The sequence below is a fragment of the Sminthopsis crassicaudata genome, chromosome 2, assembly GCF_048593235.1.
Source record: "Sminthopsis crassicaudata isolate SCR6 chromosome 2, ASM4859323v1, whole genome shotgun sequence".
In the NCBI taxonomy this organism is placed as follows: domain Eukaryota; kingdom Metazoa; phylum Chordata; class Mammalia; order Dasyuromorphia; family Dasyuridae; genus Sminthopsis; species Sminthopsis crassicaudata.
Genome location: NC_133618.1, coordinates 450,627,040 through 450,771,218, shown reverse-complemented (window position 1 = coordinate 450,771,218; position 144,179 = coordinate 450,627,040). Strand labels below are relative to the sequence as shown.

Sequence of the window (144,179 nt, the reverse complement as noted above, 5' to 3'; positions counted from 1 at the left end):
TGTGACACTTGTAGTTTTGTGTGTGACTGTGAAGGTGGGCTATGTTTGTATATGTGACTTGAAATATATGTTAGATTGTATTGTGGTTATATGTGACTGTTGTAGTTGTGTGTTTGTGATTGTTAAATTGTGCTGTGATTGTATGTATGAGACTCTTCTGTTGTTGTATGTGATTTCATATGTATGTTAGACTATCTTGTGATTGTATTTGGATCTTTTTTGTGTTTGTGTGCATGACTTGATGTGTATATTATACTGCGTAGCGATTGTATAACTTAATTCATGTGATAGAATTGCTATGGTTGTATGAGACTCAAAATGTATGAAACTGTTTTGTGGTTGTACAATTCCATTTGTAAGGCTGTGGTGTGCTTGTGTTTATGTGACTTTGTATGAAGTTGTGCTATGGTCGTATTTAAGGTCATGTTTAATCACATCTATTATGTGATTCTGTGATTTTATGTATGAATGTGTGAAATTGTATTGTGATTGTGTGTATGTATGACAATGAGGTTATTTTTGAGGCTGTTGTATTGTGACTGTGATGTTGGCATTTGTTGGTATGTGTAACTTGATTTGTATTTTAGGCTGTGCTGTGATTGAGTGTGACTTGTGTGACTAGATGTGTAAGGCTCTGCTGTGATTGTGTATGATTGTTGTGACTAAGTGTGACTGTAAGATCATGCTGTCATATGTACATATATGAATCTTGTGCTTGTATGTGATTTGACGTGTGTTAGTCAATGCTGTTCTTGTGTGTTGTGTCTGGATGAGTAATTCATGGTGTGATTTGGTGTGGTTATATGTGACTTGATGTATGTTTTAGGTTTTGCTGTGATTATGTAATTTAACACATATGTTAGATAATACTATGATTGTGTGGGAAGTGAGTATGTAAAAATCTGTTCTGTGGTTGTCTCTGTGATTTAAGATGTGAAACTATGATGTGATAGTGTAATGGGGTTGTTATATGATCTTTTATGTTTTGTGATATTAGATATGAGGCTGTGCTATAATTGTATACAGACTATGTGTGAAGACTATGCTTGACTGTGAGGATGTATTAGGCTGCGCTGTGGTTGTGTATGATACTTTATGGTTGTACTTGTGTGTGTGGCTTTTTTGTGATTGTGTATGACTTAATGTCTGTCAGACCATGCTATGTTTGTGATTTTGTTTTGTTTGTATTGTGATTGTGAGATTATGATGGAGTTCTCTATATGAGGCTCTTTTGTGATTGTGTGTAATTTGATATGTGTATTAATGGCTGTATTGTGGTTGTGTGTGGCTCTGTGTTCTGATTGTGACTGTGTTGTCATGCTTTGTCTATGTGTATGTGCATAAAGCTCTTCTGTTGTGTGACTTGTGTTTTTTAGGCTCTGCTGTGGCTCTGTAATTGTTGTGGTTGTGTGCATGCAACTGTATGAGATTGTACTGTGATGATATGTATGTATATAAGTCTCTTGTGATTGTGTATGACTTGATATGTATGTTAGGCAGTGATGTGGTTGTTTGGAAAATCTGTATGAACCTGTTCTGTGGTTGTATGATTCTATATGTAAGGCTGTGCAGTAGTTTTTTTTGTATGACATTGTATGAAGTTGTGCTATGGTTATGTATGGTGGGTCTTCTGTTGTTTGATGATGTGTATCAGGATATGCTGTGATTGTGTGTATCTCTGAGGTGCTCTTATAGTTGTGTATGTGACTATGAAGTTTTATATGATACTGTTGTGGTTTTGTGTGTATGACTTTATGTGAGATTGGAGTTTTGTGTTGGGCTTGATATGTGTATTAGAGTGTTGCTGTTGTTGAATATGACTTGTGTTTGTGTGGTGTTTTTTTTTTTTTTTGTGTGTGAGGCTTCTCCATCATAATGTGATGTTATATATGAGCCTATGTTATCATAGTGTGTATGAATATGTGTGAAGTTTTGTGGTGCATATGAACTCTACATATTCTATGATTGTGTATGTAACTGTGAGGACATGTATGTTAGGCTATGTTATGTTTTTGTGTATGTGACTGATAGATTATTCTGGGGTTGTATATGAAACTTTGGCTTTGTATGTATGACTATGTGGGATTGGGCTGTAGTTGTATGTCTATGACTTAATATGTGCGTGAGGCTTTGCTATTGTTATTTGCCACTTTGTGAAGTTGTATGTTTGTGTGAAATTGTGCTGTGGTAGTTGTGTGATGCATTGTGTGTGGCTATGTGTGTGACTTTTGTATTAGACTATGCTGTATTTAGCTGACTTGAGTAACTGAAGCTGTTCTGTGATTATTTATCTGTGGCTCCCATTTGTGAGGCTATGTTGAGAGAAGCGTGGGGGAGTGTGAATTTTACTATGGTTGTGTGTGAGGGTTTTTGATTGTATGTTATATGTGAGGCTATGCTGTAATTGTGTATATGACTATGTGAGATCGTTGTGGTGTTTGTGTGTGTGACTGTGAGGCTGGATTATGGTTACTTGCATGACTTTTCAATGTATGTTAGGTTCTGCTGTGGTTGCATGAGTGATTCTGTGCATATTTTGTTTGTGTGACTGTGTGATCATATTATGGCTGTTGATGTTCTGTGGCTGAATGTGACTTGATATATTGGACTGTGCTATGATTGTGTGGTAATCACTATATATGAATCTGTTCTGAGGTTGTCTATATCAAAACTTCTTAAACTGGGTTTTAATCTCATATGGGGTCACATAACTGAATGTGGGGTCTCAAAGTATGATTTTTATCAGTAAATGTTTTATTTTATATTCTATATATACTTTTATATTCTATATATATATATATATGTATACTTTTATATTCTATATATACTTTTTATATTTTATATATTTATTTACCTGGGATTCCCAAAGGGATTTCAAGTGGAAAGTTTATGAAGCCCTAGTCTTTATGATTTCATGTTTAAGGCTGTGCTCTCATTATGAGTATGAATACGTGTGTTTGTTCTGTTTGTGAAATTTTGGCTTTGGATGTATGACGGTTATGTTGTGATATATGTGCAAAATTATATGTGACTGTGAGGCTGTTTGTTGTTGTAGTGTGATTGTGTGAGATCATACTGTAGTTTTGTATGACTTGATATGTGCAAAATTATATGTGACTGTGAGGCTGTTTGTTGTTGTAGTGTGATTGTGTGAGATCATACTGTAGTTTTGTATGACTTGATAAATAGATGTATGTGTGTGTGTGTGTATGTATGTATGTATGAGAGAGAGAGAGAGAGAGAGAAGAGAGAGAGAGAGAGAGAGAGAGAGAGAGAGAGAGAGAGAGAGAGAGAGAGAGAGAGAGAGAGAGAGAGAGAGAGAGAGAGAGAGAGAGAGAGAGAGAGAGAGAGACACATACCCTGTGGTATTTTCTTTTTTTAATGATTTTTAAAAATTGAACTGAATACAAAATAAGAAAAAAACAAGCAGAATAGAAAAAGAAAGGCAAAAAAGAAAAATAAAACAAAACATTGTGATATGCCCAGCAGAACATCAGGGATGATTAAGAATAAATTTCCATTTCAAGGAAGCTTATATAATAATAGAAGAGATTATATTTATGAGTGTACATCTTTGTTTCCTTGTAGGTTAGTCTTTTGTTCTCTCCTGTGCACTTTTTACTTTGTTTTCCCCTTTAATCTCCCCTACCTCCCTTAAGCAGGCACAGATATATATGTATATATATGCATATATTATATATATATATACATACATATATGTACTCAAGTATATGTACACACATATGCATATATAATTCACACATACCCACATACCTACACATACACATTTATCTACATACACACATATACACCTATGTACATACCCACACATACTGAGACACTTACACACACATATAATACAAATTTACACATATGTAAATATGCATCTAAAACAGTATTAATATGGCTGATATATAATGTAGATTCCTCACTTTATTGAATTTTTTAAGTTTGACTTTGAGTCTTACTTTTTTTCTTTTTATTAAATTCTACTCCTGATCCTTGTAGTGTTTGTGTGTATTTCTTATTTCCTGTCCTTGCTAACTCTTCTACTTCTGCTCCTTAATTTGCCTTGCTATTACTAAACCTCCCCCCACTCTTTCTTCATCCCATTCCCATTAATCTATACACCTATCCTACTCCTGTTAAAGACCCTTCTGTATTCCACCTTATCTTGTGCTATCCTTTCTCTGTTTATCGCTTTCCCATTAATCTACACACCTTATCCCACTATTGTACATAAACTTCTGTATCCCACCTTATCCTTTATTCTTTGCCCATTAATCTACACATCTTGCCCCACTGTCATAAATCTATACCTTTTATACTTTATCTTATTCTATTCTCTCCCCCTTATTTCTTTATAGATTTTGGAGGGTGTTATACTTTTCATGTTATATATGTAGTGTTGCCTATTTAATCCATCCCCTATGTAAGTGACCCTCCTTCCCCCTTTAATGCTTCTTTGTCTATTCTTCTTCTGAACCTCATTTGTATTTTATTAATCCTTATCTTTCTTGACATCTCTTGCAGCCTTTGATCCTGTCCAGTACCCTCTCCTCTTGGATGCTTTCTCTTGGGTTTTCATGACTCTCCTGTTTTTCCTTTCAGTTTCTTGACTGTTCTGCAGTTTCTTCTGCTCGCTGGTAATCCCTCCAGACTCTGTCCTGGATCCTCTTACCATTTCCTCCCTCCGCCTCCACTCTTCTCCTTTCCTCCCTTTAGACTTTGTGATTTCATCAACTCTTCTGGTTCAATTATCAGATGATTTCCAGATCTATAATCCAGCCATAATTTCTCTCCTGAGCCTCCAGTTTATCATTAACTACCTTTTGGACAAATAAAACATGTCCAAAAGAGAACTCATTAGCTTTATCCCTAAACACTACCTTCTTCCCAACTTTTTTGTTGCTATTAAGAACACTTATTATCTTCTCTGTTACTAGGACTTACAACTCTATCACCATCTTGTACAAATCCATCATGCTGACCCCACGACCACAATTTTTAAAAATAATTTTCCTCTCTGTCATTTCTATCTCCACAATTTCTGTCATATATATCTGATTCTCTCTATGGGGTCATCCCCCTAGTTCAAGCTCTCTTTATTCTCTCCCTTGGAGAGAATTCTCTTACATGTCTCCTTAAAGTGTGTATCTTAATGTGGCTATGAATCTTTGTGTTGTGAGGGAATGAATTGTGTGTGTCTTTGGCTGTAAGAATCTCCTGTGGTGCATGCAGGTCACTGTTTTTCTTTTTTTGTATGCATGTATGTGGCTTTCTGTATATCTCTGTGTGGTTGTATGTTTCTGGGGCCAAGAATATATTTTTGTATATTTATGTGTGATTGAATCAGTTTGTGTATATCTGTATGTGATACATGGATTTCTATGTATTGATATGTAGTCTTTCTAGGAATTTCTTTGGGGTTGTTTATGGCACACTGTTACTGTGTATGTTGCACTGAGTGTTTCTTTGGCTATCTTTTTAAGCATCTCATTGTGTGGTTTTGTGTGTGTGTGTGTGTGTATATCTGTTTTTGGATTTATGTCTAGCTTTGGGAATATTTACTTCTGGGTTTACATCCTTTTGGCTTGTGTTTGATTGGGTCTGTATGTTTCTGTCATTTTTCTAAGCCTTTCCCAATCCCCTTATATTCTAGTTTCTTCTTTCTTTTAATTTTTTTGTATTTAATCCTGTTTATATCTTTTATTTTCTCATCTTTCTCATTAGAATTTGAGCTCCTGTAAGGCAGGGATTAGGTGTGTATCTTTTTCTGTCTATGGGAGTGGGTATCTGACTATCTTTGTCACTGTTTGAGGGTTTGAGCATATCTGTGTGTATGTCTGTCTCTGTGGATGTGAGGGTATTTGGATATATGAGTCTGCTGGTTTCCGATTGAATGAGTCTCTGTGTGTGTGTGCCTGTGTTTTAGTCTCTAGATATCTGCCTGTCCCTGGAAATATGTTCCTCTGAGATTGTGTCTATGTCTATGTATGTATACCAGTCTCTTTGTATGTCAGTTTATGTCTAAAATGATTGTGTGATTGCAGGTGTTTCTTGATGTTTTTATAGCCATATTTGTAGCTGCATGTGTCTCTGTATTATGCGTTTCCATGTCTTTCTCTAGCTGTGTTCTTCTGATGATATGTTTGTGATGTGACTGTAGATACATGCCGCTTTCTTTTTCTGTGTATGGCTTATATATCTTTTGCTGTATGTGTGATTTATGTGACTCCATTTATAGTTGTGTCTCTTGTTGTGTATGTGTGTGTGTTTGTCTTGCTCTATGTGTGGTTTGTGATGTGTGTATGTGAGCCTCTTGCTAGACATGTGGCATTGTATGTGTGTACATCTCTCATATTGACTTATGTAGCTGTGTGAATGTCTGTCTTGCTGAATGTGTGAATATGTGACATTTTGCTGTGTCTTCAAATGTGTATGTATCTTGCTGCATGTATAATTTATGTGTGTGTTAATAGACATCTCTCTTGCTCTATGTATGACTTAGTGTATATATACATGTCTTAATTCTCCTTGTGGTTTGTGAGGTGGTATGAGTGCCTCTTTTGCTGCATATGCAGTGTTGTTAATGGGTTTGCTGTATACTATTGCTGCTGCTTGTGTGGCTTCTCTTGTGTGTTTCTCTTGATGTATGTGTAGCTTTGTGAATGTATAGGTAGTTGTGAAATATTGTGCATATGTAACTTTTCGTTCATTATTTGTTGACTGTGTGGCTGTGTGTGCCTCTCATGCTGTATGTGTGGCTGAGTGTTTTTATTTATTTCTATTGTTATATTTATGGCTATGTGTATATATGTGCATCTCTTGAATATGTGGAAGTGTATTTCTAGAGCATTCTGTATATAGGTATGTTCCTTGTGTGGCTATGTTTTATGTGTACCTCTCTTACAGTACATATTACTATGAGTATGTTTGTACATGTGCTATGTATGTGTGTGAAAATTTCTTTTAACTATATGTGTAAATTGTGCTTGTGTGTGTTGCATATGTAGCTGTTGTGTATGTTTATGCATCTTTTTTTTTGCAAGTGTGACTGCATGTGTACATATTTCTTGCTGTATGTGTGCCTTGTTTCTATGTGGATATGTTTATGAATGGTTCTCTTGTGGCATTCCTTCCTTCCTTCCTTTCTTCCTGCGTTCCTTTCCTTCTTTTTCTTCCTTTCTTCCTACCTGCCTGCTTTCCTGTTTTCTTTCCTTCCTTCCTTTCCTTCCTTCCTTCCTTCCTTCCTTCCTTCCTTCCTTCCTTCCTTCCTTCCTTCCTTCCTTCCTTCCTTCCTTCCTTCCTTCCTTCCTTCCTTCCTTCCTTCCTTCCTTCCTTCCTTCCTTCCTTCCTTCCTTCCTTCCTTCCTTCCTTCCTTCCTTCCTGCCTTCCTTCCTTTCTTCCTTCCTTCCTTCCTTCCTAACTTCCTGTTTTCCTTCCTTCCTTCTTGCCTTCCTGCCTTCCTGCTTTCTTGCCTTTCCTGCCTTCCTGCATTTGCCTCCCTCCCTCCCTGCTTCCCTCCCTTTTTTCTGCCTCCTTCTCTTCCTTCTTCCCTCTGTCCCTCCTTCTCTTCCTCCCTCCCTTCCTCCCTTCCTTTCTTCCCTCCCTCCCTTCCTTTCCTCCCTCTTCCCTTCCTTTCCTCCCTCTTCCCTCCTTTCCTCCTCCCTTCCTTCCTCCCTCTCTCCCTCCTTCCTCCCTCTCTCCCTCCTTCCTCCCTCTCTCCCTCCTTCTTCCCTCTCTCCTTCCCTCCTTCCTCTTCCCTTCCTTCCCTCTCTCCCTCCGTCCATCCCTCCCTCTCTTCCTTCCTTTTCTTCTTCTCTTCCTCCCTTCTTTCCTCCCTTCCTCCCTTTTTATTTCCTCTCTTCCTCCCTTTCTTCCTCAAAAACCAAAAGTGAAAATAACATGCTTCAATCTGCATTCAGACACCCTAGTTCTTTCTCTCATTGTCAACAGAATTTTGTATCATGAGTTCTTTGAAATTATCTTGAATTATTATATTGCTGAGGAGAGCTAAGTCAGTCCTAGTTGATCATAATAAAATGTTGCTATTAACTCTGTAAAATTTTCTCCTGATTCTGCTCAGCATCAGTTCATGTAAGTTCAGGTTTTTCTGAAATCCTTTGTTTATTCTTAGAGCACAATAGTATTTAATTACATTCATATTTTACAACTTATTCAGCTATCCACCAATTGATGGGCATCCACTCAATTTCTAGTTCTACCACTATAAAAGGAGGGCCTATAAATATTTTTGTACATGTGCGTTTTGTTTCCCTTTTAAAAAAATCTATTTAGGACCTAGTAGTCATATTGATGGATCAAAGGTTATGCAGTTTGATTGCCCTTTAGGTATAACTGCAAATTGGTCTCCAGAATGGTTGGATCATTTCACAACTCCATCAACAATGCATATTCCACCAACAATGTATTAGTGTCCAAATTTTCCCACATCTTCAACATTGACAATCTGATAGTTATAAGGTATTACTTCAGAGTTGTTTTAATTTACATTTTTTCTAATCAGTGTGTTTCTTTCTTAATGCTTATGTAAATGTATTTATATATGTCTGTGTCTGTCTTTTACTGCATGTATTGGCTATGTGTGTGTCTCATGTGTGTGCATATGGCTATATGTGTGCATATCTTGCTGCATATGTGACTGTTTTTACATGCCTCTCATGTCATATTGTGGCAGTGTGTCTCCCTCTTGCTGCTTTTGTACTTTGACTCTGTGTGCATTTTTCTTGCTGTATGTAATTGTGTTTATTTGTGTATATCTCTTATTGCATGTATGCCTCTTGCTGTTTATGTGGTTCTGTATACATGTATATCTTGCTGCATGTGCTGCTTACATGTTTTTGTGTCTCTTGCTATGTATGAGGCTCTTTATATGTGTGTGGCTCTGTTTATGTGAGTACCTTTCTTGCTCTATGTCTGACTGTGTTTATGTATTGCTTGTTAAGTCTAACCCAGTCACATACCCAAAAAGAGACTTGCATATACATAGTCTCACATGCAGTAAGAAATCTATACTAACACAGCTAGCGAATACTTTGTGTCTGTGCTTTTCTTGCTGTGTGTGTGACTACTCATGTGTAGGAGAGTCTCTTACTGCATGTGTCTTGCTCTTGTGGGCCAGTATATATGTATTCTCTTGCTGCTTATATGGCTGTGTGCATGTGGGGGGGTGCTTTTATGGCTGTGTATGTGTTTGTGTATGTCTTTCTTGGTGCATGTGTGCCTTTGTGTCTGCTTATGTGTCTTTTACTTTCTTTGTGACTGTATTTAGATATGCTTCTCTTTATGCTGTCTCTTCTTGCTGAATGTATGACTGTGTACCTTTCTTGCGTGCGTAGCTGTATATATGTGTCTCTGGCTGCATGTGTGGCTCTGTGTTGTATCTCATCCTGGGTGTGTAGTTTCTTTTTTGTGTACTTCTCTTATTGGTTATGTAGCTTTTTGTATTTCTCTTGTTGCATGTGTGGTTATGCATAAGTGTCTTTTTATATGTTTATGCTTCTCTTCCTGAATGTGTATATTTGCATTTGATGTTTGTGTGGCTATGTTATGTTACATAATTCCCTTGCTTTGTGTGTATGCCTCTTTCACTGAACTTTTATGTGTGTGGCTTTTATAACACTGTCCAGTTATTGGTTTTTTGACTATGATTGTACTTTTCTTGCTGTATGTTAGGCTATGGTGGTTTGGTTTATGTGCCTGTGTGTATGTGTATGAGAGTCTCACTGATTTTGTTTATGTAGTTATTTGTATATATGTTCCTTTTTTGCTGCTTGTAGAGCTGTGTGTATGTGTGTCTTATTGCTTACATGGCTTGTATGACTGTCTGTCTTTTTTACTATAGTTGGTGTCAGTCTCTCTGTCTCTCTCTATGTCCGAGTCACTGCCACAGAGGCTTTGATGGCATGGGGGAGGCAGCAGATACCCTTATCTAAGAGCATTTCTCCCTTGCAGATCATTTTCCTGCCCACCCGGCTTCGGACCCCCCGCACAGCCACCCTTCTGAGCAGTGCTGGCAATGGCTATATTTATGCCTGGTCGATTCATGACAGAGGGGGCATGCTGGGAAAATTTCAGCCAGCAGAAAATCAATATCAGGATTCAGTTGTTGGTGCCATGGCCAGTGATGAAAAAGACTGGATACTAATAACTGGAGACTCCAAAGGCTACATCAAGGTAAGTGTGAGGTCTTAGGACTGAGAAATTAGAGAAATTATTTCAGTTAATTTGTCATTTCTGTCTCCTTTATTCTTCTTGTGAAGGTCAACCTTTCCTTGTATGTCTTCAATTTTGTTCATTTGTTCAATAACCACTTAAAAAAAACAAACAAAACTAATAATTGTAGTAGACTGGGGACCCAAAGACAAAACCAAGATTATTTTCAAGGGCAAAAAAAATTTTTTATTTTATTTTGTCAGTGCTTATTGATAGGGGGAGGACAACAGATGCCCTGTAACATACACGTGATAAAATTTTGTTGATTGCTTAAAAATTAAATATATGCAAAATACACACAAACTATTTCTTAATTTGATTAAAAGGGGCACATTAGCCACTGGGGGTGGGTGGATAGGCAGGTTTTGCACAGGAGGTGGCAACTAAACTGAACTAGAAGGAAGCTAGGAATCAGGAGTTAGAAATGAAGAGGAGATGTGTCCCACGAAAGGGAGGTAGTCTGTTCAAAGACTCAGAGACAGGAGATTGCTGTAATTCAAAGGGGATATTTAGACAGAAATGTAGGGTGAATAAAAGGTATAAGTATAAAAAACTAGAAAAGGATGACTAGAATGATTCTGAAGGGGCTTAATTGTTAAATGAATAAGTTTGTATTTTATCCTTGAGACTGCTTTTTGAACAGTGGAGTAACGTCTTGAAACTTTTGCGTTAGGAATATCCATTTGGCAGTTGTATGGAAGGTGGATTAGAAAAGGAAAAGACTTGAAATAGAATTACCAATTGGGAGTCTTTTATAATAGTTAAGGGAGTGATGAAGAGAACCTAAAATAGGGAGATGGCTTGTGAATGAAGAGAAAGGATGGATGTGAGAGCTGTGCAGCTAAGAAGGGAAGGAAACAGCTAAGACTTGGCAATTAGGCAGCTGAGGGACACATTGGAGAGGGCACCAAGTTTGAAGATGGGAAAATTTGAGTTCAAATCCTGCTGTAGACACTGGCTGTGTGACTCTGGGTGTTACTTAAACTTCTCTTTGCCTCAGTTTCCTCAAATGTAAAATGGGGATAATAATGGCAACTACCTAGTTCTGGAATTTTTGTGAGGGTCAAATGAGATAATATATGTAATGTTCTTAACACAGTGCCTGGCACATGATAGTCATTATAGAAATGCTAATTTCCTTCATTTCCCTTCTCCCTTCCCCCTTGTGATGCTAGGCAAGACACTTCATCTGTCTCAGATTAGACTTGATAGCTGTTAAGGCACTATCTAAATTTAAATCTATGATCTAGAGATAAATCCAGAATGTGAAGGGAAGGTGAGAGCAAAAGAGTTGGAGATTACAATGAAATTGTGAACTGGACTTCATGGAAGGATGTTACTATCATTGGTAGAAACAGATAATAGAAAGCATTTTTTAAAAAATAATAAACGAATGAAAAAAATTAAGTTTACTATGTGCCAAGCCTTGTACGCATTGGGGATACAAATACAAAAGTTTCAATTCTTATGGTAGGAGACAAGACACAAAGTGGAGATGGCTCATTGGGCATAGGATAGTTGACATATCCTATCTGTGGCAGTGATGATTTGATCATAGTTTATAGAGAGGAGGAATAAAAGGGAATTGTAAGGGAGAACATAACTGAAGAGCAAGAAAAAAGTGAGCTATAGTTTCTAGGCAATAGTGGTGTAGGAGAGGCATTCAGGGGAGGACCCAGGGTGGAAGTTTCTCTTGGGATAATAAGGCAGTTGGTAAGGAAAAGATGGCCACAAATCAGAAAGTTTGGAGCATGTTGAATTTAAGAGATCTATATATCATCCAGTGGGGAATGTGTAATAAGGAATTGCTAATATAGGAGAAAAGGACCCTGAGATTATCATTTAGAAATGGAAGGGAAAGGTCCAGAGAAATTGTGACTTTCCCAAATGTGTAGAGAGAGGAAGACCCATAAATGAACCCCAAGGTATATCCCACATGTAGTGGGAGGGACATGGATGCTGCTGTAGCAAAGGAGACTAGATGGATGGAAAGAGAACCAGGAGAAAGCAGGTCATGGAAATTGAGAGGAGAGTACTCACAAAAAGGGATCTAGTTCTACAGAGATTATAAAAGGAAGGATGAAAAGCAGAGGCCACTGAATTTAGCAATCAAAAAATCACTTTTGGAGAGAGCAGTCTGAATGAGGAATTATGGAGATAAGATATTAAGGGTAAAAAAGTGACAGAGAAGAAAAAGCATGGAAGCAAGAAGTTTAGACAGTTTCCAACCCCAAATTTGGCTGTGAAAGAGAAAAATGTATAAAGGGAATGGTAAGATCAAATGAAGGTTAAGTGTAATTTTTTTGGAGGAATTTTTGGTGGAATTTTTTGAAAAACCTCAAAAAGGAATTGGACATGGAGCCAAGAAGGGCAGAACTACCTTTGGACAGATAAGCCCCCTTTCTAATGTGCTTAAAATCTTGAGGGATTCTAGACTTTTTAAAACTAAGGGCAATTGCCCAAAATGCTGCTGTTTGACCCTGACCTTGAAGCTGGCTATTATTAGTGAAAAGTTCAAAGACTGTATGTATATGTAGCTAAATTGCCTTTGTGGACTACCAACAGTTCACTGACATCTTGATCTGGTACCAATTTAGATGCTGTTTTCCAGAGCTAGAAAAAAGTATCACTAGCTAGCCAGAAAAGACTAATCAGCATCTAGATATCCTGTGCTGAAGTCCAAATGTGGCATTCAGGGAGCTAGACTACACATAGTGGTAAAAACTGACATTTTGAGATTTTCATGAAACATCAAACTTGCAGTTCTTATTGAACCAATATTTCCCGCCTCAATTGTCTCTGCTCGATTAGTAGTGTGAGCAGATGGCTGATGAGGGACTGAGAAAAGTGATATAAACCAGATTTGAAATGTGGGAGGCAAGTTTTGACTCCAGGTCCCACTGTGCCACCCAGCTGCTTAGGTACACTGTTATTTTTAAAGGCTTGTCAATAGTGTATTGTTGGTTTGCATTATTTAATATTATGCATATTTGCTTATGAATATGAATGAATTGTGGTGATGCAAATGTGTAACATATCTTGTGTGTAGTTTAAACAGGTAGTATCTGAAGCAGTTTGTCAACTAATTCTGTGCATTGTGCTAAGTCTGTTTCTTGTACTATTGATGCACCCTGAATGACTCTTTTGAGATTGATTATATATAACTAAGTCTTAAGATAGTTATCATTTTTCTTTCAAGTGCTGATGTTTACTTTGTTGGAAGAGGTTACTGGATTTTGGAAGAGGTTAAGTCTTATCTTGAATGATTTTTCAGGGGACTTTAAAATGTTTTAGCTTGAGGAACAATGTCTCCAGGCTTTTTAGAGCTCATCCCCCCCCCCAAAAAAAAAAAAGCCAAGAAAGAAGTAAGGAAGGAGATCTTGTATGCTGAACTGTATCATGGTAGGTTGAACTGATATTTCCATTCCTCAGCAACAGAAAACTCATCCAGCAACTATCCATAATGTAGGAATGGTTATTATGGATTGGGCTGCCTTACATTGACTCTTCCATTGGCTATTTTCTTTCCTGTCCATGACTTAAAACTGAGATCTTTACTCTTTGTTCAATAATGGGGTTGGAGCTCTGAGGGCTTGGATTTGGGAGCGAGAGGGACAAAGGAAAAATTTGGGTAATAGAAACTTGTCAAAATGGATTCAAGCAGGATTACTCATCGAACTTCTGGTCCTAGATTTGGGACATCAAGGACTACTGTAGACTGCCCAGTGAACAGAAGATATCCCTTCTTTGGGAAGAAAGACTTGCTGAGGAAAATATTTATCGGAATTTAATTCCTACAAATAACCGATTGGAAACACAACAGGAACTCCCGGAGACTGAAGAGGTAAAAAGGATTCTGGATGAATATTCCCTTGAATGCTGAACTGCAGTGAGCTATACAGATGAGTTGTACATAATAAGTTTGGATCATTATAGGGAGCTTCCAGGTTGCCTAAGGTGGGTCAACTTTCCAGGACTGGAAAACAGAGTAAGCCAAAGCTCTGGGTGCTGAGTGCTAAGTAAAACCTGTATTTCCAAAATGAAAGAAAGTGAATTGTTACCATGTAATTTATTATTATTATTATTATTAAATTATTATACAAATCTGGACTTTTGGACAGTGGGTTTCCTTAAAGTAGGCCCACATATCAATTTTCTGATTATTCTAATTTTGTATCTAATTAATTTATAATTTCCTTTTCCAGGACTTAAATTTAGTATAATTCTTTTTTGTATTCTTCTCCTCCCACCCCCCCAGGCAATTGGGGTTAAATGGCTTGCCCAGGGACACACAGCTAGGAAGTGTAAAATATCTGAGGTCAAATTTGAACTCGGGCCCTCCTGACTTCAGGGCTGGTGCTCTATACACAGTGACACCTAGCTGCCCCCTATAATTCTTTTTGTATAAGCAGACACTAGATTATTTTTAGGATAATTTAACTTTGGAATTTTACCTTTCCAGGTATATTTAGTCCTATTTTATAATTACATTCATTCATTCAACAAGCATAATTTCCTTGAGGTCAGGACCTGTTTGCTTAATGTCTTTGTATTTCCTGTGTTCAGCAAAATGTCTAGAATATAATAAACATTTTAAAAATCCTCATTTACTGATCAAATAATTAAGTGTTTACTATGTTTTATATAGTTACTTTACTGGGCATTCTAGGGAATTCAAAGTTGAAAAGGTAAAATTTATTTTATCTAAGAAACATTATAATCTAGTATTTTATCTTCACAAAAATCCTGATGATTTATGAATGAATATGAATATGGCTTATCTTTCCATTTTACAGACAAATATACAAAGTACAGAAAGGCTCACTTGCACCACTTCACTTTACACAGGGAATTGGTAGAGCCACTTAGAGAGACTACAATTTCTGATTATTTTCTTTAAATCAATGCTAAATTATTAATTATTTTCAATTAAAGGGCTTCATTTCTTTGGATTTCCATTTTCCCCATTACAAGGTCCTTCAACAAGAGGATTTTAAGGACCCAAGCTTGTGTCACTAATAAACACATGAATTATAAGCCTGATCTGTCTCCCATAGGTCTTTGGTGGCCATGTCGTTTCCCTAATCCCTCCAGAGCTCCTGATTTCCTGGCAGGCTCATGATAAGGGTGTGACTGATATTGCCTTTGGAGAGCATTTCCATGTGATCATCAGTGCTGGTGCAGACTTTAATGTCAAGGCCTGGAAGATCTCTGGAGAGGCTATTGGTATGAATACTTTTGGGGGAATCTTTTTTTTTTTTCAATTAACAAGCATTTTATCTTCCTCCTATTTCCCTCAAAAAAAAAAAAATAGAAAAGAGAAGAAAAATAAAGCCCTTGTAATAAATATGCATAATTAAGCAAAACATATTCCTGAATTAATTATGTCTAAAAATGCATATTTTATTCTGCATTTTGAGTCCAGCTTCTTTGTCAGGAGGTGGGTGCTCTGTTTCATCATTAATCTTCTGGAATTGTGATTGATCATTTCATTGATTAGAGCTCTTAATTCTTTCAAAGTTAAACAGATATAAATTGGTCCACTGGTTCTACTTACTTCACTCTACATCAATTAATTTAAGTCTTTTCAGGTTTGTTTAAAATCATTCTTTTCATCAATTCTTATGGCACAATATTTTATTACATTAATACACTATAATATATTTACCCATTCATATGAGTTCTTTTGAATCCTTGGCTGTATTTGTCAGTTCCCTTCACTCTCTCCCTATTAGAATAATTGTTGCTATTTTATAAGCACTGTTTGTGGTTAACCCTAACATGTAGCCATGTTCTATCAATATTATGTGATAGCAAATCAGGTGGTTGTGCATGTATCTTCATAATCTATTCTTGTTCCCCAAACTCAATTTATTCAATCTTGGTTATCCCAGGAGATGATTAGCACAATAATCTGCCACTTCCAACTCTCCAGCTGATCCTGCCAAAAAACTCTAGATGACTCAAAAGTTATTTCTGTTTTAGAGTTGTATGACTCTTTTGGTAGAGATATGTATGTGTGTGTGTGGGTTCTCTTCTTAGTTTTTTCTCTCTACAGGACTATTAATAACCTCTTCTGTTGTCAGACATCTCACAATTTTCAAATTTCTGACTTTGCTTTTTACAAGTTTGTGATGACTTTGGGTAGGGATTTCCTAAGTGCCCCAATTGATCTCTACCGGGGAAGGCAGATTGTCAGAGGCCAGTAGTCAAGCATAGTCAAGCAAGACAGTGTGATACTGGTCACATTTAAAATGTGTGTCTCATTCTGCATATTAATCTTATTGATATGTCTGTTATGAGGTAGGTAGCATTCATCATCCTCTTTCCCCTGGAATCATGACTCAGAGTTTTTAAGTGTTTCAGAATTGTTTGTAATTACAATTGTGAACTTCACTTTGTATTTCAGTCCTTACAAGTCTTCCAATTTTTTTCTGAAATGAATTCTTCATTTCTTAAAGCATAATAATTTTACATTTCTATAGCATAATTTGTTTCCTAATCGATGGGGACTGTCTTATTTTCCAGTTCTCAGTCATCCCAAAAAGAATTCCCCTCCAATTTAGGAATTGTTATGCTTATAATTAATCTTTATTCTCTATCTACCCTCTTTTTCATTTGTCACCTTTTCTCCCCTCTGTTTCCTCCTATTTCCCTTTTGAGTTGATTGTATTTCTATGCCAAACTCTTTATTTGTACATATGTTTTATATATCCATATTCTGCCTTCCTTTGATGAGTTCAGATGAAATTGAGATTCAGTTGATACCCTCTCCCCTTCCTCATCTATAAAAACTTTTACTTGTGCCATCATGACAATTATGATGCAATCTTCTTTCATTTCTCACTCCCCCTACCCCCTTGTATCCTTCCCATTCTTTCATTTCTTTTTTTCAGGATCATCATAATACAGTAGAAACCTCTCCTGGATGACTCCCTATATATCTTCTAATGATATTGTAGTTCTTAAGGGATGCTTGTGTTATCCTCTTCCCTCCTCCACAATCACTTCACTTCATTACTTATTTATATTTACTGTTTATATTTCTTTTTATATTTTTTATTTCAAAGTTTCTACTAAGCTCTATTTTTAAAATCAGGAATGCTTGGAAATATTAAAGTTCATTCAATAACAATCTGTCTTCTCCCCCCTTGTAGCATGATACTTGGTTTTTATGGGTAAGGTATTCTTCATTGTACGTCTGTACCTTAGGCCTTTTGAAATACTGTCTGATGTCTGTTTGCTTAGAGTGCTAGCTGTTTAATTTTATGTGATTCTGATTCTGTGATTCTGTGCCTTGGTACTTGAACTTTTGTTTTCTGGCTCCTTGCCACATTTTTTCCTTTGACCTGGAAGCTCTGGATTTTGCTATGATATTCCCGGGCATCTTAATTTTGGGGCTTCTTTCAGAAGATGAGCAGTGGATGCTTCCTGTTTTCATTTTGCCCTCTTGCTGTAAAATGCCTGGGCAGTTTTCTTTGATTTTTTTTTCCGAAATACAATATCCAGATCTATTTTTGGTCAAGGATTACAGGCACTCTTATGATTCCTAAGTTATTTTCCTTGATCCCATTTTCCAGGTCATAGTTTTTGATATGAGATAACTTGCATTTTCTTTTATTTTTAAATCTTTTGACTTTTGTTTTAGTATTTCTTTTTTTCCTAGAATCATTAATTTTTTTCTGATACATTCTGATTTTTACTCTACTGGTAATTTGTCAATTCTTTCCAAGTTTTTCTTCCTTAATTCTCCTTTTAAACCATTTTTTCCTCTTTAACTCTTATTTTATTTGTAGCCTAATTTTAAAACTTATAAAAAAAACCTCTTGCATCATTTCTTCTAGGAATTTTCACTGATCTTATGGACAAGCTGTGTTTTTCTTTGAGGTTTTGCTTTTAGGCATGTTGGAGTTATTTTCCTCTTGTAAGTTTGTGTCTTGGGCATCCCTGCTATTATAATAGTTCTTTGTCTTTTTTTTTTTTTTTAATTCATTCTTCCATCAGTCCTCTTTAGGCAACCTGGTATTGCTGGTTTAGTTGGGAGCTTTGGTCCTAGTCTGCAGTCTTGGTCCCATTGAGAGACACCTTCTGTCCCAGCAGGATAAAAAGTCTTTGATCTCTCCTGGATGACCACAACAAGGGACTATGGGCAATGAAACTATTCTGCTAGGGCCTCTGTAAGACCCTTAACTGGTGGCATGGGCTCAGGATTGAGTTTATAAACAGCTCTAGGCCTCTCCATGCTGACTCTGGTGTGTTGAGTCCCTGATCTCAATTACTCTGAGAGAAACCCTATGTTTATAGGTCTGGATTCTGGGGCCTGGGCTGCCTATGATTAGTTCTGGTCATTCCGGTGGTATGGGCCTACGTCAGAGCTTTAGGCACTGAGTCCATATTTGTGGTTCAACCATGTTTCATATTTTCTGTTCTGGTCATTTGTCTGTAGGCCGAATTTTGATCTTGGCAGGAAAAAGTAACCATTTAGTTTCTTCTTCAATCTCCTAATTGCTATTCTTCTTAGAGTATTGTTAGAGTAATTGTGGTAGAAACTATATGTGCAACTCAATCCAAGAAGTGTTATTTGGTTTATGCACTTTGTATGTGCCCATTTGCTTTTTCTCCTAAAAGTTTGTTGTAATTATTCTTTGTTTTTCACTATCTTGGTTTGGTCAATCCACCCACATTTTCCAGATATTTAGTTCAAACCCAAAGTGGTTGTATGATTTGCTTAAAGACATACAGCAAAGCAGGAGTCATCTGACTTCTGATCTCTTTTAGAGCTTTGCAGCCTCATATGACAGACTAGTGGCCACTCTGAGGATGGCCAAATAGAGAGGGGATGAGGAATCAGGTACAAGGGTGGAAGGAAGAAAGACTGAGTGAGGAGTTGCTCCTCAAAGTCAGAGAGGGGTTGAAGGAGGATAGGCAGATGTCAATTCCAGTTACTGAATTTGAGTTAAATCTTAGGAACCTTTGGCTTGAGCATTTGGAGAAGGCTTGTGCCTATGGGAACGATTGACGACTCCCCAAAATCATCTGTCATAGAGCCAACAGAAATGCCTGAGATAAAGATCTCTGAGTGAGTAGACCAACTCCAAACTTCTCTAGACTAACAAGGAGGGGGGTGGGCAGAAAAAAATCACCAAACTTGGTGTGGCACACAGATTCCTTTATCCAAAACCTTTAATTTGGTTTGGAGCTGGACTGAGACATGTGTTCTAATATTCCAGTGTTGAATCCTGGATGAGAAAATTCCCTCTACTAAGGCAGAGTGGATACCTTATCTACAATTTATAGCCTTGGTATTGCCTGGGGCACTGAGAAGTTAGTGATTTTTTAAGTTAATGCAACTCTGAGAAAGATAGAATGTGTCAGATAGAGATAGGACTTAAACTTAGGCCTTGCTGTTTCCAGGTCCATCTCTTCATCCAATACAGGACACTATCTTACACCAAATGATGGAACCACCTCTAAATCAGCTATATTTGTAACTCAATCCAAGAAGTATTTGGCTTATGCACCTTGTGTGTGCCATTTGCTTTTTGCCCCTAAGAGTTTGTCACTTTAGATAATCAAGACTACCAGCACTATGTATTTAACCATTACATCCTTCCCTGAATAGTATTGATATAAATATATGGTTCAGACAGGAAGGACTACAGAGGTTTAGATGAGGGAGAGATCATAGTGGGTTGAACTGGGAAGATCTTAAGGAGGTGGGGTGAGCCTTGGAAATCGGTGGCAAGAACTGGATAAATGGAATGATGTGGGAAAAGCACCCTCTGGGAAACTTCTGGCACATATTTTAAGACTACTCTCCTTTTTCAGGCTTTTCTTGCAACCTTAGCCTGGGAAAGTAGTAGGAGAAGTTAGGAGGTACTGAGCCTGAATCATTTTTTATCCTAGCAAAGATGATGACTACACTAAAATCTTGACACAGCAGCGGAAGGATCAGATAAAGCTGATGTCCCTTCTGCATAGCAAGTCTCCAGAGGCTATGAACAAACTAAGGAATTTGGCTGAGCAGAGTGTGCTGGGGTCTGTCAAAGCTGGTGAAGGGGTGGAGGATACTTGGATAAAATGGAAGACTTCTGGGATTCAGGTGAGATGGGGGGCTAGGTCTTAGGGTTTTTCAAGAACCCCAATTACTCTTTCAAATCTTCACATGTACCTATGATTGTTTCAGAGAAGCGACATCGTTGGAAAGGCCTATAAACCAAAGGAACGGGGACGTGTGCCAGAGGTTGAGATAACACCAGTGAAGTTTGTGAAGGACAAAGAGGTCAGAATCCAGCTAACCTATATGGGAGGGGTTTTCTGGACTGGGGAATGGAGAGAGGAGTTTAGTGAAAAGAGTGTTATTTCTGATGTTTGACCTGGATGCAAGTGAGGTTGCATAATGTCACTAATAATGTTATCTTAGGTAAGTCACCTTCTGAGACTAGAGATAACCTCTAGATTGTAGCAGATCTTTCCTCTCTCTCTGGGTATAACTATATTCAGGTATTCAAATGATTAGATGACCAAGGAAGGAGAAAAGGGGAACAGAGCTCTCTATGAGAGAGAAAGAAGAGAGAGAAGAGAGAGAGAGAAAGAGAGAGAGAGAAAGAGAGAGAGAGAGAGAGAGGAGGAGGGAGGAGAGAGAGAGAGAGAGAGAGAGAGAGAGAGAGAGAGAGAGAGAGAGAGAGAGAGAGAGAGAGAGGGGGGGGGGGGGGAGAGGGAGAGGGAGAGAACAGAAGAGAGACAGAAAGGGATGGAGAAAGAGTGTTGGGAGGAGAAGGAAACTAGGAAAATTAGTCGATGAGAATACAGGGAGAATTCTTTTTATTTGCCCTTGTTAGAGAATTCTGTATACTAATAGTACCAGATGATTAAAACTTACTTCTCCGAACATGGAAACTTTTTTAACTTTAGCAAGTTTTGAGCTGACTTTAAGTTTATTGATTTATTTGACCAACATTTGTTATGTGGCCATGATTTACAGGGCCTTATACTAGGTGCTGTGAGAAATTGAAAAATGTAGGTAGGGTCGGAGACATAAAAATACAACTATTATCCATTCTCAAGTCAGAGATTTTAAATAATACAGGTGGAGCTTTACACAATGTTGATCTATTTATGTATTAAAAATGTGTGTATGCATATATGTGTATATATACATGCATGTGTATGTATTCATACATGCATGTACTTCTATAAGAAGAATTTCATTGCTATATCAGGACTACTCTTATCTTGGTTTAATTTTGGGAAATAAAATTGCAATTCGGGCAACTAACATTGTCTAGGAAATAGATTTAGTTCTGGATGGCCTAAAGATTTTTAGGGCCTGTGCAGTTTTATAGGCAAACAGAACTGAGCTCTTTTGAAAATATACCAATTTTAGGGATACCAAATCCCAGATACAAGATTAAACACAGGAGTGGATGGAATTCTTTAGGAGTTGGGCTGCTTTCATGGATATCTGTTAATTAATGTAGCTGTGTCTTAGACTGCTGTCCTACTTCCTTTGGTGCCATCTGAAGATGCCTGATATTGTGCATTAGTATATAATTCATACATAATTAATTATGTGTCAATTTGCTAATGTTAATAAACTAGTACATAATAAAGATAACTCCAATTTCTTTAGACCTTTAAGTCTTAATGAAATGTTTTCCTTACCATAAACCTTTAAGATATTCTTATTTAAAAAATAAAGAATTCAGTTCCGGAGATGTAAAATGATATGTACAATTAGTGACTATCAGAATCAGGTCTTGGACTTAAACTCAAGTCTTTGGGCAACATTATGTATGAGATCTGAGTGGGTACAGACAAGGAGAAGGTGACATTTGAATTAGGCTCTAAGGGTAGGTAGAAATTTTATAAGTATGGAAGAGTAGATGGATAGATAAAGTATTTCCTTCTTTTGGAAATAAAAGCATTTTTTAAATTAAATTTATCTTATTTGAAAAAAATAAAGAAAAAAAAGAAAAACAAAAGAGAACATTGTCATATGACCAGCAGAACATCATGGAGGATTCAAAATATATAATCACAAATTGCCAGATCAAGAAAGTATGATGATAGTAGAAAGTATATGATAATAGAAGAAATTATATTCATAAATGTCCACTTTTTCTTTACTTCCTTGCGATACAAACCCAGTAGCAACACTGCTGGGTCAAAGGGTATGCACAGTTTGATAACTTTTTGAGCAGAGTTCCAAATCACTCTCCAGAATGGCTGGATGTGTTCACAATTCCACCAACAATGTATCAGTCCCCCAGTTTTCCCACATCCCCTCCATCATTCAGCATTATCTTTCCCTGTCATTCTAGCCAATCTGACAGGTGTGTAGTGGTATCTCAGAGTTGTCTTAATTTGCATTTCTCTGATTAATAATGACTTGGAGAATCTTTTCATATGGCTAGAAATAGTTTAATTTTCTTTGTCTGAAAATTGTCTGTTCATATCTTTTGACTATTTGTCAATTGGAGAATGGCTTGATTTCTTATAAATTAGAGTCAATTCTCCATATATTTTGGAAATGAGGCCTTTATCAGAACCTTTGACTGTAAAAATGTTTTCCCAGTTTATTGCTTCCCTTCTAATCTTGTCTACATTAGTTTTGTTTGTACAAAAACTTTTCAATTTGATATAATCAAAAATTTTCTATTTTGTGAACAATAATAATCTCTAGTTCGTCTTTGGTCATAAATTTCTTCCTCCTCCACAGAGGTAAAGTATCCTATGTTCTTCTAATTTATTTATAATATCATTCTTTATTCCTAGGTCATGATCCCATTTTGACCTTATCTTGGTGTATGGTGTTAAGTGTGGGTCAATGCCTAGTTTCTGCCATATTAGTTTCCAATTTTCCCAGCAGTTTTTGTGAAACAGTGAATTCTTATCCCAAAAGTTGGGGTCTTTGGGGTGTTAAATACTAGATTATTAAAGTTATTGACTATTTTTTCCTTGGAACCTAACCTATTCCACTGATCAACTAGTCTATTTCTTAGCCAATACCAAATGGTTTTGGTGACTGCTGCTTTATAATATAATTTTAAATCTCCATTTGATTTTTTTTTCATTAGTTCCATTGAAATTCTTGACCTTTTGTTTTTCCATATGAATTTTGTTATTATTTTTTCTAGGTCATTAAAATAGTTTTTTTGGGAGTCTGATTGGTATAGCGCTAAATAAATAGATTAGTTTAGGTAGTATTGTCATCTTTATTATATTTGCTCGCCCTATCCAAGAGCATTTAAAATTTTTCCAATGGGTTAGGCCTGACTTTATTTGTGTGGACAGTGTTTTGTAGTTTTGCTCATACAGTTCCTGATTTTCTTTTAGCAGATAGATTCCCAAAGTTGTAGGATACAAAATAAACCCACATAAATCATCAGCATTCTTATATGTCAGTAACAAAATCCAACAGTTAGAGTTACAAAGAGAAATTACATTTAGAGTAACTACCGATAATATAAAATATTTGGGAATCTAAGCTTCTTATACTAATTCTTTGTCTTTTTCTGTTTTTGTGGTCAGATCTCTCCTTGGGTCTATAAAAGCCTCCCTTGCAAAGACCTGGAAGACTTGACCCGATCCAACATGGCCATCATGAAAACAACTCAAACTCCAAGGAAAAAAAATGTATGGTTAATCACCCAGCACATGATCAAGAACCTTTCTACGGGCAGGCAGTCCATAGATACTCCCACTCAGTCACAGAGCTTCTCTTTCTTCAGTCCAGTTTTATCCAAGAATTCCTCATTCACTTCAATATCATCTTTGAAGCTGTCTTCGGTCTCCTCCGTTTCTTCTTTAAAGCAGTCATCGATTTCTTCAGTAACAGCAGTCTCAAAGAAACAATTACATCCTTCCTTAGTGTCTCCCAAGAAGAAGGCACCTTCAAGTTCTAATATATCCATTGCTACCAAGTCATCCATGACAGTCAATACAGTGTCTTCAGTAAAGTCTTCAACTCTAGTCTTAAAGCCTTTGAAGTCAATCCTTAAAGGATGACCTGGGCAGGCTACCAGCCCAATCCCTTTCTTTCAGTGAGATGAATATAGGAAATGGATGGACTCTTTATTAGGCCAATTAAAGTGTGGACTTGGTTGCCCCACTCAAACCCCCCATATCCCCTTCCAGAATTATTTCCCTCTCTCACTGAGATTTCTATGCCACTTCTTCAGGAGAGAGAAATAAATTTTGTTTTGGGGTTCCTTCAGGATCTCAGATTAAGTTGTATTACCCTGGGAGGTATGGGGAGAGAGGAGGAGTCTTTTTCTCAAAGGGAAGGATCACAGTCTCTAAGCCCATTTATCCTATTCATTAATGGGACCAGATATGACCATGTACATGGTCTAAGGGCTCTGTGATAGAGACTTAAAAAAAGTTTACCAGATTTGTTTTGAGTCCTCTGTTCTTCAAGAATATTTTGACACTGGTCTCCTGGCGCTTCTTTAAACAATACATTCTATCTCTTGGTTCTGGGCATTTTCTCTGGTTAACTCCCATTTCTGGAATGCCCTCTCTCATCTGTTCTATGTATTAATATTCCTTGGTTTCCTTTAAGTCCCAACTAAGGTTCCATATTTTACTAGAAGCCTTCCATAGCTTATTTTGAGTGCTTTCCTTAAGTTAATTATCTCTTATTTATCTTGAACATAGTTTGCTTTGTATATATTTGTTTGCATGTTGTCTCCCCCATTACATTGTAAGCCCCTTAAGGGCAGAGACTGTTTTTCATCTCTTTTTCTGTTCCCAACATTTAGAACAGTGTTTTGTTTGTAATAGGAGTTTAATAAAATTGATTGATTGATTGATTTTAAATGAGTGATTGATTAATTTTAAAATATTCAAGGCCTGGTGGTGGGAGGTGGGATGAGGCTATCTTTTAAGGATTGTAGAAGTTCAAGTGAGAGGCAACATCAGTATGAGATGGAATGATTGGGGAAAATATCATGGGGGAGGAAAAAGCACTGGATTTAGAGCAAGAAATCTTGGTCTTGGACCATATATCTTGGGCAAATAATTTCTTTAGTTTTGGTTTCAGTTTTCTCATGTGGACAATTAAGGGAAATCGACTCAGTGATCCAATAGATCTCTCATAGCTCACATGTTTGTTCTCTACATGTATGTACTAGATGTGGCAGAATAGCCTCAGAGTTGGGGACTGATGGTAGAAGGAAGATGGTAATTCCTGTCCTTTGTTTAATGTTAATGTGGATAGGGAGGGAGCATATAGATTGATGGCATATGCAGTGTTCTCAGTTTCCTTTTTGTTTTTAAATACTAGCACTGTGTGTGTGGGAGGTGAGTTTCAGCCTAATTTGCTCTTATTTGGGGCCTTCCAGGATTTTGCCCAATAGCCTTGTGAAAGGCTGGTTGTGAATTATTTTAATACAATTTTGAATTTAGAGATCCTAGATTCTGATTCCACCTCTTATAGTCCTGTGTGATCTTGGGCAGATCATATTACTTCCTTGGACTTCAATTTTCTCATCTGTAAAGTGGAGTCAACTGGTACATCTGGTCTGATTATGCTCTCTCTCACTAATAATAGTGTGCTCCCAATTAATGTATTCCCTATGGGATCTAGGGGAAGGATGGAGATAATGTTTATGATTTATAGATATACCTGAGTAGTAACATTGGTTGTGTGAAGCCTTTTCCATTCTTAGCATATATATATATATATATACACACACACACACACACACACACACACACACACACACACACACACACACATGTGGCTACTTAAATGGGAGCCATGAATCTGGAGAACTCAGTTCCCTAATAGTTGACCCAGGACATTCCTGGGCTAGTATTTAGTTCTCTGACCAAATTCTCACTGATTCTGATCATTAGTAAAGGGAATTTGAGTGTGGGTGGGTGGTGAGGTATGGGAGATGATGGAGATGATTGAAAAGAAGAAAATGGGGTTATTTGATTTATTTCAATGAGGAAGTAATCTATACTACCTTTATTATACATGTATAATATTTTATAGTTTATAAAGTGCTTTCACATTGTTTTAGGTTATTCACTAACCCTAACAGGAAAGCAGGAAAGAGAATATTTCTAGTTACTTTAATATAAAAGATATATAATTTCACTGATTTAGGTATTCCTAACCATGCCTTCAAATCCTGAGCCTTTTATCTGCATCCTCCTATAAATCTTAGGGGTTCCTTTTCTCATCACCATTGTACTTAAAAAGACTTCCTTCTCTGCCACACTACATGGGAATATTATTGGGTGGAACTGAATTCACCCACTTCATGACCAGCCTACCTTTTTTTCAATCTCTAATGTTCTCTATTTATTTAAGTGATTTTTTTCATTTAGTGGGTTAATGGAAGGACTGGAAATATAGTTCCAGTCCCCTGACTCAGTCCTTTTGGAAGGGAGAGTGATAGTTTATTTTTAGTCCCAGAACTTGAGAGGTCATTAAGATATGAGAAGAATTCTTTGCTGAAAGTCCTTAGCCTCACGTTCTTGGTCTCTAGTTTTCTTCTCCACTTTCACAAATCTTACTTTTAGATTACTTTTTTGTGGAATAAGAGGATTGAATCAGATGATTTCTGAGTTTTTTTCCAGCTCTGATGTATGACGTGAGAATATAAGTACACAAACTGATGTGAACAATCAGATCAGACCTTTCTTACCCTTCTCGATGAATGTTTTGTTTCCTAGCTGTTTCCTTGGGAGTGATTCCAGTAAACTGACTTTAAAAAACAAAAACAACCATTTTTGAACTACTAACCTTTTCTAGATTTCAGGCTGTGCCCCTTCACATGATGCCATAGTACTCTCAGTATGAGTCTGACCTCCACCTTTCATGCCTACCTCTGCCAGATACTGAGCTTTACATGTCCATTCTCTTTCAAGTATAGCACTCATTCTCAGGCCTTGTCTCAATAGGTTAGTCTTTCCCTAAGAATAGAACTATCTGATTAAGAATGGTCACTATCTCAAGAGATAATGGACATTCTGCAAAAGAAATGAGTTTAAAATTGCCCTTTAATAGGAAATTTGAGACTGAAGTTCCCATTTGAAAAAAAAAGCCCCCAGACCTAGATACTTATCAGTATCAAGCCCAGACCTCCTAATTGAATGAAAATCACTTTGAAGGCTTTAAAGAATTTCCTGAATGAGGATGTGACTCCCCAAAAGAAGGATGGGGGATGATTTGCCTTAGAAAAAACCCAGCCGGAAAGTATGGGAGACCACAATCTATCTATCTTTTGCAGATCAAAGGGATCATAGTTTAGGTGATTATTTTGCACAATTTTTACAGAGTTCACTTACATTACTATTATTAGATCAGATCAAATCCTTGGTGTTTTCACAATTTCTTTCTCAAAAGCTTTCTATTTCTTCCTGTGTTGACCTCCCCTGTAGAATTTCAGTTCTTGGGATCCTATTTATCCTTTTTCCAAATACTTTGAAATCTACTTTCCCAAAATCTATAAGTCTTGCCCTGTCAACAGAAGTATCTGATCAAGAATTTTTAACTATTTCTGGCTCTTCTCTTTTTTTTTCTTTAATGTTCTTATCCTTTCTATCCTGTGAAAATCAGTGAAAATCAGATCTTGAATTGGTCACCCTGTTGCCATTCCTTCATTTTTTGAAAGATAAAATTATCATAATAGGAAAAATTGAGAAATTATTAGTTACTCATGCATCTTGATAATTGAAATCCCTAACATTCCTACATCCCACTTTTGTGGCAGATTTGTGATGTTTTCTGAACTAATCATTATGTATTTTAAGTCCAGATGGTTGGTAGTATACTTTGCTGACAGTATCATTTCTATTTTTACATCCATTGATTTTCCAGTCGGAGCTTTCCACTGTATTTCCCCTTAGTAGTTCTTGAGTTTCCTATCAGATTAATACATGCTACTCAGTTTCCCCTTTTCCTATTCCATTCTTTTTCTTTTTCTTTTCTTTTCTTTTCTTTTATTCATTTTTCCAAATTATCCCCTCCCTCCCTCCACTCCCTCCCCCCGATGGCAGGTAATCCCATACATTTTACATGTGTTACAATACAACCTAGATACAATATATGTGTGTAAATACCATTTTCTTGTTGCACATTAATTATTAGCTTCCGAAGGTATAAGTAACCTGGGTAGATAGACAGTAGTGCTATCAATTTACATTCACTTCCCAGTGTTCCTTCTCTGGGTGTAGTTGTTTCTGTCCATCATTGATCAACTGGAAGTGAGTTGGATCTTCTTTATGTTGAAGATTTCCACTTCCATCAGAATACATCTTCATACAGCATTGAAGTGTACAGCGATCTTCTGGTTCTATTCATTTCACTCAGCATCAGTTCATGTAAGTCTCTCCAGGCCTCTCTGTATTCCTCCTGCTGGTCATTTCTTACAGAGCAATAATATTCCATAACATTCATATACCATAATTTACCCAACCATTCTCCAACTGATGGACATCCATTCATCTTCCAGTTTTCTAGCCACTACTAAAAGAACTGCCACAAACATTTTGGCACATACAGGTCCCTTTCCCTTCTTTAGTATTTCTTTGGGATATAATCACAATAACAGCAATGCTGGGTCAAAGGGTATGCACAGTTTGACAACTTTTTGGGCATAGTTCCAAATTGCTCTCCAGAATGGCTGGATTCTTTCACAACTCCACCAACAATGCATCAGTGTCCCAGTTTTCCCACATCCTCTCCAACATTCATCATTATTTGTTCCTGTCATCTTAGCCAATCTGACAGGAGTGTAGTGGTATCTCAGAGTTGTCTTAATTTGCATTTCTCTGATCAGTAGTGATTTATTCCATTCTTTTTCAATCAGTCATGCTCTTCTAGATCCATTTTTTGGTCTTGGGTCACACCAAATCTCACTTATATCTTTGAGGTTGGATTGTACAGAGAATGTAAGGAAGATCTGGCGGTAGAGACTAAACCAAAATTCTATAATGAGTTTATATACTGGCGTGGCTCTCAGGTCATCTCACTTCCAGCACTGCTCAGCTTCCTGGAGCTCTTTTTTAATTATACCATCTTCTCTCTCTATCTTTTCCTTTGCTGTTCCTAAGGTCTGACATTTCCTTCTTCTCTTTAGCAACTTCTATCAGGTAACACCTTCAAACTTTGTCTTGAAACTCATCTCTTAAATACCTTCCCTGGCTAAGGCAGGTCACACTTTAGTATGTGTAGGTTTATGCTGTGTCAAATTCACACTCATTTATTTCCTGTGTTTGTGTATGGCATCCAGAATCAGAAGACAGCTTTTGCTTTAGCTTTTGGTCAACGTGTTTCTTAATTATGTATCTATTAGATACTTCTGAGTTGTAAGGGATGCAATCTCTGCCCCTGAGTTCACAATCTAGATGGGGATACAAGACTCACTCATTTGGAAAGGTAAGCTACTAGTCCTCCACTATCTTCCATGTATGGCTCACCATGATGTGGAATAAATGCTATGTTATCAAAAGCTATGCCAGTGGAAGGCAAGCTCTGGTAAGTCTGATAAGATGGACTTTGTGTCTATTACCTAAGTTTGGAGAGGCTCTTCATCACATTGCTAGGGATGAATACTCTTGGTGACAGCAATTCATAAGGCTTAGAGGAGTTGGGATTTACTAACAGAGGGAATGCCCATAGGAAAGAAATCATAGGATCTTTAGGTTTAGAATCAAGACACCACAAATTCAGAGCTGAAAGGGATCTTAGAGGCCATCTCGTCCAAACAACCCTCTCAATTTGTGTAAGAGGAGCCTAAGATCCAGAGATGATGTCTTGCCAAATGTCACATAGGTAATGACAGAGGTGGGATTTCCAACATACTGTTAAATAATTAGAATGGAAGAATTAGAAGAAATCTAAGTGATTATCTGGTCTAACATCCTCTTTTTAGCGTTGAGGAAATTACAGCCCTGAGAAAGGAAGACACCCATTTATCATCCAGTAAGTCAGGGCCAGATGGGGGACTAGCACCCTGGGATCCTGAATTCAGGGCTCATGCTATTCTATTGGGCTCTCATAGTCCACGAGGAGCAGGGGGAAATGTGTAAAGGGGTCCGACTTTGAAATGGTGTGGGCTCTTTTCTCCTTCCCTAACCCATAGGCTTGACTCAATAAGGATGTAGCTGTGGCTTGGGTTCCTGTGGGCCTGTAGTCTGCTGAGCTGGGTTCAGGGAGATGGAAACCTAGGCATCTTCTCCTCCTCCAGTGAATGAGAAATTCACAATGGTGAGCTGTGACTCAACATTTTCTGTCTGAGTCCTAGGAACTGGAGTCAGAGGAATAAGACATAATATTTCTCGTTGGGATGTCCCATATTTTCTCTGAGTCTCTTCAGTCCCTTGCATCTACAAAGGAAAGATAAGGATTCATGAGAAGACTGGATGAGGATTGACCGAAAGAACCAATTGGGGATTCTTTAAAGAAGAGCTGGAGATCTTTAGCCTGGAGTGGAGAAGCCTTGGTGTAAGTTCATGGGTAGTAGTGGTCATAAAAATTGTCTTCAAATATTTGAAGGGCTATTGAAGGTTAGATTTAGTCTGTTGGGTACCAGAGTGCAGAGCTGGGAACAATGAATAGAAGCAGAGAGTCAGAGTTTGGTTTGAACTACTCAATGACAGCTTGGCCATTAGAGCTGTCCAGAAGTTGAACTAGCTGTCTTAGGAGGTCTTCAGTTGGAAGTCAGAAGATCACTGGTCAGAGATGCTATTGAGGAAATCATAGTTTTAGAGATAAAAGGGAGGTCATCTTTATTTTCAGAGGTTATCTATTATAGCATTTGGTCAGGCACAGTCTGGATTAGATAGATGGCCCCTGAATTTCTTTCCAGCTTAGAGATTTTGCGATTTTTGGACAGCTGGGCTAGTTACCAAGAGACCAGACCTCTGGATCTGGATGCTTCTGTCACTGTTGCTCTCACTTTTCTGTCACCTGGAAAAGGATTTTCAGTGTGTAGTGGAAAGAGGGAAGACGAGGCAGATTGAGGATCCAGGTTCAGATATTAGCTCTTCTAGTCACTAGAGACAAATCACTGAACTATTCGGGGCTTCAGTTTTCTGATGTATAAGATGAGTGGGTTGGACTAGATGACAATAATAATAGCCAGCATTGTTCTCCTCAGTTTCCCTGGTGACAACCCCTCCATCCTGGCCATTAGGAATGAGATAATTAGGGCTGCAGAGCTCTGCCACTCCTCTTCCTACTGGCCAATAATTCTATAATCTCCAGAGAACTTGGCTATCAATAATAAAAATAGCAGTTGACATATCTAGAGCAATAGTATTTATAAAGCCCCTTACACTTTATGTCATTTTCAACTTATTGAGTATTTACCACGTGCAAAACACTGTGCTTATTTTTATCCTCACAATGGCCCCGTGAAGTTGGAAATGAAAACTGAAGCATTAAACCAGTGGACCAAAGTTGCACAGCTGCTGTTCTGGATCTGAGACTCCAACCTCAGAGGTTTTTTAATTCTAAATTCAGGGGTGCTCCCCTTTAGAGAGGCACCATTGCTGCCTCCCAAAGTCAGTTTGTTATCCTTAGGTTCACAGTCATATATACAAGTCTTGGAAATGCTGAATAATTTTCTCAGGATCACATGGCAAAATGGTGCCATGTTAGCTGGACTCGGTTAGCCCTAGCCCTGGATTCCTGGCTCCCTTTTGTGGCCGTGTTGCCTCTGATAGGCACAGTGCAAGACTGGAAGAAAAATCCTCTGAGCCAAGTGTCTACATTTTCTTCATAATAGTTCACATTTCCATGTTTCAATATTTTAAAAAATACCTTTTTTACAACAATCTCATAAGGTGTCTAGTCCAAGTATCGTCAGCCCCATTTTATCGGTAAAGAAACAAGCCCGACAAGCAGAAGTTCTTCCTTGGTACCTACTTCTCAGACCAGCACTGTTTTGTCCAAATGAGATCACCACCTAATACAGACCTGCACATTCTTACCGTAGTTGTCTCAGTTGTGGGTTTACCAACCACTGGGCAGTTATTTGTGCTAGGTTTGAGGTAGGCAGGCCAATAGATGGGCTAGGGGCATTCCTTAATCTCCACTATCATCCCTCAAAGCCAGCATAGCCAAGGACCAGGATTAGTCACGGGTGAGCTCGAGAGGCTCATCTCTCCCCAAACTGCTGGAGTTCATCCCTTCCTTCACTCATTCATCCATTGTCCTTTCAGTATTCATGGCACCTGCACTGTGCTGGTGCTGGCTATTGGCTTAGCTCCTTCCTATTAGTTTTCTTGGCAATCTCTGAGCTGATGCCCCAAAAGGGCAAAAAACATCAGAGGAAAGAAAGCAATTGCTTCAGAGGCTCTAGGTTAGAAGAAGCCCAAGGTATAAAATATTGGTATGAAATATTCCCATAAATGAGACATTCTTATTTTAATATTAACTGGCATCAATACTGAGTAGCTGCTTATGTTGGCGTAATTTTAAACACTGGAATGTGTTTAATGATGTAATTTTAAGCATTCGTAGTTCATACATTGCATGGGCCCCACTGGCTGTGTTATCTCGGGCTGCCCCATGGGAAGGGGCACAGCCATGGTAAGGTGTGTAGCTGAGACTGACTGCACTGACCCTGTATTCCTCCAGACTTGTCCTGGGGTGAAGGAGGCCCTGGCACAGACAACCATCCAGATGTTCAGTTTCATCAGTTGTGAGTTGCTGGCATGTATTTCTCCAGTCCAAAGCTTCTGGGCTTCAGATCAACTTCTCCTGCTTGCTCTATGATGTGGGGCTAGTGGGCCAATATTTGGGTTGAGGAATTTGCAATACCATGCGCTTCCTTCTCCCTCTCTTCTCTCTTTTCTCTTTTCTCCTCTTCTCTCTTCTATTCCATTCCTTCCCTCTCTTTTCTCCCTCCTCTTTCTCTCCTCTTTCCTCCTCTTTTACCTTTCTTTCCTCCACTCCCTATCTCATCCTTTCTTGAGACTTCTCTGTCACCTACCAGATTCTGTGAGCTTTGCCTAAGCATGTCCCTTCCCTTTTCATGGCAGGGGTTTGCTGGAATAGCTCAGAGAATGAATTGTTAAGTTTTCAGTGTGTATACACTTCTGAAGTCTGCAAATGCTACAAATACCAATCAGGTCTTGATTTATTATTTTAATTGATTTTTTTAGGCCTAATAAAATTATAGAAAATTTCACTAATAATTCAGGCTAAATTTAAAAGTGTGTTGTATGTATATTATTTTTACCCAAGAGAACTGATTATTTAACATTTATAAACATGTTTATTTGGAAATTCCGCAGGGCAGGTTGACCTTAGCCCTTTAACCGGTTTTGTCTCTTTCCTCCTTCCCCTCATTCCTATTTTATTCCTCTCTCTCTGTGTTCTTATAGCCTTTACTTCCCTGGGCACTCTGGGGACAATTCAGTACACACCTGCTGAATGCCCTGTGTTTACATGCCAGACTGAGGGCATAAACATCAATGCCAGTATGGATTTTAGGAGGTGGAAGAAGAAGAGACATACCAAGAGCTCTTCTTTCAAGCTTCCTTTCCTAGGGACTCTTGACTTCCATGGCACAAATGACTTTGGGCAACTGGTCATTCCACCCTAACCTTCCTATATAGACCATATGTACGGTTTGTTCATTTCACATTCAGATCCTCCAGATGTTTGTCCTGGGATTATGGTAGAGGCATGGAAGGAGATTCTCAACTCTCTTCCTCCTTTGCTAATGCTATTCCCCAGGAACCTGCAGGAACCCAGGCATAAACTAAACTTGTGGGAATGCTGTTGCTCATGTTCTCTTGTCAATGCAATCACTGTGAACATTTTTGGGCATTTCTTCCTTGGAGCCATTCCTACAGGGAGTTGGAAAGGAAGTGTTGGAGTCTACTATGCCCTGGTACTGCTGGCTCTGTCTGGATGTATGCTCTCTTTTTCTGTCCCCCTTTAGGTTGTTATCCAACCAATGTAAAGTAGCTCTATTGACATACCTGCCAGTCAGGCTCAGTTTGCCCTTCTAAAATTGGGTGGGCACATGATTTTCTTGGGAATATGTCAGTCCTTCTGTTATCCTCTCCATGGTTATCAACTTTTTCCCACTTGTGTTTACCTGCACTTTGGAAGTGGCAAGCCTGGCACCCTCCCCTGACAGGGGTGATTTTCCCTATCCTGCAAATTCTGATTTCAGTCTGGGTTGAAAACTGCAATTGCTATCCCCTAACACTACCATCAACTAGGAATCTTTCTCTTTTTTTTCCCCCTCCTAAATTAATTAATTAATTATTTTTATTACAGCTTTTTATTTTTAACATGTATGCATGGATAATTTTTCAACATTGATCTTTGCAAAACCTTGTGTTCCAAATTTTTCTCTCCCTTCTCCCCCTCCCCTCCCCTAGATGGCAAGTAATCCAATATACGCTAAAATATATAATTAAATCCAATCTATGCATACATATTTATACAATTATCATGATGCACAAGAAAAATCATATCAAAAAGGAAAAAAAAATGAAAAAGAAAACAAAATGCAAGCAAAATAACAAAAAGAGTGAAAATGCTGTCCTTTCCCCAACCCCAAACATAGGATATAGAATATAACAAGTATTAAGTTTCTACTAGTACTGTGCTAGTATCTGGGATTGGTACAAAGATTAAAGAAGACTTAATTCTTACCCTCATGAAATTTTTAGATTAGTAGGGCAAAGACCTTTTATACTAACTTGAGCTCTTTATCTAAAACTGACTTCAGGAGCTGACAAATTCATCCACTCTAAGGTATGACAACTGTTTAGCATGTGGATCCTTCCCAGGTGGATATTTCTATTATTACAGGGTTCAAAGGAATGAAATCTTCATGGCCCAGTGATAGGCTGAGTTCCCACCTTTGTATTATTGCCCAATGAAATGCTGTTGTGTAGGTGGCTCCCTGCTGTGTTTATGGGTAATGCCAATGTTGGCGATGCAGAATAGAGGGAGAATAGCCATTTCCAAGGTGGAGGAGTATATTCGAGACATAAGATTTATCCATGAATGGTGGTGGTTCAATCATTTCAGGCTGTATTTGAACTCACTCTTTCTGAGTATAGGCCCAGCACTTTATCCACTGAACCACTTAGCTTCTGCTTGGGAATTGATTACTGTTTACCCCTTTGCTTTGATGTTGCAGATTCTCTTTCAGCAGGTTAAGTTTGTGGTCTCTGGAAAGAAACTGGGTTTTGGGTTTTGGGACTGTGATGTCCCCAGCTTTGTCTGTTGAGTGAGGAGGGAGTTTTATTGCCATTCTAGAACAGTGCTTCTATTCCAGATTAATCTGAGTCCAAAAAGATGGAAAGAACAAATCTGCTGTCCATTCTGCTCTATCTTTCTTCCCTTCTTTGCCTTAATAGTAATAACAACTCTCATTTTATATCACTTCATAAAAGCCTTATATTCATAACCACTCTATGAGAAAGGAAGATCAGAGAAACATTACAGAGTGGTTGTGACTAGTCACCCATCTAGCACGGGTCAAACCCACATAGCATTCTCTAGCATGGGCTTCTCCCTGGATCCATCTCTGTTTGTTTCCTGAAAGATGCCTCCTCCTTTCCATTTCCTAAATTCAAGTTCATCACTCTATTTCAGAACAAAGGCTCTATGGGAGACAAAACTTCTTTAAGACTCTTCCCAGAATCTTCTTCCCAGAAGCTCTGCAATAGATGAATCCTAAGGGTCAGAATGTTTATGGGAGTTGAAGATTTGAAGTGAAAGAAGTGATTGACCCTCACTAGGCTAGGTTTGATAGAGATAGATCAGATTTAAGAGAGCATTCTGTCAATCAGCCAACGAGCATGGAATGGCATTGCATGTATAGAGGGGTTTGCTTTGGCAAGGGGAAGGGCCACTTCTCTGATATGGAAGTGGAGATCTGGTGCTTGCTCCCAATCCTCCATCCTTAGAAAAGGTCATGAAATATTGGGACTATATTTCTTGGTCTCCACCTCCCCTGGGCTAAGGGATCCTTCTAAGAAGTTGAGAGCTAGGGACTACCTGGGGGTAGAGAATGAGAATCCAGATGAGACAGAAGATTTTCTAAACTTCTATTTTAACATTCTCCTTGTCATGTTTACCCTTTTCCTGTAATCTTCATCAGTGGGAAGCATTAAAATGAGTATTTAATTTGGAAAAATATGTGCATGGAGTAGGGCACTCAGAAAAGCCAGAGTTTGAATGAGCCCTTAACTTTGTTCTCTTTCCTCACCAGTTCCTCATGCCTTTGGACCAGGGTTCAGTGTTCAGGTGGTAGCCAGACCTTTTCTCCGTGTGGAAAGGGGTTGTAGAGAAGACAGTTGAAGTTAGGGATTTGGGGCTGGTAGTCCTCTCCTAGCTATTCAGGACATTTGGAGTAAAGGATCTGGGCTTTTGGTCCTTGGGGAAGGGCTTCTGACAAAGTCTCTGCCCAGGTTATTGTGGGTAATCTTCCTGTGCTGCTGAGATTTGAGGATTCTGAGATAGTGAACTCTTGAGGGTCTTTAAGACTCTTTTATAAGAGTCTATGACATCAAAACTGTTTTCATAAAAACACTATGGATCACATAGTGATCATGAAAGGGGGTAGTTGAACATAGATCCTCTGTACGATCAGTGCTGCTTCTGTTAGGGTGAGACAGAAGTGTGTGTGTGTGTGTGTGTGTGTGTGTGTGTGTGTGTGTGTGTGTGTGTGGTAAGAGTTTAAAGGTTTGCTGGAGGTAGCCCTAAACAGTTCCCCGGATTACTATTTATTAAATTTTTAATTTTAATTTCTAATATGCTAAATATGTATAGATAAAACCCACATAAACAAAAGCTCTGTGGTGGGTGGCTGGAATCCTGTGACAAAAGTTTGAGAACCATTGATCTAAGGAGATAATTCAAGTCATTTGATGTTTTGTGTCTGGGAATCAGGATGAGCGCCAGGAAGGAAGTAGGGGATATAGGTGTAGTTCAAAGGATCATCAATCAAGATCTTTAAGGGACTTCAGAGGACTTCTAATTCAAATCTCTAATTTTATAGAAGAGGAAACTGAGGTTCAAAGAAGTTAGATGGCTTGTCCAAAGTCATATTGTGATCATCAGGGGTGGGATTTGAAATCAGGTCCTCCTATCTCAGAATTAATGCTGCAGAGGGTGGGACAGGTGTGTGTGTGTGTGTGTGTGTGTGTGTGTGTGTGTGTGTGTTTGCATAGGGTAAGAATTTAAGGGTGTCCTGGAGCCAGCCCTAACAAGCTTCCTAGGAAAGTGTTAAATTTTCAGTGTGAACATTTACATATACCTGAGAATTCAGCAAGTCCTATAAATCAGGGCTTGATTTATTAGTTTAAAAAAATTGTCTAGACTTAAGAAGCGATGGAGAAAATATTAATAATAATGCAAATTAAAGTTAAAATTTTATTCAGTATACCACTGGGTAGGACCATGAAGTGATGGTAGGGATGAGAATAAGGTCATTGGTGGTATAGAAGACAGGGGCCATATTTAAAGGGTTTAAAATAGAAGAGGCAAGACAGTGGGAGCTAGGAGTCAGACTATAGTGTTAGACCAGTATTGGGAGGAAATACGGGTAAACCAGAAGCAGGGAATGTATTAGGAAACTGGGAAATAGTGAAGAACAGAATTGAGATGATAATGGGAGTCAGGGAATAAGGTAGGAGCATAGGTTATGGATACAGTAGGAGACAGGGCTAAGAAAATGGGGGAAATTTCATGAAATCCATTAAAAAAGTGATTCAAAAAACTGGGATTAACAGTGAGGAGAGGGAGAAGGGAAGGAGATAAGAGCAAGGCTGAGTACTTTATACAAGGCAACTCAGTCCACTTTTCCCTCTCTAGATACTGAATTTCAAACCAGGATCCGCAAGCTCCTGGCAGATCTTTTTGTTCCAAGCATCAATGGCGAGGGACTTGTTGGACTTGGTGCCAATAGCCGAAGAATAGGCACATGTTGGCTTCCTCCTTCCTTGCCCATTTAAGCTAGCAGCACCATGGCCCAGTGGGCTTCTGGTTCAACTACTTGGTTTGCTCTGGGCTCTATTGTCCTATTTATCTCTGATCTAAAGTTCCTGTCCTCACAGTACAACCTCCCTCTTCCTATTTCCTTCTCCTTCTTCCTACTTCCTCTACCATGTCTTTACTGTCCTAGAATAAGAAATTGGGAATAAAGGTAGGAGATAAAGGTACAGTTCAAAGTTTTATAGATTGAGAGATTTAAGGGACCTCAGAGGACTTCTAACTCAAATGTCTAATTTTATAGATGAGGATACCCAAAAAGCATTTTCCCTCAATCCTATTTGAGAGGGTGGCTCCCAAATATCCTGTGCCATAGGAGAATAGGCATTATTCCTAGTGTTAAAGTGATAGTTATAGAACATTAGAGCTGGGGGGGATCTTAGAACATGGAACAGGGAATGTCAGCACTGGGAAGGACTTAAGACCATTTAGTCCAATACTCTAATTTTAAAGATAGGTGAACTGAGAGTGAGACAGGGAAGATTGTTTGCCTAAAGTCACCAAAGTAGTCTGGATTAGAACTCAGATCTCTTAATTGTCAGCCCTGTACTGTATTTTCTCTAGTTTGCTCAGATAAGTTTTTATGACAAAAATAAAATCACGGAATTATCCCATCCTTGATGAAGACTCAGTCTCAGCAGGACTTGGGCTCCAGGCTGTTTTTCAGGGAAGGATTATATGAAATTATATGAAATTCTTCATATTCTCTTGTTTTGTTTGGGACCAGCTTGAGAGAGCCGGCAGAGTGAAGTCAACTGGACTGGAGTAGGGGATGGTGAGGGTAAACTGAAGATTATTAGTGTCAAATCTGAACTTGGAGGTTAGCTGCTGCAGATGCTATTGCAGACTCAAAGCGGGATGATTGTTCTAGGCACCAGGGTGACCTTGATAGGCAAAGGATCAGCAACAGAATTCCTGAATTTGAAATCTTAGATTTAGAAAATGAGAAATAATATAGAGATAATAATGATGATGATAACAATAGCTAATCTTTATATAGCACTTTAAGGTTTTTAATGCACCTTTGTACATTTTATCTCATGATTCTCAGAAAAAATCTGGGAAGTGTTAGTAACCCCATTTGTAGATGAGTAAAAGGAGGTACAAAGAGATGAATGATTTGCCTGGGGTTACACAGTTATTAAGTGCCCGAGGCAGGATCCAAATTTAGTTCTTTCAGACTCCAAGCTCAGTGCTGTTTCTACCACTTTACTTACTACCTCCAGATAAAGGACTGAATATACAATCAGAAGCATCAGTTAGCAAACATTTAACAGTGGACCAATAAGTTAGAACTAAGACGTGATTTCTTTTAAGACTGTGCTAGAAGGGACCTTAGAAATCATGTGGCTGGACCTTACAACTAGAGAAACAGTTCTCAAAACCCTCCTGATAAGTGGGCTTTCATTCTTTGCGTGGGTATTTTGAATGCCTTTAAAGTAGCCTGTTCAATTATTGCATATTTCTCATATTTCTTTCATAGATGAAGTCACATTTAACTTTGGTTCTTCCTTCTGGGGTTAAGCAGAACCAATCCGATCCTTTCATGTGACAACTAACCCCTTGGTTCTTAATCTTTTTGTGTCATGGGTCCCTTTGACAGTCTGGTGAAGTTTATGTACCCCTTTTCAGAATAACATTTAAAAATGATATATGTCTGTATGTGTATACAGACATATATGTATGTATGTCTCTATATGAATGATTACAAAATAAGTTAAAAATTAGTGAAAATAAAGATGTAATTTGTTTCACCATTCAAGTTCATATACCTACTTCCCCTGAAATACATAAATCCCATGGGGGTTAAGAACCCATACCTTAGAAAGTCTTTACCCCCATTTTATAGTAAAGAAAACTGAGAGTTTGAGTGGGTCAGCAAGAAGCAGATCTTCTGATGCTCAATCCAGGGTGCTTTCCATCATACCATCTTAAGTATTCTCATCAACAAGAGGATGCTTGTTGTCTATATGACTGAGAAAATGACTTTGATCATTCTTATAGGGTCTGCTGTTGATGTGCATATGATCTTCAATCCTAGATGGTGACAGATCTGCTTGGCCACCTACCTGTCTTCCCTGGGGGAAGAGGAACCTGAGCAGGTAGAAGTAAGGATGCTTTGAAAGTGACTCTCTGAAAACCGAGGCTGCAAAACCTTAACAATGAAGGCACTGTCCTGATGCTGAGATGGCCCTGGAACCTAGCCTGGGACCCCCTTCAAGACAGCTTCTCTTCCCATATTCTAAATTGACACAACTACTGAGGTTCCTGGCAAATGGGACATTTATCCAGATGAAGCTTCTCTCTTTTTTTCTCTCCTTCTCTCTCTCTCTCTCACTCTCTCTTTCTCTTTCTCTCTCCTTCTCTCTCTCTGTCTCTGTCTCTATCTCTCTCTCATAATAATATCTTTTTATTTTTCAAAATGCAAAGATAGTTTTCAACATTCACTTTTGCAAAACCTTGTGTTGCAATTTTTTTTCTTCCCTCACCCCTTCTCCCTCCCCTAGACATCAAGTAATCCAATATAGCTTAAACATGTGCAATTCTTCTATTCCTCATGCTGTGCAAGAAAAATCAGATCAAAAGGGAAAAATAATGAAAAAAAAAAGCAAGCAAGCAAGCAAATAAACAACAACAAAGGTGAAAATACTTTGCTTTGATCCATATTTAGTCTCTGTAGTTTTCTCTTTCTGGATGCATATGGTTCACTCTATCACAAGTCTATTGGAATTGGCCTGAATCACCTTGTTGTTGAAAAGAGGTTTTCTTCTCCTCTCATACACTCACAGTCTCCTTAGTCTTCAGAGTAATTCTTTTATCTCCTCTTCAGACACATAATTTTTATTCAGGACCTTCTGGGAACCTGTGGGAGTGGGGAATAGCCTGGAATCTGTTTTTGTCAGATTCCTGGAGTGATTTCCTTTTCACTCCTTTATAATGGGCACTGCCATTTTGTTCAGAAGACCACCAGTAGAATTCAGGCTGGGGAAACCTGCTTGCCAGTCCACAAATGATTCTTGGTGTCCATTGTGTGCCCAGCAATATTATTTTTTTTCTGAGACAACTGGGGTTAAGTGACTTGCCCAGAGTCACACAGCTAGGAAGTGTTAAGTGTCTGAGAGCAGATTTGAACTCGGGTCCTCCTGAATCAAGGCCGGTGCTCTATCCACTGCGCCACCTAGCTGCCGCCCCTCCTCCCCTCCCCAGCGATATTCCTGAGAAAAGTAAGAACCAGAGTATATTGGAGCTTAAAGGGCAGAAAGTCTGAAGGTGGGAAGACCTTTAGAAATTATTTAGTGTTGAACATGAGGCTCCAAGGGGGGAAGAAAATTTGTCCAAAGTCACTCAAATAGGTCAGTTGCTGATTTGGAAACAGACTTCAAGTCTCCTGACTTGTAGCTTACATCTACTTTTCATCCCCTACACCATTATATTATTCTGAGTTTGTGGTAAACTTGCCCATGAAGGGACAATGAGACATTGTCTCAGTGTGGCCTTGGGTCGCAAATACTAGTTTAATCCCTGTGTTTGTATATGTGGTGAATGTAATAATTTGCCATTTTATCTCTGGTGGCTTCTGATCCTGCCACCAGGGGTCAGTCAGACTCCAGGAAACGAGATCAGTCACATCATCTCCTTTGGAGTAACTAACCCTAAACTTGAGGCTACAGTTTTAGGCTTAAAAATTAGAGTTGGAAGGGTCTTTGTGATCATCTTCCTGTAACACCATCAACCCCAATACTATCCTTTTTACAGGAGACATAATCAGAGTCACACAGCAGATTAAGGATGGAAATGGGAATAGCTCTCCTGCCTTTCCATTCCCTTTTTTACTTTTATAGTTGAAGATATACTCATTGATAAGATTTATTATTTTTTTGGATAAGAGAGAAATTCTGTAGCTGTAAGCTGGGGTCAGGATGTAATGGTTTTTCTCATTTAAAGTCTCTGCTGATCTTCTTGTGTCCAAATTCCAGGATCAATTGACTCTCTTGTCACACGATACCAAATATTAGTTGAATTTTGGAGATTTGCATTTCCATAAGATCCTAATGAATGAATTTAAGATAGAATTTGATTCAGGCAATCCAGAAAGAATGAAGGGTTAATGGTGAAATTTCAGGTAATGGGACCTGCTTTAAGCCCCCTACAGCATACCATGAAGGCAGCATCCTCTTCCGAACAAGGGTTAATCCTGTTTCCCTTTTTTTTTATTATAGCTTTTTATTTACAAGACATATGCATGGGTAATTTTTCAGCATTGACTCACTGAATCTTCTGTTCCAACTTTTACCCTCCTTCCCCCCACCCCTTCCCCCAGATGGCAGGTAGACCAATACATGTTAAATAAATATATGTTAAATACAATATATGTATACATGTCCAAACAGTTATTTTGCTGCACAAGAAAAATAGGACTTAGAGATAAGGTAAAATTAACCTGAGAAGGAAATAAAAAAATGAAAGAGGACAAAAACAGAGGGAGTGGAAATGCTATGTTGGGGTTCACACTCATTTCCCAGAGTTCTTTCGCTGGGTGTAGCTGGTTCTCTTCATTATTGAACAAATGGAACTGATTTGGTTCATCTCATTGTTGGAGAGGGCCACGTCCATCAGAATTGATCTTCATATGGTAGTGTTATTGAAGTGTATAATGATCTCTTGGTTCTGCTCATTTCACTCAGCATCAGTTGATTTAAGTCTCTCCAATCCTCTCTGTATTCCTCCTGTTGGTCATTTCTTACAGAACAATAATATTCCATAACCGTCATATACTATAACTTATTCAGCCATTCTCCAACTGATGGGCATCCATTCAATTTCCAGTTTCTGGCCACTACAAAAAGGGCTGCCACAAACATTTTTGCACATACAGGTCCCTTTCCCTTCTTTAAGATCTCTCTAGTTTATAACCCCAGTAGTAGCACTGCTGGGTCAAAGGGTATGCACAGTTTGATAATTTTTTGAGCATAATTCCAAATCGCTCTCCAGAATGGCTGGATGCATTACAACTCCAACAATAATGTATTAATGTCCCAGTTTTCCCACATCCCTTTCAATATTAGTCACTATCTTTTCCTGCCATCTTAGCCAATCTGACAGGTGTGTAGTGGTACCTTAGAGTTGTCTTAATTTGCATTTCTCTGATTAATAATGATTTGGAGCATCTTTTCATATGGCTAGAAATAGTTTCAATTTCTTCATCTGAAAATTGTCTGTTCATATCCTTTGGCTATTTATCAGTTGGAGAATGGCTTGATTTCTTATAAATTAGAATCAATTCTCTGTATATTTTGGAAATGAGGCCTTTATCAGAGCCTTTGACTATAAAACTGTTTTCCCAGTTTGTTGCTTCCTTTCTAATCTTGTTTGCATTAGTTTTGTTTGTACAAAGGCTTTTTAATTTGATATTATCAAAATTTTCTATTTTGGGATCAGTAATGATCTCCAGTTCTTCTTTGGTCACAAATTCCTTCCTCCTCCACAAGTCTGAGAGGTAAACTATCCTGTGTTCCTCTAATTTATTTATAATCTCATTCTTTATGACTAGGGCATGAACCCATTTTGACCAGATCTTGGTGTATGGTGTTAAGTGTGGGTCAATGCCTAATTTCTACTGTATTAATTTCCTCCTTAAGGGTTTCCTCTTCTCAGTTTTAGTCAAGGATGTGTAAGCAAAGTCTTACTAGCCAACTCTTTGGGAGAAAAATTGTGCTCATGATATATTTTAAAATTTAATACACATTATTCATATTTTTTCCATTCTTTTCTTAAATCTAAACAAGGAAAAAGGAAAAGGAAAGGAATAAGCATTTCTATAGTACCCACTATGTGCCAGGAATTGCACTAAAAGTTTTTTTTTGTACCAGTATTATCTTATTTAATTCTCATAACAATCCTGAGGTAGATACAATTATCATCTTCACTTTGCAATTAAGGAAACTGAGACAAACAGAAATTTAAAGGACTTGCTCAGTGTCATACAGGTGGTAAGTGCCTGAGGTTGGATTTAAACTCAAGTCTTTCTGATTTCTCTTATAGAATTCTTGTAGACAATCAACATAACAGTGAACTAAGCCCTGATTTGTAGGATTTTCTTATTTCTGAGATATAAATGTTCATACTGAAAATTTAATAACGAGCTCTCTGTGGAGCTAAGTAGGCTTCAGCACACTATTGGCTTTAATGAATCCAAAGGAATTAAGTTCCCCTTTAGCTGCTTCTGACTTTTCCTTGTTTCATTTCTTCTTCAGACTTGATATCTTGAGGGACTGTGGTACACTGCCCTAGAATTCCAATTTTTTATATGACTTTGCTGATGGTTTTCAGAACTTTTAATTGCTCCTTATCTACTTCCTAGAAAATAAACCAATTGATGGCACCATAAGTCTTGAAATATTCATTTCAATGAGTATTAATTGCCTACTGTGTTCGGGCATTTATGCCTATTATTGGGATGCAAGATGGAAACAAAACAAAGGTACAATCCCTGCTCTCAAGAAGTTTCTAGTCTACTAAACAAGCATTTGACATGTATAAGTAATACCCAAAGTATGACGTAATATAGACTATAGTTGTATCTAGATAAAGGGCTCTAAGAGAATTTGATCATCTCCCCTTGGGAGATAAGGGAAGAATTCCTGGAGGAGGTAGTATATGAGTTGGACTTTGAAGGAAAAGAAGGGTATGTTCTGGAAGAAATGAGGAAAGAGTATGTTCCAGACATGGAGGAAGATAAGAAGGCATGGATGACAATAGAAGAAAAAGTTGTGTCCATTCTGGCTGGAATGTACAATAAAGTGCAGGGGAAGAGTATAAGAAAAGATTGGAAACTTGGTTTGAACCCCAATTGTGGAGGATCTTGAAGGATAGATTAAGATATCTATTTTATTGTATAAACAGTTTGTCAATAAACTTTATTAAGTAACTACTGTGGATGAGGCATTGTCTTAAGCACTTGGGTATACAAAAAAAGGCACAAGATTATTCCTCCTCTCAAAGAGCTTAGAATCTAATGGGGGAGACAACCTCCAAAGAAATATATACATAGTGAGGGATCTACAGGATAAACAGGAAATCATTAACAGAAGAAAGGCACTGGAATTAATAGAGGTTGGGAAAAGTCTTCCAATCAAAGACAGGATTATAGTTGGGACTCCAAGAGATTCTGGGAGGTTTGGTAAGGCAGATTGCAGGAGGGATAATGCTCCAGGCTTGGAAGAGAGCCAGAGAAAATGCCTGGAACCTGGATGGAGCATTTTGTTCCTGGAATAGCATGGAACCCAGTGTCATTGGATCCAAAACTACATATCAGGAAATAAAGTGTAAGCAGGGAGAAGGCAGCTAGGTTTTAAATGGCTTTGAATGCCAAGCAGAACACTTTGTATCTTATTCTGGAGGTGATAAGGAGCCATAGAAATTTATTGAGGGGTGGGTGGGGAATGGGTGGGAGCAGTGATGTGCAAATTAGAAAAATCACTTTGCTGGCTGATTGAAGGATGCATTGGAATAGAGAATGACCTCAGGTAGATTATTGCAATAATACTGGTGTGAAGTAACAAGGGCTTGAACTAGTATTCGAGGAGAGGAGGAAGAGTATTTGAGAATTGTCGCAAAAGTAGAACTCTTATAGATGTTGGTAACAGATTGGAAATGAGACGGTGAGAGATAGTGAAGAGTCAGAGAAGAAACTTGTGGGACTAGGAAGCTGGTGGTGCCCTCAAAAGTAATAGAGAAATTTAGAAGGCAAGAAAGTTTTTGGGAAAAGGTAATGAGTTGGTTTTTGGACATCTTGAGTTAAGATTTCTATAGGACAACCCGTTCAGATGTCTTAAAAACAATTGGAGATGTGAGTCTGGAGATCAGAAGAGAGATTAAGGGTAGATGAGTAGATGTGAGAAGCATCATCATCAAATAGATGTTAATTCACCAAGCGAAGTAGTATAGAGGGAGAAGAGTAGAAGGCCCAGGATAGAACCCTAAAGGACATCTCCAGTTAGAGGGCATGATGTGGCTGAGAATTCAGCAGAGGAGACAAAATAAGTTAGCAGAAGGCCCAGAAGGGAATGATATTTATGAAATCTAGAGAGAAAAACGTATTAGGGAGAAAATGATCAACACTGTCAAATGCTACAGAGAGGACAAAGAGAATGAGAACTGAGAAAAGACCATTGGATTTAGCAACTAAGAAATCAAGACATAAGTCACTTTGAAAGAGTGATTTCAGTGAAATGATAAGGTCAGAAGTTGGATTATAAGAGAGTAAGAGAGAAAATGGAGGTCTACTAGTGTAGACAGCATTTTCAAGAGTATAGTTGTAAAGGGCAGAAGATTTAGTAGAAACAGAAAGATCAGATGAGGGTTGGTTTTTTTTTTTTTTTTTCAGGATGGATGAGACAGTAGGGAAGGAGCCAGTAGACAGGGAGAGACTGAAAATAAATGAAAGAGTAAGAATGACTGAGAGGGCAACCTGTTGGAGGAGAAGGGTTAAAATTGGAACATTAGAATGTTCAATGTTCAATGTCTTGGTAAGACAAAAGGTCATTTCATCATGTGAAATAGGACTGAAGGAGAAGATAATGCAAAAGGCATGAGAGGGATAGCAGATGAGGAAGAGGGTAGAAGAGGGAGTTCACAGTGAATGAGCTTTTTTGTGATAAACAATGAAGTAAAGTTCTCTACAAGAGAGTGAGGGGAGGTAGAATCATGAAAAGTTTGGGGAGAGATGAAAATGTATGAAACAGTCATTGTGGACAGTGGGATAGTGAATTGATAAGGGACATAAAGTAACCAGATGAGATTATGTAACATGAATTTGTAGTAGACTCAATCAGAATGATTGCATGTTTTTCTTCATCTTCATTTACCAGCTTGTGTGTAGGAGTGATGCAAGGCTGATTCTTGGCCTGGAATAATTAGTGAAATGATAAGGGAGAGAAGGATTTAAGAGTGAAGGAGAGCATAGAATTGAATTGGGTCTCTAAGGGGTCAAGATAGAAGAGGAGAGAGTGAATAGTACAGCATAGATGGCCTGGGAAGGAACCGAGGGACTAAGAGACTGGAGATCATGGTGAGGACAAAGAGAAGAATTTTGTAAGAGAAGATAGAGGGAGAGTGAAAAAACAATAAATTATGGTCAGATAAAGGGAGTTCATCATTCCTGAAGAGGTACATTTGTGAGCAATCACAAGATCAAGGCTATGACTTTGTTTATGGCTGAGGTCAGGTGGAGGAGTAGCTTATGGGAAGTGAGGAGGTTGTGAAAGGTTATTGGGGGGATATCAATATGTATGTTGAAGTCCTTTAGTATGGGGGCAGCAGTTTGGGAGGACAGAAAACTTGTGAGCCAGAGGAAGGAAGCAGAGTGCCCTAGGAGGGTCTGTGGACAACAGCTGCCAGGATCATGTTTGGATGTTTGATATAAATGTGTGAACCTCAAAGGAAGGAAGGCTATTAGATGATGGAGGGAGGAGGGACCTGGAAATGGCAATGGGGAGCAAGATGTGTTCCAATTCTCCTACCTTGACACAGTGAGCCTCGCGGAACGAGTGAAGGTGCAGCCAGTGCTGGAATTATTCGGAAGATTATGCTCTATCAGATATGTCCTGGGTACATAGCCTTGTGCTAGCTGCTTTGGGGGAAGTGGGAGAAGACATGTGCTCTCCTGTTGGGGGACGTTTGGGTTAGTGGGGAGATCAGACACATAAGTGCATCTGAAGTAAGAAGGCAAGATGAGGCATTGCCCTTAAGTCATGAGGTACAGACAGCAGGTTTGAAGGAATCTAAAGTTGGTCACGATCCCTGTGTGCTGCGGATTATTAGGAGGAAGTTTCCTTTAGGTAGCACTTGATCTGGGTCTTGAGTGATAGAAAGGAATGAGGTACATTTGTAGTAGAAAAGACACTGAACTGAGAATCAGGAGACTTGGTTTCTAAAAGTCCCACCTCTGACTCTTTACTTATTGTGTGACTGGGAGTAAGTTACCTCCCTAATCTGGATTTCAGTTCCACTGCCTTTTAATAGGTGAGTTGGACTGGATAATTCTTTCCCCCCCCCCCCCTCCCCCATGAGGCTGGGGTTAAGTGACTTGCCCAGGGTCACACAGCTAGGAAGTGTTAAGTGTTAAGACCACATTTGAACTCGGGTCCTCCTGAATTCAGGGCTGGTGCTCTATCCACTGCGCCACCTGGCTGCCCCTAGATAATTTTTGATATCCCTTTAAGTTCTACTGTCTGATGGTCCTAAAATTTGGACAGGAGAGACAACTGGGTTCAAGCAAAACTGCAGAGAGTAACAGTGCATCTCCCAGTCCATGTCTGGAAAACAGTAGTATTCCTTTGAGGAAAATGAAACAAATCGGGTTATTTCTCATAGAGGGATCAGACCTGCATGTCACAGATGGTTCTCTGAAGCTATGCGGAGCCTCAGTTCCCTCCTCTTTAAAATGGGGTAACTCCATAGATCTGTTGTGAGCAAAACACTATATAAGCCCCCCAAATGCTATAGAAGTGGGAGATATTGTTTAATCTCATGGTCAGGCCTCTGGGGACACAACCTCAGTGACCTTTTATTAGCCCAGCTCGTCCCTCTGGCCATAAGGTTTGGGGCCATACTAAACCCTCCCCACCTTCTTTTCCCCATCCTCTCTCTGGGGAAGATGCCTGACCAGCCACCAAAAGGGATTTGATCAGATTAGGCCTGTGGTTTAACTAGGAGATCCTGCTCAACTCAGAGCTCTCTCTCTCCCTCCAGTTTGGATCACACCCCTTCCCCTGCTTCCCACCCCCTAGCTATCATAGGCGCCTATCTGAGTGTCTTTCCGCAAAGGGCAGTGATATCCTGGCTCTGGTTACTCCTTAAGAGCTAGGGAGAGGCAGGGAATCCACCCTGGCAGAGGTCCCTGAGGTACTGGCGCCACACCCCATGTGCCAGGTTGAATGGCTGACAGGATGCCAGCTTTGTGCATTGTGATACAGGAAGTGACCAGAGGAGCCTCCCCCGCTTCTCTTTCTTCAGGGGCTTAATTTGAGCGCCAGGAAAGTATGATGTATGGATAGGTGAGAGTCAGACTGGCAGAATCCAGCAGGAAAGGCCAAGCGGCCGAGGGTCACCCACTGTCAAGACTCTGCTGAGTGCAGCAACCTTCAAGCATGCCAAAGGAGGGGACCTGGGGTTTGTGGTGGAGGCTTTTCTAGATGGGACAGCCTGGGCAATGCAGGGAGTCAATCTTCAAAAATTCCTTGGGTCATTATCAAATGATAGAATGTTAGAGCCAGACTAACTGGCACCAAGACCCAGAGAGACTTAGTGACCAGCCCAAGGTGACACTGATGAGTCACTGACTGTGGTGCCCTGCACATAGTAGGCACGTTATAAGATTTGTTGAAGATGGGACTAGAACCTATGTTTCCTGACTCCAATTTAATATTTTTACACTACACTAAGGTATGGCTTATTAAAGAAAAATATTTCTTTTTATTCTGAACTTAATGAGCATGTAAAAAAGATAATTGCCAATACAAAATAGGAAAGAAAAGAGGATTATATGTGAGGCCAAAATCCTTATTATGTAAAATTTGCTTTTTGATAATAGCTTTTTATTTTTTCAACTATATGCAGATTTTTTCAAACTTTGCTTTTACAAAACCTTATGTTCCAAATTTTTCTCCCTTCCCTCTCCCTTCCCTAGACAGCAAGCAATCCACTATAGATTAAACATGTGCACTTCTTCAAAACGTATTTCAATATTTACCCTGCTGTGCAAGAAAAATCAGATCAAAAGGGAAAAAAAACACAATAGAAAACAATACACCATTACCACCAAAAATTTGTGAAAATACTTTGCCTTGATCCACATTCAGTCTCCATAGTTCTCTCTCTGGATGCTCATGATTCTTTCCATTACAAGTCTATTGAAATCACCTTGAATCACCTCATTGTTGAAGAGCCAAGTCCATCAGAAATGATCATCACATAAACTTGTGGTGTACAATGTTCTTTTGGTTCTGTTCACTTTGCTTAGCATCAGTTCATGTAAGTCTTTCCAGGCTTTTTTGATTTCATTTTTTATAGAACAATAATATTCTATTACATTCATATACCATAGATACATTCAGGCATTCCTTAACTGATGGGCATCCACTCAACTTCCAGTTCCTTGTCACTATAAAAGTTTTTTTTTTTTTTTTTTTTTTTTAGTACAGAATTCAACAAGTTTTCTTCTGTTTTCTTTCGAATATTTAAAAAAATGCTTCAATGTTTTCCTCCCTCCTTCCTTCCTTCCCTCCCTCCCTCCCTCCTTCCTTCCCTCCCTCCTTCTTTCCCTCCCTCCTTTCTTCCCTCCCTCCCTCCTTCCCTCCCTCCCTCCCTTCTTCCCTTCTTCCTTCCCTCCCTCCCTTCCTCCCTTCTTCCTTCCTCCCTTCTTCCTTCCCTCCCTCCCTTCCTCCCTTCTTCCTTCCCTCCCTCCTTCCTTTCCTCCTTCCCTCCCTCCCTCCTTCTCTCCCTCCCTCCCTTCTTCCTTCCCTCCCTCCTTTCTTCCCTCCTTCTCTCCCTCCATCCCTTCTTCCTTCCCTCCCTCCTTCCTTTCCTCCCTCCCTCCCTCCTTCTCTCCCTCCATCCCTTCTTCCTTCTCTCTCTCCCTCCCTTCTTCCTTCCCTCCCTCCCTCCCTCCCTTCCTCCCTTCTTCCTTCCCTCCCTCCTTCCTTTCCTCCCTCCCTCCTTCTTTCCTTCCTTCCTTCTTCCCTCCCTCCCTCCCTCCCTTCCTCCCTTCTTCCTTCCCTCCCTCCTTCCTTTCCTCCCTCCCTCCTTCTTTCCTTCCTTCCTTCTTCCTTCCCTCCCTTCCTCCCTCCCTCCCTCCCTCCCTCCCTCTCTCCCTCCCTTCCTCCCTTCTTCCTTCCCTCCCTCCTTCCTTTCCTCCCTCCCTCCCTCCCTCCCTCCCTCCTTCTCTCCCTCCTTCTCTCCTTCCTTCCCTCCCTCCCTCCCTCAATGGAGAACAGAAAACCATTGAAGGCTTTGGAGTATAGAAACAAAATTGTCAGATTTAAGCAAAAGGAAGAACCACATGCAGAAAGATCAGAAAATTGGAAAAGGAATGAGAAAGGAGATGGGAACACCTTTCAGAAGCTGTTTCCTTTCTGTCCTATCCATTGTATCCATAGATACTAAATCGATATTCTTACAGCTCGGGTTTGATCCCGCCACTCTCATGCTTAAGAACCTTTCCCTTTGCCCCAAGAATAAAATACAAAATTCTTTGTTATAGAGCCCTTCACAACTTGGCATTAGCCTATCTTTCCAGGTTTATTGCTTATTACTCTCCCTCAACACATTTTACATTCTAGTCCAACTCACCTGACAGTTATTCCAATTCTCTGCCTTTCACGAAGGCTGGGATGTCCTCCCTGTCATCCCCCTCCCCTACTTTTGCAGAATGTCTAGCTACGTTCAAAGTTTAGCTCATAGTCTCACAGGGAGCCTGTTTCTGATCTCTGCAGCCACTAGTGCCTTCTTTCAAGAAATATCTGATCTCAGTACATCCATATCCCCTCTCTCCTGCCAACAGAATCCGAGTTTGTTGAGGGCAGGAGCTATTTATTTTTGTCTTTGTATCCTTTGAGCTTAGCATGGGTCCTGGAATATAGCAAGCACTTATACAATGCTTGTCACATAAATGAATGGGAGATTATTGTAATAGTGTTCTGACTGAGACAAGGATAGCTTGCAGAGTTTTTTCCGTATATATTAGAAGAATGGGGGAGAGGGGGAGGTGGAAAAAATATAAACAGATGATAGGAAAACTTGTCATCCTGGGGTTAGACCGGGGGTCCCAGATGCTTTGCTTGGAACAGTTCCAGGAAATTTGTCACCTCTCTGTCTCAATTTTAAAAACAAAGTTCATGCCTACTTACTTGGCATTTACTTATGGTTTTCTATCCTTGCAAATCAAGTATGAATTAGTTTGTTTTTCCAAGCAGTGCCAGACCTAGGTTAAAGAGTTCAAGAAACTTCGTCCTTGATAGGTGAGAAAGAATATCTATTTCTTGGTCCAATGTCTTGAAGTTTCCAGTCCATATGGATCACTATGGTAGACCAGCTGTTTAGCTTTGACTTAATAGTTAATAGAGGCTATTTATAATTTTCTTTTGTAGTTATAACCCAGTGCTCCTGAGGCCAAGGTCAGAGTCCTGTGTTGAGCAGGCAGCTCCATATGCAGAGATTCCATCTTTAATCAGAAACTGAGCCCAAACATTGACTGAACCTGACCTGGAATTAAATTTTGATCTTGATCATAGACCTGAACTGCAGACTCTGGCTGTGGGAACCCCTAGCAGCTTATAAATGCATGCCATAAATCTTAAGGGAAAACTAAGTGAGAGAATGCGGATAATCTAACTTCACTATTAAAAATACAAAAACAAAGAACCTTTCAAAACTCATCAATAGATAGTGACTCAGGAATATTCTCTTGGTGGAGAAAGATAATGCATTTAGCATCTTAGTAAATGGAGTCCAGAATCTATGGATTTTACATTCCACAGGGAGATTGCTTTTGTTCTGAGGGCACTGAGATAAGTTTAGGGTCTGGAACCAGCAAGGGGATTATCTTTTCTAGTTGAGTGTCTACAGGGGAGGCAGGTGCATTTAACTGTACATTAACACCCTTAATACCCTGGGTGACAGCCCTTGCCCCCAGAAGCTGGGTGCTGACCAAACTCAACATTCTCTTATCCCCCTACCTCAGAAAGGTTACCCTCTGGCTCTGGGATTGAAGAGACCCTCACCCTGACCTTCTAAGAGGGACTGAGTTATAATTTGTGAGTCTTGGGAATGAGGAGGTCCTACAAATTACTATTGAGCATTCCAAACATTGTGTGTGTGTGTTTTTTCTCCATTTCAGATGCTGACCATCTGAAATTATGTTCTTGCCTATTGGTCTTGCTTCTGTACTTCTTTAGTCTTTGAGAATCCTGAAGAACTTTCATGTCCATAATAATGACAATGGTTTACATTTCTGTGGTTCCTCCATGACTATAAAAGCTCTTTTCTTATAATAACCATATGAGGCAAATGGTACAAGTATTCTTATCCCCATTTTAAAGGTGAGGAAACTGGGCCAGTGAATTTAAGTAACATTGAGTAACATTACACAGCTAAATCCAATTCCAATTGGTCAATGATGGACAGAATCAGCTACACCCAGAGAAGGAACACTGGGAAATGAGTGTAAACTGTGAGCATTTTTTCTTTTTCTTCCCAGGTTATTTTTACCTTCCGAATACAATTCTTCCTTTGTAACAACAACAACAAAAAAATTCGGTTCTGTGCCTATTGTACCTAGGATATACTATAGCATATTTAATATGTATGGGAATGCCTGCCATCTAGGGTAGGGGGTGGAGGGAAGGAGGGGAAAAATCCAGAACAGAAGGGAGTGCAAGTGTTGTAAAAAATTACCTATGCATATGTACTGTCAAAAAAAGTTATAATTATAAAATTAATAAAAAACAAACAAACAAACAAACAAACAAACAAAAACATTACACAGCTAGAAAATGGTCCTATCACAGAAGCTTCTACATTTTGAGGGATGGGGAATCAGACTTGTGATTTTACTACTATAAGGAACTTCTGATAAGGAAATTTCATCTACCAGTGAAGACTAATTTCTAGTGTTAGGAAAAATGCCTGAGGGATTGAAGGTTTACCCTCAGTCAGTCAACCAGTGTATCAGAGGTAGGCCTTCCATCTGAACCTTATGCTGATAGGTGACATGATCCAAAAGGTTGACCAGGATATCCTTCTTTCCTATTACTAACTGGGCCATAAGGCAAGGAGGTCTAGAGACTCAAAATCTACTCTTTTTCATTGGGATAGACCCATGAATCATCCCCACCTCATCATAGGAAGAAAATTAGAGATAGGTACAATGGAAAAAGAAACTTTAATTTCTCTGGGAAGGTAAGGACGAGCCTCTTGCTTAGTAGTCGGTCGGTGAAGGAGTCACTGTCCCATGAGCTCGAACTCGGTATATGCAGGTGAAGTGGGGGTTTCCCCAGTTGGTCAGTATCTTTAGTTTGATGCAGTTGAAGGGTCTGGAGAGTGTATTCTAGAAGCAAACACACAGAGAGTGAACAAGGCCTGGTCTTGCCCTTCTATCCTCCTCTGGAAGGCCCCCTGAGGGTCCGCTTTGTTATCTCCTCCTTCCTTGCTTCCTCTGTGCTGACCCATGTTCAATAAATCCCAGAGTTAGAAGGAATTCGGAATTCCTCAGAGCTGGAAGGAATCTTGAAAATCACTTAGTTTTGGCCCCCAAGGATTTAGAATTGAAGACACAGGGCAGATCATTGAATCCTACCCTTTTATTTAAAAAAAAAAAATGCAGAAACTGAGTCCCAGAGAAATTAAGGAAGTTGCATAGTGTCACACAGCTACAGTACGGCTGAAATGAGATTCAAATCTAGGTCTTCTAGTGACTAACAGGCTTTCTATTATACACCTTCATTTTATAATTGAGAAAGCTGAAACCTAGAGATGAGAGAACTTTTTCATGATTATTCTATTAAGGGATGTCTAAAATGGGATTCAAACTCAGGATTTCCTGAGTTGAAGGTAGGATTTAGGACTTTTGGATGGCGGAACTTTCATGACAACACAGCCCACTCTCAGTCTCAGCCATCTATGGATTAGGCACAGAGAGTATAATACTTATAATCTATTGATAATCCTTAATCTCATGTCACATGATGATTGTTTCTGGCCACCCCCCAAATGTTTTAGCAGAAAGACTGATGAAGAGACCAAAAAGCAGGTTAAACTTTGACCATGTGATCGTCCATCTGGTCTTGTTTCTGTTGCTATCCTTGGAATGCTTGAGGATCTCTATGGTGGCTCCGAGATATATAAGCAATTATGGAATTCTAGATCCGGAGCTAGGAAGATCTTATTGTCTTCTGGTCCAACCCTCTCAGTTTATAGGGGAGAAAACAGACTCATAGAGGTAAATGTCTTATCCAACATCACACAGCAAGTCACAAAGCTATGAGACAATTTGTAGACTTAATTTATGATTCACTAGCTCTGCATCTAAGTAGCTAATCTCACAAATAGCTAGGATTTAGCTAGTCCTTCAGGGCTTGCAGAACTTTATTTGAACTTTCAGGCTTGCATAACCTTATTTGATTCTTAGAATAGTCCAGTGACTTAGGTGTTATTGTGCTTATTTTATGGATGAGAAAACAGAGACTGAAGTGCTTGGAGGGCATTGGGGGTAGAGGTCATAGATCTTTCAAGATCCAATTTCCTGATCTTAAGTCCTATACTCTATCCACCAAATCACCCAGTCGCTCTCTTAATTTCCTAGCATTTTTCCTTCATTGCTGTCTGACCTCCAGGTTCTCCTTACAGTGAATTGTTTATCTTTTTATTTTATTTTTTGCAGACACTAGGGAATTTCTTGAAGCCAAGCTGGCTATAAGTCAGAGAAGCCAAGGGTGCATAATAATTACAAAGCTAGCTCTTGACTAGTTTCTTTACTGTCTCCATTTTTCCATCTAGCTACCCTGAGTCCTATTTATTTTTATTTTCCTATGGTACACACCCAGTGCAGTATAGGGGTAAGAACACCGGTCCTAGGGGGCAGGATGTCTGAGTTCACAGTGTAGATCTAACATTCTGTGATTCTCTTTCCCTGCTCCCTGATAATTCTGTCCTGAGGGTAAGAGCACTGCTGCTCTTGATGGCCTTTTTTGGGGGGAAATTGAAGAGACATTTCTATTCATATCTGCTACCTCCTTGTTTATACAAATCACACAGACATAGGACCTTCTATTTGCTGTTAATATACTGGATATGAGCGTGTGATTTCCCAGTATGTCAGAGTTCTGAGCTGCCTTGGAAGCAGATGAAACTGAAATTTGCATTGTCACTCATTATTTGTATGAATGGACAAGTAACTTTACTTTTCTGAGCTTCAGTTTCCCAATCTGTAAAATCAGAAGTTGGACTGGAGGACCACAGCTCTTGGGAGCCTGGGAATGGCTAAGCAGCTCCTGAGAAGGAGATGCAGCTCTGAGAGGAGACTAGCCCAAACTAGCCCTGACTTACCTAGGATCTGCCCTGTTCCCTCAAACCCATCCCATCATTTGATACTAGTGACAGCCATGGTTCCCAGTGTCTTATCTCTGCCTGGACTGGGAATAGGAGGAAAAGAGTCCCTGGTTGTGCATTAGGAGACCTGGGCCCAAATCCTGGCTCTGCCAGTAATGCTGTGTGGCCTTTTACAAATGACTTTTCTTCTCTGAGAGTCAGTTTCTTATTATCTTTATAGATAATCTGTTTATGTCCCTCCCTTTCTGAAGCCTTTAAATCTGATGATTCTAACATATAATGGACCAGATAGGGCAGACAGCTGGTAGTCTGGGAGCAAGATGGGAAGTGGGTTGCTTTGGATCTTTAGATCTTGCTTCTGTTCCCTGGTGGAACAGAACTGTTAGCTGGCTGGACCAATAACAGCATAAAAAGGCAAGAGAATGTTGGGATAAGACCATGGGATGGAGCCTCTGGCCTTCTAGCTGTTTCTCTGGGAATAGAGTGCAGGAGTGGTCTTAGAAAAGTTTGTGCTTGAAGGTGTGCATGGATCTTGGGACTTGTGGGCCTGGATAATGGGGAATGGGCTCTGCAAATAAGAATTTTAGCCTACACATATGATCACTTCTGAAGGGCTTGGTAAAGATCTCCAAGAGTTGGTTTCCTGAGCTTTTAGTTAAATCATTATTTCAAGAAATACGATTTGTTATCTAAATGAACTGTCTAAATTTTGCACTGGAATTCCAATTTCTGCACCCAACACCCTCCAATTCTCCCCACCCAATAACCCTCCTTGTACCTGGAGTGGAAACATCTGAATGGCGTTTTCAGGCTGAAACATAAAAGCCCCCAGGAATGTCTCTTCTCTGCTTTTATCACTGATGCCCTTCGGAGGCAAGGATGACAGGGTGAGGGGCCAGGTAGCAGAGAGATGAGCATGGGGGGTTGGGTGTTTGCAATCTTAGGGGAGCTAAAGAGGAGACGTTGGCCTATCCAGGTAGTGCTGGCACTATACATATTGAATCCTGTTCTGTTTCATAGAATTTCAGAACTGGAAGGGACCTCAGAAACCAGCCATTCCAACCCCCTGACTGATGGAGGAGTCCTCTCTGTAGAATTTTCAGACAAGTGGTAACATAGCTTCTACTGCTGTGCTGGGGAACTCACCACCTCTCAATCCAACACTTTCCATTTTTCAATAATATATTTCAATAATATATGTTTTTAGGAAGTTTTTTCTTATCTTGAACTGAAATGGGGCTCTGTAACTTCTACCCGTTGCCTCTAACCCTTCTCTGGGGCAATGTAGAACAAATTTAATCTTTTTCTATAGGGCAACCCTTTATGTATCTGAAGACAATTATCATGTCCTTCCCCCAATCCCACAGTTCTTTCATAGTTCTTTCAGGAGATGTTTGTATGTATAGCCTTTAGTTTTCTTAGCAACTTGATCATCTTCCTTTGGACATAAGTTGTCAATGACTCTCCTACAATGATATTTTATTAAATATTATTATTAATTTTATATATATTTTAGAGAGGAGGACAGTAGGACTGTCCCTTCCCTCTTTCCCTCTGAACCCCTTGCTTCTATTAATTAAGTCTAGTATTAATGCTAATGGACATTAAAAATTTTATCTGGCACATGCTCCTTCATAGTGAGTTTATAATCCACTAAAAATCTTTTTTAACACTCCTGCATCAAAGGTCAAGGGTAGCCCTGATTTTTAAAAAAATATTTCCTCATGTCTGCATATGCTTTAGAGTCTGCCAAATATTTCCCCATCCATCATCTCATTTGATCCTCATAGTATCTTTGTAAGAAAAGTGCGGACATTTTCTGCATTTTGCAGAGGAGGAAGAAGGAACAGAGAGGAAAGTGACTTAACCCAAGTCACTCAGCTAGGAAACATCCTGAGGGCTTTCCCTCAGCTCCATGACTCGTAGGCCATACTGCTGTGAGTAACACTTTGCCTGTTCTCCTGGGGAATGCATTGATAAAGACATGGGAGGACTGAGGTTGTTTAACCAGGAGAAGAAGCAGAGGTGTGATCTGAGGATTGTCTTCAACTACACAAAAATCCCTTGGAGACCCAGTCTGTGGAAATCAGACTAGGCTAGAACCATCTCCAGCCCTAGCCCTGCCACTGAGTGTTGTATCATCTGGGGCAAATTACTTCATTCCTCCTGGGCTAGTTTCCCTTTCTGTAAAATGAGGGATTTAGGTCTCTCTGATGTTCTGTGTTCCAGATGGGTAAAAGAATACTATTTTTATACCTGAGAATCACCATCATCTGCAAAAACCCTGAGAAATAGAAATTTAATTTTTCTTTTCTTTCTTAGAAAGTGAATCACTATCACAGGTTAGGAGCCACCTTCCAGAAAGAGAGCTTATCCAAAATGCTAATTTCTGAATTTCTAAGTTGGAGCCATCTGATGCAACAGCATTCCTATTGTGCTTCTGCCTCCCATCCCTTGCACTTGTGACTTTTCTCTTCCTCAGAAGGAAGGCAGAGACAGTGTCTTGAGCCCATGGACACATTGCTTAATGGTCTGGCCTTCTACAGCTGGGTCAGCATAGAATAAATAGGCAGCTGTCTAGGTGGTATGATTTAACAGCTTCTAAGAAGGTCCCCCACTTAAAAAAAATCATTTACTGCTTGTTCTAAAGGAAAAAATTGGATTTCTTGGAATTAAATGTTTCACTTTCCTTGAAGTCCTATTAAAAAAAATTAAATATTCCTGGAGTTCATACATTTAATTTAGTTTGAACATAGATGTTTCCTCTATGACAAGAAAGACTGATTTACCCAAGAACACTGGGAAAGTAAGTACTTGAAAAAAAGGAAAAGGGCTGTCTTCACTGTTTCTTTATTAGTCTATACCCCCCGAGGCATTCCATTTTACTAACTTCTCACTGTTACATGTTCTAGCGAAGCAAAGAGCTTCTGGGCACCAGGCAGGCAATGGTCCTAACAGGACAACCAGAGCTGGTACTTTTCAAGCCTTTTCCTCCCCTTGCCCCATGCCCCTTGTCTGTCTCCAGACTGATCACTCACATAGACGACAAAGTCCTTAGGGGCTGTATCCAAGTTGCCTGACAGGGAGATAGTTTTTGGGATGTGCTGAATCGTAATATTGGTGAGGAAGATCTTCCTGGCCAGGCGGATGACAACTTGCCCGCGGTCTCCTCTGAATGCCCAACAGTTGCCAGGGGTCACGTTGGGCTGGAGGGAGAACAGGCACATGAACACCCGGTCAGGTTCCCTTATCCTGCTTATCCCTCGGGAACGGCCGCTGGGAATCCCCATGGTGGAATTCTGGCTATCCTTGCACATGGTGGGGACGGAAGGAGCATGAAGCAAAAACTGGGAATGGCTCATTGTCTGTCTCTATGATGTCACCCACACAGAGCTAGCCGAGCTCTGGATCTGAATGTTAGAGCAAGGTGGGGGCAGAGTGTGCTCCATGCTGTGCTCAAAGGCGAAAGCTTCAAGCAGGACAGTTTCAGACAAACCACTCTTCCAGAGCAATCTGGAAGTGGGTTCTGCTTTAGGGTGGGCTCCTCTAGCTGAAAACCTTTACTGCCCCTATTGTGTGCAATTTTTAAGACTGAAGGGACCTTAAAGACCTTCTATGGGTAGATTATGAGCTATTAATTTCTCTCTGTGTGTAGGTGAGACTCCTTTTGACAATCTAATGAAACTTCAGGTTCCACTGACTGCCCTAATCATCCATATGTTGGGACCCCTAAAAAGGGACTGACCAGGAACCCTGGGAGGCAAAGTATGGTGGACAGAGCTGGGCTTCTCATCAGGAAGACTTGTATTCAAATGCAGCCTCAGACACTTGCTGTGTGATCCTGGGCAAGTCATTTAATCTCTTTTTGCCTCAGTTTCCTCAAATGTAAAGTCAATAGAATAATATCAACCTCCTAGGCAGTTGTGGGTATCAAATGAAGTAATATTTGAAAAGTGCTTGATACATAGCAGATGCTTAACAAATACTTGTTTCCTTTCTTTTCCACTAGTGGATGAGTCTAAAGGGATTTGCAGTGATATCAATAAAGAAGGTAGCTGACTGCTTCATTTGATAATGATAAGACTGAGACTCAAACAGTCCATAAGCGCGTCAGGTGGGATTTAGACTCAGGTCTCCTGACTCCAGCTAGAGATTTCCCTTATTACTTAGGACAGTGAGTGACTGCAGCAGCCTGTACCAGTCACCACTAGAGCCTTGAGGCATCTGGCCTTTCACTGAGGGGAAGGGCTTCCCCATTGTCTAAGTTGGAGCTATTCAAAATTACCCAGTTCCCCAGTCAGATACCTTGCAAGATGTGCACCCATGCTAGTGAATGATTCTCAGATACCAGTCACAGCTCCAGAACTGGCAGAGACACCAGAGGCTGTCTATTGCAGTCCCTTCATTTTGCAGATGAGAAAATTGGTTAATGTTAACTATTAATGAGATTAAATGACTTGTTCACAGGCACACAGGTATTAAGCATCATTTATGGGACTGGAATCCAAGTCTCCTGACTCCAGAATTCGTGTTTTTACCATTAAATCATGTGCTCCCCTTTTTACCTCTCCCGGATCACTGGGTTTGAGGGTAAACTCCCATCTGGGTAAAGAGAGAGAATATCACAACTGATCTCAACCCAGAAGCCAGGCAGAGTCAGGAGCTAGAGATGCTCAGAAATGCCAATTTTTTTTCTTTTGGAAAAAGTTTATTTTTATTATTATTATTTTTTTTACAGTGTCCTCACTTCCCAATGACTCTTCTCCTTCATCCCCTTCCCAGTGATGCAGTTTAGTGAAACAAATCAGCTTAGCCATGCCTGAAAGAGTATGCCTCATTCTATACCTCCTCTCTGCTGAGAGGGAGAAGACATGCTTTAGGATCAGAAGTCAAAATTAATGATGGGGTTAATTGATGAAGTGTTTGCTAAAGGCTGGTTTTTCTTTGTAAATTAAAACAATTTCAGAAAGTTTTATTGATTTAAATTGTCTTTTTACTGCTGTCACACTACCTCCATGAAAAATATTTCTTTTAACAAAGAAAATAAGTTTCGGCCAAATTATCTGTCTCTGCACCTATTTCTGCCAGTTTATGTAAAATTCTACCCTCATGGTCTTTTACTACTCTAAGATAAAAGGAAATTGGGTTTTATCCTTGGTCTTCTGGGACAAAGATAAAAGGGTATTTATTTCTAATGAAATCTTTCTCTCTTTTATGTTGATTAGAGTGTGCCTCTTTCATTTCCTCTCTGTCACCTAAGTCAAGGAGAGGCAGAGCTGAGGCTGCAGAGGATAAATGGACCAACACCAGAGCGATTCAAAACTCTGGAGCACCCCCGCAGGATTGAGGTCCTGGAATAGTGATAGCAATGACAATTTACATTTCCGTAGTGTTTTATCATTTATCAAATACCTTTCTTATGACAATTCTATGAGACAGATTACTATAATAATAAAAATAAATAACAATATAATAATAATGAATAATAAAAAATAATAACATTAGATCTTTAAATAGGGCTTCTCAGTTGGCAGAGTGCTTTAAGCACATCATCATCTGGACTTCAGAATAACCCTTAAAAGTAGCCACCGTATTATTCTCTCCATTTTATGGATTAAGCTCAGTGATGATGAGTCAAGGGGCAGGAGTTGGACCCCAGTTTAACTCCTTTCTAGCATTTTATCTATTATGTCATCTTCTTTTGGGGAAGAATAAAGTTTAGGATTGGGATTGGAGAATGGAAGTGAATTATTTAAACTTACAAGTACATGGTTCCAGCTACATGGCTTAGTGGTAGTGCCATGAGTCTAGAATCAGGAAGATCCATCTCCCTGAGTTCAAATCCAGCCTCAGACACTTACTAGCTGTGTGATTCTGGGCAAGTCACATAACCCTGTTTACTTCAGTTTCCTCATCTGTAAAATGAGCTAGAGAAGGAATAGCCATTCCTGTGCCTTTACCAAGAAAAGTTCAAATGGAGTGACAGGAGCCAAACAGAACTGAGATGACTCAACAGCAACACAGTGAATCTGTGGAAGAGTTGAGTCTTGGGCACAGGTCATCTGCAAAGTTGTTTCTCCATTGAGCCAGCATTTCTGACAGCCCTTTGTGATCTCCAATTACTTCATGTCCATTTGGCTTCTTTCCCAGTATAGCCCAATGGAGGCGAGGTGGGATATTAGACTTCTCTAACTCTCACAGTGACTTGTTCAGAGTATATAGTGGATACTCTGCATGTGTGCATTGATTGACTCATTGATTATAAGCGAGGATCCTTGAAATAAAAATCACATCATTCTTAGCACATCTACACTCTGCCTCTCCTTGGCAATTGGGGTTAAATAAATTGCCCAGGGTCACACAGCAAGTAAGTGTTAAGTGTCTGAGGATGATGCACTTTCCACTAGCCATCTAGCTGCTCAGGACATCTACAATCTCATCCTACAAATATGCATTATACTTTGAGGTTTTCCTAGAGATTGATTGACTTAAAATCACTTCTTCACTGTATAAGGCAACCACAAGGACCTCTAGGAAAACTCTTATTGACTGATGGATTATAATGAATAACTCAGGAAAAGAAGCTTCACTAAGTTGAATCAGCTCAAAGGGTCTTCAATTACCTACATTCTTTACCTATTGTGGTTTAAGCAAATCTTTTTTTTTTTTAACTGAAAAAAAAACCCATATATGTCAGTCCATCAGTATCAGGCATAGATTACTCTGCTGACCCAGTACAGTGCATTTGCTTAAGGGCATGTACACAGTGGATATCAGAGAGGATATCAGAGGCAGTTGTGATGTAGTGGAAAGGATGGGAGGGGATAGGAATCTAGATTTTGGCCCTGGTTTTGTCAATGACTCAATATAACCTTGTGCAATTACTTTCCTCTGAACCTCAGTTCTCTTCTCAGTTCTGTTCTTGATGATTTCTAAGGTTCTTTGCAATTTTAGAATTTTATTATTTTTGAGGATATACAGGTATCGCTAACGATGACACAAGAGGATAACATGTGAGAATGGCATTTAGATAGATTTAATGAAGGTAAGAAGTACAAATTAATAGAATTCAAGCTATGCCCTGAAGACTTAATACATTAAAATAATGGTGGGGGGTGGTTCAATAAAAGCTGGCTTCTTGGAGGTGACTTTTAAGCATTCCTTTGTCCTAAGAAATTAGGGGGAGTATTTGGAATAATCCTCTGGTGAGAAAAGTAAAGTAAAAAAACCTAGTTTTTGTCTGTGCCATGTGCCCAGATATTGGGGAGAACCAGGACTACTTCATTAACTCTGATGTAACTAACTCTTCTCCTAGTTTTAGAATAATAGACAAATGCGTGAAAGCATTGGATCCATTAAGGGAAGAAAGGAAGTGGGACCATTTTGTTTTTGGAGTGTGCCCTAGTGTTTCCACTCTTGATAAGCTGAGAGCACAGCTAGCATACTTAAACAAGGAGAAGCAAATTTTGGTGTATTGAGACAGGTCCCTGTACAATAGGAGGCAGGTAGAACTCATGTTGTAGCAAGACAGAATGGTTTGGAGTTTCCTGATATTCTCTCTTTTGCTTGGGTTGGTATGTTTGCTGGGGTGTGAAATCTAGTCCAGGGAGAAGATTAGGAAGGTGTATTTTTCTCTGAATTTCTTGTATGGTATGTCTGTAGCTATATTGCTGGACTGTCCTAAAGTCTGGGTATAGTTAGCATCATTTAAGAGTCGATTTTATTTAGGAATGCTTAAACCTCTCTCTCTCTGTGTGTGTGTGTGTGTGTGTGTGATAAACTCCTTTGACAATCTAGTCAAGCTTATTGAACCTTTCTCAGAATGTTTTTTAAATGCACAGAACAAAACACACAGGGTTATGAAGGAAACCAGTAATACTGAAATTCAGGTATCAAAACATAAAAAAAAAGTTCAAAAGACCTTAGGTTAAAAACCCCTCATCTAAAATGATTCAAGTTCTGTTCTTCCTATTCCCTGAGACTTTAAAAGTTCCCAAATGTAAAAATAAGTTGTTTAGTTACTTATGTTTCTGCCTTGCCAAGTCATATTTGAATTAAGCCCCTGAGCAATTTTTTTGTAATAAATGGCAGACCTTCATTCCATGATGGATGCCTGTGACATGATTGTTTCATGTCAAATGAACTATTGTGCTCTCCCAAATCCACTTCATAAATCTACTTCATATGTCATTTCAATGTGGCCAGTGAATTCCCATAAAGAGGCATCCATAAGCTACTGTTGTAAGCTCTGTCCCAGTGGGGGCTGCATGTCTGTAAGTATCATCTGAGGCTATTCTTTTTCTTCAAAGTGGGCTCACTAGGGCCTAGGAATAGGCAATAGGACCAGAGTTCATATCATCAACTACTGGACAAAATCACAATGGGATCCCAGGGATTTCTAGCCTTACCTCCAGGATGACATCAGGTGGATGTGCAAAGTTCCATAGTCGGAACCAGCTCCAGTAAGATCTGGCTTTGTCACAACTGTAGGTGGCAGATGTATGTTCAAAATCAATGGTCCCTCCTGAAAACCAAAACCAAAACTCATTATTTACATAAAGTCTTTCATTTTGCAAAACACTTTTTTCCTAATAACTATGTGAAGTAATGAGAATTAGTCAATCAGCATTTATTAAGCACCTACTATATGCAGGTACTGAACTGAGCATTGGGGATAGAAATTAAGTCTAAAATAATCTCCACCCTTGAGGAAATAATAGTCTAATGAGATTATTATTAATGAAAGTGCCATATTCCTATTTTATAGTTGAAGAAACAAGTTGAGAGGTTGTGATTTTTGCCTAGAATCCACCAAGTATAAAATCTGGAACTTGAACTCAAATCTTCTGACTCCAAGAACCTCTGAATTGCACTGCTTCTCAATAGTAAGTAGCACCTACAGACAAGATCTGCCCCTGCCAAGGACTGAACCTCATTTCAGACAGGAACGGTCTTTAGCTTGACTTGGAAACCTAAGGCCACTAGAACTATTAATTAATAAATCAATTTATTAATTGCTTATATTTAGTATTTATTAATTATTTATATTTAATTAATAATATTCTTGTCAAGAGAATGTATGAAAACTCAGCCTCTGAGCAAGATCAAGAAAAACCATAATGCTAGTCCCTCTAAAAATATTTCATTTCTCATTCACTTGTTTCATCTTCCTCTGTCACCGTAATCTTTGTTTAGGCCCCTTTTCCCCCATGGGAAAATCCAACTAAAACTAAGTTCAGAGCATCTTTTCCTTTATTGGTTTTAGAAGCAAAACAAATGGCCTTTTACTAGTTTCATATTTCAAATACAAGAACCTAAAGAAAACCTGCTGAGAAATGAACCTAAGAACAACAATTCATTTGAGCAGACAAAGGATTAGAGAAATAGAGAGACTAGATGCAAGAATAGGGTTCCTACAACTCCCTGTAGTTATTTTGTAGAAAAACAAGTTGCTCAATCTCTTAATTACTTGGTATGGAAGGACTTTTCTTGGGTCAACTGTCTTGTGTATTCTCTGAACACTATTTTCCCAACAAGTGTCATCTTACTAAAGGTCAATAATGAACTTAAGAATCAAATCATTATTGTTTCTGCCAGAAATCTGAGCTGAAATCATGGGTAATTGGTAGACTTCTTTCACCTCAACTCTCAGCCAACAAAGTACTTGTCACAAGTCTTTACAGCCATTCCATCTTCAGAGGTTCCAAAGCACAAGCTGATAGACAGTTGTGGATCCTGCCCAAATGCTACCAAAAAGAGTATACCACCTGTGGCATTATTCCTGATAGACTTGTTTATATACATTATAAAAAGCATAGGTTGATTATGCTGAGATTTATGCATATACCTCAGTGTTTTTAGGATGTTAATCAATGTTTAAGAAACAAGTTGCAAATGTCTTTGGCAAGATACTTTTAGACTTTTTGATTCCCATCAAAGTCATTATTTCCTTGAGTAACTATTTGCTAATATCTTGAATAGGTGAATTGATTCTGATCAATACTGATGTTTCAAATGTTTTCTGGATGTGGATTCTCTAGAGCCATGATACCCTGATGCCCATTTTCCTACTGACACCAGCAACCTCCCTAGAAACATGAGATTTACTCTAATGTATATCAAGTATGGCTAGTGGATAGTGCATTATTTAGTCATCCTTTCATAGGTTGTGTTTTCCTTAGCAGTTTCTCTTAGAATAATTCTAATATAATGATCACATGAAATCCATTGTTCCAGCATGGTATCCTCAATTCATACTTTTTTTTTTTTTCTGAGGCTGGGGTTAAGTGACTTGCCCAGGGTCACACAGTTAGGAAGTGTTAAGTGTCTGAGACCAGATTTGAACTCAGGTCCTCCTGAATTCAAGGCTGGTGCTCTATCCACTGCGCCACCTAGCTGCCCCCTCAATTCGTATTTCAATCTTTATCATCCCTTTTGCTTAAAGTTGTATGAATTCAAGTGGGATGGACCCCTAAACAATTAAGATTCAGGCTTCTGACAGAGCCACTTTGCAATTCTCCTTTGAGTGCATCCATCACTCATGAGGTCTTCCAGACCAGAACTGTTGCAGAAAACAGTTCTGTCTCTTAAACTCTATTCTGCAGCAAAAAATCGGATAAACCAAATGAAAATTATGTGTAGTTACACTAATATTGTTTTAAGAATGACTTTGAATCAACTTATGTCCTATATAATGCACATGAACAATTCTACCAGGAATAAAGACACAGATTTTATACTATTCTTGGTGGTGTTTGGGCCAGTCACACCTGCCTTTTAGCTTGTGTTTTTGAATCTCAGAAGATAGAGAGGCTATAAAGATTTGTGACCAGTGTTTGTTGACTGAGAGATGAGTTGAAAGAAGTCAACCAACTAGCCATGGACTAGCCAGGAAAATTCTGACAGAAACAAATAGTGGTATGATTCTTGAGTTAATGAATCGTTAAGACCTTTAACAGATGACACTCATTGAAAAACTGGTGTTCAGGGAACACACAAGAGAGCTGACTCAGGGAAAGTCCCTCGATACTAAGTAATTGAGAGATTGAACAATTTATTTATCCACAAAATAACCCCAGAGTGTATGAGGGATCTTATACAGGTACTTCATTTCAACTTCCCTGTGGGGAAGTTAATGAAACTTTCTGGTAAGTAAGAAAAAAAAAATAATGGTCAGTCAACTAAGTAGATTAGGAAGAGAAGGTACAGAAGCCAATAACTTGTAGACAGACTACTTTCCTTGGAAAAAAATCCCGTATACTAAAAATCCCTAATTTTGTTTAGACCTGGAAGGGAATTTGGTCCATAGAAAAGAGCAGAACTGAACAAGTTCTTTCTTATTTAGTGCTTTAAGCATAGGGATCCTTAGGATACAGAGACAATACATCATCATCATCAATCATAATGGTAACTATAACATTTATATTGCCAGACACATATGTGCTAGATACAGTGCTAAGCTCTTTACAGATATCTCATTTGATTCTTACAACAGTGCTGGGAGGTGGGTGCTCTTAGTATCCATAATGTTTAAGAATGAAAACCTGTTTTTTTTACAAATTCAGTTTTGGAAATATAGACTGATAGCTATTGAGAGAATGAGGATATGAGAGAGAAAAGGGGGATGCTTATGGAGGGCAATTTGCTGGAGAAGAAGGGAGTAAGATAGTTTCAAAGGTGCATATGGAAGAGTGAAAGGCCATCTATTCATCAGAGACTAAAGAGTGAATGGGGAGTGATGTCGAGGTGTGTGACATATAGGAAAGGGAAGAAGAGGGAACATTGCAAATGGACTTTATTTCCTCAACAGAGGTTGAACTTCTCAGCAATGAGATATGGAGGATTACATAGTATATCAGACTTGAAGAAAGAAGAGGTTTGGAAAATTTTTGTAGGGAATACAATAGAGAATCTCTTGGGGAAGGGAGAAAATACTATATTGAAGACCAATTTCAGATGAGATAATATAGAATTGTAGTGGATCCAGAGCTTAGTCACCATGTTTGTAAAACTTCTGCCAATTCTATTTAGCAGTCTATATATAGGAGCAGAAGATACAGATGGTGGGAGTAACTCAGGACTGGGTTTTGGTAAGGTGGGAAAAGCAGTAGAACATGGGATGAGAGATTTCAGAGCAGAGGAAAACATAGCTTTAACCTAGATAACTAAAGGGGAGAGAGTAGTAATGAAGACCTGGAGAGCACTAAAGAGCAGGGAGACTGGAAGTCATTAAGAGGACAAAAAATAGACATAGGAGAAGTTATACATGGAAAATGAGAAACGAATTTCAGACCTTTTGATCACCTAAGTTAAACAGATGTGGTTACCAACTTAGTAAGGATATGTGGGTGGAGTGGAGGAAGAATTAGAGCATTTTTAGGAAACATTAATATTTACATCTAAGTTCCCTAATATGGTGGAGAGGATGACTGTGATCCAAATACTGATCTCTTTGAGATAAGTGGGAGAATGTATGGTTATCAATAGATAATAGTCATCAGGGACTGGGTTTGGTGATTGATTTGGATTAAAAGTCCTTCAAAGTATGAGGAGTTTGCTGAAGCAGAGCTGCAGAGGAGAGTATGAAAATGGCAATGGGGAACACGGAGTATTTTGCTTCCTATTCCAAGACTAGTATATTTATTTATATTTTAGTATATATATTTATATTTCAAATATATATACTATTTAGTATATATACTATTTATATATATACTATTTAGTATAATAATATATTTAGTATATATATTTTAGTATAAATATAATAATATATTTAGTATATATATTTATATTTTAACTAGCTTATTTGTAAGGGTTTAAGGAGTCCAAGAATAGATGCTCAGGATACAATGCCAAATGTAGGCAATTAGATTTTTTTCAGTAATGGAAGATAGAAGGAACACAAGAGAAGTTAAAATGAAGGGAAATTTATTAATTATGGAATTAGAATTCCGGAAGACACAGTAGAAAGTTTGGGCAGAACTGGAATGAGAAATTGTAAGAGCATGGTTGAAGGAGATGAACATAAGAATATGGGGACAGATGCTCTGAAGGAGGATGCTTTAGGCCATCAGGATTCAGTATCATTGGAGTAAAATTGTGTTACCATAGGGAGTTGTAAGACTATTCCTTTGCCACCCCATAATCTCCAGAGTCAAATATGATCTTCTCTGTTTGACATTCACATCCCTTCAAAACTTGGATCCAACCTCCCTCTCCAGCTTTTTTACATATTAATCTCTGGTGTATACTTTTGTGTAGCCAAACCACACTCCCACATGATGTATCACCTCTTGTGCCATTTGTTCCCAAGGTTTGATCTTGCATCATTGTCACTTCTTAGAATTCCAAATTTCTTTTAAAACTTAGCTCATATGCTACCTCCTGTAAACAGCCTTCATGATCCTATCTGCTGGTTTTTCCCAGTTATCTAAAAGTTATCTTTTATTCATCTTGTACAAACTTAGTTTGTATGTGTATGTATTACTGTCTTCCTTTTTAGAATGTAAGCCTCTTGAAGTCAGGAATTTATATTTTTGATTTAACATTTAGCACTCTGCCTGGTACATAGTAGGCACTTAATAAATGTTTGTTAATTGATTGATCATTAAATTCTGTTCCCCTTTTATTGCATTTAATCAATTTCCAAGTCTTCTACTTTTACAAGTCTCACTTATCTGTCTTTTCCTACTCAAATCACAATTCAGGCCCTCATTTCCTCTTCTTCAGATTATTGTACTAACCTCTTGTAATTGGCGATCCTTCCACCAGTCTTTCCCCTTTCCAATTTATCCTCTATACAGTTGCCCAATTGACACTCCCAAAATATAGATTTCATCATTCTATTTCCCTATTCAAAAACATCCAGAGGTTCCCTATTACCTTGACCATAGGCTAAAATAAGAATTCCTCCATTTGGCATTAAATAAAACTTTTCACAATGTGATTCCAACCCAGAGGTACTGCAGAATAGCGGGGAAAGGATTAGATTTAGAAAGAGAGGATATATATTAATTCGCATCTTTGTCATGTACTACTTGTGTGACAGTGGGCAGATCACTTAATCTTTCTAAGTAGCAATTTTCTCATCTGTAAAGTGAGGGGAAAATAGGATTAACTAACCTTTAAGATCCCTTCCAGCTCAAAGTTATAATTATATGATCCTCCCTTTCCAAGCTTTTTATATGTCACTCCTTTCACACATTCTTTGTTCCAGTTAAATTTATGTATTTGCTGTTTTTTTCAGATGTCCCCATATCTTTAGATATGTATATATACATATATATATATATATGTATATATATATATATATATATATATAATATGAAATTTGGGGAAAGAGACCTACCCAGGTGCTAGTAGACTCCTTCCCCAAAATTTCATATTATATATATATATACACACATACACACAAATATACACACATAAATATATGTGTAATGTATACATATATAATATATCTATGTAGGTAATTATCTATTTATGTACATATTATATTTATTTATATGTGTGCAGTGATTTCCCTCCCTCACTCCTCCCTCCACACACACATATATGTGTATATGTTTGCATGAACATATATGTATATATGTGTGTGTATATATATCACAAGTCATTTGTCTACCTATCTATCTCTTCAATAACGGGGAATCCACTATTTCCCAAAGTAACTGATTTCCTGAAGTCCTGTCCATATTTTTGACTAGATTTGGTAAAATGGTTAAAAGCATGGGGAATGTCAATTAGTCTTAGAGATTCTAGAAAGGAGTGACTACCTTTAGCTAGGGAAATCAAGGAAAGCATCAGGGAAGAGGTAGCATACAAGTTAAGAATGGGTAAGGATGATCTTTGGGAGTGTCTGCTAGCTCTAAGAGGCTTTGATTACATACCAATCGATTTCAAGGCAAAATCAGGCTTTTCAATGTAGTCTCCTTGTATTTTTTTCATTATATTCTGTGCCACTAGGTCCTAAAGATAAAGAAAATTCAAGGTGTATATCTGGATAATCTTATATCTATATATTTGTGCTCATTCATATAGACTGGCAATCAAAAAAGCTAGGCCTGTGACCAAAAATGTCATATCTAGCAAAATTATCCATAATATTGAATGAAAAAAAATGGATATTCAATGAACTTGGAGATTTTCAGGACCTTCTTTCAACTAAACCCGAATGCAATAGAAAATCTAACATATAAGAGCCAATATCAAAGATCATTTCAAGGAACTTAACATGGACAAATTGTTTTATGTTTTTTCCATGGAAATGTATACCATATGTTTAAGATTGACATCAGCAATTGGGGAGCTTAAAAGAAAGATTGTAGTAAAAAAGCAAAAACTACCTAGGAAAAAATAAAAATAGTAATTATGGTACTCAAATGAGGTTCAGAGAAAAAATAGACACAGAAACATTGGTGGGGGGGAGAGGAGGGCTTACATTGGCTATGGGTTATACAGACAACATTATATATATATATATATATATATATATATATATATATATATATATATATACCATCAAGGGTATAGCATCCTTCAAATATATAATGAAATAAGGAGGGAGAGAGGTGGAGGGGGAAGCAAAGATGGGGGGAAGAAAGAAAATAAGGGAGGGATATATAAGTGGGGAGAGGTTAAGTAATAGCAAGGCAAGTTAAAGAACAGATTTAGAGCAGAAGAGTTAGCAGGAATAGAAAAGGAGAAGTAAGTCAGACTTAAAGATTCAGTTAAGAGAGAAATCTACATTCTTTGTCAGCCATAGTTGTGTATGCATGTTTGCATGTGGGTGGATATTTGTGTGTATGTGTATATATGTGTATACATGTCTGAGGATATGCAGATATATATGCATGTTGCTCTATGTATGTGTGTATATATAGATTTGTGTGTGGGTTTGTAGGTGGCTGTGAATGTATATGTGAATATATATGTGTATGTATATATATATTTATATATGTATATAATATATATCTGTACTTAACTATAACCTGCTTGGAGAATGAAAGGGAATAAAATTTTAAAAGTGCATAGGAGGGAACAAAAAATAACCTACAAAGAAGCAAAAATAAAGGTGGACATTCATGAATATAATTTCTTCTGCTACTATATATCCTATCTTGAACTGGTAATTTATTCTTATATATTTCAAATATTCCCTGATATTCTTCTGGGCACTTGACAATGTTCTGTTCTGTTCTTTTCTGTTTTGTTTTCCTTTTCTGTTTTTCTTTTTTTTTTCTATTCTGTTTTATTAAGTAAAATAAATTTAAAAAAAAGAATAAATGAAACAAATACTAGAGGAACAGAATTGGAAAAGAAATGAACTATGGGAAGAGGAATTGGGAAGGAAATTAACAATTTGTCACAAGAGTTTCAAAACTTTGTCCAAGCAAAATATTGCCTAAAACTTAGAAGGACCAAAAATGACTTCAAGAGACAATAAGAAATATTAAGACAAAATGAAAAGACTGGAAAAAATAGAATAAAGTACAAGGTATCTTCTAGCAAAAACAAGTCATCTGGAAAACAGATCAAGAAGAAAAAATTGGCTTATTAGACAATTTAAAATTTATGACAAAAAACACCCAGATACCATAGTTTAAGAAATCAAAAAAGAAAACTACATGAATCTCTTAAAACCAAGTGCAAAGTGGCAATAGAAATAATTCACCAGTCAATGTCTCGGGAAAAAAAAAAACCCAAATGAAAATTCCCAGGAACACTGTAACCAAAATCTAGATTTTTGAGGTCTAAGAAAAATTACTGCAAGAAACCATAAAAAAGAATTCAAGTACTTAAGATCTACAATCAGAATCACACATCATTTAGCAGTCACTATTTTAAAGGAATAGAGTTTGGAATACTATATTCCAGAAAGAAAAATGTAAAGACTTGATAGCCAAGAATGATTTACCCAGCAAGAAGGAATATGATGCTGCAGGGGAAAAATAGACTTAAAAAAAATTAGAAGACTTCCAAGCATTCCTCATGAAAAGACCAAAAGCATATAGAAACTTTTGAGGGGCAGACACAGGAATCAAAAGTAACATTTAAAGGTAAAAATGCTGCTTACATTTTAATAAGGAGATGATACATGCATCTCTTTTGAACACAATGACCATTAGAATAGAGGGGGTTTAATTAAAGTCTAATTAAGGAGAAATTCTGAGAACATTATGTCTTGATGATTTAAAAGGAAAAATGTGAAGGTTCAGGAGAGGAATTCACTGTGGAGGCTAGTAAAAGAGAAAGAGAGAAAGGTGATCAGCAAGTAGAAGTCTATACAAACAGAGGAGGAGGGGGAAACAGTTGACATGAACCCCACTTATCAGAAGATATTATGGTTCATTTATAAATGATGAAAGGAAGAAAAATATACATATGCATAATTGGATACAGAAATAGATTTACTTCTACAGAAAAATACAAAGAATTAAGGTGAGGATAGATTAAGGAAGGGTTAGTCCTAAGCAAAACAAACTTAAGAATGTTTAAAAGTATAACTCTTTTTGCCATAGCTAAGAACTGGAAAGTGAGAGGGTACCTGTTAAATTAAGAAATGACTGAACAAATTGTGGTAATAAGAATGTGATGAAATTTGATAAATGAATGTGATGGAATAATATTATTCTGTGAACAGTGATGAAGGATGTCATTTCTGAGAAACCTGGGACTAATATGAACTGATGCAGCGAAGTGAGCAGGGCTAGAATTATTTATACAAAGACAACAATATTATAAAGTCAAACAATTTTGAAAAACTTAACTCCAATCATTATAGTGATCAACAATGATTGCACAGAACTAATGAATAAACATGCTACCCACTTCCTAATAAAGTGAAAAACTACAAGAGTGCAAAATTGTGTGTATATATGTGTGCATGTTTGTGTATATATGAATATGTGTGTATATACATAGCATATTTATATGTATCTCTCTCTCTCTCTCTATATATATATATATATAAACCTCACATGCATTTCATAAATTCTGTATACTTTTTGGAATAAATAATGATACAAATATATGTAGATACATATGTATATAATATTGTATATTTTGATATAGCCAATGTGAAAATTTGTTTTGCTTAATTATATATGTTTGTAAGAGGGTTTATTTTTCTTTCTTCTTCAGTTGGGGATGAGAGAATATGGAAGGGAGAAAAGGTAGATTTTTGTTGACTGAAAAATAAAATTTAATGCAAAAGCTATAAGTGCAGGTTAAGTCAATTTTGAATCACATGGACTTCCCAGGGCTCCCAATCCATGATAATGATCATGGGAGGAGGCAAAACAAGAAGGGGCAGAATAATCCTGTCATTGACTTACCTCATTAGACATGATTTTCACTTCTTGGATTTTGGCTGAAATTTGTTTCATGAGATTGTGCAGGGCTTGGATTTCTTCTGCATGTTTTCTCACCTTCTCCTGATAAAGCCTTTTTGAGGAGTGAATATAAAGGCTAAGAGGCGAATCAAAGCCTGATCAGACAATAATTTACATGCAAAAATCTAGAGGTCTAAGTGTGCCATCAGCTCCATATAATTCAATTTGGTGAAGCAGCAGTCAAAAAGGCTGGAGTGATCTTAAGCTGCTTACTTATGTCTAGAATGGAGGAAGTGTTGTTGGGTCATATCTGGTCACAACAAATCTGACAATTTTGAGTCCTCATCTAGGACCTGCACTTTTAGAAAGTTTATCAGCAAGCTGGGCACATAAAGAGAGAACTGAAACTAGAATTTCTGGTGCCATGTTGGAGGAGGAAGATCTTGTGGAGAAATCTCAGACTCTGAGATACAAGTCCTCTGTGGGAACAACCTGAGTCAGTGCAGGAATAGAGAAAGCCTTCTGATAGCTTTTTATTTTAAATAATTACATGTGCTAACTAGATGTTAAGCTTAGTTGTTTCTGCTTACTGAGAGTACAAATATTGTCATTCCTCTTTAGATTTCAGCTCCCGGAGGCAAAGCACTGATTGCCTCAGCATAGTTATAATTCTTTTTTCAGGGGAGGTGACCCTGGACAAATCACTTAACCCCAATGGCCTCAAAACCCCTCAAAATTCCATTAGGCTTTTTGGAAAATATTAATGCTTTAAATGTTCCTTGATTTCTTCCATGTAAACGCTACCTTCACTGATACATATCCCAGACTATTCCATCACTTTTAAGCGGTCTTCATGAGGTTGTCTGATAAATTTAATTTTCATTGGTTAACCTCATAATAGTGAACCTCTCCATGCTTATCTATGGTATCCCTTGAACAAGAGACACAGTTCTAATTAATGACAATGAACATGGGATTAATTTATGGATTGCTCTTATCGATGATCTCCTAGCTCCATTGTACTTAAGCTTTGGTGCCCATCTTTGTGTAATATGATTGTTTAGGAAGATAATGACTTTGATCTTTTATTTGTCAGCAATAATGTTTATATACATGATACAGCTATATTTTCTCACATGCTCCCTATACCACATGTATGAAATGGATTTGGGAGATAAAATCTTCCAAATAAAATCTGTGGGCCAGGATTGGGGTCCAATCTGTGGCTAGGGTTAGGACTTAAGTCTGTGGATGAAGTTCAGGTTTCAGTCTATTAATGGGATCATAGTTAGCATTCATTCTTGAGCTTGAGGTCAGAGTTTAGTCTAATCTAGATTGCATTGTCAGGAGTAGAGGCAAGGGACAAAGACCTGATTGACTCAGGTATTTGCACCTCAGATTATGACTTCATTTGCAATATTCTTTAATATCTGAGTTAACTGGTCAGCAGCCCTGTCTTTTTTTATATATTCTATATGACATTACCTTGACTAAAGCTGGAAAACGTCTCTTCCTTAAGAAAGCTCTCTTACCTTAGTTCTGTGAGTGATGAAATGGAGGTTTTGATCTGGGAAAGCAAAGAAGACACGATTGGCTATTTTGTTCCCTAACTTCAAATCCCTCCCCCTTTTTTGATGAATGCAACAGGATGGACAGTCAGACCTGGGCTCTATTTCATATTAGTTAAAGGCATTGACCCTGTCTTCATAGTTTGGACTTCACAATATTTATAGCAATTCTATCAGATATAATGGGAGATGTGGTAAGATGTAGAAATTCAAGCAGGCCCTTAAGAGATCATTTAATCTAGCCCTCTCATTTTACAGATTAGGAAAATGAGACCAAAAGAAGGGTCTAAGATTATCCAACAGAATCCCATTCTTTGATTCAGATATGCAGAAACTCAGAGACTTAGTATCAGACCTCATTTTTATTGTTGAGTTGTTTAGTCATGTCCAACTCTTTGTGACTTCATCTGGGGTTTTTTGGGCAAAGAAACCAGAGTGGTTTGCCATTTCCTTTTCCAGCTCATTTTACAGATGAGAAACTCAGGCAAATAAGGTTAAGTGACTTGCACAAGTTAACACAGCTACTAAGTGTAGAGGCTGGAGTTGAATTCAGGTGCTCCTAACTGCAGCCTGGGCACCATACCTACTGAGAGATCTAGCTGCCCCTACAAGTCCTAAGATCATAGGTTTGAAGCTAGAAGGCAAGTCTAATTTTCTTATTTTAGAGATGAGAAAAATGAGGCTCTAGATAAATCAAGTGACTCGTTCATGGTTATACAGTTTGTAACTGCTTCAGCCATGTGGGAAACCCAAATCCTCCAGCTCCAAATTCTGTGCTCTTTCTAATAGGCATTAATGGTGGTGCCTGGGGATGTCAAGAGGAGTTTCATTTCTCCAGGGGCCTTGAGAAGCTCCAGGAAGTTTTCTGGATTGCATTTCCTCACCCCCAGCCTACAATAAGATCCTTTGTTCTCTCTTTTGAGGGCCTCCCACGTTTTCGGTGTCACATAGCCTAGTAATTGCTTCTGTGCCAGGAGGCTTAATTGTCCTATGTCTGAGTACTATCTTTCCAGCTGAGCTATAAACTCTTAGTGAGCTGAGCCATGTCCTCTCCCCATTTTACCTCCTCTCTCCATCTCAAGGGAAGGCTGGACACATATTTTAGGTCTGATTGAGATACTGTTTTACATTGGGAAAAAACCATTCACTCATTCATCAATCATCTAAAAACCACCTACCATGTGTCCAATTCTATCTATGGTCAATGGTGGGTCAATGCTCTAATTTCTATCATTCTTCCAATGCTGGGAAAGGAGGAATAGGAGGGAGAAGGAAAACAGAGACGGAAAAAGACATTATGATATAGTAGAAAGAGGCCCTCCTGAAGTCTGCATTCTACTTCTGTTTTTTTTTCATTGAATTGCTGGGTACCCCTGGACTAGGATCCCTCATATCTAAAATGAAGTGTTTGAACTAGATGATTAGTCATAGAATCAAATTCTAGCCCAACCTGCATATGAAAAATAATTTCTTCTAGGATATTACTCTGCCCCCTGTCCTACCCAACTCCTCCCCTAGCCTTTTAACCACCTCGTCAAGGTTAAGTGACTTGTCTAGAGTCACGCAGCCAAGTGTCTGAGACATCTTTTTGATTATGGTGCCTTATGGACCATGTTGCTATTCCCTATGATAGGGGATCCTATCTCTTTGGGGTTAACTGACTATGTTATTTTAGATCATAGGATTCTTATCTTTTTTCTTCTCAACTCTTTTGAAATCTACTTTTCCCGAAATAGAGGGGGAATATCAGCTTTCTTCTCCTTATATATTACAGACTCCAAGACTGATAGTCACTACCATAATTTCTATTTTAGTTAACAGTTACATAGCACAGGAGATAGAGCACTGGATTTAAAATCAGAAAGCCTTGAGTTCAAATCCAGCCTTACATGCTTTATAGCTGTGTGACATTGGCAAATTATTTAACTTCTGCCTGCCTCAGTTCCCTCAGAAGTAAAACCAAGATAATAATTGCACCCACTTCCCAGGGGTTTTTATAAGAATCAATGAGATTTGTAATGTACTTAGCACAGTGCCTGGCACATAGTAGGTTCTTTGTCTTTCCTTGTGACAATTGAGATCAGAAGCACAGTCCCCCTTGCTGATCCCTCCACTTTTTTGAATCAGGTTACTTCCACTTCTAAGATAAGGTGGTTTTGTGAGTTGACCAGAATCAGGATGCTATTCTAAGGTTCCTTTCAGTTCTGACGTTCATTTTTTATTATGAAATGTGGTCAAAGAACTCACAAACTAGTGGGTATTGGAAGACATAGTCAGAAATATATACAAATAAAATGTGTTTATTGCACAGGAGAAAAATTATAGTTCATTTTAAGGAACATTTTTGAGTGACTATTATATCTACAATCTAGTCTTTGTTGAGGTTGGGATGGCTAGATTATATCAAATATCACTTTTTAAAATTCTTCCTGATGTAGGCAGAAATGAAATTTAGCCCTTTATCATCTTCCTTTTATGGGCTTTGTTTATCCATCCATTCTTGAATGCCACCCACCTCACCTGGAGTCCTCATGTTTACTCTCCCTGTATCCAGTTGAGTTGGCAAGTAAATAATGATGCACCAGAAGGCTGTGAAGGGAACAAGAGGGAGAGTGAGACCTATCCCACTGTCTTAGCTCTGGAGTAGCCTTGAGATTGTGAGGACTAAGCAAGGGGTTTGTCTGTTCTTTGTGGTACCCTTCAGGAGACAATGCAGACACTGTACACACTCAAGCCTTTCTCTTTTCTGCTTGTTGTGGGAACTGCAATTCTAACCACAGCCATCCAAGCTGTAAGTTGGAAAGGCATTCTGCAGCCAAGTGTAATTTAGAATTATAGGATTTGGAATTGAGATTGGCTGTGAAAAGTCTCTAAAATAGGGGTAGAAAGAGAGTAGAAAAAGGTGCTAATAAAGAATAATAGAGAATGTGAGGGCTTCAGTAAAAGAGAGGGAAGGCAGGTATAAAGGTGAGAGGGGTCACCCCAAGTCAGCCTAGTGTCTTTCACCATTTTGTTGATGGTACTATATCCAGAGATTATCAGCCCAAGATTTAGATTATTTTTTAGTACATACCAAACATACAGAAGAACACAATGGACAGCTTCTCCATCAATTTGTGAAGCAAATTCTTGCTATAAAAAGGGATAGAACAGTATGTCAAGTTCCTTTGTTCAAGGACTTTAAAGGTCATCTAGTACAATCCCCTGCTTGATCCTTGAATCCTCTATATAGCATCTCTCAGCAGTGAATTTTGGCTTGCCCTTCTCCAATGATGTTCTACATCCCAAGACAATTCATTTCTTTGTTGGATAACTCTTAAGTTTTAGGAAGTTTTCCTAAGACTGAGCTGGAACATGCATCCAATTTTGTCCTTTGGGGCCAAGCAGAATGAGTCCAAATATTTCTTTCACCTAAAAAGAGTCCAGATATTAAAAGAGACCCATCTTTGGGTCATAGGATTTAGAGCTGACAAGGACCTCAGAGACCATTTAGCTCAACATTTTCACTTTACAATTAAGCATAGTGGGACTGAGGGAAGTTGAGAAGTTAGATGGTCCAGTGGATAGAATGTTGGGCCTGGAGTCAGGAATACTTGAATTCAAATCCAGTCTCAAATTCTTACTGGGAAAGTCACTTAACCTCAGTCTGCTTCAGTTTCCTCAACTATAAAATGGGAATAATGACAGCACCCACCTCATAAGGTGGTTGTGAGAATTAAATAAGATTAAATGAGAATTAAATGAGTAAAAGTGTTTATTACTGTACCTGGAACATAATAGTTGCTTGCTTTGATCCTCTCAAGTAATTTGGCCAAAATCAATTAGCTAGTGGTAGAGCCTGATTTAATCTTTTGTCTTCTGGTTTAAAATAGTAACTTAACAATTTTTTTTTGACATGTTGATCTGCTTTCTGATGGTCTGTTTTGAAAGCAACAGTAAAGGACAGATACCACTTTTTTATGCTATGATTAGATTATATCAGATATCATCTCTTTGAAGTCTTCCCTGACCTAGGCAGAAATGAAATTTAACACTTTATCATCCTTCTCCAATATGCTTTGTTTATTCATAAATTTAACAACTTAGTAAACCCTAAATGCAAGCACTATGCTTTTCCCATTTGAATTTGTATTTTGTTTGTTTTTGACCAAATTGTATTAAATTAGCTGCTAGTTAGTTTTCTGAAGTACAAAAGAAAACAAGTTTTAAATGTTTACTGTGTATCAGGCATGGGTCTAAGTGCTTTATAGCCTCACAACAATCTTGGAAGGTGGGTTCTATTATTTTCTCCATTTTGCAGATGAGAAAGACTGAGGCAGATGGTGTTTAATTCTTGTCCTGGGTCACATAACTAAAAAGTATTTGAGACCAGGTTTGCATTCAGGTCTACATTTTAGAGTCAGAACTCTAGCCACTATACTATTCAATTGCCTCTGGAAGGAATATTCATACTTGTATCCCTTGAAGTATTCAGTACAATGCATTTATTATACATATTAGGTACAAAAAATGTTCATGGAATGAATGACAAGTTAATTTTATTTTAAGGTTTATTTGTAGCTACTCCCTTATATTTAGTGCTATTATTATTTGTTACTAAGCCAATATAATTGCCCATTCATGTCTTAATATACAGCAGGACCATTGGTTCTCAGAGGTAGAATTTTTGAGGTATGTGTGTAGTGTGTGGATCTATAGTAGGGGCTGAATAAACATAATTAGGAGTGGAGCAAGGGAGAAGAATGGTGGAAGGGAAGGGAAGACTAAATACTAAGGGTGCTTTTTTCCAGTTTGCTTGGGGTATGTCTCCTAACAACTGTCATCTCCCACCTCAATGTCTGACTCTGACCTCAATCTTGTGGAATACATTGAATTCAAATTTGCTCCTTTGGTCTTAAGCTCTCTCAAGTCAAGACCCAGAAAGGTCAGATTCTCATCTGGTTTTGATATAACTGCAGGCCTGATTTTCCAAACAAGTGATGGAGGAGGATATGCTTTCAGGGGTTGTGGAAGAACCCTTAAATCTCAGCCATGATAGCCTTGCCTGATCATTCGAACCATTTGAACTTACTATTTTTAAACACTAGAAACTAAGAGGTGCTTGCCAATTAGGGAACAGCTGGAAAAAATTGTAGTCTATGAATACAAAGAATATTATTGTGCCATAAGAAAAGAAAAAGTGGAAAGTTTCAGAGAATACTGTTAAGACTTCTAGGAACCGATGCAGAATAAAGTGAACAGAGCCAGGAGAGTGATTTAAACAATGACAAAGAAAGTATAAAAGAAAAAATAACTTTGAAGAACTTTAAAACTCTGATCAATGAATTGACAAACCATAATTCCAATTTACTGAAGATACAGCCTGCCATTCATTTCCTCCCAGAGGGAGAAAATGGACTTAAAATTCAAAATGAAATTTGGCCAATGAAAGAATTTGCTTTGCTGATTAGTGCATGTGTATTATTATTATTACATTATAAACACTATTACATATTATTAATATAGTATTATTACACATTTTAAAGCTTTAATTTAATTTTTCTTTTTTGTTATGTTCAATGGGAGGAGGTTGGAATGGGGGTGGGGAGACAAAAATCAATGCATACTAGTTATATTTACAGTTAGATAAAGTAATAAAAGAAACCTCTGGTCCATTCTCTTTCACTTATCTGGCATTAAGTCATTTTACCTACTGCTACAAAAAAGTGCCTCTGGGAAGGGGCCACAATCTATGAGTATCTGAGCAGGTCTTCCTTTAAGCAGACTTTGATATTGGGTGAGGAGGAGAGATCAAGGAAAGAGATAAGAAGGAATCAAAACTTTGAGAAAAATATCTTGAAGTTAATGGGGAGATGGGGTCCACCTTCCATTGGGGCCACACTTTGCAGACTTCATCTTTCTGCAGACTATTAATAAATGGCAAGAGATTTCTCCCTTTCTTCTTGGTTTATTAACCTCCATTCCTGCCCTTGCAGCACAATCACCCCATCTTGTTGTATCCTGAGGTGTATTTCCTGGTCCATTTCTTGAAGAATATATATTCAGTGAAAAATTTAATCAAGAAAAGAACACTTAGGAAGATAAAATTTTCTTTTTTAAAAACCTAGATATGAGTAAACTTCAAAAATTAAATAGAATAATTTCTGAATCAACATAGTTTTGGACAATCTGTGGTTTGGGCTGCTTCTTTCAGAATATTTATAAATCAGTTCTGTATTGGATGCTGGATAATGTTGCTTAGAGAATTTGTGGCTGTTTGAATGTGTCATCAATTGGTATATTTAATTGGCTTAGTTTATTAAAGGCCCAGGCCTTTTCATGCTGCTATGAGGGAGACAGAATTAGGTCACCAACTTTCTCATCACAGAGAGGAAGACACTTTCTTCATTCTATAAAAAGTTTATGTCCAAGGAACAGGGTCTCAGAAGAGGGAGAGTTCCCTATGGGCTGGATTGTATTGAGAACACTTTGCTAGTCCTGGAAGCAAAGGTATGATTTGGTGAAGAGAAGGAAGGACACTATTAGTAGGGAGGACATTGAAAGTATCTGGAAATGGCAATGCTTATAGCATATCTGGGGTCTAAAAGGTGAGTGGCTTAGCTAGATTTGAGGAATGATGATGAGGGCAGCTAGATTTAATACTGTTTTGGGAAAATTCATTTTAGAGAGAAGCAACAGACATAACATCCAGTAGGGAAACCAACTATCTCCTCGGGGGAGACCAATATATTTTTGGATGACTTTAATTGTTCAAAAGTTTCCCTTCATCTTCTACTTATTGATGCTAGCTCTAACTTGAAGACAATGCTCACCTTTCTCTTTAGTCTTCTCTTTTGGCTAAATATTTCCAGTTCTTCCACTTGATGCTTACAGGGCATGATCTTAATACCCAGCATCATCCTGAGTTAGGTGATGTAGTGAGTGGACAGAGCATTGGTCCTGAAGTCAGGCAGACTCATCTTTTGGAGTTCAAATCTGACCTCAAGTATTTACTAGCTGTGTGACCCTGAACAAGTCTCTTAACCCTTTTGCCTCAGGTTCCTCATATGTAAAATGAGCTGGAGAAAGAATTTGGCAAGACAACTCCAAATGGGGTCATGAAGAATCAGACATTACTGAGAAGTGACTGAAAACAACAATACATTACTTCCCATAAAGTTGGTCTGACCTGGCAGAGTACAGATATTCCTTTCACATCATGATATTCCCCCGTATCGACTTTGATATATTACAGGTTGGCCTAAGAAATTAAATGGGAATTTTGAGAAATTTTGCAGAAGCTGTAGATGACTTGCAAAGACTAGTAGTTGACACAGAAAAAGTTTAGAAATTATAAAATATGTGTATAGTATTGTGTAATATAACTTATGACCAAACACTTAACCTAAATTTTAGGGTAAGGTATTGTAAACACCATATAAAAGAAAAAAAAATCAGACAACTTCTCTATATAAAGAGGTCAAATTTTTTTATGTGGATTTTCTAAATCATAGGAGTGCCGCAGCCCTAGCGCCTGTGATCTGGAAGGAATAACTGTACATCAGGACTATCACCTCCAGACATTGTATCTCTTTTCTAATGCAGAGTAAGAGCTGGTTTTTCCTGCTGCCTTGTCACTGGAATTGAGGAGAAGGAATGTGGCAGGCCATATGTGGAGGGCAGATTGAAGTGGAAGACTCAAGCTTGGTAATTCATCTAGGAGGCTGTTATAATAGCCAGAGTGATGTAATGGAAACAATTGGATTTGGAGTAAGAGACCTGGGTTTAAACCCTGTCTCTTTTGCTTATTACCTGTGACTGGTTAAGTTACTTAACTAAACTCTGAAAATGAACTAAAATATTCCTTTTAACTCTAAAACTGTGATTCCAAAACCTCAGGTGAGAAGTGATTAGATCTGAACTTGGGTGATTTTGGATATGGATGCAAGAGACATTTTAAAGGAAGAGTTGAGAAACTAAAAATTTGATTTGATTTGGATGACCTAGATTCTTCTATCCCTGTCCTCATTTGCTTAATTGGTTTTCCTTGCTTATGATTCTCTCCCTGTCCTCCCCAACCTCTGCCTTCCCTTATATCCCTCCTTGCTTTTCTCTCTTCCCCAAACCCTGCCTAACCTTCAGGATTCATCTCAAAGTTTACCTTTACCAGGAAACTAAGAAGATTTTCTTTACTACTTCAGGACACACTGGATTTTCTCTCTTCTGTCTCTTTCTGTATCTTTTTCCCTCTCTCTTTCTCTCCTTCTCCCCCTATGTCTCTCCCCTTCCTATCTCTGTCCCTCTCTTTTGTCTCCTCTCTTTTTCTTTCTCTCCCCCATATCTCTGTCTGTCTGTCCCTCTCTTTGCCTCTCTCTGTCTCTGTCTTACTGTCCTCTCTGTCTGTTTTTCTATATTTGTCTCTGTTGTTTGTCTGCCTCTATGTCTCTCCTCTCTTTCAGTCTTTCACTTTTCTTTCTCTCCTTTGTCACTAGATTCTTCTCTCTCCCTCTCTCTTTCTCTCTCTCTCTCTCTCTGTCTCTCTCTCTGTCTCTCTCTCTCTCTCTCTCTCTCTCTCTCTTTCTCTCTCTCTCTCTCTCTCTCTCTCTCTCTCTCTCTCTCTCTCTCTCTCTCTCTCTGTCTCTGTCTCTCTCTGTGTGTATGTCTCTTTGTCTATCTCTATTTTTGTCTCTGTGTCTGTGTCTCTTTCTTATATGTAGGGCAGTCCTATCTTGTGCCTGGGAGATCCAGGCATGACAACACCCCCACTTTTTGTAACCTTTCCAGAGGTCATTATTTAGGTTATCTAGCTGACTCTATCATTTTCCCCAGGGGCTTTGGACTGAGCTTCAGTTCTCAGTTATTTGATTTCCACTCTTCATCTATTGCTTTCTTCTCTTTCACTACTACCCTGGGACTGGGTTTTGTACTCACAGTGTTGCTTCCCCTGTCTGGGTCCACCCAATGTACTTGGGGAAGAGGTGAAGTTTATAGACAGTTTTTCTCAGGTTGGAGATAAAACAGATGATCTGAACTGTGGAGACAAGAGGGTTGTGAGCTACACCACCCTGTAGGTAGTAGGAAACAGAGGTTTTAGGGGGGAAGAAAAGGCCTCTGAGAAGAATGGAGGGGGAGAATGGTAAAAGGGGATCCCTGGTTTGAAGGAAATTTCTAGGGTCAAGAAAACAGGGGAGACATATTCTGGACATTAAGCAAGTATTAGTCCATGGAATGTTGAGGATTTAGAATCAAATCATAGAAGATAGGATGACAAAGTTAGATGAGATCTTAGGACATAAAATGTCAGAGCTCAGAGGCACTTAAAACATGGAATGTCAAAACTGAGAGGTATATTAAAATACAAAAATAAAGTATTAGAATGGTAAGTCACCATTTTATCAAAACCCATAATTTTACAGTGAGGGAAACTGAAGACCCAAGAGAGGTAACTTGCCTATTTTCATTGTTTCTTAGTCTTAGAGACTTGAATAAAACAGAATTAAGCTTTGGATTCTCTGTGATCCTGATAAAGTTAATTATTATTGTTATTCCTCATTGAGGTATTGTGAAGATCAAAGGGGATAACTGCCTTTCAAAGTTCTTTGGGGCCAGGAAGTGCTAGAAATAATAGCAACATCTTACATTTGTAGAATACTTTAATATCTACAAAGGACTTTTCTAACAAGTAGCTTGTGAGACATAGGGCAAATATATTTATCCTTACTTCAGAGATGAACAGTAGTTGTTAATAGGTATTTTGTATCTACTGTGTACCAGGAAATGTGTGCTAAACATGGAAAATACAAAAAGAGACAAAAGACAGCCCCTTCTCTGAAAAAGCTCACAATGAAATGGGGCAGAAAGCATGCAAAGTATGTACAAACACGTTACACACAGAATAAATAGGAAAAATTTACAGAAAGAAAGCATTAAAATTAAGAAGGATTGGGAAAAGGATTACTGCAAAAGGTGGCTTTATAGATGATACTTGAAGTAATCCATGGAAGCTAGAAGGTAGATATGAAGAGAGAGAGCATTACGTGCATGGAGGACAATAAGAGAAATACCCAGAGTTGGGTTATGGAAGGGTCTTCTTTAAGGAACAGCAAGGAAGTCAGTGGATTGAAGAGTATATTGAGAGGTGCAAGGTCTAAGAAGTTAAGAAAGATGTGGTGAATTCTAGGTTATGAAAAGTCAAACAGAGGATTTTGTATATTTGATCCTAGAGGTAAATAGAGTGTGACCATGGGAGTGACATGGTTAGACCTGTAATTTAGGAAAATCACTTTGGTGGCTTGGTGGAGGATGGACTTCAGCAAGGAGAGACTTGTGGCAGATAGATTAACCAGCAGGTTATTTAAATTTTCTAGACCTGAAAAAGTAATGATGTGGGTTAAGGCAGAGAGAGAGAGAGAGAGAGAGACAGAGAGAGAGAGAGAGAGAGAGAGAGAGAGAGAGAGAGAGAGAGAGAGAGAGAGAGAGAGAGAGAGAGAGAGAGAGAGAGAGAGAGAGAGAGAGAGAGGAGGATGTATTTGAAGAAATGTTGCAAAGGCAAAATCAAGAGGCATTGACAACAGATTATATATGAGAAGATGAGAAATGTGAACAACCAAAGAAAAGTGAACTACCAAGGATAATAACTAGGTTTTGAATCTAGGGGACTGTGAGGACAGTGGTACCCTTAATAGAAAAAAATTGAATAGGGAGAAGGTTTAGAGAAAAGAATGCATTCAGTTTTGGATATGTTAAATTAAGATGTCAACTGGATATCTAGATGTAGATGCTGAAAGAAAGATGGAGATGAGAGTCTGGAGGTCAGCCAAGAAAAGTTAGGGCAGCATAAATAGATTTGAGAATCATCATCATAGTTGGAAAATCTGGAAAGCAACATAGCAGAAACTACTAACATCTTGTACTGTAGAACAACAAAAATTCAGAATGTGTAGAGGGTTTACACATAACAGATGATACCATAAACAAATTGGAAGAGCATGGGATAGTTTGTTAGATCTGTTAGATCTGTCAGAGCATTACAAAATGCAAAATAATTTTGATTATATAAAATTAGAAAGTTTTTGCACCAATGAAACTAATGTAACCAAAATTAAAAAGAAAGCAGAAAACGGAGGGGAATTTGGCAATAAATATCTCTGAAAAATATCTCATTTGTCATCTATATAGAATTGAGTCAAATTTATGCAAATATAAGTCATTCCCCAATTGATGAATGGTCAAAGGACATGAATAAGCAAGTTTCAGGCAATCAAAGCTATCTATAGTTATGTGAAAAAAATGCTCTAAGTCACTATTGATTGGAGGAATATAAGTTAAAACAACTTAGAGAAATCATATCACAACTATCAGTTGTTTAAAGTGACAGAATAGGAAAATGACAAGTGCTGGAGGGGATGTGGGAAAATTGGAACACTAATGGTTGGTGGAGCTGTGACCTGATACAGTCATTCTATTTTTTTTTAAATTTTATTTATTTATTTAGAATTTTTTTCCCACAGTATATATGCATGAGTAATTTAAAAAATATTATCCCTTGTATTCATTTTTCCAAATTATCCCCCTCCTCCCTCCACTCCCTCCCCCCGATGACAGGCAATCCCATACATTTTACATGTGTTACAATATAACCTGGATACAATATATGTGTGTAAATACCATTTTCTTGTTGCACATTAAGTATTGGATTCCGAAGGTATAAGTAACCTGGGTAGATAGACAGTAGTGCTAACAATTTACATTCACTTCCCAGTGTTCCTTCTCTGGGTGTAGTTATTTCTGTCCATCATTGATCAACTGGAAGTGAGTTGGATCTTCTTTATGTTGAAGATATCCACTTCCATCAGAATACATCTTCATACAGCACTGAAGTGTACAGCGATCTTCTGGTTCTATTCATTTCACTCAGCATCAGTTGATGTAAGTCTCTCCAGGCCTCTCTGTATTCCTCCTGCTGGTCATTTCTTACAGAGCAATAATATTCCATAGCCTTCATATACCATAATTTACCCAACCATTCTCCAATTGATGGACATCCATTCATCTTCCATTTCCAGCCACTACAAAAAAAGCTGCCACAAACATTTTGGCACATACAGGTCCCTTTCTGCTCTTTAGTATTTCTTTGGAATATAAGCCCAATAGCAGCAATACTGGATCAAAGGGTATGCACAGTTTGATAACTTTTTGGGCATAGGTCCAAATTGCTCTCCAGAATGGCTGGATTCTTTCACAACTCCACCAACAATGTATCAGTGTCCCACTTTTCCCACATCCCCTCCAACATTCATCATTATTTGTTCCTGTCATCTTAGCCAATCTGACAGGTGTGTAGTGGTATCTCAGAGTTGTCTTAATTTGCATTTCTCTGATGAGTAGTGATTTGGAACACTCTTTCATATGAGTGGATATAGTTTCAATTTCATCATCTGAGAATTGTCTGTTCATATCCTTTGACCACTTATCAATTGGAGAATGGTTTGATTTCTTATAAATTAGGGTCAGTTCTCTATATATTTTGGAAATGAGACCTTTATCAGAACCTTTAACTGTAAAAATATTTTCCCAATTTGTTACTTCCCTTCTAATCTTGTTTGCATTAGTATTGTTTGTACAGAAACTTTTTAATTTGATGTAATCAAAATCTTCTATTTTGTGATCAATAATGATCTCTAGTTCTCCTCTGGTTATAAATTCCTTCCTCCTCCACAAGTCTGAGAGGTAGATTATCCTCTGTTCCTCTAATCTATTTATGGTCTCATTCTTTATGCCTAAATCATGGACCCATTTTGATCTTATCTTGGTGTATGGTGTTAAGTGTGGATCCATATCTAATTTCTGCCATACTAATTTCCAGTTTTCCCAACAGGTTTTTCCAAATAATGAATTTTTATCCCTAATGTTGGTATCTTTGGGTTTGTCAAAGACTAGATTGCTATAGATGTACCCTTTTTTGTTCTTTGTATCTAATCTGTTCCACTGATCTACCTGTCTATTTCTTAGCCAATACCAAATGGTTTTGGTGACTGCTGCTATATAATATAGCTTTAGATCAGGTACACTTAGACCACCTTCCTCTGAGTTTTTTTCATTAGTTCCCTTGCAATTCTCGACCTTTTATTCTTCCATATGAATTTTGTTGTTATTTTTTCTAGGTCATTAAAATAGTTTCTTGGGAGTCTGATTGGTATAGCACTAAATAAATAGATTAGTTTGGGGAGTATTGCCATCTTTATTATATTCACTAGGCCTATCCACAAGCACTGAATGTCTTTCCAATTATTTAAATCTGACTTTATTTTTGTGGCAAGTGTTTTGTAATTTTTCTCATATAATTCCTGACTATTCTTTGGTAGATGGATTCCCAAATATTTTATACTCTCAACATTTGTTTGGAATGGAATTTCTCTTTGTATCTCTTGCTGTTGCATTTTGCTGGTGATATATAAAAATGCTGAGGATTTATGTGGATTTATTTTGTATCCTGCCACTTTGCTAAAATTCTGAATTATTTCTAATAGCTTTTTAGCAGAGTCTTTGGGGTTCTCTAAGTATACCATCATGTCATCTGCAAAAAGTGATAGTTTGATTTCCTCATTTCCTACTCTAATTCCTTGAATCTCTTTCTCGGCTCTTATTGCCGAGGCTAGCGCTTCTAGTACAATATTGAATAGTAATGGTGATAGTGGGCAACCTTGTTTCACTCCTGATCTTACTTGGAAAGGTTGCAGTTTATTTCTATTGCATATTATGCTTACTGACGGTCGTAAATATATACTCCTGATTATTCTAAGGAATAGTCAAGAGTTTTTAGTAGGAATGGATGTTGGATTTTGTCAAATGCTTTTTCTGCATCTGTTGAGATGCTGATCCAGTCATTCTAGAGAATAATTTGGAACTCTGTTCATAGGACTATAAAACTGTGCATACCCTTTAATTCAGCAATACCACTGCTAGGTCTATATTTCAAAGTCCTAAAGTAAGGGAAAATATTTATAGCAGTCTTTTTGTTGTGGCTAAGAGTTGGAAATAATGAGAATGTTCATCAATGGGACAATGGCTAAACAAATTGTGGTAAATGATTGTGAATGAATATGATTGTGTTGTAAGAAATCATAAGCAAACTGACCACAAACATCTGGAAAGACATATGTAAACTGATGCAAAGTGAAGTGAACAGAATCAGGAAAACATGGTACACAGAAGCAGCAAGATTATATTATGAATTGTCAATGGCTTAGCTATTCTCAGCAATACAGTGATCCAAGTCAATTCCAAAAGACTAATGATGAAGCATACTTTCTGTCCCAAGAGAAAGAACTGATGCTTTTATAATACAGATAAAACATGAAATTTTTCATTTTCTTTCTGTCATTATTTTTTAAAATTCAAGTCTTCTTGTATAAAATGACTAATATGGCAGTGTTTTACATGATTGCACATGTATAAACTATGTAGGATTGCTTACTATTTCAAGGTGGAAGTAGAGAGGGGGAGAGAATGTGTAACTCAAAACCATAAAAAAAGTTTAAAATTGTTTTAACGTCTAATTTGGGAAAAATAAAATATAATTAAAAAGAATCACCACCATAGAGATTATAATTAATCTATAGGAGTTGATGAGATCACAAGTGAAGAAATATGAAGAAAAATGGGAAGAGGAACCAGGATAAAGCCCTATCGGACAAGTTAATGAATGAAGTTTCAGCCAAGAACACTGAGAAAGAGCAATCAAATAGGGAGGAGAAAAATCAGAAGAGATTAGTATCCTGAAGAGCACAGAATTATCAAGGAGAAGAGGGTAATTTGAAATGTCAAAGGCTGCAGAGAAATCAAGAAGAATGAGGATTGAGAAAAAGCTATTGGATTTGTCAATTAAGAAATCAGTGATTTGGAGAGAACAATTTCAGTTGAATGACGAGACTATAGAGTTTAGCAGAGGAGAAGAGGAGAGGAAGTGAAGGCACCTATTGTAAACAGCTTTCTCAAGGAGTTTAGACACAAGATTTGTCTAGGGTTCCAAAGCTCAAAAAGGCATTAGAATCAGGATTCAAATTTAAATATTTCCAGTGGTTTTTCTATAGCACCATCTTGTTTCTCTTCATGATTTTACATCAATTTTTCAGAAAGAGTGCTAGACTTGAAATCCAGCTATGAGCATTTGTTACTGTTTAGAGTTCCTAAAAGTAACCATGTAATGGTTACTGGACAATTATTAACCATTAACCTAAACAATAACTAGTAATGACTCATTATGAGTGAGAATTTCTATTAATAATTATAAAAGAGTGCCATTTATATATGGAGATGATATTTAAGCCCACTCAGATCAGATGCTTTGAAGTATGTTTCTAGTGGGGGCTGGATGGTACTGTGTGTTCCTGTTTTGGGGGAAGGAAATTGGCCAAGTTCAGGGCAGAATTATGAGTACTCTCAGAGCAGATAGATCTTCATCAGTCCCTTTGAGTTCCATGGTGGATTTGAAAAGAATACTAACAAAGTCTTCCCAAGGGACCTTACCAGTGGGATAGGCTGATAGTGGGTACAAATCAAATTCCCCTGATGCTTTGGGCCCTTAGCATCAGGCCCATCCCAAGGAGATGGTAAATGCTTCATCTTTCATACATACGTACGTACTCAGCCTGCTTAGCAGATTTCTGCAAGAGGAAGGGATGATAGCTGTGACTATTTGGGGTGAATCTTCTTCACCTGTTTGATGACACAAAAATGAATTTAATTAAGTAACAGAAACATTTAAAGAAGTCTTATTCCAGTCCTGTGACTAAACTCATAGAGTTAGAGAATTCTGACATACTTAAAGAGAATTCTGAGATACTTTAAAGATCATTTACCTAGTATGCTTTTCTTATTTTACAGAGGAAAAAAAACCTAAAGTTTAGTAAGAAAAAATGACTTAGCTAAAGTCATGGAGATAGAAAGCAGAAGATCTAGGTTTTTGAAGTTTGCTCTTCTGACTTTAAATCCATTATTAGTCATTATAGAGAAGAGCTTCACTGTCCCTAAGAAGTTCCCCTGGGAATCCAGAGGGGAAGAGGGAGCTAATCAGTCTAGTCCTATAGAGGATCAAACTCACTCATCAATGAAAATGGAAGTAGAGAAAGCCCCCATTACAACATTATTATATACCAACTCCAGTCCTGATATCACTCCCACCTTGTTCTCCTGAAACCCAGAGGGTCCCGGAGCTAGCTGAGTTTTTGCCTACTCTCACCCAGAACCAGGCCTCTACCTCACTTTCTGGCCAATCATGCTGCTGTGTAACTCTTCCCAACTTCCACTTCCTCTGTGTGTGTGATATGAAACTCAGTCAACAGTCATCAAATATATATTGTTTTCTATGGTACTACAGAAAGGCTTCAGGAAGGATGTGAATTTTCCGAGAGGAGGTTATTTTACTTTTTTGTATTTGTCTCTTCAAGGTTTGAGGGAGCTAATCAGTCTAGTCCTATAGAGGATCAAACTCACTCATCAATGAAAATGGAAGTAGAGAAAGCCCCCATTACAACATTATTATATACCAACTCCAGTCCTGATATCACTCCCACCTTGTTCTCCTGAAACCCAGAGGGTCCCGGAGCTAGCTGAGTTTTTGCCTACTCTCACCCAGAACCAGGCCTCTACCTCACTTTCTGGCCAATCATGCTGCTGTGTAACTCTTCCCAACTTCCACTTCCTCTGTGTGTGTGATATGAAACTCAGTCAACAGTCATCAAATATATATTGTTTTCTATGGTACTACAGAAAGGCTTCAGGAAGGATGTGAATTTTCCGAGAGGAGGTTATTTTACTTTTTTGTATTTGTCTCTTCAAGGTTTAGCAGAACCCCTGGTATGAATTGAGTACTTAGTAAATTATCTATCTATCTATCTATCTATCTATCTATCTATCTATCTATCTACCTATCTATCTGTCTGTCTCTATTTGTATTTTTCTCTATTAAATTAAAGCACACATAAATCCCACCTCACCTCCAAATCTAGTCTTTCTTTTGGATCATGCATTTGGTCAAATATCCTTATCTTTGGTCTATGAGCAGCTTATAAATTAATATATAAGGTTTTGTCTATCTGACCTCTGGGAGGGGAATTGGTAAGAGAGTCATGACTTATTAGATACAAGTGTGCAAGTTTCACTTTGGTCAGCCCTGGGAGCCAGGGTTGGATAGGGATGATTTGAAGACAACTAAAGAATATCTGCCTCCTCTGGAATCATAAATCACCATGATGCCTTGAGTAGGCAGAGGATAATTCTGAAAAGAACTAGACTTTAAGAGACTTCTACCTCTTTGTGCTAGGGTCTTGGGGTTTCCCAAATAGTCCAAATATTCTATGGTAGTTCCAGGCTGTCCTGGTTGAGTTTGTTGTAGAGGAAGGTTAAGATAGTGGAAATACACAGATACATAATCCAAATAAGAGAACATAAAGTAGGTACTATTATTAAACCTATTTTATAAAGAAACAGAGTGAGAGAGGCTAAATAAGTTTTTCAGAGGAACACAGCTATAAATAATTTGAAATAGTCTTGGATCTAAGATCTTCCTGACCCCACAAATAGCTCTCTATCTATGATGATAACCAGCTGCCTCAGGGAGACAGAGGTGGTGGAGGAGGGAGCTACCAATTGATTCAGGTTTCTGGGTGACAAAGTCCTTTATCCAAAAACCTCCCTTCTTATTCATTGATGCATAACTGAAATCACACCATTAGTTCTTTATTCCTTTACTTTGAGATACTGCTTAAAATGTAAATATGGGTCCCCTATTTTTCCCCACCTTCAGATGTGAAATAGAACCTTCAAGACACAGTTATAGGACCTGGATCCTAATCCTGACTCTGTCATTTACTAGCATGTTACCTGAGCCTGATTCCTGTTCTGTAAATGGGGAAAATAGTATTTGCCCTGCTTTCATTATAGAGTTTTTGTGAGGTTTAAAATAAAAGCTCCTGATGATTATAAAACATATGTAAATGTGACTATTATCAGTCACTGATCACTGAATATTAGGGGATATCTCAGTTCCTTGTTTGGAAAGAGAGGAAGAGAGAGGATGGTAACAGTGCTTTAATGGCCTTATCAGAATACTGGGAGAAGAGCACCTAGTGACATGTATCAAAGACAACTCTATTTAGTGGTTCTCTTTGAGAACAAAGGACCACTAGCACCATCAGCACCAATACCACACCAGCACCACCATTACCACCAGTTTTACTGGTGTCCTACTGCTGTTTGTAATTCTTCCTTACTCCTCCATCCCCCTACTTACTGGTGCTCTGCTCACTGGTTCGGGTGACCAAGCAGGAGTCTTCAGGACTCTCATTCATACTTCCTTCATCAGACACCGTGAGAGTTTGATTTCGAGATGATGGCCTAGGGAGAGAGAATCACATTCAGACAGTCAATAAGCATTTATTAATGACTATATGTTAGGCACTGAGCTAAGGGTGAGAACTAAAAAAGAAGTGAGAGTTCCTGCCTTTAATCTGATGGGGAGACAACAAACAGATATGAATAAACAAGCTATATATACAGGATAAATAGAAAATATTAAGAGATTAAAGGTATTAGAATTGAGAAGGAATGAGAAAGGCTTCCCATAGATAGTGGGGTTTTAGCTGGAAGGAGGCTGGAAAGAAACCAGGAAATCTGGGAAGTGAAGCACTCTAAGTGTTGAAGACAACCTGAGAAATTGCCTGAGATAGGAGATAGTATCTTGTTAGTGGAATAGCTAAGAGGACAGCTTCACTGGCTGGAAGAGTATCTGAGGAGAATAGCAGAGCATAAAAAGATTAGAAAGAGTGGGGTTAGGTTATGAAGGACTTTGAACAGAGAATTTTGCATTTGATCTCAGAGATAAATCACTGAAATTTATTGACTAGGGGTGGGGGGTGGGAGTGAATGGGAGGGGACTTGGTTGGACATGCAGTTTAGGAAAATCAATCTCCTTCAAATAATCTCAACATACTCTTCCTAGTTTCCCTGTACCACTATCCTTTCAATCACCCACATTAAAACATCAGAATCCCCTTGACTCTCCACTTTCAATCACTTCCCATCCTACCCTTGGTTATTGGAGGCCTGTCAATTCTTCCTCTCCAATATCTATTCCATTCAACTTCTTCCCTCCCCTCACAATTCTACTCCCCTTGTTCAGAGTCTTTTTGCTATTGTAATCACTTCCTAATTGATTTCTGTGGCTCAAGTCTCCCACTCCAGACCTTTCCCGACACAGTTGCCAAAGTGACTTCCTAAAACACAGGTTTGACCAGATTTCAGTGGCTCTCTGTTGCCTCCAAGATAAAATGAAAACTTCTGTATTTGTCATTTAAAATCCTTCAAAATGTGTCTCTGTTCCCAGAGACAGGTTTATTTCAAATTATTCACCTTTATAACTTCTATCTTCTAGACAAACTATCTTAGTGAATACTTTCCATTCACATTTGATTCCATATTATGTCTTTTTTGCAAAGACTGTCTCCCATACCTGAAATGCAGGGGAACACAGAGGCCTGGAGAGTAGAATTGATTTGTCCAAAGACACATAATGAGTGAGTCTTGTGGATTCTTGACTTGCCTTCAAGATTTAGCTTAAATACTACTTTCTTTTCCAGGACTACCCTGATGTCCTTAATTGCTGTCATCCTCCTCACTCTCATGAAATTACTTTGTATTTTCTTTCTTTTTAAAAAATTAAAATTCATTTTTAACTTAAAAACAAAAGACAAAAAAATACATCTTTAAAACAGTATACCATAAAAAGATTCAATATAAAACCAAGAATTTCTATTTCACACCATTTACTTTTTTTTGAAAAATGTAATAAATACCATATATTATTTTCAAAACTACCCTGCTTTTCTGTGCTTCCTTCTAAGTTTTTTTTTCTGTGTATTTTTAAACATTTTTTGTTTCTCCCTCCCAACCCTGCTCTAGAGGAGGTTGCCATTAGACATAAATATGTGTGTATATGTATATGTGTATACATATATAGTCATATGTATATGTATATATACATAAATGTAAAACCATAACCTACATTTATTTTTCACTTCTTTCTCTGGGTGTGAATAGCATCTGTCTATATTTTCTTTACTTATCTGTGCTCACACTATTTGTCATCAGTAGAATATAAGACCTTCAAAGACATATTTTGTCTTTGGCCTTGTATCCCTAACACCTACCATGATGCCTGGAACTTCATAAATAGCTATTGTATTCATGCATGTGTACATGAATGAATGAATAAATGAATGTAGGTTACTACAAAACTTTGAAAGCACCTTCTTCTAAAAGTGCTGCCTGGGCAGGGCACCTTCCTTTGAACCAACAAGCCCTTCCTCAGGAGATCATGCCAGGGACAGAATATGGGGATCAGAACCCAGCTGTCCCTGTTCCCAGGAGGCTGGGCCAGAGGCAGAGCTTGAGGGACGCCTCTAGGGCACATAGGATTGGGTCCCTTCCAGGCAGTCCCAATACCAAGCCCCTGTCCTCTCTGGGAGTCTTTTCTCCCTCCCTCCATTCCAGGTATCTTGCTAAGCCTCAGGATTTTCTCTACCTTCTGGATCTGGTCAGTGGAGTTGGGGTTGGCTCCCTGTCACTCTCATTCTCTGTTCTGTTGGAACAATCAATTGAATGTCCCCTTTGATTCCGACGCATATTTTTCTTCCTCAGATTCCACTGGTGGGCTTTGTTCAAAGAATAGGGTAATCGCTACACTGTATCGGGAAGAAATGTACTAGATATAGGGCAAACTCCTGCTTTGGGACACCATAAAGATGTCCTGTCAAGGGTAGACAGGGAGGTTTATGGAAGCCGCCTTAACTCAGTATGACCTCACAGATGGGCAAGTGACTTCACAGAGGGAGGCAGGCTCAGAATACAGCACAGACACACTGTTGTCCCATTCACAGTACGGAACCCTGGACCTGACATATAATTAGCTTTCCTTTGCTGGAGTGTACAGTGTAATCACTTCATATGGAATTATTGAATGTCAGATGGTAACTTTAGGTCCCATTTGATCTGTCTTACTCTTTTTTATAGGGGCAGATGGTGAAACACAGAGAATTGATTTGCCTCCAAACCTAATATATTAGAAGAGAGAGAGAGAGAGAGAGGAGAGAGAGAGAGAGAGAGAGAGAGAGAGAGAGAGAGAGAGAGAGAGAGAGAGAGAGAGAGAAGAGAGAGAGAGAGAGAAGAGAGAGAGAGAGAGAGAGAGAGAGAGAGAGAGAGAGAGAGAAGAGAAGAGAAGAGAAGAGAAGAGAAGAGAAGAGAAGAGAGAGAGAGAGAGAGAAGAGAGAGAGAGAGAGAGAGAGAGAGAGAGAGAGAGAGAGAGAGAGAGAGAGAGAGAGAGAGAGAGAGAGGAAGGAAGGGAGGGAGAGAATAGAACAAGAGTCTAGGCATTTCTATGCCTAACGCCCAATGACTGGCATAAATTGACACGACAATTCAGGGGGAAAAGTCAGATGACTTGATTATAAGCCCTCAATCTACCACTTGTTACTGCTTTATAATCTTGGAAGAATAAGTTCCCTTTCTGAGTCCCATTTTCCCCTCTGTAAAACTAAATCTTCAGTAGTCAATTGGGATCACAGGCTGCAGTGGTGACAAGACTTGCAAAACTTCTTGATTTCAATATTTCTTGTAGGGTTTCCTGTTACCCTGTCTCGTCATTTGGTTTTCTGGTGATCCTGATCTGGTGGTCCGCTTTCCAGCATCCCTAACTGATTAATGGACTGATTTTTCGGGTATATCTGATTTTTAGGAAAGACATTCAGGAAGTAGTCAAAGGAAGGATACTAGGATAATATAATGCAATGAAATTATGTCATGTGAAGGCTGGTTAAAGGAATTGATGGTGTTTAGCCAAGAGGAGACTTGGAAGAGAATACATTGTCAAATTGTTGTCATTGTTGTCAAATATTTGGAAGGCTGCTGTGTGAGATTAGACTGGTTTTTCTTGGCTCCTGACAGGAGAACTAAGAGAAATGGGTAGAAGTGGAAGGAAGGCAGATTTTTGACAATTTATGGAGAAAAATCCTAAGTATTAGTGTTATTCAAATTTGGAATGAGTTGCCTTGGTTTATAGCAGGATCCTTTTTAGGAGAGATCTCTAATCAAAGTTTGGATGATTATCTGTAAGGAGTTTTAGAGGGAATTTTTATGTTCTATATGGCCTAAGGTTCCTTCTGATTGAAATAAAATCCTTCTCTGAGATTTGTTAACCCTTAAGCAGATTGCACACAAACCACTTTTAACAATTGCACACTACCATTTTTGACATTAACACTGACACTGGACCATTGGTTTTTCCTATGGGATCCAAGCTGTAAATTGGACAATCTATTGTGATGGGGATCAGGATAATAATAACATGTGGATAAAAAAAAAAAGTCAGACCTAGATTTCATTGATTCAGGGGGCTTCCTATGAAGATAATTTCCTCTATTAATTTAGATCTATAAATATTCAATTTATAGCCTCAAAAAGTTGCTTAGGACCACTGAGTGGTCAAACAACATGCCTAGGGGTGACAGAGCTAGAATGATTTCATATAAAGACAAGATTTCAATGGATATTCTCTTGACTCAGGAGCGTTCTACCCTCAAAACCCTGCCTCTCACTGTTATAATTGCAAAATGCTTGTAAATCTGATCTTCACAAAATCTCTCTGAAATAGGTTTGGGCAGTGACTATTGTTTCCATTTTTATGAATGAAAGAATTGAGGCTTAGAAAAGTAACCCAAAGTGGGATGAATAATACATATATAATTGAAACCAATGTCTTCTGACTGCTAGTTACTGCTCTTTCAGGAACAAAGGGTTTTATGGGTTCTAGTCCCAGCTCTACTTTGTTTTTTTGGGAAAGTAATAACATTACTGGACTTCATTGTTGTTGTCCTCTATAAAATAGGTGTAAACATGTCCCCTGAAGTTGTAGAGTTGAAGTTTTCTTGGAGTTCCTTCCAGTTTCATGAGTTCTGTCTCAGTGAATTTATAATACATATATTTGCTAAATTTATAATACAGACATTTGCTAAATTCTATCACTGTCTATATAGGACAGAAAGTGCTTTTCTGGGTAACAAAATAAAAATGCCCAAAGATTTCACCTTTCCCTGAACTCATCACTCTCTACCACTGGTCCTACATGTATTGAATCCTGTTTGATCATCGCTGAAAATAAAGATCCATTGCTCATAGTGAAGATCCCTTTGTCCATATCTTTCTTAAGAACTTTAGAATGGATTGTATGACATGGAAGACCCTATCATAGGACTGTCCAGCATGACATGCTCTCATCAGAGAAGGTGCTGTGTTCTATGAGCAAAGCAGAATTGAATTAGTTCAGAAAAAACAGAGATATACAACAGAGAATTCTGAGCTCATATTGGTCTGATCAACCACAATCACATTGTAATGTGAATCTAATATAGCAATGTCATTTTGGTTCCCTTCAAGAGTGAAGGATAACAACCAACCAACTTATGAAATGCCTTCTTTCTTTCAAAGTCCAGCTTGGGTGCTCTCTCCTTCAGTCAATGGAAAGAAAACTGGATTGGAATTTCAAGGATTTGGGTTTGAATCTCAGCTACAGGATTTCCTATTTGTCTTGACTTGGGAAATTTTACCACCACTATAGGGAAACATCAGGTGGCAAAAGCAGATAGAGGCAGTAAATACAGCCTTAGACACTTGTTAGCTGTGTGATCCTGAGCAAGTCATTTAACCTTTGTCTATCCCTTTTTCCCATTGTAAAATGGGAATAATAACAGTTCCTACCTTACAGGTTGTTATGAGGGTTAAATGAGATAAGTTACTAAGTGCTTATCAGTACTTGGCACATGGTACCATACAAATGTTTAGTCTCTCCTCCCTTCCCTATGACTACTACCATGTCACATTTATTTAACCCTTTGAGGTCACTTTACTTTTCTTGGCTCCAGTTTCTCATCTATAAAATGAAAGGATTGGATTAGATAAATTGTAAAATTCCCTATAGCTCTAAACCTTTTGATCCCTTGATTCTTTAAACCTTCAGCAATCCCTTTGGATTAAAATATTTGTGTCCTTGAATTTCTGATGTATAGTGGCAGATGTTTTGATTGACTAAATAAATGGAAAGGTGTTGGCTATTGCTAGCTTTGAATTGTAGTAACAGTGGAGTGTTTCAGCAGGAGAGTCAGAATGCTGCCCCTTCATAGGGTCCTAGAACTGTAAAGGACCTCAGAAGTCAGTTTGTTTAACCGTCTCATTTTTATAGATAAAACAACAGAGGTAAAAGTAGGTAGTGACTTGCCTAAGGTTACACAAGTAGTAAGCATCAGAAGTCGAATTTGAATTCAGGTCGTCTTGCTCCAGAGGCAATGCTCTTTCTACTACTACCAATGGCATTCAAATTCCCAAGTTTCCAATTGCCATTAAATTGCCCAGGATTTCCAGTGAGCCATGAGATATCTTCTGTTCTGGAGATATCTTCTGTGTAGCCATGAGATATCTTCTTATGCTAAGAAAGGGAAAAGCTCCAGAGAGTTAACCGTGAATATGTTTTCATTTCAAATAAATATTTCTATCTCCTTCCAATGAGCTTAATTTTTATCTCAGTCATGAGAAACTAACTCTGCAATTTCATGTCATACCTATTTCATGGACTGGTAAAGTGAGACAAAAAATATTAAAGTAATAGCATGTTGGGAAATGGAAATCCTCTATGTGTTGTTCTAAAGAATAATTTATCAGTACAAAAGGACTATATCCAGACTCTGAAGAGTTCATTTCCTTCTTTAGCTATATGGTCCGCTGGAAAGAGCCAGGGATGCAAGTCATAGAATCATAGATTTAAACAGAAAGAGACTGCCAAGGGAAAGTCAGAAACAATATGAACACATACCACAAAACACTTTTCACACAAATAAAGTCAGATCTAAACAATTGGAAAAATATCAAGTGCTCTTGGATAGGTTGAGCAAATAGAATAAAGATGACAAAACTACCTAAATTAATCTATTTATTTAGTGCTATACCAATCAAACTCCCAAGAAATTATTTTACAGACCTAGAAAAAATAATAACAAAATTCATCTGAAAGAAAGAAAGGTCAAGAATTTCAAGGAATTAATGGAAAAAAAAGCAAAAGAAGGGGGCCTAGCTATACCATATCAAAAACTATATTATAAAGAAACAGTTATGAAAAACCAGTTGGTACTGGCTAAGAAAGAATGGTTGGTGAATGGAATAGGTTAGGAAGGAATTTGTGACCAAAGAAGAATTGGAGATCATTATTGATCACACAATAGATAATTTTGGTTATATTAAGTTTAAAAAGTTTTTGTACAAACAGAATTAATGCAGACAAGATTAGAAGGGAAGCAATCAACTGGAAAAAACATTTTCACATTCAAGGGTTTTGATAAAGCTTCATTTCTAAAATATATAGAGAATTGATCCAAATTTATAAGAATTCAAGCCATTCTCCAAATAATAAATGGTCACAAGATATAAACAGACAATTTTCCAATGCAGAAATTGAAACCATCTCTAGTCATGTGAAAAGGTATTCTAAATCATTATTGATCAGAGAAATGCAAATTAAGTAAAAAAGATACCACTACACACTTCTCAGTTTAGCTAAGATAATGATGAAGTAAGGAAAAGATAATGATGAATGTTAGAGGGGGATGTGGTAAAATTGGGACACTAATACATGATTGGTGGAATTGTGAATGGATCCAATCATTCTGGAGAACAATTTGAAACTATGTCCAAAGAGTTATCAAACTGTACATACTCTCTGATCCAGCAGTGTTTCTACTGGGCTTATATCCCAAAGAGATCTTAAAGGAGGGAAAGGAACCCACATATGCAAAAATGTTTGTGGCAGCCCTTTTTGTAGTGGCAAGAAACTGGAAACTGAATGGAAGCCCATCAGTTGGAGAATGTTTGAATAAGTTATGGTATATAAATTCAATGGAATATTATTGTTCTATAAGAAACGATAAGCAGGATGATTTCGGAGAGGCCTAAGTAAATTGAGGCTAAGTGAAATGAGCAAAAATAGTATTTCTTTGTACTCGGCAACAACAAGATGATCAATTCTGATGGACGTGTCTCTTTCCAACAATGAGATGATTCAGACCAGTTCCAATAGTCTTGTGATAAAGAGAGCCATCTACATCCAGAGAGAAAACTGTGGGAACTGAGTGTGGTTCACAACATAGCATTTTCATTCTCTTTGTCGTTTGCTTGCATTTTATTTTCTTTATCACTTTTTTCTGGTTTGATTTGATTTTTTTTTTGTACAGCAAGATAATAGTAAAAATATGTATGTGTATATTGTATTTAACATTTATTTCTACCATGTTTAACATATATTGGACTATTTGCCTTCTAGGGAAAGGGATGGTAGAAGAGAGGGGAAATTGGAACACAAGGTTTTGCAAGGGCTAATATTGCAAAATTATCTGTGCATAAGTTTTGAAAGAAAAAGTTTAATGAAAAAAAATAGCAGAAAAAGATCTTGGTGACCATTTAGTGCATTCTTTTCATTTTAGGGAGGAAGAAATTGTGTGTGGTACATCTTGTAAGTACATTTCCTGTGGAAGAGATAGTTGGATTCAGAGCAATTAATAAAAAATTTATACAGGAAGATAGAGCTTTCAAAACTTCAAAGCTTTAAATCTCAATTCAACTTGCATTTTGTATAGTTCTGTAGTTCTCTTCAGTGGTGGGGATTTTTTCTTTTAAAAACATACTATTTAATTTTTTGATAATTAAAAACAATTTTAAACTAATTTTTTTTGAGTTCTAAATTCTTTTCCTTCCTTTCTCCCTTCCTCCTTTCATTGAGAAGGCAAGCAATTTGATGTAGGTTGTATATGTGCAGTTGTGCAAAACACATTTCTGTGTTAGTCATGATGTAAAAGAAAACATCCCAAATAAAGAAAGTAAAGAAAAAGTGTGTTTCAATGTAATGCGCTGTTGTCTCCAGAAGCTGCCGATTGCTCTCTGGGAGGAGATCTGCTGTGTCAACTCAAATCTCTTGGACAGATTCTTCTTCCTGTAGAGAGCAGCCTCAAGTCTGGTCCAGAAACAACTCCCTTTTTCCTCCAGAGCTGCCCTCTTTATCCTCCCAGAGAATGGGCGTGGGATAATGCAAGGGCTTCTGGGAAGAATTACTTCAACCAATGAACTTGCTCCTCCTAAGCATGCAAGCTCTTCCCCAGGAAAGGCTGGAACTAGAGAATTGTCAAGTACCGACTTAGCACTTAGAACCTAATATCTCATTATCTCATTAGCACTTAGTAAGAACCTAACATCTCCCCCTTTCTTTTGATTTAGAACATAGGGTGGTCATAACCTTGAAACATAAATCCATCAATATGGGAGGCATTACATAAACACATAGTAACATAGTAACGTAGTAACATAATACATGCTAGAAGTATGTAACAAATAACATGATCAAATAATCATAAATTGAGAATTTATAAATGTCCATAAGTCCATTGTCCATTAATCTCATCTTGTGTTAGGAAATCCAATGATTCCTGCTGGTTTTTAAGTTCTTTAACAGTCTTCTTATTAGCCATGCTCTTTCAGTGTCAGATGTTTCTTATATTTTCTCCTTTGTTTTGAGGTCTTTCTCTTTTTCTGTCTCTCTCCAATGGACAAGGCGAATACGACTCGTTGGCACCCATCTGATTCCTTCTCCATCTGAAGAAATACAAGCAAACCCTCTCCCCCAGGCAGTTAACCTATCTGGTCCCTTCCATTCACCACTTTCTGGGTCTCTCCACATCACCTGGCGATTATCTAAGGACCGTGGAGCTGCTCACACTGGACACTGCCCTTCTGGTGGGTTATAAAACCTGTCTGCTGGAGCCAGTGCATCTTTGTCAAAAATTAGAAAATTAATGGTATAGAGAACTAAATTTAGAAGTACCCTAGGGCTACCTGTGGCTCCCCCTTTCTTTTGTTTTTGGAGGAATGTCTTAAGGTCTCTGTTTCTTCTCTCTACTATTGCCTGACCTTGCGGATTAAAAAGTATTCCTGTAATGTGTAATATCTTATACTGCCCACAGAAGTGCGCAAAATGTTTAGAACTATATGCAGGTACATTATCTGTTTTTATTTCTTGTGGCACACCCATAATTGCAAATGCTTGGATAAGGAATTTAGTGATCACTCTGGCTGTCTCTTTTGCTGTTGGCACTGCAAAAGTGAATCCTGAAAAGGTATCTACTACCACGTGGATGAAAGACAGATGACCAAAAGATTTATAATGGGTCATATCCATTTGCCAGATTTCATTGGGTCTCAAACCACGAGGATTCTTCTCTGGAGGGAGTGTAGGAGCGTGGAAAGGAAGACAAGCTGTACAGCTTTTTACTATGCTCCTCGCTTCCTCTCTTGTGATTCCAAATTGTAAAAGTAAAGCTCTAGCAGCCTGATGATATTTAGAATGAGATTCTTGTGCTTCCTGAAATAAAGGACTACTGGCTAACATGGTTAGAAGGCTATCTGCCTTTGAATTTCCATCAAAAATAGGACCTGGAAGTCCACTATGTGAGTGGACATGCAAGATATAAATCTTGCCTGGATGTTTTCTCACTTGCTCTTGAAGTTCCTTAAAGAGCTGATAAATATTAGAGGCTGCAAATTTTGTTCGGGTTGTGGCAATTCTTTGTACTACACCTACTGAATAGGCTGAATCAGTAATTATATTTACATCTTCTGGGTAATAAGTAAAAGCTAGCATGATAGCAAATAATTCATTCTGTTGAGTGGACTGAAAAGGAGTCCTGACTACTCTCTTTATGGTTAAATCCAGAGAGTATACAGCACAAATATTTTTTTTGGAGGCATCTGTAAAGATTGTTGGTCCTTTAAGAAGAACCTTAGAAACCTTTTCTTCAAAAATCCATCGCCAATTATGTAGTAGCCGGGTAATCTTTAATGGAGATCCATGTGCAAAATTTGGAGCGGTGGCCAATAAAATTTGCCATTCTGGGATGGTCTCACAGCATACATTAATTTGTGCGTTAGTATAGAATGTGTATATTTTTTCAGGACTTATTCCAGATAATTGTGTTACTCTCTTAATAGCCTTTAATAAAATCCTAGCCACAAGCACTGGGTAAGGAGTAAGGCTTTGTTCTGGTTGTGCTGGGAGGTTCACCCACTCAATCACACTGTGTCCTTGATGAAGGACTGCTGTGGGTGCCTCTTTTGTAGCAAAAACTGATATTTCCAAGAGTTTTTGAGTGACTCTTTCAACCACATTGGATAAAGCCAGTTCAACTTCTCTCAAAGCCTCTTGTGCTTCTTTTGTAAGCTGGCATGGTGAATTTAAAGCACTGTCTCCCCTTAAAATGTCATATAGAGGTTGCAGTTGATTGGTAGTTAAGCCTACCAATGGATGCATCCATTGGATATCTCCTATTAATTTTTGGAAATCATTTAAGGTGTTCAACTTCTCTGTTCTTAAAGAAAGCTTTTGTACTGTGAGTGTCTTAGGATATACTTCATATCCTAAATATTGAAAAGGAGCATGTCTTTGAATTTTTTCTGTAGCTATATGCAATTTGTAGTACTTTAGTGTTTCCATGGTCTTTTGTAGACATGCTTCTAACATTTGTTCCTCAGGTGCACATCCCAAAATATCATCCATATAATGTAACAATATTACTTTTGGAAATGCTTTTCTTATTGGAGCAAGAGCAGCAGCAACATACATTTGGCACATAGTAGGGCTGTTTTTCATTCCCTGTGGCAAAACTGTCCATTCATATCTTTTATAAGGCTCAGCCAAATTAACACTAGGCACTGAAAAAGCAAATCTTTTCATATCCTCCTTATTTAGAGGGATAGAATAGAAACAATCCTTAATGTCTATAACCCATAGAGGCCATTCTCTTGGCAACTGAGTAGGAGGTGGAAGTCCAGGCTGAAGAGTTCCCATAGTTTCCATCTGTTCATTTACTCTTCTTAGATCAGTTAATATCCTCCATTTCCCAAATTTCTTTTTCACCACAAATACTGGGGAATTCCAAGGATTTAGAGAAAGCCGCAAGTGTCCTTGGTCAAGTTGTTCGTTCAATATGTCTAATAAGGCCTGAATTCTATCACTTCTTAAGGGCCACTGTTCTACCCACACTGGTGAATCAGTCTTCCACTGAATAGGAACTGGTGAAAGTGCAGGTAGGCCTTCAACAGCAGTCCTACCTAAAAAGCCGAAGTGCTTATTTGTAATCCTATCTGCTGTAAAATGTCTCTTCCCCACAGATTGATGGGGATTTTTTCAACCACAAAAGGAGTAAAAAACTCCTGTTTCACCTTCAAATATCCATCTCAAAGGCCTAGCACTAACTTCTGCTGCTATTGATCCTCCTACCCCAAACATGTAGGTGTCTGCCTTAATCTTTGGCAAGTGACTGGGCCAATTGGCACCTCTAATAACTGTACAATCTGCACCCGTGTCTACCAATCCTTCAAATGGTATTCCATTTATATAAATAGTAAGCATAGGTCGGTCAGCTGTCACAGCTGCTGTCCAATATATTCCTGGATTTTGTTCACTGGAGCTAGAATCTAGGCGACTATCACCAGGTTGCTTATTAGGGGTACGTAACAATAAGCCTGATGCTACTACTTCTCTTGGTTGATAAATCACACGTTGTCTGCCTGTGTTAGTGACTGGGATATTAGCTACACATTCTCCAGTTTCCCACGTCAGTGTATGGATGGACACTGTTTTGTAGGCACTCTCAGAAGGTGAAATGGTCAAGCCTACTGTGCCTGGAAGCAAAGGATCCATAGGCTCAAAAGGAACAGATTTCACTTCTCCAGGGAGAATCTCAGTAGTCTCTACTGCACACAACTCTATTTTTCCTAATTTCAATCCCTTTCTTCCATCTGATTGCCTTTTGGCTGATTGATCATGTCTTAAAATTCTCTGGATGTAACCTTGGCTGCCATCATGCCCCACTTGGGGGGCTGAAGCTGGGCCCCACCTCTCATTTTCCTGGGTCAATCTACATTTGGAGGCCCAGTGGAGACCCTTGTGACATTTTGGACATGAAGTTTTAGGTCTTCTCTCACCCTGTCTTCTCACTCTATCTCTATATCTACACTGAGCTCTTAGATGTCCAATTTTTCCAATTGAAAACATCGCTGAGTTTGTCTAGAAGTCCCTTGCCAGGAGGCACCCTGTCTTTCCACGTTCATCATTGTCCGGGTGTAAAAAGCATTTGTTCCCACTGTAGCACAGCGTCTTATGATCTCCTCTAAAGGAGCATCTTTGTCTAATCCCCATATAATTCTTTTGCAAATCTCATTGGCATTTTCCTTAGCCAAGTCAGATGGAATTTGGAAATAGGAGTTAACACAAAATTCACTTTTGAGCACTTAGATGGTGAAGGTCAATATGGAGAGAATTCAGAACAGATTAATTATCCCATGATAGTGTATGAGCAAATTGCTAAGGGTGCAATAAAAGCTTGGGGTGTCCTCCCTGGACAGAAAGATCATGGAGAGGCTTTCACTAAAATAGAGCAAGGTCCCAATGAACCTTTTGCAGATTTTTGTGGGACGTTTGCAAACTGCTGTCAAAAGAACTATTGGAGAAAATGCAGCTATAGGAATAATGACCAGACATCTGGCTAAGGATACTATTGCTATAACTATATACAATGTGTCTTGGTCTTACTCATTTCACTTTGCATCAGTTCATGCAAGTCTTTCCAGGTTTTTCTAAGAGCACAGTGATCATCATTTCTTAAAACACAATGGTATTCCATTACAATCAATAGATGTCAAATTAATTTCCAATTTTTTGATAAAATAGCTACTAAAATAGCTGCTATAAATATTTTCATATATATAGGTTCTTTTCCTTTGTTTTTCATCTATCTTTTTGGGATATAGACCTAATAGTAATATTGTTTGGTCAAAGGATATGCATGGTTTTGTATCCCTTTGGGCATAGTTCCAAATTGTTCTACAGAGTGGTTAAATCAGTATAGCACTTCACTAAGAGTGCATTAGTGATTTAATTTTTGTTGGGGATATTTTGTACCTACCCAACCCCACTTTTCTTTGGACCCTTCAGGAGCTATAGTGCATGTGTCAGCCATTGAGAATTGACATATTCATCTTCTGCAAGTTGTAGCCAGAGAATTCTTCCAAAGAGATCCAATTAGCTAGAGTTAGAGCTTAGTGTAAGGCTGAGGTTAGACTTCTGCATGGGGTCCAAAGAAGGGTTCAATCTTGGACCACCATTAGGTTCAGCCTAGGCCTGGCATCAAGTTTCAGGTTAAAGAAACTCAGCTCAGTCCATTGCTGTAGAACCATTTTTAGGATGAGATAAATTAGTCTCAAACTACCATTTATGTTTTGCTGAATGTTGACCATGGGATCATAGCATTTCAAGCTATGGGCATTTAGGGAAAAATCTATTCCAACTTACCTATTTTTGTACTGAGCAAAGCTGAAGACTAGGAAAGGGAAGTCATTTATCCAAGATCACCTAAATAATTAGTAGCAGAGCCAAAATTGTGAATTGACTCAAAATCCAGTTCTCTTTTTCTGATATATAATAAGTACTAATAAATGCTTGTTAATTGATTTCCATTACACCATTCTTGATTTTTGCTTTCAGTAGATGGTGCCTTTCTGAATGCTGTTGTATAGCCTTGAGAACTCATATTAATTATAGATCTAGCTTAACCTCTTCAAAGATTACAAATTGCTTTCTTTACAACAGTCCTGGGATGAAGATTATCTCATTGATACCCCAGCTTCTAGAAGTTTCTGATTTGTATATGAGGATGATTTAGTCCCTCCTCTTTCCTAGCAATTTTTGTCCCACCTTTTCTTTGTCCTTGATTATTGTGACTTTGAAGCATCTCCTATTTCTGGGAATCCTCTGGTTACCATTGGTAAAAGATGAAGATGTCAACCCATTGATGGGTCCTTTGGCAGCTATGCCCAGCAACGTGGCATTCCCATCACTTTGTTAGGGATGAATACAATTGGCAAAAAGCTTTATTTGCAGAGAAAACAGTCTATCAAAAGTAAATAGGCCCCTCCCTGTGCACAAAGTGCTGTTCCCTCATCCTTCTTGGGCGGTTTATAAAGCATTCCCTGACCCAAAAGAAGGAGGACCCAAGGCTTAACCACTGTTGATCCATCTTTTACAAGGAACAGATTAAGGTATGAATGGGAAAGTTGGGATCTTTTGGGGGGGAGGGGAATGAAGCGATCATAAAGCAATGGAGTTCAATGCAAAAATCTCATCAGGAACCTGAGTTTTTGAATCAACCATTTACTAGCTATGTGACAGTGGACAAATCATTTCCCATATTCAATTGGATCTGTTCCCTTCAACTATAAAACAAGGGTATTAGACTTTATAAAGGGAATCTGTGAACTGATTAAAAATGTTTTTTTTGGATAACAGTATTTCAGGATAATTGATTTTCTTTGCATTCTGATGTATCTTATTAAAAGAAAACCCATTACTTTGAGAAGAAGGTATACTGAATTCCCCAGACTGTCAGATTTGGGGGTGAGTCAGTGGTACAAATATGTTAAGAACATCAGGACTAAATCATCTCTCTTCAGCTCTTCCCCTCTAAGTCCTAAGATTTATCGCAGGTCTGCCATTCCTTGTTCTAGCTTCTGAGAGTCCATTCCAACACTTATATTTGATTTTCTATGGTCTTTTTGAGTTCTCACATTCTATATCCAATATTCTGATGTTCTATGTTCTAAGCTCCTGTTTTGGAAAGTCCCTTCCAGCTCTGCTGTTTTGTGTTCTACATTTTCATGCTTTTTCATCTTTAACACTCTAAATATTAAATTTTAATATTTAATGGTTTTGACATTGAATTTTTGTTCATAGGATTAGTGATGATCTTGGAGCATTATTCTTAAAGAGCCCTATAGGATTCTAACTCTTAGCAAGTACTTAAATTTGTCCAAGTACCCTGGTGATTTGAACCTTAGTATAGTGGAAAGTAATACCAGCTTAATGGTTATGAGATGTAAATGCTGGTCGTTTCACTAATTCTCTAGGTGACCTTAGGTTTTCTGGGCTTCAGTTTCTTTCTTTACCAAGAAGACTGATAATCCTTGCCCTACTCCAACTAAGGGGCTGTTTTCTGAAAAACTGATGAGATAATAAACCTGGGGAAAGGAAAGAACCTAGAAAAATCTGGAAGTAATGACTCTACAGACTTTTTGAGTTGTAAGATATCTCTAGTGCAAATCAGTCCTGTATAAGAATCTCCTATGCAAAATCATTGACAAGTGGTCAACCAACTTTTGACTGAAGAACTCCAGGGAACCTTCTAACACTGGGGCAGTCTGTTCCATTTTGGGACAAGCAAGTATTAGAAAACTTTTCCTTATATTAAGGGTTGTTCAGTCATTTCAGTCTTGTCTGATTCTTGATGATACCATAGGAGTTTTCTTGGTAAAGATCTCTAGAGTAGTTTGCCATTTTCTTCTCCAGCTCATTTTTCAGATTAGAAACTGAGGCAAACAGGGCTAAGTGACTTGCCCCAAATCACACAGCTAACAAGTGTCTAAACCTAGATTTGAATTCATGAAACTGAGTCTTCCTGATTCCTGATTAATTCTATGCCCAGTGCACTATCCACTGTGCCACCTAGCTGTCAACATTTAGAGGTGGTTAGACATAAAGCATTTATTAAGCACTTGCTATGTCAGGCATAACTCCAGTGATATAAATACAATCTAATAAAATAATTTTTTGCCCAGTGGAGGAAGATATTAGGTAAAGGAGAATTAGAAAGTAGAAGAGTGAGAAGCTTATCTAAGTAGAACAAGGCAGCTGCTAGGGAAATGGAAAATTCAGGAAAGTGAGTTGAATTAGGAGTGAAATATCACTCAAATCCATTAAGAAATGGTGGTCAGCACCAGGGATCACTAATCAGGAAAGTGGACCAATGGTGAAAAGGTGCCTAATGATGTAAACAGTCTGGAAAAATGAGGTGAGTCATGAGTGAGCAGAAACATCTATCTCTCTAAATTTTGAATTTTTAACCTTTTGTCTATACCACAACCCTTCATGGAAGTCTTTTCTACTCCAGACAAAATATCCTCAGTTCTTTCAACTAATTCTTGTGTGTAGAGGATTAAAGAGACCTTCAGCAAGTCTTTTGTTGGATTTAAGTTCTGATATAGGAAATCTGGAGCTGGAATTGAGTCTGGGAAATACCCATCTGATAAAACTAGTCTTTGTGTGACATTAATTACATTCTCCAAAATCCCTGAGGTCTCTGCATGATCCCTGAGCACTAATAGGTCTAAGATATGGGCATAAGACCAGGTTTCCCAGCTCCCAAGCTTTTCTACTAGAACAGGTTGGATCCAGGATGGGGACCAAACTAGGATAGTGTGTGTTTCTTTGGGAGCATCCCCAAACCATTTCTTCTCTTTTCTTCTATAATTCTCTTAATTATGAAAATACAGGTAAAATCTCCACACAAAATGGAGTGGCTCTAACAGGGTCTTGAATAATAAGCATTTTCCCACTTTTCCATTCATTGGCTCCTTGTAACCATACTTTAAAGTGGGTGAAGTAGCAGTAATCACATCTGTTTAATAGATTGTAAAATGGAGGCTTGGGAAGAGAAATATCCAAAGTCATAATTGATATCAGGGGTAGATATATAATTAGAACCCAGGTTCCCAGCTTTCGATTTGATTATTTTTTCCCTTTTATCATATTTCCTGAAAGGAGAAGGGGGAACTGGTATTTAACCAGTTAACTTTTCATTTAGAAAAGATTGTGTAGCTTGTTGTGTGGATCAGTTTTGATAGAACTAGTTCCCTTTTAATCCCCAAATTCTTTTGATGAGGTATCAGCTATCCTGTTTTCACAAGGTCCATGATCAACAACTCATTATCAGGATCAGCCATGTTTCTGGTCTGTACCTTGGGATTCCTCCTTGGGATGTTGGTCCCATTCTGCGAAGGCTTCTCACCACACACTGTGGCCAGGATTAACCAGGCAGCCCTGGACTATGGTAAGTAAAGGCCTGGCTGATCCATTCAATGGGAATAGTAGTTAGCTATTTCAGGGCTGGAACAAGCAGCAAATCCTGGTCAAGAAGTATGAGAGGTGCCATCAAATTAACTTTATAATTTATGAAATAGTGACTCATAGACAAATATTTTGAACAGCATCCTCTGGTAGCTTCTTGTAAAATTGATTTTTTTCCAATTTTAATTAATTATTCATATTAGTTAACTAATCATGTTAGTTAATTGGTTAACAAACCCATTGTTTCTGTTGCTTTAGCAGTGCATGTACTAAAATTTTTTTACCCTCTAAATTTTGCCCCAAGAATCTTGCCCTACTTACTGCTCTGTAATCAGCTCTGGGTGCTACCACTCTTAAGAATAGACAATAAGAATAATAATAACATTTACACAAAGCTTAAGATTTGTAAAGCACTTCACATACCTTATCTTATTTGATTCTCACAACAACCCTGAGAGGTAGGTGATGTCTCCATTTTTGCAGATAAGGAAATTGAAGTTAAGAGGTTGATACTGCTTGTGTCACACCTCCAGTAAGTGTTGGAGGCAGGATTCAAACTTCATAACTTTGAAATGAATGATGGTGGTAGAATTAATGGTGTATTAAATTAATCACTCATATTTTTCAAGTCTAACTGTTCAATTATTCCATCTAATATTGAACTGAAAACTACCCATTGTTCTGAGCCTGCCCTTTGAGATTAATTCTTTCCCCACATAACTACCTTTCCAATAATTGAAGTGTTAGCAAAGTCTCTAGGTTAAATCTCTAGTTCTTATCCCAGCCTTTAGACCTCTCATCCATCCTAGTATCTTTTGGATATGTGCTTTGGTTTGTCAATATCCTTCCTAAAATGTGCCCAGCAGAATTACCTAGAAATTTGTGGTAGCCTTTGCTGGAACTTTCTCGTCCTGGGTCACATCTAGGCCAGAAGAGCCATGGATCCTTCCTGCTGGCAGAGGAGAAAGGATGTCAGTGATCCATGGTGGGTTGTGTGACAGACACACAAAGGAAATGGCTGATTGCTTTTCAATAACTAGATCTGAGAGGCCCGAGTCTTTTCCTGGTTCTGTTGCTAGACTCTGTTTGACTTTCTTTTGTTCTCCAAGAGCTGAATTTACCTTTTTTGATTTCAAGAGGAAATTGGGCAGTTGACCCAGGAATTCAGAAGGCACACCTTCCCTCAGGGTTGGTCATATCTCCAGGATGCTGGACTCTGGAGGCCTAAGATCCTCCTATTCTTCCTCCTTACTTACAAAAAAAGAGCTGAAAGGTGGATCTCCTTCAAACTGCATCCCTCTTCTTTCTTCTAGTATAGTACAGTGAAAAGAGCTCAGGAGGTAGTGAGCTCCTCAGTAATGCAGTGATTCAAGACAATTCCAATAGACTTGGGATGGAAAATACCATCCGCATATAAATCAAAGCATACTATTTTCACTTTTTTTGTTTGTCTGCTTTTTTTTTTCTTGTGATTTTCTCCTTTTTGGTCTGATTTTTCTGGCATAACATGATAAATGTGGAAATATGTTTGAAAGGATTGATCATATTTAACCTATTTCAGAATGCTTGCTGCCTTGGGGAAAGAGAAGAGAGGGGAAGTAAGGAGGGAGAAAAATTTGGAATACAAAGTACTGTGAAACTATCTTTCCATGCATTTGGAAAAATAAAATACCACTGAGAAAAAAGAAGTATGCAATGATCGCATGAGCACTTATGGGCATGTTATAGAAGGCCTTCCTGCTCTGCTGAGTTGGATGGACTAGATCCTTCATTTAAGCTTGGGGGTACTTTGATTCTAATCTCTCTGAACTCTGAATCTGAAAAGTTGGGTTTCTTGTCCTGTCTTCAGCACTTATTAATTGTATGGCCTTCAATAATTTACTTTCTTTCCATAAGGCATTTAGTATCTTTTCAAATTGTTGGTCAATCAGTAAACATCTATTAAGTGCCAACTGTGTGCCAAATGCTGGATGATATTTACTCTATCAGCCCCACAGGATACTTATGAGGGTTAACAGAGATCATAGATACAATGTTTATAAATGTAAGCTATCATTTCCTCCTTCTATTCCCTCAAAGTCTGGCACAGAACTTCCTCTCCCACCCCAAATCTGGAGAAATCTGGACTATGATGTCCTATAGGGGAAAGCTTGGATACTAGGAGATTTGGGTTCTGATTTGCTCTGCTGTATTCCCTTTGACAAGTCACTTCACCTCTTACACAATGAGAGAGATAGATTGGATGGACTCTAGCGTTCATCATGGTCCGATGCTTTATGATGTCTGACATGCTACCTCTTTTGTTCAGTGGCAGAGATAGAGCGCGATTCTTTCCAGAAGGCCCTGAAGATGCAACTTCCTGATCTTGACCCCGAAGAAGGTGACTTGCAGCGTATCCTGTAAGTTCCCCACTAGGCCAGTAGTCCCCTGAGTTTTTTCAGAAGCTATTGCTATTCCTTTCCAGATGGTTCTTATTCTACCCAAGTCAAACAACTATAATGTCATATCCCTGATTTTATCTTATTCTCCACATCTGAGCACAAGAACTTATTCACGCAAGGCTTTCTGTGGGAGGTGGTTTGGTGGCTGTGTGTCCAATAGAGTTTTGTTCTGAGAGAGGATTGTGTGTGGGGGAAACCACTATTATAAACAACTTCCAAAACTATATGTAAGTTGTTCTTACTGTTGTCCCTTATTGTCTGCCAGTCCATTTTTGGAGAATTATCCTCAAAAGAATTAAAATCAACTTCAGTTTTTCCCCTCTACAAAAACAAAAGTTATACAATAAAAGGAAAGTGGGAAGGGTTTTAAGGTCATATAATTTTGAGTCAGAAGCTCAAACCTGTTCATTAAACATGAATAAATTAAGAATCAGAGAAGGGAATGACCCATCAACATATATAACTTCTCAACATGTCACTTTGCTTGCTATCAATCAACCAATCAGCAAAAATTTATTAAATACTTATTATGTACCTATTATGTTCCTAGCACTATGATGAAACTGTTCTGGCTGTCAAGGTCCTTATATTTATTTGGGCAAGGCATAAAGAACATAGAATAAATATATACTCAATATATATACATGAACATATAGATACATACATATATATATTTTATATATATGTATACATACATACATACCACCCACCCACATATACATATGCATTACATACGGGACAAGATCACTGTATAAGGTTTTGCTAGGAGTTATGGTGAGGAGGAAGGGGAGGAGATAAGGAAAAACTTTAAGTATGTGGGGCTTCAGCTGAATCATAAAGGATTCTAAAAGGGGAGAGATAACAAGGGAGTGCCTTGTAAGTATGGGGTTGTTCCAGTGCAAAAGCCTTTTTGAAAAAGTCATACCAAAGATGGGAATGTAATACTTCATACTTCTGGCTGGATCATAGAATGCAAGAAGAATAATAATGTGTATGAGACTGGAAAGCTAGGAAGGGGCCAGGTTGTAGAGATCTTTAAATACCAAATCTCAGAATTTTTGTTTGATGCAAAAGTTTAAAAACAGGTACTGGAAGTTATTGAGTAGTGAGAGGCTGGCGGGGGGGAAGGGTAGTGACATGTTTAAGTCTGTGTTTAGGGAGCATTACTTGAGCTGCTGTGTGAAATGAAGTATGAATTGGAGTGCAGAGAAAGCTAAGGCAGAGAATAATTAGGAGTCTCTTGCAATGGTCCAGTCAAAGGTGATGAGGTCCTCGACAAGGGCAGTGAATGTGTGAATGGAGGACAGGGGTTAACTTTGAATGATGCTTTAGGGGTTTATCATTTAGAAATGATAAGATCTGGCAGTTGATTGGATTTGTGAGGCAAAGAAGAATTAGGGGTCATGGATAATCCTGAGATTGAGGACTTGGGAACCATTGAGGACAGAAATTGGGAAGATTGGAAGAGAGGTGAGTTTGGGTGGGAAGATCATGAGTTCTATTTTAAAATGTTGGGTTTGAGTCGCCTATGAGACATCCACTCACTTGTGTTTTGGCTCTCCTGCTCTGGGCCATAGCTCTAGCTATTTACTTTCTGCTGCCAGTGACCAAGCTGGAACGCAGACTCAGTGGAAACCACTCACTAATGCCTATGTTTTCTTCCTCAGGGTCTTTATGTTTGACAACAGTATTCCCCAATTTACTCTGAAATTTATCCCTAATTATGGTATTCGTCTTTCTGCTGCTGGCCATGTCAATATGACAGTTTTTTTGTGAGTATGCACTCTTGGCCCAGGGGAATGGAATGGTTTGGGGGTAGGGGGTTCCTATGGGAAGGGTTGAACTGGGAATTAAGGGAATGCATTTAAATTCTGACTTTTACTAACTCCCAAGAAACAGAAATGACTCAATAAAGGTTTCAAACAGCTTCTCCTTTTCTAGGCCCCACTTTGATCAAGGACTGCTGCCCAGGAATCCTTTTTATACCTCACATCACAACACTTTCTCCTCCTTAAAGCACTGCTCCCACATTTTACCTCATTGGAGTTAGTAGGCAGGGATGGGGTTAAGTAGCTGAATAAAACAAAACTGGGTTGAGGATGACACCTAAGTAGTGAGGCTGAGTGAATGGGAGAATAATAGTTCCTTCAACAGTAATAAGAATTTAAAAAGAAACAAAGCTTTGGAGAGGTAAAAATTAATTAGACATGGATTAAAGATATCTATGGAACATTCAGTCTGAGATGTCCAATGAGCAGTTGGAAGATATAAGACAGGAGATTTGGAAAGAGGCTGAGGCTAGAGGCAATCAGGATTAAGTGAATTGCCCAGGGTCACACAGCTAAGAAGTATCAAGTTGTCTGAGTAAGATTTGAACCCAGGTCACCTTGAGTCCAGGGCTAGTGCCAACAGTTGCCTCAAGGCTAGATGAATAGATATAGGAATCAACAATCTAGACTGAATTATTGTATCTATAAGAACTGATAAGATCATCAAGCAAGATAGTGTAGATGGAGGAGCAGAGGACCCAGAACAGAACTTTGGGAGACACCTGCTTTTAGTGGCGTGAATAATCCAGGAAAGGAGACTGAGATGAAATGAATGGGTAGGGAGAGAATAGATAAAAGCAGTATCATGAAAACCAAGAGAGAAAAGAAGAAGAGAGTGATTGATAGTATCAGAGGCTGAAGAGAAGTCAAGGATGGGGATTGGGGAAAGGTTATTAGAGTTAGGATGGAAGAGGAGCAAGAAGAGAGCTCGGCTCTCCTTACCCCCAAATTCCCCCAGATCACGTACTAGCATGCCAGATAATGTACAAATACTGATGAGGAAATATAAGAAAAAGTCACAATGTCATTTTTCTGGTCCTTATCAACATAAAGACACAGGTAGAGAGATCTCTGGACGCTGAAGTTGGGGGTTGGATCAGGAGTATGGAACACTCCAGCACAGGGAGAAAGTGTGTCCATTGACGTGTAATAATCCCTGGCTTGTACTGGGGCATCTCCAGACCCGTTCTAGGGCACCTTGATGATGCCATGTGCCAACTGGCAGTTTTGCCACCCAATTTCCAGTTTCCCATCACCCCCAGAACCCCCAGCACCTCTAAGCTCTGGATTGTGTATTAAGAGAAGAACAGGTTCTGAATCAAGCAGCAGGATTGTGACTGAAGCCAGGAAGGAACAGAGCAAGGTCTCAGTTATAGTTCTAGTCCAGCCTAAAGCACAACCTGGCAGCGAGTTCAGACCAAAGGGAAATCCTTATTTCTGCCACTCTGAACCATCAGAGCTTCCCTGCTGGCTTCTAGGGCCTGAATCCTGCAGCATTCTGCTATTGCTCAGATCTAAACTAGGACGAATTTGCAGCATTCAGACCAGGGAGGCAGCAATGAATCTTTAACCTAGATCAGGCTACTTCGGGAGCTCTGAAAGCTGGCAAGACCCCAGTCAGAGCTGGAACAATAAAGTTCAGCTTCTTAATTGTGGTTTGCAACCCACAAAGGATCTCATACAAATGTGATCTCCACACAAAGAAAGAAAGAAAGAAAGAAAGAAAGAAAGAAAGAAAGAAAGAAAGAAAGAAAGAAAGAAAGAAAGAAAGGAAGGAAGGAAGGAAGGAAGGAAGGAAGGAAGGAAGGAAGAAAGGAAGGAAGGAAGGAAGGAAGGAAGGAAGAAAGAAAGAAAGAAGAAAGAAAGAATTGAATCACACACCAATTTCTTAGGTGAAAAAGGGTCATGAGTGGAAAAAGTTTAAGAAGTCCTGAAAGAAAGCATCAACAAGACTAGCCCAGATCTTCCCTTCAGAGGTGCACAAAGCCTGTGTCTAAAGTTGAGTCTAGAGGCAGCTAGGTGGCGCAGTGGATAGAGCACCAGCCTTGAATTCAGGAGGACCGGAGTTCAAATATGGTCTCAGACACTTAACACTTCCTAACTGTGTGACCCTGGGCAAGTCACTTAACCCCAGCGGGGGGGGGGGGGGGAAATAAAGTTGAGTCTAAAGTTAGGAAGTAGACTGAAAGAATGAGCAAATAAATAGACAATTTTTTTTAAACATAAAAATCTATTATGGTGACAAGGATAACTAAGACAACAACCAAGAAAAAGAAAATGATTTCAAAATATCCACAGGCAAAAATCTTAAAGAACAACTCAGTGTAGGCACAAATTCTACTAGAATTTTTGATGACATGAAGCAAGTTTTTTTTTTAAAGAGTTAAAGAATTTTTTGTTAATAAAATAAAAATTCTAGAGAAAAAAACTGGAAAAGAAATAGAAACTGTAGAAGAAAGAATTGGGAAGGAAATTAATGGGTTGATGTAAGAGTTAAAAATCTTAGCCAAGCAACAAATTCCTTGATAATTAGGTTGCATCAAATAGAAACCAGTGATTTGATAAGATGATAAAATGTGTTAAAATGAAATAAAAAGAGTGAAAAAGTCAATTATGGGTTCTTTTTGTACAGAAAGAAAAATCTCCTGAAACTAAAAGTGGGTGTTAATATCTTGGCAGACGTAGTCATTTCTCAAGCCACCATAGGATCACTACTTGTGGATGTTTCTCTCTGCAAATCTACCGCTGAGGAAATCAGTGTTACTTACAAAGATGAGTATGTGATCTGAATATCTCTTTATCTCATGTGTGTCACATCAGCAGGGTAATGGATGTAGTTTGTACATGTACAGGTCAAATGATGGGAAAAGGTTAAGTGACAGAATTCTTGGGAGTCTTCAATTACATTAGGGATTCTAGATTTTCATTCATTCACTAATTTAATAAACATATATTGAATAATTTCCATGTAGGAAATGCGAATCTATATGTCACCATCCCCGCCCACATAAATAACTAAAATGCACAATATTACATTAGAGAAGTCAAAATGCTATTTGAAGTCTGAAAGGTATTTTTAAAAAATCATCCTGGGAAATAACAAAGATACTTTTCTGAATGAATTGAAATTTGAGAATGGGTAAGAAATTAACAGGTAAACAAGAGAAAAGAGGAATTCTAGATAAAAAAACAGCAGAAGCAAAGACAACAGTGTGGGAGATGACTTCAGATAGAGTCCCAGAAAATTGATGTAAAGTATTGCTGAAACCCACACGTGATACTTTATTAATTCCTTACTTTCTGTTTATTAGCCAATGAACAAATTTAGATTTCCTCTTAGCATGGTGTCTTCAAAAAAGTTCTGGACAAAGAAGACAGCCAGGATCATATGTTTTATATGGCTCTGATTCTCATTTGCTGTGTGATCTTGGGTTGATTATTCCCCTAAATCTGATCCTCAAATTTCTCCTCTGAAAAGCAAAAAAAATTGTATAAAAGATCCCTTCCTGTTATAATAATCTGCCATACATAAGCTCACTGGTGGATAGGGGGCCAGAATCCAGACCTTCTGACTCCTACTCCCAAGATCATGTGAAAGTGTGGCTTTTACAGTAAGGGCTATTAGTGATCTAATTTACTTCCCTTGTAGATACTAAGAAAATGGATGCTCAAAAAGGTTAAATTGCCATTTTTTCCCTCCAGCTCATTATCCTCCTGATAAGGAAACCTAAGTAAACAGGGTTAAGTGACCTGGCCAAGGTCACACAGTTAGTGAGTGTCTGAATTCAGGTCTTCCTGATTCCAGGCTTGGCTTTTTATCCTCTCCACCACTTAGCTGCTTCTAGAATACATGTATAGTTTAGAGATGGTTTCTGGGGTCCCTTCCTTCTTGGAAAGACTGAGCTTCATACAAACCCTCTTTTCTTCATAAGGGATGGCCAAAGGGATATCCTAATGGGGAGCATTAAAGAATCTCTGGCAGAGGGGACCCAGGTGAAGGCAAGGAGTGACTTGCCCTCTGTACATTTGGGCTGTTTTTGGAGCTGTAGGGATGTGCATTCACTCTTTCTTATAGGCATGTTTTACTTGATCTTTCTAGGTTAAAAGAACTATGGAATCCTCTGCGGGAATATGTTAGGGTTATCTTACCTGACAAGGTAAAGAATCCTTTGGCTTCAACTTTTTGGAATGTTTAACCCAAATGCTAGAGAAATTAGCAACTCTAATAATAATATAATTTTAAGCATCAATGGGAAGGAATTTGGAGTAAAGCATTTTTTTTTGTCTTCTGTGAAAAATACTATATTATACTATTTGTTTTGCAAAATGAGTTGGGGGGCCAAACCAGTTTCCAGCTGGAGGGATCTCTATCTATTGAGGTTTGTTTGAGCCTGTGGGAATGGAAAATCATAGTCCCTGGAAAGCTTAAAGAGTGATGTCAGGCTACATTGTGGCACCTCTGGGCTCTATGGGGTGACTGCAGAGACTGGAGACGAGATTTTCCTTATATCCTCCTGCATCCTGTTACCATCATTTATTCACATCCTATCCAACATTCTTCTCTCCTCTTTCTTTGAATTTCCCTGGACATATTTGCCATTTGTAAATGGTGAAAGTCCATTTTCTATTAACTTTGTAAGGAAGTCCCAAGGTTCAAAGGAGATGATGGATGGAGAAACTGTCTGAAATTCTCAAAGTGCAGTATATTCATTGTGAAGGATTGTTATTGCTATTTTAAAAGAGGCTGATGGTCATTTCCCCCACTTACTTCACAATAGATTCAAATAGAGGAGTTGCCTTTGGCAGCAAACAGTGGGCACTGTTGTTATGTAGAACCTGGATGAATTGCTTAAAATTCTGGGTCAGGAAATGTGATTCTAAATTTCCTGGGAAATATAGAAAAAAGGGAAATGTTCTGGATTACAGAATTTAAATTTTTTTCTGAGGCTTGAAAAAGATGAATTTGTCAACAGATAAACACTTTATTTCCTTAATGAAATTCCTACAGTAATAGGAATCCATTGTGAATTCATATAAAAAGGATATGACAATATCAACTCTTTAACAACGACTAATTTTTTCCATAGCCCTTTATAGTTTCAAATTATTATTGTGTTCATAGAAACATCCTGAGGGGAGGGAATGATTGTCCCTAGGACTCACCTAGGGGTAGCAAGACTTTGAAGTGGGTCAGATTTCTTTTTGGTGTCTCCAGCTTTGTTTTTCAGTACTATTTCTGTTCTCCCTAATTCTACCTCTTTTTTCAAGATCTTTGTTTTCCTCCACTTTCCTATTATCTTCAAGAGAGATTCTAAGACCTTTGGCACATTGACTTTTCTCCTGCTCCCATGAATTTCTATCTGTTTCTATATTATCTTTCAAACTAATAGACATTTTCTGTCTGATCTTCCATGAGAAAAAGGTCTTTATCCCAATTGAAGCCATTTCAGGCTCATTGGGAAAGGTGGAATTAATAAACTGTTTGTCTTCTTTCTGGTTGGTACAGCTATGTTCGAAGCTCCATTTCATGGCTGAAGAACTGAATGTTTATATGGGTACAATGACTGGTAAGTGTGGTGGTCTGACTTGACTTGGCTGCTCACCTTTTGTCTGGGCCCAGATTTATGGGGCATCACAGATACCCTTCAGGTTTAGGGATCATCAATCATAAGTCAGGAGAAGAGTGAGTATTGCTACTTAGCCAATATCTGGGAGTATAAGATCAATAGAAACTATCAGCCATCAATGAATCTCCAATATGGTCACCTGTTCTGTGTTCAAGCTTGTGTTAGGCTAAATGAGGAAACCAACACTTTTAAATGTTACTTTCCAGCTTACAATCTAGATAACCTGCAAACTAGATAGTATGGTTCATAGACTATAGGATATGGAAATTCTGAGTGACTTTTGAGATCTTTTGCTTCAACTCTCATGATTTTATCCACGAGGAAACTAAAGCCAGAGGTCTTACAAGGACTTGCCTAAAGAAGTCTTACAAGTCAATTTGTGTAAAGGTCAAGGATCTGAACTCTGGTCCTTCCATTGCAAACTGAATGTCTTCTCCACTATACCATGTTGCTGCTACTCTATAATTCTTATCTTATAGATGAGGAAATTGAGGTTCATCATGATAAATGATTCATGCACATACATTATTGAAAATGGTCAAACTCTGCTTGTTTAATTTCAAACCCAGTGACTTTCCCTATATCTGATGCCTATGACAAGAATTACAGAATCTCAGAGCTAGAAAGTCTCTTGAGCCATAGAACAAAGAATGGCAGATTTGGAAGGGTCCTTAGAACATAGACTATTAGAAAAGTTCTGATACAAACTCTTTTCATGACTTTAGGCAGCAGACCTTCCTTTTTCTTGGTTTTATTTTCTCCCTTTATAAAATGATAGAATTGGAAGGAAAGAAATATGATTTTTTTAAAAAAAGAGTATCTACTATGGAATAGTACTTTACAAATATTACCTCATTTTATGCTCACAACCTTGGAAGACAGGTGCTATGATTACATATGGGGAAACTGAGGCAGACAGAAGTTGGGTGATTTGCATAGGGTCACAAAGGTAAAGTCTGAAGCTAGTATTGAACTCAGGTCTTCCTAACTCCAGGTCTGGTATTCTTTCTACTGCTCCTAGTGGTCTTTATTACACTAGATAATAAGTAATGGTGATTCTAGTCTGAAGATTCTGTTCTTTTATAATTCCAGGCCTCTACCCTCTTGGTCCTGAATCCCAGATCAGCTACTCTTTGACCCACTCACCCACCATCACTGAAGAATACATGTCCTTGAATATCAGTGTAAGTGTTGAGTTTATTATGTAGTCTCCTATCACTTGCCACATTTTTTACCTTTCAGTTTGGGAATCTTCAGGTGATGACAAAGCGCTTGCTTCTCTAATAGCCCAAATAGCCTCAGAGTACCTATCTGGGCTAAATTATGATATAGATAGGAGAAAGTGGTCCTGTCCCTGCCCTCTGTGGGCTCAAAGCCTATTTGAAGAAAATAATAACATCATAATGAATGAAGAATGCATCATGGGATTTGATCAAGAGATAGACTCCATTCAGAATCTAGGTACTGCAGAAACCTTGAGAAAATGAGCCTACCATAGGTGGGGGTAGTAAGGATAAGTTTTCTGGAGGAAGAGGCACTTGGGTTGTACCTCAAAAATGGCAGGATCTGGAGAAGGGATGGTGGTGTGTATTTCAAGTAAAGAGAGGACAATTTAAACAAAAGCACAGAGATTGGAGTGTGAGTATTATATGCTGCAAAACAAGGAGGAAACTGATTTAGTTGGAACAGAAGAAATGTGTTGGAAAGGAGAGATAAGAATAAAAGAATATTATAATACTTGTACATATTATATATTCCTCCTATGAAATATTATAGTTAGTGACCTATGTCTTATCTAAACTCTATTTTCTCCCTAGCACCTAATACTAACTTCTTTATATAGTAGTAACTTAATACATATTTGATGAATTTGTAGCATCAAAAGAGGGAATTTTAGAGATCACATATTCCCACCATTTTATACACATAGAAATTGAGTGAATTGAAGTGAATTGATGGGACTGGAGTATAGAGGCGCTTTACAAAGCCCCCCAAAACATAAAATAATCAGGAATTATATCACTTATTTGATTTTTGGCCCCAAACTGATGCTGAAATCAAGTATGTCTGCTTCTGTGGTTTATATAAAATACATGGATATCCACTATGGAAAACTCAATCAGGTATAAAGGAAACTGAATCTTCAGATACAGAGAAAGCCATGTGAACTATGAGGGGGCAAAAGTAGGTGGAAAGAACGATTAGTTAGGGAGTGGGGATTAAGAATAAAAATAATTCTGGCATTGGGTATAGTTAGGAGTAGGTCCAAGATGTCAATTGCCTAAGATTTTGGGACTAGGGAACTTGGACTTAAAGAGCTCAATATAAAATGATTTGCTGTTGCAAATGTGCACTTGAGGTATGTCTTCAGGAGCTGGTGCCCCTCTTCATGGAATGATCTTGTTGATCAAACTCAATTGCAGGAATACCTTGATGCTAGTAGTCTGATCTTGCTCTGATTCCTTGCATTACCCAGTAAAATCTTTTGGCCTTTGAGAATAATACTGATGTTAGAGATGTGTGTAGTAAGACTGTTTTTCTCCTTCAAATTCTCTGCTTAGACCACATTCTACTTGCTGGGCAAGCCGATTGTTCTCCCTCCACGTGTGTCCTCCTTCTCCCTACCTCATCAAGTGGGCTCTAAGAATGCCATGGTTAACTTTGTACTCCCAAAGGAGCTGTTTGACTCGATTTATTTCCTCATGCAGAAGTCTGGGTCCATTAATCTAGACATCACAGGCCAGTTGGTAAGTGGAGGCAGATTTCCTGTGAGTTACTGTAATTACATAAAAAAAGAAGACAGTTCATCTCCTTTCTTAGTATTTTTTCCTCATGAGTTTCTTTTCACATTCTTCTTATCATTCCTCTTTGGTATTTTTAAAGGAATTCCTTATCTGCAAAGTAAGAACAATAACTAATACTTGATCTTGCATATAAAATAATGGATATAAAACCACTTTGAAAAAGTATAATGTTATATATGTGCTATTATGTTAAAATGTAGATAGCATTTTTGCTGTAACTATCTCTTTAAAATTTTTTAAGTTTTTATTTTAAATTTATGGAATAAAATAAGAATTTCCATAACACAATTCAATAGAAAAGATGATTGTATGTGAAACTCTTAAGAGACTTGACAAAATGCATGGAGTAAAACATGGAATGAAAAATTTAAAGGTCAAACAGAACAGATTTCTTTGGAAGGAAGTAAATGCTTTCAAGTACATTCTTGAATGGAGTCAATACAGCATCAGGGAAGGCAATTTGACTCTGCTTTCTGGAACATGTTTTTTATCTGTGCAAACACATTTTTCCTTTCCTGGAAATAAGCCCACAGAAAGATTTATTGTGTGGGTCTCAATTTAATCTGTATGGATACTTCCCCTGTCTAGTCAGATATTTCCTTTTGATGGTGGTTTGCTTTTACCAGAAAATTCTTTCCTTTATGAGTAATTCTTGGTGAAGATTCTCTTTAAATTTAAATAATTTCTAGTCATATGAAAAAAAATTCTCTAAATCACTATTGATCAGAGAAATGCAAATTAAGACAACTCTGAGGTACCATTACATATCTCTCAGATTGGCTAAGGTGACAGGAAAAGATAATGATACATGCTGGAGGGATGTGGAAAAACTGGAACACTGATACATTGTTGGTGGAGTTGTAAACCAATCCAATTATTCTGGAGAGCAATTTGGAACTATCCCCAAAAGGCTAGCAAACTTATAGCAGTGTCTCTATTGGTTCTGTATCCCAAAGAGATCTTAAAAAACGGAGAAGGACTCATGTGCATTATACATAGCAATAATGCGATGATCAACTATGATGGACCTGCCTTTTTTCACCAATGAGGTGATTAAGGCCAATTTCAATAGATTTGTGATGGAGAGAGCCATTTACATCCAGAAAGAGGATTGTGGGTCTGAGTGTGGATCACAACATAATATTCTTAACTTTTGTTGTTGTTGTTGTTTGCTTGGTTTTTGTTTTCTTTCTCATTTTTTCCCTTTTTGATCTGATTTTTCTTGTGCACCATGATAATTGTGGATATATGTATAGAAGAATTGCACATGTTTAACATATATTGGATCACTTGCTATCTAGGGGAGGGGGGAGTTTTGCAAGGGTGAATGCTGAAAACTATCTTTGCATGTATTTTGAAAATAAAAAGCTATTATTTAAAATTTAAAAATTAAAAAAAAATTTTTTTGGGATAAGTTAGTTTTTGGGTGGTGTGCTAGCAAAGGGCCATGGATGTAAAACTATTTCAGTTTATGAAGATATTCCTGAATCTATGCTCATTCTCCTTCTCCTTTAGAATGGTCTTCATGAATCCAAGGCTACTGCCATATCATGCTTGATTAATTATAGGATGCAGACTTTGTGGATGATAAAAGATATGTTTAACAATAATGATAATGATAATATTAGCTGACATTTCTAAATTATCAATTAATTTTTAAAAAATGTTTTTGAAACTTTTAAAATATTATTCTAATTACCAGACAATTTATTTTTCTACTTTTTAAATGTTTTTGAAGCTTTTAAAACACTATTTTTTTCTCATCCCATTCAAAAACATTACCACCTCTCTTGTAAGAAATAAGTATTGTCAAACTAAACAAATCAATACATTGTCCATTTTTTGAAAATATATCTTATTCCCCATTTCCTGAGAGGAGGAAGGCGGCTTTCAGGATCAAGCCATCTGAAGCTAAAATAATCATTGCTTTAATGAGAGTTCCCAAGTCTTTCAATGCGATTTTCTTTTATATGACTGGTGACTATGCACATTTTCCTCCTGGTTTTCCTTATTTTGTTCTGTATCAATTCATTTAAGTCTTGTCAAGTTTATCTGAATTCTTTATATTTGTTATTTTCTGTGGTGCAGTAATATTACCCTCCATTCATATGTCCCAATTTTTTCAGATCATGTCTGCCTGATAGGCACTCACTTTGCTTCCCTTCTTTCCCCTCCCCTGCAGGAATAGAATTTATTTATTTATTTTTTTATTAAAGCTTTTTATTTATACAACATATGCATAGGTAATTTTTCAACATTGACCCTTGTAAAACCTTCTGTTCCACATTTTCCCCTTCTTCCCTCCACCCTCTTCCCTAGATGGCAGGTAGTCCTATACATTAAATATGTTAAAATATATGTTAAATCCAATATATATATATATATATATATGCATATTTCTAGAGTTATCTTGCTGCACAAGAAAAATCAGATCAAGAAGGGAGAAAAAACTGCAAAAGAAAACAAAAATGCAAGCAAATAACAACAGAGAGAGTGAGAATGCTAAGTTTGTTTCACACTCTGTTCCCATGGTTCTCTCTCTGAGTGTAAATGGCTCTCTTCATCACTGAACAAGTGGAACTGGTTCGAATCATCTCATTGTTGAAGAGAGCCACGTTCATCAAAATTGATCATCATATAGTCTTGTTGCCATGTATAATGATCTCCTGGTTCTGCTCATTTCACTCAGCATCAGTTCATGTAAGCCTCTCCAGACCTCTCTGAAATCATCCTGATGATCATTTCTTACAGAATAATAATATTCCATAGCATTCATATACCCTAATTTACTCAGCCATTCCCCAACTTATGCGCATCTGCTCAGTTTCAGTTTCTTGCCACTACAAAAAGGGTTGTCACAAACATTTTTGCACATGTGAGTCCCTTTCCCTCTTTTAAGATATCTTTGGGATTAAAACCCATTAGAAACACTGCTTTTTGATAACTTTTTGAGCATAGTTCCAAATAGGCTATTTTTTGCTATTATGAAAATGCTGCTATAAATATTTTTTGTATAAATTGTATAAATATATAATTATATATATACACACACACACACACACACACACACACACACACACAAATATATCTTCTCCTCTGTCTCTGGTTTCCTTGTAGCATAGGCCTAGTAAGTGGAATCCTTGCTCAAAGGATATTTGTACTATAATGACTTCTGCTCCTTATTTTATATTATATAATATAATAAAATATACAAAACTTTTCCCAATTACATGTTAAAATAATCTCTAAACATTTTAAAAAAGTTTTAAGTTCCAATTCTATCTTTTCTTTACTCCCTGTTCTGCTCTATGAGATAGTAAGCAATAAAGTAGAGATTATACATATGTAATCATGTAAAACAGTGGTTCTCAAACTTTTATTTTCAGGATCTTTATACTATTAAAAAATGATTGGCGCAACTAGGTAGTGTAGTGGATAGAAATCAGGAGGACCTGAGTTAAAATCTGGTTTCAGACATTTAACACTTCCTAGTTGTGTGACCCTGGGCAAGTCACTTAACCCCAATTGCCTCAACAACAACAACAACAAAAAATTGACTGAGGATCTATCCAAAGAATTTTTCTTTATGTGGGTTATATTTATTGCTATCTGCCATATTAGAAATAAAAACTACTTTTGAATTTGTAGACCTTCTTAAAGGGTTTCAGAGACTCCCAGGATTCTCTGGACCATATTTAAAGAACTACTGATGTAAAACATTTCCATGTTAGTCATTTTGTACAGGAAGACTCAAAAAAGGAAAAAAAAGGATTCTAAATTGATTTCCAGAATGGTTGAACTGATTAACTTATCCATCAACAGTATATTTGTATTTTGGTCTGCCATTTTTTATCTTTTGTTACCTTTGTGAATCACACAGGTACATTGCAAAACTTGAGGGTGGCTTAAGTTGCATTTATTGTGTTTTTAGTGATTTGGTGCATTCTTCACATGACTGTTGACAATTCATGTTTCTTTCTTTGAAAACTGCTTGTTTCCAGCTTTTTCCATAGTCATCTACTGGGGAGTCCTTATACAAATGCATTTTACTTCCATTCTGTCATTTGTTCTTCACATTACATCTATAAAGAGGACAATCCAAGGATTATTGACTTTGCATTTAGTTTGCTTAAAAAATGCTTGTTGCCTTGAATTGTCATATTTATAAAGAATAAACCAAAGTAAGGAGAGGGGGAGTGACTTTGTTGAGGGCTGCTCACTGAGTCAGGGGCAAAGCTGGGATCAGAACCCAGGTTTCCTGACTCTATTCAGTGCTCTTTTCTGTATGCTATATGGCTTTTCACTAATGAATTTGTTATTATTTTTGTTACTTTCAGAACTCTATAAACAATCAGCTGACCACATCGGTGCTGGGGAATCTGATTCCTGAGGTTTGTTTCTGGGATATCGTTTCTGCATCTGGTTGGTGGTGACAAGGGATAGGGATGGTGGTCCTTATTTGCCAGGCATGGCTGTGTGTGTGATTCTGGGCTGATGGGTCATATCTTTACTGTTATTGTGGAGTCATTTCAGACTCCTTGTGACTCCACTTGGGATTTTCTTGGCAAAGATATTGGGGTGATTTGCCATTTCCTTCTCTGATCCATTTTACAGATGAGGAAATTGAAGCAAGCAGGATTAAGTGACTTGCCCAGGGTCACACAGCTAGAAAGTGTCTGAGACCATATCTAAACTCATGAAGATGAGTCTGTCTCATTCCAATCTCAGAGCTTTATCTACTGTACCATCTTCAGACTTGTTGTTTGTTCCTAGTGGGTCAGGGCTGACCATAGACTTAGTAATTAAAGTCCAAGATTGGGTGCTATTGATGAGCACCCCTGCCCCCTTTTTTCTTTCTATTCTGCATCAAAGATAGGAAGTTGATGGTCTTTGGGGCATCCTGTGCCATAGAGAGCATGACTCTGTTCCTAGGATCCAGCAGGGAGCCTGAAGAGTCTCGTTTCTCTTTGTCCTCCACAGGTCCGCCATCAGTTCCCTCAGTCCATGCCCATAATGATGAAGGCTCGGATCAGTTCTGCACCAACCTCTACCATCCACGGGGACAAAGTGTCATTAAAGCTCCCTTACAATTTGGAGGTCTTGGCGGTCTCCTCTAACTCAGCCTTCAAGTCCCTCTTCTCTCTGGATGTGGTAAGGACCAGGATGGTATAGCTGACTATATTCTGCCACTCCCTGTCCAACGTGGTCAGCCCTCTAAAGCTGAGTACTGGCTTGGATTCAATGATCTTTGCCAGAGCCATGTGAGGTAGAGACAGATCATTCTACAGATCAGGGTTCTGAGATTCAGTGATATTAATTGAATTAGTTAAGTGCTACATATATATATATATATATATATATATATATATATATATATATATATATATATATATATATATATATAGGAAAATGAAAGAACACAGTGGATTTTAACAGACAGGTGGATAGATGGAGAGGTTGAATTTGAAGACTTCGGAACAGGAGGGTTCTTGAACTTTTGTTCTCAAGATCTTTATACTATTAAAAAGCATGTCTTGAGGCTCTTTCCAGCTCTGATATTCTGTTTTATAAGTTCACTTACAAATCCTTTCCTAAGATAAATTATTTCTGAAAATTTATACTGTAAGCCCCCTTTCATCTCTAAATTTCATCCTTCCCATCCCTGGACTGCAATGTATTAAAGTAATTTCCTCTTGTAACATTCTATGTTTCTCATGTAGCTTTTAGTTTTGATATCCTATGTTTAAAGGTCCTTTCAACTCTTAATATTTCACATTCTAAGAAACTTTCCAGATCTTTGACTCTTAAAATTGGAAAAAATCCCAGTAGTCAACCAATCCAACTTATAGTTGGCTAAGAATCCCTTTTCCATCACTCTTGACAACATCCAGCCTCAACTTTAAAACTCCTCAGGGAGGAAGAATCTATTAATTCCCGAGACAGTTTTAGTGATCTGCTCTTGGACTTGTCTCATTATTCGAGCATTTGTTTTCCTTACATCTAGCCAAATGATGCCTCTTCTGAAATTTTCCCCATTATTTCTCATTCTAGTTTCTGGAGACCAAGCAGAAAGAATAACCAGATTCTAAGCAGGCCTTCTTTCAAGTGGCAACTCTATAAATACTAAAAGGCAACTAGTATATTCCCCACAGAGTCTTCTCCTGGCTGAATAAAAGCACTTCCTTTAATTAATCCTACTAGAAATATATCCCAGTTCTGTCAGTATTCTAGCTGCCGTCTTCTACATGTGTTCTGTCCTTTCAGTGTCTACTACTACTATACTACTACTACTACTACTACTACTATATTACTACTACTACTACTATAGTATACTACTACTACTAGTATACTACTACTATACTACTATTACTAGTATACTACTACTACTACTACTATACTACTACTACTACTACTACTACTAGTATACTACTACTATATTACTACTACTACTACTATGACTAGTATACTACTACTACTAGTATACTACTACTATATTACTACTACTACTACTATGACTAGTATACTACTACTACTAGTATACTACTACTATACTACTATTACTAGTATACTACTACTACTACTACTACTACTACTACTACTACTACTACTAGATAATATTTTTATTGATTACTTGTGTGCCAGGCACTATGCTAAACACTTTACTTAATTAGTTAATTAGTTTACTTAATTTACTTAATTAGTTCATTTGATTCCAATAATACTGGGAAGTAGTTGCTGTTACTTATCCCCAATTTACAGATGAGGAAACAGGCATTCAGAAAGGTTAAGTGAGCTGTCTGGAATCACATAGCTACTAAGTGTCTCTGGTAGGATTTGAACTCATTTTCTCCTGATTCCAGTCATCACTGGGAAAGATGAGAATCTTTCAAAAATGCAATTCTAATAATATAAAATGAAACAAGCCCAATGAATTCTTCTAAGTAAAACAATTAATATTTTTGTTTGTTATACCTCAATCATTTTTGGGTATTCCTCACCTTCATCTCCTTTGCCTAATATCTAGTATGGAACTCTTCCTTAGAACAAAGCAAGGAAAAAACTTAAGCAAAAACAACTGAGATAGTGAATATACAGTGTAAGTAATGTTCAACCCCTCCAGTTCCCTAGTTTCCTACTAGGAGAAAGACAGAATATTCCATTATACATTTTCTGGACTGAGAGTGATTATTAAAATTGTAATTTGGCTTTTTTTGAGTGTTGTTTGCTTTAAATTATTGTAGTCATTGTATATTGTGACTCTTTTTACTCAAGACATTTTTATGTGACTCTAGGTATATAGATATATATAAAATAGGCACACAAATCAAACATTTATTGATAAAATATCATAATTTTGCAACTCCCTTGACTTTCTTTTCCCTTTTCATTATAGATTGTGGAATTGAAACTCAACATGTTTGTGTCTGGAGTGAAGTTGCAGGCTTCTGTATCATTCATCAAGTAAGGAATCATTTCTGCAGCAAAGGGTATCCAGGAGAATCTATGTGTTCATGGAAAGGACACAGGATTTGGAGTAAAAGAAGCTGGCTTCTAATCTTGCCTGTGCTACTCATTACCTGGGTAACTCTGGGCAAATCATTTAAACACTTGGGCCCTCAGTTTCCTCACTTGTAAAGAAGAAGGGGATTGAATTCTATGTTCTTTAAAGTCCCTTCCACCTCTACATCTCATGGTGTATATCATTGAAAGGAGTTCTAGACTGGGAATTCAGAGTCTTGTATTCAAATATCAGCCATATTGTTGACTTGGATGTTCTTGGGAAAGTCAAATTTTAGATTTTATTTTCCTTGTTTGCAAAATGAGAGTATTGCATTAGATCATCTCCAAGGTTCCTCCTTATGAAATTACATAATATGGTATAGTGAATAGTCAAAGGATGTGGTCCATGTTTAATTAAATTGTGTTGACTCAAAGCAAATAGAAGAGTTAGGTACTATCAACACCTTTTTGACTACTCACACCCAGTGTTTTCTTAGGTTTAAGTCCTATGCTCCTATGAATTTCACTTCTCCATCTGTAAAATGGTCTTGATAATTTCTGCTCTGCCTCCTCCAAAGTTATAGCAAGGATTGAATATACACAAAAGAAGAATGAAAATCTTTTGTAAACTGTGATGAACCATAGGGAACATGAGGGAGTATCATCATTATCATTATTAGAGAACACAATTGAATAAAAATTACATATAGACTTTTGTAGCCTCCTAAAAACAACTACCTTTTGGGCTCATTTTCAGGACAATTACAACCTATCTATCTATCTATCTACTTATATATTATCAATACTTAGGAATTTTTCCCCTTAGAACCTTAGAGATTTAGTTCAACCTCTTCATTTTTAAAGGAAGAAACTGAGCTCTGAGAAGTAGAGAAATTTTCTAAAGAAGTTTAGTGTCAAATTTAGGACTATAATCCAGGTCTCCAAATTTCTGGACCAGGGACAATTTTCCTTATAGCATGATTACCTTTTTAAAAGTTTCTTTTCTGAATCAGGTCATCTGTGGATAGGAAGGAGTTATGTCTATGAAGAGTGAGATGGGAAAGAGTATGAAGAAAGGAATGCAGCTCTGATGTTAAGATCAGTGTTTAGAACAATGTCTGGTATACAGTGGGTACTCAATAAAAACTTGTTGACTGATGTTGAATTGATAAGGAGGGCAATCTGTTTCATCTTTTTTTTTTGGGTGATTGTTTTCTAGGGATATCGAGCTCAAAGTGAATGCCTCCAACATGGGTGCTTTTGATGTAAGTATTTTTTAAAAAGCGCTTCAGTGTAGCAGTAAACATGCTGAACTCTGAAGGATAGGTAGAATTTTGATAGATGTTGATTTCATGCAGAACGTAAAAAATAGTGTAAGCAAAGGTGTGAAGGAAAGAGAGAACATATTCAAGGAATGGCAGCTAGGTGATGAGGTAGCTAGAGCATTGAGTTTGGAGTCAGGAAGATGGAGTTCAAATTCAGTCCCTGACGCTGGTTAGCTATGAAACTGGGCAAGTCACTTATCTTCTGAGTCAGTTTCCCCATCTATCAAATGAGATTAATAATAAAGGCTTGTTGTGAGGGATTGTTCTTAGGATAAAATGAGATAATATTTGTAAACAGCTTTATAGATTGCTAAGTAAATGCTAGTTATTATTATCCAGTGTTGTTGTTATGGATAACATAACATACCATTAATGCAGTACTTTAAAGTTTGCAAAATTCTTTACAAACATCTCATTTTATCATTAACAATGCTGGGAGGTAGATATTATTATTATCATACTCATTTTACAGTTGTGGAAACTGAGGTAGATGGGAAGTAAGTGACTTGCTCAGGATCATACAGTTAGTGTCTGAGGTTAAATTTGAAATCATATCTTCCTGAGGTCTAACCACTGTACCACTTAGCTATATTTGGTATTAGAGGAAGATAAGGTTGGAGGGGTCAACTGGGGCTTGACTGTGGATCATATTATCACAGGACTTAGAACTGGAAAGGCCCTTAGTTTAATCCATAGACTCTATAGCTGGAGAATTTAGGTTGGGTCCTGGACTTGCCATTTAAGACCTGTATGGTTTTAGGCAAGTGATTTAATCTTGTTGAGCCTCAGTTTCTCCACCTGTAAAATGAGGAGGTGTGGTAGAGCTCCTCTGAAGTCTCTTCCAGATGCAAATGTATGATTCTAGGATGAATGGGTGAAGAAATGGACTGCATAGAAAGGAGAAGGGATGGAGACAAGGTTCAACAGCTAAGAAACAAATAGCAGAACTGGGATCTGAAGTCTGGATGTCAGGCTAGAAAGTTTCAATGGCATCATACAGGCTAAGGGGAGCTATGGAAGGTGTGTGAGGAGAAGAGACTCGTTTCAGTTTCCTTAGTCTGTCTTTTCTATTTCTCTCCTGTGCCCACTCTCATCTCACTGATGCTGATTTATGGCTCCCTGACTCATCTGACTCTGGGAACGTGCCTTTCTGGTGTCTGACACCAGCTGGAGATGGTAAAGCCTTTAATAACGTCTGCGTTTAAAAATCCTCTGTTGGAGCATTTGAATGGTAAGAACCTCAGCTATCGGGAGAAGCGTGTGTAGCTGTGGGAGACAAGATTCTTTAGGTAGTACGTCTTAGAGCATATTTATGATATAAGCCCTACTCTCTTTCCATTGGACTCTCTTGTTGGGGAATATGGCTGAGCTGGCAGTGGTGGATTCTGAGTTAAAACAGAAATTATGGACTGACTCCTCGTATCTTACCTCAGTGGCTGATGATAATTTGAATTTGAATTTTGGGAAGTAAGAATGGTCATGTGTAGCAGCACATGGGGGCCTATGCATTGCATAAAATATTGTTTTTTGTGTGGGAGGAGGTCATTGTGGCCTTTCAGGGGAGGGATAAAACTAATTATCTTTTATTTTTCCTTCATAGCACTCTTTGGCCTGGGAGCCATGCTTCCCAATATTGCTAAACTGAACTACATCACCCCTGAGATTTTTGTGCATGAGGTAAGAATGACTAAATTAAGTTTTAGCATCTTCTATCAATGTCCAGCTATGCGTCCTCATGACTCTTGGTTGGGAATTGGTGCTAATATTGGTAGGATGGAGACACAAACAGGAAATGTTATAAGATGATAGGATTTAGAACTAGAAACCACTAGAACTCTAATTTATATATATATATATATGTATATGTATATACATATATATGTATATACATATACATATATATATATATATATATATATATATATATATATATATATATATATATATATATATATATATATATATAAAAATTAAATAACTTGTCCAGGTAATAACTGAATGAGATGAGATTTAAATCAAAATACTCCAACTCCTTAGCCATACACTTCCCTCTTGAAATTAAAAATAGTTCAAACATGGCTAACTCAAAGAAGTGTTAGACTGAAGTTAGTTCTTCCTATGCTACTAATTAGCTGTGTTTCCTTACTTATAAAATGGAGATAATATTTTACAAATTTTCATATGTTTAAGATAGCATTTAACATAGGATTCAGACTTAGAAGGGTCTTTTGAGATCATCCAATGCAGCAATTTTCAAAGTAAAGTGGGGAATGCAAAGAGGGATTCCTGAGACATTTTTTGAGCCAGGAAGATCAAAATAATTTTGATAATAATACTATAATATTTAATTTCTCATAAAGTAAATATCAACAGATAAACTTACACAAACTAGACAAAAGCTCTTTGGGAGGATTATTTTTAAGAGGGAAAAGGGGTGCTGATACCACAAATCCTGGAAACTGCTGTTACTAATTCAATCTCCTCATTGTATAGAAGGGAAAACTGAAAATTAGAAAGGGGAAGTGATAGTTTGTAAGGATCAGAGCTTGAGCAAAAACTTGCCTCTTGATCCCCCCAGTTCTGTGCTCTTTCCATGATACCATATTTTGCTGTATTTGTAACACAACTCTCATGTTAGTTTACATATACAGCTTTTCAAGAATTTCATGTATCAATTACTTCAATGATGTAGAAAAACTGTCATATCTATGTGGAAAATTTAAAAATTCAGACCATATGTTGACATACAATAAACAATGACTTTGAAATCAGAAGACCTGAATTACAATCCTTAACCTGCCTTTTACTAGAGTATAGACTTTATCCTGAAAGGGGACTTAGAGATTTTCTGGGCCAATTTCCTCATTTTTTCAGTTGAGAAAACAGAAGCCAGGATGAGTTGGCTGACTTATCCTAGGTCATCCAGGCAATAAACTACAGAGGGATTTCAACCAAGGTCTTCTAATACCAAATCCAATACTGTTTCTCACATTATGAATTTAATGCTTTTAGGCAAAAATATTTTCCTTTGGATGGGACATTGACAATGTTAGGGAAGCTGAGAACTTGGGAGTTTTGAATTGTAACAGGGCTAAAAGTCAGGTATCCACATTACCTATGGAACCAATATGTTGAGCCCTTAAGAGAGTAAGGGCAGCATAATGAGGGGGAATCAAGCCTGTGTTGAAAACAGAGCTGGCCAATGCTTTTGTGCTTATTAGTAGAGGTGTGAGTCCATTAGTGACCATTGGTTAAGATAGGGAGACCCAGTCTCAAAACAATGCAGAAAATTTCCCTCATGAGCCTCAGTTTCCTCCTCTGAAAAATGAAGAGGTCGTATAGGATGAACTCTTAATCCCATATGCAGCCTCTCATCTGTGATTATATGGCTCAGAGAAGTTAAGAGACTTTTCTAGCTTTATAGCAAGTTAATAAGAGGTCTAGGATTAGTTGTTGAGTTTAATTATTTCTGTGAAACTTTGACCTATTTACAAGGGTAACTCCAAAACTTCTCTTGATTTCCCATAAAGTAAACTTGTTTTCTCTACCTGCCAGGGTTATATTGTGGTGTCCTGTGGACTTCATTTCCAGAGTTGAGCAAGAAGAAGAACATGGAGCTATGAGAAGCTGCTGGGCAGGGCAAGCTGTGCTTAACTGGACCTCTCTTGTTTGGCCATTTTATACATTGAATGAATACCAAATCCAAAATTTCTTTAATGCTCTGAAGCCTATTTTTGTTTTTGTTAGCTATGTGATTGTGGGTTTAATACTGCTGTACTTGCCTGGAATTTTTTCTTCCTCCCTTATCCTTTCCTCACATCCCAATCTCATCTAGAGAAGGAACATACAGTTAAATGGACCATACAAAGATTCCTATCTCTTTCCCAACCCATATTAAATACTTCCTCTAGTGTATCAATTTCCAGACTAGGTTTGCTGAGGTCTTTATGTTTTGGGATCAATTGCTGTAGACATTTCTCTTTCTGGGATCACATTGACCAGTTCTTCTTTGCCTCTTTGGTTGAGTCATAAAGTAGCAGGACTGTCTTTTAATCAACCTAAGTATACGTAGAACCATCTTGGACACATTATTATTATAAAAGAAACAGAAAACCAAAAACCCCTTCCTTAAAAGCTGTCTAGTCCCTTGGCAAAAATGGGTAAATAGGTGATGATTGTCATCAAGTTTCCTTCTGTCTAGGAGGAAATTGTATTAGAGACTTTAAAAAAAGAACTTAGTCTGGAGAAGAAGAGCCTAAGGAAAGTGTGAGTGATATGATTAATGTCTTCAACTATTAGAAAGCCTGTCAACGGTGAAAGATGGAAGTCAAAAAATGCTTCCTGCTGCAATAAGAGTATCTAAGATGTGAGTTTGGCTGCCCTTTGTTCTGGTCGGTTGGAATCTGACCTCAAATCATTCTGGATGACATATTTTGGAAAGGACATTGATAAAATAGAGAGCTTCCAAAAGAGAGTAACCAGGGTGAGAAATGACCTTGAGATCAAGCCATAAAATGAAAAATTGAAAGAATTGGGATCATATAAACTGCAAAAGGTAAGGTTTGGGGCTTTATACAATCCACCAAGGATTTGAAGAGCTGTCATTTGGAAATCTTGTTCTGCTCATCTCCAGGAAGCAGAACTAAGAGTGATGGATAGAATTGGCAGAAAGATAAATTTTTGACTCAGTGTAAGAGGAAACTTCTTCATGATTAAATCTATCCAAAAGGTGGATAAACTTGAGAAGTCTTGAAGTATAGGTTGGATGACTGGTCATCAGGGAAGTTGCAGAAAAGTATAGGTTAATATATCTGAGTTTTTTCCATTTCTGAGATTCTGTGATGTTAAGGGTGAAGATAGATAGAAGATGTAGCAATAGTATGGGCTGTTGAATTTATTTCAAGTGGTGTTACTTATTCATGCATTAAATAATCCATTAATCTATTCACTAATAATAAAAATTATTTAAGTAACAGCAATAAAGTGTTTGGACTTAATACATGTAAAATTCTTAATGTACACAAAGTCAAGAAAGAGACTGAAACACACATTGAATATGTGGGTGAAGGCAATATTTACAGATGCCTTGCTTTTTTTTCAGAAAAGACTCATGAAGCACAAAGCTATCAAGGAGAAATCTGTGATTGAATATGTTAAGAGACTTAATGGCATCCAGTTATCAAAACTGAGTGGAAAGAATATGTTAAAAGCAATTAATATCATTGCAACACTATTCTCAGTGTTACATATGGAACTATAAAACAAACCCTAACATGTTTAGAAAGTACTTTTTAACAAAAATCCCTACAATATTAATGAAGGAGAGGGCTCTTCACTCTCCTAATGTGCTAGAGGAAGATGAATACTTCCTTGTGAAAATATAGAAAGATCATTCATTCTTAGAGAACATGACAAGTAAAAAAAAATTGCAGAAATTCTTTTGGAACAAGCAGACATCACTTCACTGAGAAATAATGAAAGATGATAAGAATATGACTAGATTTGTCAAATGTAATTAAAAGTTGCTTAGTGAAGGCCATGAAACAATTGTGATCTAAAAATGAAATCTAAAGACTTTCCATGTATCAAAGTTACATTAACTCACCAAGGAAGTATCAAATTATCAAGAAAATGTCACACAAAGTGATACATATTTATTTATGGAAACAAAAGACTTTATGTGGAGGCTATTCAGAACAAGGTAAAAAGGTTAGTACCACCAGAAATTAAAGAGGGCTATATTTAGGGAGTATGACTTAAGTGACCAATGGAGATAATTTGAGGAAATTATAGAAACTATACAATTCATTATTGTGTGTAGCCAGGTGGCAAGGCAGATAGAATACAGGACCTAAAGTCAAGGAGTTCCTGAGTTCAAATCTGCCCTCAGATGCTTACTATCTATATGACTCCAGGCAAATCATTTAACTCTGTTTATCCAGGTTAGTTGCACACGAATTTCCGGAGACCATCCACCTGATTTTTGATATATTCCAGTTGAATGGACTTAAAAGCTTTAGAAATAAAGCTCTAAAATTAAGAATTAATAGTATTTGAGAAATATGCCAGAACAAATCCCTAAAATACTTTTTAGTATTGGCTGGGAAAAAATTCCCATGAAGGCAGAAATTAGATCATTAGGGATCTGCCCTCTGTGATCCATAAATAGTCAGGGAGGCTGTCTCCAGTGTTTTTAATATGTATTCCTTCTCAGAAGCTAAAAGGCAGATATCTCAGAAATCTAGACCAATTTTCTGAGGAGAAGTTCCTCTGAGGAGTACTGGTCCTGCTCATAGGAAAATGGGATCAAGAATAAGCATTCCTACAGGATCCCAATTAGGCAAGTTTTTAATAGGCTGAGAATGGTTCTGGCCAATATGTGGAATTTTTACTACTCTACTCTTAAAGAGTTATAGATTTTTACTGAGCAATTTCCCCAAACTAGTTTAGAACAGATGAAATTATTCATATTGCTGGGAGGTGCTGTCTAAAGACAATCAGCCCTCATCTTTCTATCAAGATTTACTACACCTTTGCCATCCTTCTCCAAAAAAGACAGAAGTGATGTCTGTTTGTTCCAAAAGGATTTCTGCAAATGTTTTTTTACTTGTCATGTTCTCTAAGAATGAATGCTCTTTTTACATTTTCACAAGGCAGTATTTGTCTTCCTCTAGCACATTAGGAGAGCGAAAAAGCACTTTCCTTCATTAATATTGTAGGGATTTTTGTTAAAAAGTACTTTCTAAACTTGTTAGGGTCCATTTTATAGTTTCAAATGTAATTCTTCATTCTTCTTCTGCCCCTCATGTTTATGCTCTTTCTTCTGAAACATATCCCTCCTCACTGAAAATTCAAGGAACAGAGTATGCTACTGCTATTTTCCTCTTGTAGATAAATTGTTCCAAGCAACAGGGGGTAGATCCTGTATATAATATTGTATATTGTATATATGTTATTATATTGTATATATGATGGCCTTTCAGACATCTCTCTAATTAGAAGAAAGATACATCTAGATTTGGTGAAGATCCGGTTGGAGTTATTGGCCAAATCTTTTGTGGCTATAAATCAACAAGTCATGATGTGACTGATCTCATGGAGAATGATTCTCTAGGAGAATGATTCCCTAGGAGAATGAGCAGGTATTATTGAAATTACAGATAGGCAGAATGTAGGTCCAGTGGGTCAGGTAAACAATACCCCCATTGGGATCCTAATCAACTTGCTAAGTTTGCCCAGTTGCAACAGTCTGGGGATGCCTCACTTAGGAATTTGAAATGTTTTATAGAGAGACCAGATACTTTTAGTAAATTTCAGGAAGTCATAAAGAAAAGGGGGAAAATCCCATGAGATTTTATGATAGATTATGTAGAGTTGGAAAGACTAGATTAGGTTCCCTAAACCTAGAATACAAAAATTATTAATGCACGCGTTAATATGCTCTCATTGCCTAAAATCAAGGATTTATTATCAAGGATTATTGAATCCTTGAAAAAAACTCAAGGCTCACCTAAACCTTTCTTTGCAGCCATGCAATACTCCCTTTTCCCAAGTTGACTAATTCAGTATCACAATAAAGGTCATAAGGATATTTTTGTTGTGGAAAAAGAAGGCACTTTGCTAGGGACTGCATAATGAAAAGGTGGGACCAAAAGAACTCCCTTGGTTTCCTAAAACCCAAAGACAAGACCTAAATTGGCTTCTGAGACAAAATTGTGCCCCACAAAGGGAGAAACTGATTTAGGTAGCCCTTGAGTCAAATAGAAGGGAACAATGGGAATGGAAGGTCCAAGAACAAAATGACAAAGAGTTTAAACATGGAGAGGCAGAAAAAATTGTATGTATTTCATATGTTTGCCTTATTGATATTGGAACTATTCATTCAGTTCTAATTAAAAAAAAACAAGCTCTCATTATACCACTATTCAGTCTATAAAAAGAGTGGGAACAGAGGGAACACCACAGGAGGCAACCCCACAAAAGGTGATGGTGGGCTTCCTGCCTGTTTTTCATTGCTTTTTATGGGTATCTAATACATCTACTAATTTGTTGGGAGGAGATATGTGTAAATTTAATATCACTATTTTATGCTTTCCAGATACTATACTGTCAGACAATGATTTTTCTAATGATGAGCTTCTTTCACTTTTTTTTTCCTGTGAAACCAACTCAGGATGATTGTAACAATGGCCCTAGTATTCCTCATGTTATTCTGGTTCTTTGTGGGCCACTTCTTCCATCGATGTGGGCCTTTTAAAGTCAGCAGTCCCAATCACCATTGCTCCAAAAGGGAGGGGGCACCACCATCAGTCCCCCAGTGCCATTGAAGAAATTGCATCTGTCATGGTTCCATGCAGGTCTCCCTATAGTATTTCTACACTACCTGTTAAGAAATCTAAACAAGGCCCTGATAATAAATTTGTTTACTGGTTTGATCAAAATTAATGCATATATTGCACCAAGTACCCAACTCTGACAAACTGTTTCTCCTATTCCTCATGAAGCCCCCTATTTTATGGTTATGGATCTGTGTAATGCATTTTCTTCTAGTATTCCTATAAATCCCCCATAAGTCCCAAATCCACAGCAGTGGACATTTGTCTCAAAGCTTTGTTGAGTCTCCTACTTTATTCTCTTATACTTTACCACAAGATATGGCCTCTATTGTCTTCACAGATTCAGTTTTATTTCAATATATTGATGATTTCCTACTAGCCTCACCTACTACTGACATCTGCCAGAGTGATAGTCATTATCTTCTCCTCCAGCTCTACCACTGTGGACACAAAGCCGGATCAAAGGTACAGCATGCTTTCTATTTCCCAGAAATACATACAGTCAATTCAATCCTGTCAGGGCCCAAGACTAAGAAGCAAGTGTGTACCATTTTAGGAGTGCAGATATTGCTGTCAGTGGATTCCATCATTTGGCGAAATCACTAAACCTCTTATTGCTTTGGCTAACAAATTCCTGAACCTCTTCATCTTGAACTTGAGCATCTTGCTGCTCTCTTTTAAGGTAGCATTGATGTCTGCTCTGGTTCTAGGGATCCCAGCCCTTCATTCTTTTTGTACATGAACAAAACAAAGTGGCTTTGGGTGTCTTCACATAATTATTTAGACCTATAATGTTCTCTGTGGTTTATTATTCAGATTAACTGGATAACGTAGCTGCCGGTGTAACATCCTTCTTGCAGGATATTACAGCCACTGTTCTTATAGTGGAGAAGGCTTCTTTTTTTTTTCCCCCCTAAGGCTGGGGTTAAGTGACTTGCCCAGGGTCACACAGCTAGGTGTTAAGTGCCTGAGACCAAATTTGAACTCAGGTCCTCCTGAATTCAGGGCTGGTGCTCTATCCCCTGTGCCACCTAGCTGCCCCCGCTTCTGAGCTCGTATTGGGAAATCCATTAACTATTTAGTGCCTCATAAAATTGAGGTCATGCTGCTATGTCACTTGTTCTCAAGCTTTTTCTGATTAGAGACTTGCTAGATATATGACCCCACTTAGAAAGGAAAATGTCACCATTAGGAGGTACTCTATCCTTAATCCTGCAACACTGCTCTCTGATCTCCTATCTCAGCCGAGCCTTTGCATGACTGTGCCTCTGTTGTTTACTTAAGCTGAGAAGTCTTTAGTGACCTTATTTATTTCTCTCTAGACAATTCAGATTTGATCTTCTTTACTGATAGCTCTTTTTTTTATGAGAGATGGAGAGTGCTTCACAGGATTCTCTGAAGTCTCTGATTACAGTGTAGTTTGGGGAGCCTCATTTCCTTTTTACCTTAGTGTCAATGCTGTTGAACTGATTGTTTTTTCTCAGGCCTATTGCTTTGCCACTGGTTAACAGATATACTGACTCTCATTATGCTTTTGGAGTATGCCATGCATTTGGGATATTGTGAATAATGAGAATTCTTGACCTCCTCTGATAAAGTTATTGCCAGTTTTGACTTAATTAAATTCTCAGAATAATGCTTTTAAGTGCATTAAATAAAAAGAGTACAGAGGAAAGTTGCATTAAAATTCCAAAATATCATACCAAATATTTTACACAATATTATCAAAATATTATAAAAAGTTCCTGAATCTCTGGTTAAGCACCCTTGCTCTATACTAACTCAATTGGTAACCTCACCAGCTCCCTTGGGTCCAATTATTTCTACAAAGATAATTCCCAGAGCTCTTAGTCTCTTTCCCAAGCTACCTGTCTTACACCACTCACTGTCCTTTAGACACCTCCAACTCAAGGTATCTAAAACAACATTCATTATCTTCCCTCCCTCTTCCCAATGTTGTTGCGAACACCAACTTCTAAGGCTCATAAACTCATTGTTTCCCT

At 37.9% G+C, this 144,179-nt stretch overlaps 3 protein-coding genes across 5 annotated transcripts in view; 2 read left to right on the top strand and 1 right to left on the bottom strand.

Annotated features, from left to right (window-relative positions):
- EFCAB8 (EF-hand calcium binding domain 8) overlaps window positions 1-24,452 on the top strand; it is a 157,618-nt gene extending 133,166 nt beyond the window's left edge. For both annotated transcript variants that reach the window (XM_074292737.1, XM_074292736.1), the window contains exons 22-28: window positions 9,979-10,200; window positions 13,931-14,083; window positions 15,297-15,465; window positions 19,207-19,318; window positions 20,146-20,341; window positions 20,426-20,521; window positions 23,773-24,452. In XM_074292737.1, the coding sequence (XP_074148838.1) occupies window positions 9,979-10,200; window positions 13,931-14,083; window positions 15,297-15,465; window positions 19,207-19,318; window positions 20,146-20,341; window positions 20,426-20,521; window positions 23,773-24,249 (1,425 nt within the window). In that variant the 3' untranslated portion in view covers window positions 24,250-24,452. The remainder of the gene's footprint in view (window positions 1-9,978; window positions 10,201-13,930; window positions 14,084-15,296; window positions 15,466-19,206; window positions 19,319-20,145; window positions 20,342-20,425; window positions 20,522-23,772) is intronic.
- Window positions 24,453-54,154: 29,702 nt separating this feature from the next.
- On the bottom strand, window positions 54,155-97,026 carry SUN5 (Sad1 and UNC84 domain containing 5). 2 transcript variants are annotated; one of them, XM_074292732.1, is made up of 13 exons: window positions 96,799-97,026; window positions 94,510-94,613; window positions 91,863-91,934; window positions 85,149-85,248; window positions 79,312-79,370; window positions 78,754-78,827; window positions 76,203-76,237; window positions 74,674-74,782; window positions 71,227-71,305; window positions 64,747-64,862; window positions 59,377-59,544; window positions 57,117-57,203; window positions 54,155-54,338 (listed from the first exon to the last, which is right to left on the bottom strand). In XM_074292732.1, the coding sequence occupies exons 1-13, from the start codon at window positions 96,897-96,899 to the stop codon at window positions 54,210-54,212; spliced, it is 1,233 nt and encodes a 410-aa protein (XP_074148833.1). In that variant the 5' UTR covers window positions 96,900-97,026; the 3' UTR covers window positions 54,155-54,209. The 2 variants fall into 2 exon arrangements, with proteins under 2 accessions (XP_074148833.1, XP_074148834.1); XM_074292733.1 differs by lacking the exon at window positions 85,149-85,248 and having other exon boundaries at window positions 91,859-91,934; window positions 96,799-97,023.
- Window positions 97,027-116,437: 19,411 nt separating this feature from the next.
- On the top strand, window positions 116,438-138,823 carry BPIFB2 (BPI fold containing family B member 2). The gene is made up of 13 exons (XM_074285165.1): window positions 116,438-116,527; window positions 119,217-119,360; window positions 120,684-120,741; window positions 122,091-122,151; window positions 123,304-123,395; window positions 124,773-124,958; window positions 129,353-129,406; window positions 129,996-130,166; window positions 132,409-132,476; window positions 133,735-133,780; window positions 135,008-135,071; window positions 135,441-135,517; window positions 137,396-138,823. The coding sequence occupies exons 1-13, from the start codon at window positions 116,514-116,516 to the stop codon at window positions 137,435-137,437; spliced, it is 1,077 nt and encodes a 358-aa protein (XP_074141266.1). The 5' UTR covers window positions 116,438-116,513; the 3' UTR covers window positions 137,438-138,823.
- Window positions 138,824-144,179: the final 5,356 nt, after the last annotated feature.

Excerpts from the sequence above, each read along its gene's own strand:
- SUN5 (XM_074292732.1), bottom strand. The coding sequence starts at position 96,899 with ATGCGTCGGAATCAAAGGGGACATTCAATTGATTGTTCCAACAGAACA. Across the intron at positions 91,935-94,509 it reads AACCAGTGAGCAGAGCACCA|GTGAAGAAGATTCACCCCAA; the intron begins GTAAGTAGGGGG and ends GTCATCAAACAG. Across the intron at positions 79,371-85,148 it reads CAGACAGGGGAAGCAACACT|CAAGAATTTGCTTCACAAAT; the intron begins GTGAGTACAAAA and ends CCCTTTTTATAG.
- BPIFB2 (XM_074285165.1), top strand. Across the intron at positions 129,407-129,995 it reads TGGGGAATCTGATTCCTGAG|GTCCGCCATCAGTTCCCTCA; the intron begins GTTTGTTTCTGG and ends TGTCCTCCACAG. Across the intron at positions 135,072-135,440 it reads TCTGTTGGAGCATTTGAATG|CACTCTTTGGCCTGGGAGCC; the intron begins GTAAGAACCTCA and ends TTTCCTTCATAG.